At 35.8% G+C, this 129,568-nt stretch overlaps 14 protein-coding genes and 2 non-coding genes across 19 annotated transcripts; 9 read left to right on the top strand and 7 right to left on the bottom strand.

Annotated features, from left to right (window-relative positions):
* Positions 1 to 702: 702 nt before the first annotated feature.
* On the top strand, positions 703 to 1,397 carry LOC132162518 (VQ motif-containing protein 17). The gene has a single exon (XM_059572749.1). It carries the CDS (start codon positions 755 to 757, stop codon positions 1,208 to 1,210), a length of 456 nt encoding a protein of 151 aa, XP_059428732.1. The 5' UTR covers positions 703 to 754; the 3' UTR covers positions 1,211 to 1,397.
* Positions 1,398 to 6,609: 5,212 nt separating this feature from the next.
* LOC132162526 (probable plastid-lipid-associated protein 13, chloroplastic) lies at positions 6,610 to 16,316 on the bottom strand. Its single transcript, XM_059572761.1, has 7 exons — positions 15,911 to 16,316; positions 15,250 to 15,371; positions 15,087 to 15,170; positions 14,828 to 14,924; positions 12,220 to 12,436; positions 8,261 to 8,313; positions 6,610 to 6,933 (listed from the first exon to the last, which is right to left on the bottom strand). The coding sequence occupies exons 1-7, from the start codon at positions 16,169 to 16,171 to the stop codon at positions 6,841 to 6,843; spliced, it is 927 nt and encodes a 308-aa protein (XP_059428744.1). The 5' UTR covers positions 16,172 to 16,316; the 3' UTR covers positions 6,610 to 6,840.
* A 2,702-nt stretch (positions 16,317 to 19,018) lies between these two features.
* On the bottom strand, positions 19,019 to 19,091 carry TRNAA-UGC (transfer RNA alanine (anticodon UGC)). The gene has a single exon. It is a non-coding gene; the product is annotated as a tRNA-Ala (tRNA).
* A 102-nt stretch (positions 19,092 to 19,193) lies between these two features.
* On the top strand, positions 19,194 to 26,146 carry LOC132191920 (DNA polymerase delta small subunit). The gene is made up of 15 exons (XM_059607054.1): positions 19,194 to 19,275; positions 19,556 to 19,685; positions 20,410 to 20,516; positions 20,616 to 20,742; positions 21,365 to 21,472; positions 22,203 to 22,318; positions 22,427 to 22,510; positions 23,691 to 23,759; positions 23,848 to 23,919; positions 24,002 to 24,093; positions 24,184 to 24,311; positions 24,542 to 24,643; positions 24,768 to 24,835; positions 25,428 to 25,494; positions 25,903 to 26,146. Exons 1-14 carry the CDS (start codon positions 19,210 to 19,212, stop codon positions 25,485 to 25,487), a joined length of 1,329 nt encoding a protein of 442 aa, XP_059463037.1. The 5' UTR covers positions 19,194 to 19,209; the 3' UTR covers positions 25,488 to 25,494; positions 25,903 to 26,146.
* Positions 26,147 to 26,487: 341 nt separating this feature from the next.
* On the top strand, positions 26,488 to 28,739 carry LOC132162085 (uncharacterized). The gene is made up of 2 exons (XM_059572333.1): positions 26,488 to 27,170; positions 28,496 to 28,739. Exons 1-2 carry the CDS (start codon positions 26,838 to 26,840, stop codon positions 28,583 to 28,585), a joined length of 423 nt encoding a protein of 140 aa, XP_059428316.1. The 5' UTR covers positions 26,488 to 26,837; the 3' UTR covers positions 28,586 to 28,739.
* Positions 28,740 to 31,043: 2,304 nt separating this feature from the next.
* TRNAC-GCA (transfer RNA cysteine (anticodon GCA)) lies at positions 31,044 to 31,115 on the top strand. The gene has a single exon. It is a non-coding gene; the product is annotated as a tRNA-Cys (tRNA).
* Positions 31,116 to 31,277: 162 nt separating this feature from the next.
* Positions 31,278 to 36,424, top strand: LOC132192184 (probable protein phosphatase 2C 68). Of its 2 annotated transcripts, XM_059607440.1 has the most exons (5): positions 31,278 to 31,499; positions 31,752 to 32,084; positions 33,652 to 34,016; positions 35,734 to 35,970; positions 36,067 to 36,424. In XM_059607440.1, exons 2-5 carry the CDS (start codon positions 31,778 to 31,780, stop codon positions 36,313 to 36,315), a joined length of 1,158 nt encoding a protein of 385 aa, XP_059463423.1. In that variant the 5' UTR covers positions 31,278 to 31,499; positions 31,752 to 31,777; the 3' UTR covers positions 36,316 to 36,424. The 2 variants fall into 2 exon arrangements, with proteins under 2 accessions (XP_059463423.1, XP_059463424.1); XM_059607441.1 differs by lacking the exon at positions 31,278 to 31,499 and having other exon boundaries at positions 31,508 to 32,084.
* A 1,972-nt stretch (positions 36,425 to 38,396) lies between these two features.
* Positions 38,397 to 41,351, bottom strand: LOC132191492 (actin-1-like). Its single transcript, XM_059606528.1, has 5 exons — positions 41,260 to 41,351; positions 40,495 to 40,564; positions 39,948 to 40,341; positions 38,972 to 39,585; positions 38,397 to 38,783 (listed from the first exon to the last, which is right to left on the bottom strand). Exons 2-5 carry the CDS (start codon positions 40,552 to 40,554, stop codon positions 38,718 to 38,720), a joined length of 1,134 nt encoding a protein of 377 aa, XP_059462511.1. The 5' UTR covers positions 40,555 to 40,564; positions 41,260 to 41,351; the 3' UTR covers positions 38,397 to 38,717.
* A 3,704-nt stretch (positions 41,352 to 45,055) lies between these two features.
* On the top strand, positions 45,056 to 49,816 carry LOC132192347 (uncharacterized). The gene is made up of 6 exons (XM_059607660.1): positions 45,056 to 45,347; positions 47,008 to 47,100; positions 48,137 to 48,269; positions 48,774 to 49,065; positions 49,158 to 49,212; positions 49,388 to 49,816. The coding sequence occupies exons 1-6, from the start codon at positions 45,228 to 45,230 to the stop codon at positions 49,460 to 49,462; spliced, it is 768 nt and encodes a 255-aa protein (XP_059463643.1). The 5' UTR covers positions 45,056 to 45,227; the 3' UTR covers positions 49,463 to 49,816.
* Positions 49,817 to 50,187: 371 nt separating this feature from the next.
* LOC132162592 (nudix hydrolase 23, chloroplastic) lies at positions 50,188 to 63,986 on the top strand. Of its 3 annotated transcripts, XM_059572856.1 has the most exons (9): positions 50,191 to 50,540; positions 50,653 to 50,807; positions 51,938 to 52,069; positions 53,111 to 53,187; positions 54,686 to 54,821; positions 54,916 to 55,056; positions 55,163 to 55,221; positions 56,172 to 56,239; positions 56,787 to 57,222. In XM_059572856.1, exons 2-8 carry the CDS (start codon positions 50,667 to 50,669, stop codon positions 56,230 to 56,232), a joined length of 747 nt encoding a protein of 248 aa, XP_059428839.1. In that variant the 5' UTR covers positions 50,191 to 50,540; positions 50,653 to 50,666; the 3' UTR covers positions 56,233 to 56,239; positions 56,787 to 57,222. The 3 variants fall into 3 exon arrangements, with proteins under 3 accessions (XP_059428838.1, XP_059428837.1, XP_059428839.1); XM_059572855.1 differs by lacking the exon at positions 56,787 to 57,222 and adding an exon at positions 63,840 to 63,986 and having other exon boundaries at positions 50,188 to 50,807; XM_059572854.1 differs by having other exon boundaries at positions 50,190 to 50,807; positions 56,787 to 57,223.
* A 7,728-nt stretch (positions 63,987 to 71,714) lies between these two features.
* On the bottom strand, positions 71,715 to 73,830 carry LOC132162202 (probable L-type lectin-domain containing receptor kinase S.5). The gene has a single exon (XM_059572467.1). It carries the CDS (start codon positions 73,828 to 73,830, stop codon positions 71,860 to 71,862), a length of 1,971 nt encoding a protein of 656 aa, XP_059428450.1. The 3' UTR covers positions 71,715 to 71,859.
* Positions 73,831 to 78,576: 4,746 nt separating this feature from the next.
* On the bottom strand, positions 78,577 to 80,657 carry LOC132162203 (probable L-type lectin-domain containing receptor kinase S.5). The gene has a single exon (XM_059572468.1). It carries the CDS (start codon positions 80,655 to 80,657, stop codon positions 78,666 to 78,668), a length of 1,992 nt encoding a protein of 663 aa, XP_059428451.1. The 3' UTR covers positions 78,577 to 78,665.
* Positions 80,658 to 85,662: 5,005 nt separating this feature from the next.
* On the bottom strand, positions 85,663 to 87,876 carry LOC132161767 (probable L-type lectin-domain containing receptor kinase S.5). The gene has a single exon (XM_059571948.1). The coding sequence runs from the start codon at positions 87,790 to 87,792 to the stop codon at positions 85,810 to 85,812; it is 1,983 nt and encodes a 660-aa protein (XP_059427931.1). The 5' UTR covers positions 87,793 to 87,876; the 3' UTR covers positions 85,663 to 85,809.
* Positions 87,877 to 90,100: 2,224 nt separating this feature from the next.
* On the top strand, positions 90,101 to 97,889 carry LOC132192325 (metal tolerance protein C2). Its single transcript, XM_059607623.1, has 10 exons — positions 90,101 to 91,024; positions 91,771 to 91,879; positions 92,096 to 92,135; positions 95,020 to 95,096; positions 95,781 to 95,869; positions 96,718 to 96,787; positions 96,927 to 96,965; positions 97,077 to 97,227; positions 97,339 to 97,428; positions 97,584 to 97,889. Exons 1-10 carry the CDS (start codon positions 90,589 to 90,591, stop codon positions 97,683 to 97,685), a joined length of 1,203 nt encoding a protein of 400 aa, XP_059463606.1. The 5' UTR covers positions 90,101 to 90,588; the 3' UTR covers positions 97,686 to 97,889.
* A 10,285-nt stretch (positions 97,890 to 108,174) lies between these two features.
* On the bottom strand, positions 108,175 to 110,602 carry LOC132192295 (uncharacterized). The gene is made up of 4 exons (XM_059607582.1): positions 109,872 to 110,602; positions 109,604 to 109,662; positions 109,111 to 109,202; positions 108,175 to 108,983 (listed from the first exon to the last, which is right to left on the bottom strand). The coding sequence occupies exons 1-4, from the start codon at positions 110,157 to 110,159 to the stop codon at positions 108,328 to 108,330; spliced, it is 1,095 nt and encodes a 364-aa protein (XP_059463565.1). The 5' UTR covers positions 110,160 to 110,602; the 3' UTR covers positions 108,175 to 108,327.
* A 9,392-nt stretch (positions 110,603 to 119,994) lies between these two features.
* LOC132162204 (uncharacterized) lies at positions 119,995 to 121,626 on the top strand. Its single transcript, XM_059572469.1, has one exon. The coding sequence runs from the start codon at positions 119,995 to 119,997 to the stop codon at positions 121,624 to 121,626; it is 1,632 nt and encodes a 543-aa protein (XP_059428452.1).
* Positions 121,627 to 129,568: the final 7,942 nt, after the last annotated feature.

Consider the following 129,568-nt stretch of genomic DNA (forward strand, 5'->3'; position numbering starts at 1 on the left):
GCAGATGAGTCTTGTAGCTAGCCCTCCTCTCTTACACGGTCCAAATTTAAAAAATTTAGATAACTTAAGAGCAAGAAATGTTCATCAATTTTTAAAGGCCTAGCTAGGTGGAAAACTACAAGGGTTTTTAGATAACCTAAGCCGTTAGAGTAATTAATTGTATCATAGAATTAACATCTAAATATCTTTCTTTTTTATCTTTAATTTAGAGTACAAGAAAACAGCAATATTTAATGCCCAACTTGACTCATAAAAATAATAATAATAATAATAATGACCAACTTGAACCATGATGTTTGTTGGCCTAGCTAGGGGGAAAGAACTACAAGAATCTTGCAAGTGAGCCTAAGCTAAAAAAAAACTAACTAATTATTCTTCAAAAATTTAAAAAATATATATATATAACAACACACACACACAAACATGTATTATATATCATCCAATGGAAATTAGGGAAATTTGGGGACCATTGAAGCTCTCTGTTTACTTTATTGACTCGCTTGCAATCTGTCAGACAAGCATTCATCCAATACTTGCTCCCAAAAGAGCTTCTTCTTCTTTCCTCTTTTTTTTTTTTAATAATATATATATATATATTGTCCTTCCCCATTAAACAATCTCAAACATTTCTTCTCCACCTATATAAACAACCCCCTTCCTCTATCTCTTCTAAACAAATACACCAACTTCTCCGCTCTCTCTCTCTCTCCCTCTCTCTCTCTCTATATATATATCTGTTGGAGTCGCAGTTTCCATGGAGGAGATGACAAAGAGACAAAGTTGTAGAAGACCCTGTTCGAATTTATTGCCTGGTCTAGCCATGCACCAAGATTCCAAGCAAATATCAAAGCCCAAGCCAAAGATACGCATAATTCACATATTTGCGCCAGAAATCATCAAAACCGACGTGGCGAACTTCCGGGAGTTAGTGCAACGGCTCACCGGAAAACCCACCGAGAAGGGCGGAAAAAAGAAACCGAAAATTCCCAGAAGAGAAGAGCCCAGAAGTGCTAATTCGTCGACCGACAAGCCGCCGGCGGCGGCGGTGACCAAGAAAATGGAAGGGATGTGGAATGGTGAGAATTCAGGTGGGTTCTTGGGGGGATTTGCAGATTTGGAGGGTTTTATTCAAGATCTTGGTGAATTGCCGTTTCTACCCTTGGATGCTTCTTCCCACATGCATGGCTTTGGGGAAGCTCAACTTGCCTAGCTAGCTAGATACTGAAACAAATCAAATGGTTTTTTCTTTTTCTTTCTCTTTTTCTTTTTTAAGAATGTTTGATCGTTAAGAAATTTGTTTTGTTGGTGTTTTAGATGGTTTAACTGATGATTTTTCATCTTCTAGAATCTCTCTCTCTCTCTCTCTCTCTCTACTTTAATTTTCTGATACTCTGAGATCTCTCTCCTGTGCTGTAAATAGTTTAAGGATTTCTTTTATATTCTGGATGTAATGGAAGCAACTGAAAATCTTTTATAATTGATTTTTTTTTTTCCTTTTTCCTGAGAAAATTCAGTTTATAGGGTTTTGTCTCTTTCTTTTGGACGTGGTGGGCTCTTGTCTTCCATACGTGGCCTCTCTCTCTCTCTATCTCTCTCTCTCTGCAATTGATTTAGGATATATATTGTTTGGCAAACCAAACAAGAACGTGCAGAATTGTATAATTGATCTTAATGTATTACTTTTCTTGCAAGACTTGATATATATATATTTTTCATTTATATGATCTTTAGTCGTCTCCCACTTATCATGTTGATGTGATTCACAAATTTAAGGCACATCTTATCCCAAATATAGTAAGGCAAGTTGGGTTTTAATGAGAGGGGAAAATGTTGTAAGCTTTGTGTTTACACCAAGCTTTTCATCATGCAATTTCGTATATTTAATATTTGAGTTTATAAAGATCTAAAGTTTCTTGACATTTTTCTCTATACTAGATAAAAATGAAATAAAAAGACTTCTTATATACCTATTTTCATTGCAAAAAAATAAAAAATAAAATAAAATAAAATAAAATCATCGCTTTTGTGGCGGTGAACGATCCCCTTAGTTGGCGGTGGACGCCAACCACCCCCTTTGACATGGGGTGGCTCGTGGCCACCTCTATGATTTTTTTTTAATGAGATCTGTATAATTGTCTTTTCATGTTTTTTTTTTTATTTATTCGAGAAAAAATAGCTAGATAACTTAGGTTCAAAATCTTTGTAAGCTTAGATATTAAATTGACCAAATCATAATCTCTGAGGTCTAAACCCTAAAATTCAAAAACTACAGAGACATTCTAAAAAAAATTCCCTAACCAAAATCACATTTAATGTGAGAAAAGTTTCAGTACTACATATATATAACCAGTTTATGAGTTTTACATGGGTTTTTTAAACCCAAATCTAGGCTGACCCCTTCATTTTTTTTTTAATTATTATTATTATTATTATTATTACATGAACTTTTTAAGCCCAAACTCAAGCTAGCCCCCTCCTCCTAAAAAAATATATAAAAAGTCTCTCATCACAACATAATTCTTGTTGGATAAAGTTTTCCTCCAAACTAATATGAGTTGGAAGAATTTATTTCAACCTAATCTATAAAAATGACATGTGTCCCTTAAACACGTGAGATGCACATATTTTTTTAATATCAGGGACAAAGTTGAAATAAATTTTATTAAAAATTCATATGCATCTCACATGTTATTAAAAAAATGAACACATATCATTTTTATAGATTAGGTTGAAGAAAATTCCTCCAACCCAATTTAAAGGAAAACTTTGTCCATTCTTGTACGTTAAGCCAAATCCAAAAGCTCCTAGCTAGGCCATCCACCAAAATTTCCAAAAAAAAGAAATCATAATATTGCCAGCCCCTTAATAAGCAAAATTATATATATAATGACATGCACTTTTTCACCTACTCACTATTGATCTTCTCTTCAGAGCTTCAATTCCTTCCCTCCTCGACAGTTTGACTATTCTCCTATTTTTTCTTTTTTTCAATTCTCCCTTCTTGTGCCCCCACTTTCTTCCTTTACTTTCTTTCTTTTTTGTGCAAGCAAAGAAAACAAAAGCATAAAAAGATCGATACATATTAAAGAGAACTAAAGCATGGAGAAGACTCGATCAGTAATTGATAAATCCTCTTCTTCTTCTTCTTCTTCTTCTTCCTCCTCCTCCTTCTTCTTCTTCTTGATCTCCCCCTCTTAGTTAATCTCATTGTATTGTTATTTTGGCCCGGTTATAAATAGAGTTAACTACTTTAACTACCATCTTATAGCTATTAGGCCTATGTACATTGACCGACAATACAAAACTTACGTAAATTGCTAAGCTGCCTATGTGCTTTATTGTTGGGTGTAGGCATGTGATTAAGTGAGAAATTAAGCAAATGACAAGTCTCATTAATTTATGATATTGATTTTTTTTTGTAACACATTATGTTGATTGTTGATGCAATGGCTTAATAACTTTAATTTGGTATATACTTATTCAATTTTTTTTTTTTTTTTGGCAAAATAAAAGAGAGAATCGGTTACTGTTAAGTTGTTTTCCAAAAAAAATTTTCTGACGTTTAAGAAAATTCGCATAATTATTTAATTAAACGTATGCATAGAATTTTTAAGAATAAATTTTATATATATATATATATATATATAACTTGTATGACATAAAATAATTTATTAAAAAATATAATATTGTTTTATTAATTCGATCGTCTCCTCTTTACACTTACCCTTTGTAAAAATGATTAACCTAAAACTGTGGGTTTAATTTTTACAATCTGCTCTTTTGGCTGAGATACAGTTATGTGCTCACCCATCCGAAATCCTGTTGAAACGACAGTTTTTATAGTTAATTACTTATAACCAAAGCATACAACTATGAGCCACATTCATGCATGAAATCAAAGAATAATAATAATTATTATTTTTTAAAAATATTAGGAGATGAAAGACATATTTACTTGAGTTTATAACTCTAATGACATCTTAAAGGTGTAACGTTTGGGGCCAGAAAGTTTTAAATTAGAAATTTCGAGGATTAAATCGTAATTGGTGCTGATTCTCTTCGGTTCCAAGTTATTTTGGAAAATTTATTTATCTTAATTTTTAAAAAAGAAAACCCAACAAGTTTGCAAGCCATTGGTTATAAACATTAACAACATTAATTCACTTGGAAAAAAACAGGCATGAAGTCAACACATTTGGTAAACTTTATTTAGCAAATTGCAGTATTGATTTGATTCGTTGGGCGGTGCTTAAATGGGGATTAACTTGGTCATTAGATGTTTGACACTTGATTAGGATGACATATTAATACAACTATATATGGTGGTGTAATAAATTAATGTGCTGATTTCACTTGGAAGCTCTCAAGTCGATCTCAAGGGCAAAAATTAAAAAGACTTGGGAGTTTTATTGATTTTGCACAAAAAATAAAAAACAAATAAAAATGGAACGACATAATTTGTCTCTATGTACACATGTTTCATGCATGATTGTATACTATATACAAGTATTGGATTGCTTTCAATCATGTTTCTGGGCCTTCTAGCCTACATCAATAATAAGGTTGTAAGGTAAGGACAATACTTTTGGTTAGTTTTTATTGGTTTAGAAAATGCTAAGCGTTGATTAGTACTATTACATCACCATAATAAAATTGGTCGACTTGGCGGTATCAATCGATTTTTAGATTGTTTATTTTTTTTTAACAATGACTGATCTAATGGTAGATTAATACTGTCACATCACCATAATAAAATAGTGATAGGATATATAGTGATGTTGTATATAGTATTACTCATAAAAGAATGTTGTCGATAATTCTTTTCTAGTGACAGATTCAGATTCAACACCAACTAAATTGATTAGTTATCAACGTCTATTTTGTTTTCTTTCTAGGGCTAACGATCCACTAGTCATTACTCTTTATGTTCATTTATTACACCCATACAACGTCGGCTGAAATTATGTGTTATGAGTGACTTACAAATTATAATGCTAACCATTAAAAAAGAAGAAGTGTGAACCATTTAAAATAAGTCATGTGAGACATGAGTGTAATAAATGTGCATGAAGTAAAATCATTACTTATTTGTTTTAGTGTTGCTAGTGATACTACAAGTTCCTTACAAACTGTCTTAGTAGTCCATGTAATACTTACTACATCAGCTACTAAACAATTAAATTTACTTGTCAAATTTTGTTGCTTAACTCTTTTTACCCACTTGACACTTATGTGAATTGCTTAATTTTATACTAAGTCATAAGTCATAACTGTATACAAAAGTTATGTCTATAAAATCATCCTTAAAAATAACTTCAATTTTGGATACAAATTTTTTTAGTTTGTTATAAACATGTACAAGTGTACTATAGAAAGCTAAATCATCTAGCCATCTAAGAGTTAAAAAGTCATTGACAGGGCCGTGGTATAAAAGTAACATTTTTATAAGAATTTCATAATTTTTTTGAGTTGTCAAAGACACTACAACTACTAAGATAGTTCCGCCCCTGAATATACTCTCCATATTATTAGTGAAAAACTCAAGTCCTGACAGAGAATTTTGAGTTTACTCCTATACATTAACACATTATATTCCTTGTGTGATCAATTGTATATATAGAATTTTTCCTCATTATCCTAAAGACGATGAGTTGATGCCTAGTTGGCATTGGATAGCAGATGCATTTCATACTAAGGCCACTTAAAAAAATGTGCTCAGCAAATTGTTTTTTTTTTTCAGCAAATTGTTTTTTTTTTAAAAAAAAAAAAAATTATTAATAGAGTAATGTTAGAAATTATATTTTTATCCCACAATTATCTCATAATGTTGACATGATACTTCCAACCAACCATTAAATCAATCTTAATTAAAAAAAAAAAAAAATCCAACAATTAATTAAGACTGTCACATCAACATTATAAGATAAAAAGTGTCATAGATTGTCACATTCATCTCTTATCCATCTTTTTTTGTTTTTCAAATTCATTATTGAATCCGTAATGCTTACATGTAGTCCCGCGTATTTAATGGTGAATTTGCCCATCTCTCTCATATGAAGATGGGCAAAAGATAAAAACCAAAGATTTCTCTTATAAGATAATTATATGACAAAAATGTAATCTTTTTGCCTAGTCTTTTCACTAAGGTCTTAAGGAACAATGGAGAGAGAACCTTGAATCAAACCTTCTAATTTGGATAGTTTTCCTTGTCCGCTTCTGTAAAAGTCAAGACTACAAGGAGACCAAGCCAAGGGGTCACGACTCAGCACATCAAAGGGACCGCAAACAAGAGGTCTATGGATTTTAAAATGACAGAAAGAGACAGAACAGGAAGAACAGAAACAAAAAACAAATTAATAAACAAGTAAACCGTCAAGTGGGAGCGATTTATCTCTGCTGTCATCGTGGCGGCGAACACTTATGTCAAAGTAGTGTGGCACATGTTAGTCAAGCAAGTTCACACTTCACATCTCACACAATCAAGGAATGGTTCCCCTTTCCTTTTCATGTCTTGCTCAGAAAATAATAATATATATATATATTTTTTTTAAATATCCTTAAACCCAACCACTCCCTCCCTCCCTCCCTCTTATGTGAACCACACCTGTCGAAAGTGTACGGACATATCCTCAGTCCATTGACTAGAGTTTTAGTCCCTGATTTTTATAACAAAATCCCAAGAATATTCTATGGCACAGAAGATAGAAGAATGGTCTTTCAACAAGAAAGTAATAGAAGCAGCTCAGAGAGAGAGAGAGAGAGAGAGAGAGAGAGAATGACATTCTTAAAGCAAAATGGTAATTGTGGAGAAAATTTTCAGTTCTCATACATGTACAATTCCTAACTCTCATACTCTGTGGGTTCTGCCATGGGAGACGGGGAAGAAACCAACCTTGTCAAAACTTCAGGCACTCCAGCTGTATCCCTAATTATCTGTGGTGAAAACCAGCAAAAGAGTTCAGATTGTGAGAAAAATCAACCCCTTTTGGTGCCAATTCCCATAAATCAGCCTTTGAGCAAACTAGTAAGTATTTATGGTTATACTTTGATGTGATGATAATAAGAGAAAATGGTGATTATAAATGCTACGTCTACTGCGCATCCATCTTTATGACAAGCGAGAAAGAAATTGCCACCTTTCAATATGATTTTGGAGAAGCAAAAACAGTTTAAGGTTGTAATGTTGTGACTTTGAGCCATGATAACACAATTAGATATTATTAGTTTGATTGAATTTTCAAAACTAAAATAACACAGTTAGTTCACTAATTAAAAAATACCAAAAGAAATAGTGATGGACTTGTAATTGAATCATTCGTTATTACTACGGTAGAAGTTGGTTCAGACCTCACCATAAAGAACAAATCAATTCGAAACTGCAATCAACTTCCATTAGTAAAACGGACAAAACATGAAAGCTAATGAGGTTAATTTATACTTCTTATAAAGTAATAAATCAATGATAATCACAAGACAGATGAAAAGCTCACCATGATGTTGTTAGGAATTTAACATTGACTTGATTAAGGAGTACCTTTCATACGAAAGCCATTGCAATCAATTGAGGATGTAGGGTTTTAGGTTCTTCTCACATTTTTGCTATATCAATCGGAATGTATTAAAGCTCTCTTGAGAAAGCCTTGCTACACTGCACTTGGGGTCATAATCACCTTGCCTGAAGGGCAGGGCCATGTACATGGCAACTAAAGATACATGTGCTTCTACATAGAAATTGGGTTTAGCGTTTAGCTAGATCATGGACAAGGAATGCAAGAGAAGGAATGTTCAAGTCAAATTGTTTGATGGTGCTGAAAGGATAAGGAGAAGACTACATGAAAAGTATGTAAATGTAGCAAGGGGAAAAAAACAACTTTTGAGTAATGACATTTTCCCTATCAGCCAAAAAATAAAAAGGCGCCTCCACTGTTCCTTCAGGAATGATTCCATAGAAAGGGATGTTTGGCGCCACCAAATGCAAGAAAAGCAAATGAAGCATTTTTATCCAAACTTTCCCAGAAAAAAAAAAAAAAAAAATCTCAGTTCCACTTCATCATTAAAGAAAAGGTTATTTAGGAATTAGAACCCTAACGCGTTATTTTAATTTGCACCAAGGGTACCACAATTTAAGATGGCAGATTTATTTTGTCCACGTTGTCATCTATTTCTGCAGCAGCATCAGTGAGACAACCTTTTAAGGGCAACACATTCATAAATACTATTTAAATTGGTCCAAGGAGAATATGCTCAGTAAAATACTTACAAGTATTTCGTCATCAAGATAAGAAATCATATATAGTCTTTGGAAAGTTCCACCTGTACACGTAAAATATGATTAACTCGTTACTGGATTTCCTAAAAATCTGAAATCTTTCCATATATAAACTAATAAATAATTTATCATATTTAAAGAGGCATTTGCAGGGAGTACCGCTCACTACTACAAAGAACAGTAAAGAAACCAAAACAGCATCATTTCATAGGCCAGAAACAACCTCATTTAAGTGTGGTAGCTTCTTAGGACTTTCTAGTGTTAAAACTCCTGAAGACAAATGTTACGTGACCAAGACCGATCAAGACCAAGAGGAGGCATGCATGGATAGAAGACCAGCAGAGGCTCAACGTTAGCGAAAGTCTAATTTTTAGGGTTATCTTATATCTATAATATTTTATCACTGTATCTTCCATTAGGATTTGGAGCCTTAAGGGATAATAAGTTATCTTAGAATGATATTTTTCAATTACATATCAAAAAAAAAGTTATTTAGAAGATAATATTAGGTTTGTTCTATCTTGTACTTTATTTAAAGAAGTAGAACTTGAATAAAAAAGGAGGAAACAGATTAATGCCAAATGATTGTCGTTTACAAGGAGGCTTAGGGTTCTTGGAATTACCCTACTACCCTAAAAATCCCCCAGTTACTTTATCTTTTCTTATCTAGTTTCCTCTTTCATTGCCCATATAATACATGTGCAGCACATGTTCAGTTATACGAAAGGTAAACAATTGGTATCAAAGCCAGCCATGTTCCAACAGAATTTGGAATGCCTCAAGCGACAACTTGAATAAGAAATGGATTCCTTGAATTTGGGGCAACAAAGGATAATGAAGGATATGCAAGAAATGTTTCTTGTGATGAATGTAAGATTTCCTAACTTTGCCCTTGAGGACAAGGGCCATATTAAGAGGAGGGCATGTTATGTGACCAATACCGACCAAGACCAAGAGGAGGGATACATGGATTAGAAGACCACCAAAGGCTCAAAGTTAGTGAGAGTCTAATGTTTGGGGATATCATAACTTTATAATGTTTTATCACTTTATCTTTCATTAGGACTTAAATTCATAAGGGACAATAAGTTATCTTAGAAGATAATACTAGGTCTGTTACCTCAAGGGGTAGCTCAATTGGTTAGGAATTACATTTCATGAAGTGGAGATCACTAGTTTGAATCTCTCCTTCTCCCTCCTCTTTGGGCCAATTACTTATTAAAAACTATTATCTTTGTTCTATCTTTTTCTATCTTATACACTATTTAAAGACTTGGAGCCTGAATAAAAAAGGGAATGATGGATTATTGCCAAACGATTGTAGTTTGGCTAGAAGACTAGGGTTCCTCAAGTTACTCTACAGTAGAAGGTTAGGATTCTTCAAATTACCCTACTACCTTAAAAATCCTTTAATTATCTCTTTTTTTATTTTTTTATCTAGGTTCTTCTTTCATTGCCTATGTTATGTGTATTGTACGTTTAGTTTAGCGAGCACATAACAAAAAATTGTCAAGAAGTTTGCTTTATTAATAGTGTGCATTTGTGTATGCCTACATGTGCGTACAAGTATGTACAACATTTCAAGGGTGTATAACACTCTAAATGAAAAGCTCGGTGGGTATCTTACCAGTCTGACACCTCAGGTAGGTTTTGAATATTCAATTGAAGTCTATATTTACAACCCAGTCAAGATTACTTGTAGCCTCAACGGATGCATGAAATGCATTAACAAACATTTTCAATCATAGTGATATAAGTATTCAAGTCAATAACTCTAGACAGAAATACTCAATGTATTGATAGAAGTTTAGGGCTTATTTAGTAAAGTATTCAAGAAGTGTCTTCGGTTTTATGTTCTAAAAAGTGTTTTCAAAAAAGTGTAATTGAAAGTATTTTCTATGGGTGCCACATTTGAAAATTCCTTAGGATAACTGAAAAGTGTTTTTGAAAAGCAATTTTTTTAACAAGTAAATCAATCTCATTAAAAAGCGAAATGGCAGAAGGGCACAACCTGTGTACATTGGGAGTATAGGATAGATCCCCTACGATGGAAAAAGAGAAGAACAAAAATCTAAAAAATGAGGACTACTATACGCTGCCATCCAAGAATAAAGGGATTTGCGCATAATGAATTTAAGTTGTTCCACCGATCTCTTGCAATTTTCAAATCTCCTAACGTTTCAGTCTCTCCAAATACACCACATTAAGCATTGTGGAGCCATCCTCCAAACTTCAAAGCGTAAGGTGCCCCCATATACACAAGAAGTATATAAGAGAAGCCACCTATGAATTGGGGGTTAAAAAAAAAAAGAATTTCATGATAACTAATCATTAAAGGAAAAACATAAGCAGCTGTTCACAGATACAAAGTGTTGAAAAATAAAGATTTCAATTCCTCTAATGTCCTCTTGCAGTCCTCAAAACACCTACATTCCTTTCCCTCTATAGACACCACAAAAGGCACCATCTTCCAAAAGATGGAACACCGTAACCCATAACTCTCTTGCCACCTCACAATGAAGAAGATTATGGACATACAACACTAGTTTACCACTATAACTCTCCTCTTCCTTAGGTTATTCAAAGTTAAGATCCTCCCAAGAGCCACCATCCACACAAAAAATGCCACTTTTGAAGAAGCTTTACCCCTCCAAATACTCTTCCAAGGAAATGATGAGCCTACCAGACTGGACAACACATGATAAAAGATTTTTATGTGAAATTTTTGCCTTTTAGAGGGAATCCAACGTATTTTATCCTCTCCTCCTTGTTTCAACCTAATAGAATACAAAAGATGAAAGAATGATGATACCAAATCCACCTCTCAATCCTGCACTGATCTGATAAATGATATATTCCACAGAATATTTCCATTAGAGAATTGCAAATGATCTGCCACCCACGCCTCCTAACATCATGAAATACTAAATAATTTAGGAAAAAGTAACCTTCAAGAGCTAGTCCTCACACCACAAATCATGCTAAAACCTGATTTTTGATCTATTGCCTACCTCATATCTAACAAATCAAAGAAGAAAAAAAACTCCTCACCCCCTCCTAATATATTTCAACACTCCCACTCCAAAGGGCGCCACTACCTCCCTAAAGCACCAACCTCCCATCATGTATATTTAGTTTCTACCACCAACCTCCTCAAAGCCTCCCTCTCGGTAGCATACCGCCATAACCATTTTCCCAGAAGCCTTGGTTACATTGAACCAGATTTCTGACTCCCAACCCTCCGAAAGACAATGGATCACAAATCTTCGACCAACTAACTAAATGGAACTTAAATTTGTCACCAACTCCTCCCCACAAAAATCCAATTGAAGTTTCACAAAAAAACCCTTTAATATAATTTTTCAAAGCATAAAAGAAATAAAAATTAAAAAAAAAAAAAAAAAAAAAAAAAAGAGTATGGTTGAGGCTAGCCATCCCCAGATGTGGGTGAAATCTCACCCTTCACCAACAGGAGGAGGGCCCTCCCGACTCTGGTGGTGGACAAGGAGGTTGGGAGGGAAGACACACCTCCAAAGAAGGGGGCAGCCTTCACGCAATGGAAGCTAGCCTCCTTTTCTTTTTAAAATTTTTTAACCCTTTTTTTTTTTTTTTTTTTTACAAGTAACAAGACTAGCCTCCACATCTAAAAAAGTGAGTGTTTTTTCAAAACATTTTCATAAAAAGGCAGAGAGAGTTTTCTGAAAGTGTTTTGTGTTTTGTTTTGAAAAGAGTTTTAGTGGTGGATGCCACATCGGAAAATGAGTTTGGGTAACTATTGTTTAAAAAGTGTTTTTCAGAGTTTAAAAAGCAAAAAAATATTCTATACAAGTTTGCCAAAACAGGGTCTTAGACTTTAGAGGTTCATTGGTTCAACTACGATAGAAATGAATTATAATTATAAAAAAATAAAAATAAAATAAATAAAAAAATAAAATAAAATAAAAGATTACCTAGAGGAATTGTCAACCCACTGGTAATGACATCCCGAATAGGAACCGGTAGTTGTTGCATCGTGTTAGTTGCCTGGCCTAGTGCACCTTTTAGCTGTTCAGGTAGTGTTTCTTCAATTATTGTTGGAGACTCCATAGTCCCTTCAACATATTCCTCTTTCATTCGAAGAGGTCCCTCCACAGATAACTTGGTGGACAGAACAAATTTGCTTTCTATCTGCATTTCATCATTTTTTGGAGGATAAGTCTATATGCATTTCATCATAAAGCACCCTCTACAATGAAAGCTCAAAAGCTCAAAAATGAGAAAACTCGTACACAATGTAAATATTTACAGTGGCAAGCAATAAAATGCCCGCATTAATTATATCTCTTAATCATACTTCTTTCCCAATTTAAGTAATAATAATTTCGAAGAAATACACATGCCCCCCTCAAACTATAAGACAATTTGTAATGTCCCTCCAAACTTTCAATTGAAGCAATGTCCCCCCAAAACTACCAAAAAATTGTAATGTAATCCACTTCACTAGAATAATATTTCTTTTAATGAGATTATCTGCTTTCTCCTCATTAGTCGTTACCAAAAAAAAAACCAAAAATCTTCACTCTAGAAATCAAGACTCTGAATATTGGATTATATACAACCTTGAAAATTTTACAACCAATGAATTGACAGTCTTGTATTCATTTAAAGTTTTTCTCTGCAAGAACACATGAAAATGTGGAAGTGAGCTTCCTAAAGTTAGAGTGAGGAAAAGATCTTAGCCAAACGTGGCCAGCCATCACAAAAGCAACTTTGGCTGATAGTTTCTCAATACTTTTAACAGCTATTTGAACGGAGTGGCAAGCCATTTAGATTTAGCCCTTATATGACATGAACAACTGCTCATTTGTGCTCAAAAGAAGAAAGGCTAAATAACCAATCCATTTTTCCATTAACTAACCAGTTAATCTTGCAAAACAATCAAAGAAAGTAAGCCAAAGACTTATTTGGAATTTAACCCAATTAAGTATATTCCTGCTTCACTATGCCAGTCAAACAGGCTTGGTTCCACACATGCATATCAGAAAACACTTAAACAAGGACACATATAGGTTTCTTTTGTTTTTCATGTCTCATTCTTTTGGAATCAATCACAACAGCCACATTACAGGGCACAAGGGAACTTCTACTTTGTTGGAGACAAAGAAGTATAACCTATAGCCTAATTTAGCATTTATACACACAAAGAAAGATGATTTTTTTTTTTTTTTTTTGAAAAAAACCATAGTTCCTAAAGACTTATTGGACGGAGATAAGTGTTGATTTAGATTGTCTCTTATATGACAAGGAACAACTGCTCATTTGTGCTCAAAAGAAGAAAAGGCCACAACCAATCCATTTTCCAATTCAACCAGTTAATTCTGCAAAACAATCAAAGAAAAGTAAGCCAAAGACTTGGTCAGAATTTAATCTAATTAAGTATATTCCCGTTTCCATCATGCTGTGGTCAAACAGGGCTTTGGTTCCATACAATAGAAAACACTAAATATGACACACATAGGTTTCTTTGTTTTCATGTCTCATTCTTTTGGAACAACCACAACAGCCACATTACAGGGGCAAGGTTACAAGGAACTTCACTTGAGACAAAGAAGTATAAACCTATAGCCTAATTTAGCATTTATACACACAAAAGAAAGATGATTTTTTTTTTTTTTTTGGAAAAAAAACTAGTTCCTAACGTATTGAAACTGTTATTATTACTTTTAGCAGTTAGCACTGCATGAACCATAACCCATCCTAATTTTAGCATTTATACACAGAGAAAGATGAAATATATTTTTTTTTGAAAAAACAAGGGTTCCCAACTATTGAATCAAAGATACATTTAGTTAGTACTGCATACAGTTTGTCACTAGCATATTTATGCCCCCCCTCTCATGTAATGGCATACTCTAATAATTTTAATAGCAATAGCTCAGGCAAAGTCTCACTTTACCTTATAATCTATGTAGCACAAGAAAAGTTCCCAATCCTATCAACTCTAGGAGTATTAACCTTATTATACCACCCATTCTTCCCTCGTACTTCAGGCATTACAAGCTTGATTACTTGATACTCACATATTTTGTACACTCATATGCCCTACAAATATTCTCTCTTCACATAAATTATTGAGATCATCTGAATGCCGAGCCACGTCCATATTATTTCATGGCATACTTGCTCTTAAAATTTGTTAAAGTTTTGAGGCATATCAACTGGAAGCATAATTTATGCCCATAACCGGAACACGCATCAAAAACAAAGAGATGGGCCTAGCCCAGGTACACAATTTGTTTACAACTTAGGTGTCTCCAAGCAATTTCAGTAAAGACGTCACATTAGAACTGTGTAGTCACTTGTAATACAGTTAGCATAGAATTAGTTTCCTCAGGAGTAGGCATAACTTACATAAAGTTCAGCAGTCAATTATGAATTAAGCTTGGCATCAGTTTTACAATTGGAAGCAAAAGTTTTTGATTTTTAGGATATTGATGGCAAAGAAATTTCCTTGCATGAATAAAACATTTTTGCAAGCATCTATGGCAAGGACATATAAATATGCTCTGAAGTTATTACCGAGTTCAGAAATTTCAACTTTGCAGTAATCTTTGCATATCCATCCTTGATCACCACGTCCATTTTTGGCAAATTAGCCAAAGTTGAAGGAAATCTCCTACAATGATACAGATATTGAACCAGTGCTATTAGCCACATTCAATTTGACTAAATTTTTAAATGAAAATCCAAGATTTTTATAATCACAATCAACAACATTCCAAAATGGAGGAAAAAGGTTGAAGAATACTAGAAGTTGAACAATAAACAAAATACTCACTCAAATATAAATCTGGCAGCAGCGAATCCTGGACTTCCAGACCCAAACCACTCAAAATTCCATCTACCTTCCAGAAAGGGTGACCTGGATAGCTGAGGAAACGGGTTAGCATCTCATAGTAAATAGACAAATATGGTAATTTTTTGTTTGAATAGGCACCTACGTTGTTGGTCTAGGAGTAGGATTGAGCCGTTCCAAACCAGTTATCCTCTCATTCACATCAATTCGCTGCATATCGGTTGTCTTACCAGTTACTAAAGCCTCAAAACCCCCAGAATCTTTAAACTGAAACCATGGATCCACAAACAAATACCAATGAGCTTGAGCTTGAGAATTAGTAAAAGAAAATAAATGCACTACATGAACCAAACCATCAAATAGAAAATTATACCAATCCAATGTACGGAGGTTGAAATAGAAACAATTAGACTAAAGGTTATGACTTCTTGCTCTCCCACATGTTTAGACTTAAAGCAAGAAGAAACAACTAATGAATCGATTAAATTATATATTATTAGGTCGCAATGTTATACTGTATAACTTGTGCATTTTGTCAAATCAATGGACTACGACTACCGAACTTAAGATTTCCAAGTGGTTTTCATTTCGAACATTTTCTCAGGAACCAAGCAGAGAGTAAAGCTAAAAATTCGTCTCTACTGAATGAATTCAAAGGTATAACTAATAAAACAACAAATTACACACAAATCAGCTTGAAGAACGTAAGGAAACTATAACAAAATAAGGGAACAAGTTTGAACAGTAAATTAATTCAAAAAGAAAGTAAACAAATTTAAAAAAATAAAAATAAAAGTGGGACTCACGGCGAGAAGAAGGGATTCTTTGGCGGAAAGCCTCTCCATTTCCTTGGCATAAGCTGCCGGAGCTCCGTGTACGGCCTGCTGAACCATTGCTCTGAGTACGGATCTCCGGCGAAGTCCCGGGCGTACGGAAAGTTGGCGGTGAGTATCCGGCGACCTAGCGAAAGAAACAAGCGGAGTAGCCGTGGCTGGGGAAGAAAACGACAATTCACGACGCGCGCGGATTGCGGAGAGTGGAGGGACTGAACCTTGTACGGAAGCCATTGAAGGAGGAGTTGAAGAGGGAAGGTAGGGACTCTGGAGCAGCGAACTGGACAATACCCGTCAGTTGGCGACTGGGGGCCAAGGACGTTAGGGATACGGCCACGTCGCTCCGAGGGTAGTTTCGTCAGGGAGGAGATTCTGTGGTTTATGCAAAGAGTTTGTTTTTTATTTAAAAAAAAAAAAAAAAAACCTATCCTTTACTAGTTTCAAAAAGTATGTCCTCTTTTTTAAATTAAATATATATTTAACAAACAGTTTATTTTAAAATTAATAAACTGACAAATGATATAAAATTACTTTGAGCCCGTTGAGTTAAATATTTTATTTAATCCCTGCCACCAACGGCAGGCGGCAGGTAGCGGAAGAAATACGCTTTTTTTTTTTTTAATTGTTGGGTCAGTATGCGGAAATGATAGAGAAGTCGGGTTTTTCGACCCAACTCCACCCGTCAACAAAACCAAAAAATTTAAGATTATTTATTCAAACGGTGTCATTTTGTACTAAAAAGAACCATTGCGGCTTTAGCTGCGAATGTATATAATTTAGGGTATACAACCGGTTCCGATAGCGGCTATTTCTTTGTAATATTAATTGCAATTGGCAGTTATTTGGTTATTAATTGATTTTCATAAATAATTTTATTATTATTATTTTTTTAATATAAAACTTCAAATTTGTAATTCAAAAGAGAATCAATGTTCATATTTTATTATATATTGTAATTCAAAGTACTAAAGTATTAATGCCATTATTTATTTATGATTTATCTCATATCTCAAATGTGATATGATAATTACAAATCCAAAATCAATATAAAACTAGTTCCTCTACGAGGCTTCCATAAAAAAAAAATAAATAAAAAATAACAAATCCAAAGGAAGAAGAGAAGAAGAGAAAAGGAAGACACAGTGGACAATTAGGATAATGGAAAAGAAAATGAGAGATTAAGAGGTGAGGTGAGGTGAGGTGAGGCCGTGAGTCACTGATAAGAGAAAAATCCTGCGATTTAATGGTATTTTTAATTTTATATATATAATTAAAAAATTCGGTTATCAGTTATTAACCGGATTTTTAAAAGCCAATAACCGATACAGCAACTGGCCTAAGTGATTATTCGGTTAACAGTTTTATGTAGTTATTTAACGTTTAATAACTGTCCCACTTGAACAACCATATATAGAATCATACGGCCTCATTTGAAGATTCACTTTCTCTTTCATTAAACTTTTGAACCTTCTATCTCTATGGAGAGTAAATGATATAGAAACTTCACTCACACCGCCAAGCTTCTTCACACCACTGCCCTACTCTCACTGTTGCCATTGAATTGTTATTTACAAATGCGGCGGGGAGGGCTCAAATATTGACAGATCACAAAGACAAATTCTCATGAATGACCACCGGCCCAAGTCATATAAGGAATTGAAAAATTATTAGAGGACCATACTACGCCATTAAGGCCCAACTACGAAGAAAGCTCAAGGAACCCTAAGAGAAGCACACATAGTAAGGCTACCACACAGCCAAATGCTTTTTTTTTAAAAAAAAAAAAAAAAAAAAAAAAAGAAAAGAAGAAAAGATTGATTTCACTCATTAAGAATAAAAAAGAGCCAAAAGCTCTGCAAAGAAAGAGTTTTAAATTGCTCTAAATTGACAATGTTAAAAATACTGTTTGAAGTTTTTTCGAGCTATATCTTATTTATAACAGTTCGAATTATCTCTTTTGCAAGTTCAAGTGCCGCCGTATTAGCTTATTGTTTGAGATAGCGCACTTCTCATCCATGGAATGTGTTTAGCACTGGCTTGGCATCATCGATCACCTGCCCATACTGACACCAGCTTGATCCGTGCCATTAAGGGCCATAACCACTGTCTTCGTCTAGCAACACCTCCTTCAATTATGAATCACGACTTAGTTCAATAGCATATAGTGACGCTACTGCCTCTACTGTGGTTGGATCATAGGCTGCCCAGATAATCTTGCTTTGAGCAGTGAAAACCAGCCCCCTATGGTCACGGATAATCACCCCAATCCCTATCCTCTTCTCTTTTAAATCTATTGCCGCATCCCAATTATCCTTGCAATGATTAGGTGGAGGGTTGGACCAACGAACTGGGATCGCCATGTTTGATTCAGCCACCTGAGTGGGAGAGTTATCATTCACTCTCTTGTACTGACATAGCAATTCCTCAGCCTCTTGGACAATTAGCTTCGGATGCACGAAGACCCCCCCCATGCAACACTGAGTTGCGTCTCGTCCAAATTCCTCGTGCAATAACCGATGCCAACTCCAGCAGACCACACACTGAAATATACTTTTTCACCCATTTTTATCTATCTTTTGCTAGCTTTTATTCTTTATGTGTGAAGGTTTTACTAATTTGGGCACCAACACGACATCCTCTCATTTAAAAATGGGAGGAAATGGAAAAGAGAGGAGCAGCTCCCCCAATTTGTCTTCTCGTAAAATTTAATTTCGAGCTAGTACGAAGTAAGAGGAATTTCAGTTTCTAGAATTTTAAATTCTGACAATCAATTTTTTATTCAAAGGTTATTGTTCTGCCACGTGTTTTACTACTAATAAAATAATAACATTTGGATGACAAATGGATGGTCAAAATTTTAGTAGATGATCCCAAAACATGCATACACTAAATAAAGTCGCATCTTTTATTAAAAGGATAGAGATTTTCTTTAAACTGGACCGTTTTATACTTTATACTAGTTTATAGGGCATTTTGTTCAACAAGAATAATTTGTTTTATTTGTCAAAATGAACTTTGTTTTTTTATGGCCGTTGATACGTTGGAGACCTGGATTTGCATTAAAAGATAAAACCCATAGATTGGAGATGCGGGGTATCGAACCCCGTGCCTCTCGCATGCAAAGCGAGCGCTCTACCGTTTGAGCTACATCCCCATGCTGTTGACCTTTAACCAACTATTATATTCTTCTACTACTAACTATGAGTAAGTACATATGGTGCTTTGCCGATGAGCAAGTAGTGAAATTTGGTGGTACTTTCTGGTTTCCCGCCATGGAAGCAATGGAAATGGAGTCAGAGAGGAGTCTCCAGAGAAAACAAGCTACCTATACCTCCCTAGTAACCACCCTCCTCCTCTTTTTTTTTTTGTTTTACTCAATTTTTAGCTCCTTCTACCTCGGTACTTCCTCCCTTGCCTTTCGTTTGGTTGCTGAGAAACCGTGGAAAACACAAAAAGAAAATCGAAGTCTTACCCTGGGCAACTATCGATGGTTCTTAAATCTCCAGCCACTCGTAGCTATTCTTATGGTTTCTCAGTATCCAGATGGTTATTCGATGACGGTTTTGACTAAATATTATTATAATTTTGTGATTTTGAGTTTGGCATTGTCGATTGCAGGACGAGCAGTTTGAAATTCACAAGGAGACGTACAGGGGCCAGCAGTACAGCCAGATTTACTTTGCTCGTCTCCACTTGATGCGAACCCTTCTTCATTCCCTCGTTCCCAATATGAAACCCCATTTACCCGGTAACTTTTGCTTCAAAATCTTCCGGAAGTTTATAATTTTTGTGCAATCAAAGTTGGTTTCTTACCTTTTTGTTCATTTTGGTATTCTGGGTTCTCGCTTGTTTTAATTTTTCAGTCCAATAATGTACATTGTTACTTTGACTTGGGAGTTGGGGTTTTAAGTTTTTGTTAAGACTGAAATTTAGGGTTTAGGTTTGGGCACCTCGTGACTTGTGAGGGTTTGGGTTTCGTTTTAATAACCCTCTGTTGGTTTTTGTTAGTAATGGATGTGTTATGTGGTTAATGTTAACGTATGGAATTTGGGAGTGCTAGTTGATTCTGAATTTGATATATGATGACTTAGAAGTTAATGTATAATTGGCACTTTTGTGGCTTATGATTTTGGGCTTTATAGTTATAAATCACGATGTTTTGGATTATTTGGTGAATATTGTGTTTTCGAGAGGGGAATTTGTGATTGAAAAATTATTGCAGTCTTAGGCTTTTAGGGTATTACGAAATATAGGATCTTGACACCCACTCACAGTAGCTAAAATTTATCAGGTGAGAATCGAGGTCAAGGGTTTATTTGTTCATTTTCTGGGGGTATATGAGAATTAGTTGTTTAGGTTCTGATCTGGTACTAAGTCCATAATCTCAAAATGGTTGTTTGTGGGGTTTGACAAGGTACTAATTAGATAAAACGGAGAGTAATTAAGATGTCTTTGGTTTTGTTGGGTTGCAGTTTGCACAGTTTTGCAATTGGAACAGGGCAAGGAATGTGTCATTGTTGGAACTTTGTACAAGCACATGAAACTCAAACCTTGTGTTCTTGATGAGTACTCCAAGGAGGTATTATGGTTGTCAATAAATTAGTTATATTTTATATATTTCTTTTTCATGATTGAGATTGGAGTTTTAGAAGCAAAAGCCTTTAATTGCAATCTGCAGAGATCTGTGACTCCGCTTGTCAAGCCTCATAATTTTATGCACCCAGATGATAAACTGATATTAGAAGATGACAGTGGAAGAGTTAAGCTTGCTGGGAGTGTGCTCTTACCATCAATATATGTAACAGGTTTGTGTCATTAAAGACATATTCTACAAAACTAAGAAAATTCTTGTCAGGATCTGATGGTAGTTCACTAATTTGCTTTTAAGTTACTGGATAATAAAAGAAAAAGGAAGAAGAAAACCACATTTTGTATGGAAGGTATTGCTTGAGCTCCTTGGACCCAGAGTGGTTTATTTCATCTTTAGTTGCATTAGGGTCAGTTTTCTGGAATTCGGGTTCACTTTTTGGTGGAGTCAATCTATGTGGGGCTTAACCTATGAGGTCTATCTTATTTACTCCCTTTGAATGCTCCTTATTGCTAGCCTAATGGATGCAGCTTTTGTTGAATGTTCTCCTAAATTATCATATACTTCTACATGGTCTAGGAGTACAAATGATTGGATGGTTATGATCAAACTATGCGTAATGTATAATCAAGTTCTTAATGCAATTTTGACCTCTCTACTTATTTGTGTTTGGGAATAGCATTGAGGGATCTACTCTGTTTATTCTCATTTTCTGTGCTTTGTATAAAATTTGAGCTCTTTTTTTTTTTCTTTCAAAAATACAACTTGTTTGACTGAAAACTTTTACATCATTATGTTCTAAAGCATGTTTATTTGCATTAACATGATACATGTTATAGGCATTGTTGTTGCTTTGCATGGAAAGGAAACTGGAGCTGGTGACTTCTTGGTGCTAGATGTCCTAGAAGCTGGCCTAGCACCTCAGATAGAGCTTCCCCTTAAACCAAGTATGATCTGATTTAACTTCCACCTTTTTTTTTCTTGTGGTTTCTACCTTTAAGTAAATTATATGTATTGGTGACTTGTTTGTCGGTTAGACACATTCTTCTCCACATACTTCTGGAATGATAAAAGCTAATAAAATCATGGAACTATTGTGCATTATGTATCAAATATCAAATATATGAACAGGCATTACTTTGTGTTAGTTATTTGTTATACAAGAAAAAATCCACAAAGAAAATCAAATTTGAGGGCAAAAGAGAGCAATCCGGGATTTTAATAGTGAATTTAAAACCAAACTCATACATTTATTAACTATAGCCATCACCTATAAAATTAATCATCTCAGCAGGAAAGATTCACTGACATTCACGGATGAAGTATTGAATGTGTTATTTCTGTTTACTGGAAGTGATATTCAGGCCTTTTGCTCCTTATGTTATATTATGCGAAACTAGTCTCTTTTGAATTTTATCATTATCTGAGTACATTGCCTGGCATACGTTTTACTATTGGTTACTTTGACGAACTGGGAATTGTGATAGCATTGGAGGAGGTTTGTGCAGGTATGTATATAGTTGGAACTCAGATATACTTGACAAAAATTTGGCTAGTACACACATGAACATGCCCTTCTGTTGTATTCCTAATTGAAGCTATCTGAATTGTATCTGCAGAGTTAGCACATCCTTATCTCTAAGATTTGCATTGATTTCATTAATTTTGAATGTACAGGAGAAGACAAGTATGTCGTCTTTGTGTCGGGGTTAAGTGTTGGGAGCAGCACTTCTAATCCGCTCCAGTTTCAGCTTCTTGTTGATCATATAACAGGACATTTAGGAGATGAGAAGGTTCATTTTGTATTTTCCTTCAAGCTGTTATGCGGTTGATTTGTTGCTTGCTTTTTAAGTGACTGACTGTTGTAAATGGCTAATTTCATAGAATTATCAACTTGACAGGAACAAAGCATTGCAGCAGAAATAGTTCACATCATAGTTGCAGGGAATTCTATTGAAATTCCTAGTGGCCTTCTTAATGGACAGGTAATACATTTATTATTTTTGGTTTCTTCTATGGATAAGCAGCTTCAACATTTTCATTTTCTATGATTCTGTTCTGTAATAATCACTTTCTATGGTGCTTTCTGTTAATATCTTTGTTATTATTCTTGTGATTGTTAGAAACAATAGATGCTAGCATATGTGCTTGAATTATAACTATGCTTTTTAAATTATTATTTTTTAATTTAATTGTTTTTGGGAGACAAATAAACAATGACCTCTTTTCTGTTTTTTAGAAGCTGCAGTTATCCGCCTCATATATATATATATATATATATATATATATATATAATCAGAAAATATCATTAAAAGCGTAAAGACACTTCTAAGTACACATGAAGTCTACAAGACGAAGCACCTAACTAGAATTAGTAAAGAGAACAAGGAAATCACTATAATTAATAGTTTACAAGAGAAAAAAATCAGCTGTCCAAGGATACAAAGATATAGTATCTTCCTGATGATTTGTGATACAATTTGGCGTTTCTATAAGTTCTGCATAGACTTAGACCAATCTCTCTTCGCAAGGTTTTCATATGATTTTCTATTTTAGTTAAAATTGACTAGTATGTCCACTAAACAGATTAGAGGAAAATAAAAATTAGATGGCCATATCACATAATAATTTATGGATGGAAATAGTGTTTATACCAAGACCTAAAAGCTTGTTAGAATTATATCTTAAAAACCTTAGGAAAGGCCGTTTTGATTCGTCCCTTGGCGTTTTTTTTTTTTTTTTTCCTCTCTCTGTCAGTCTGTCTGTCTGTGGCTTCTTCAAAAATGTTGAAGGCTAGGACAGGATCTGTCCTCCCTCGGCCCTACTTTGACATGTTCATCCTTGGTTATGGCCTGTGTCTATGTCTGTTGTTTTTGCCACCAGAAGAATTATTGTTCTAGAGATTTAGTTGCTTGATAACTTGCAGGAGAAATGTCTTGCATATGAATTGATAAATTAGTTATATCCTTATTAGTAATTAAAAAATTATGAAAATGTCTTCTAACTTATTTTGATTAGACTAAAGTACGAAAAATCCAGGTTTTCTCAGTTTTGTTTCTTAAAATGGTCAAGAGTGAAAGTTATAATCATGCTAAGATTCTTTGATACACAACAACAATCCATTATTCCAGTTTCCTTAATGGTTGTTTTATTCAATACATGCAGAATTTGGCTTCTAAGGATCAATCAAGGCTGTCTGAGCCAGTTAAAGAGCTAGATATCTTGCTGACACAGGTTCTTATCAGTAGTTTCACTGTTAAGTTAGCTCCTTTTCTGTCACCTCGCTGTGAATGGAGTTTCTTATATATTCACTTATTCCTAGATTGCTGCAAGTGTGCCTTTAGATATCATGCCAGGACCAAATGATCCGGCTAACTTCTCCTTACCTCAGCAGGTTTATTCTATGTCCTTGAAAGCATATATACATTACTATCATCTGCATCAATTGATTTGTTTCTAATGTCTTTTCTTTTCAGCCATTGCATAAATGCCTCTTCCCTGGGTCTTCAGTGTATAACACTTTTAGGTCTTGTACTAACCCTCATTGCTTTGAGCTTGAGAATATCAGGTATTGGTCATGGTATGGTAATAAAGCATCCCCCCTCTCCAATAAAAACTGAAACAAAACAAAAATGACATATTGTGTTGTGGTTTTCAGATTTCTTGGAACATCAGGACAGAATGTTGATGATCTTGAGAAGTATTCAGAGGCAAAGGATAAAATTGGATTCATGGAGAGGACATTAAGGTGGAGGCATTTGGCGCCGACGGCACCTAATACTCTTGGTATATCTAGAATACTTTCTGCTACATGTTTATTCTTTTACTATAATAATATGCTTGGTTGTTTGATTGCTTGGCTCCAATAATTTTTATAGGCTGAACAAATGACCAATTTGACAAAATTATTCACTGAAGAAATCAGGAGAATTGATTGATTGAATTTGAACTTTTCATGAAATTGTGTTTGAGTTTCTGTTTGTATAGCTAAATTAGCATTCATGTTGATTTTCCAGGGTGTTATCCTTTCACAGACAGGGATCCTTTCTTCATTGAGAGCTGTCCTCATGTTTACTTTGTCGGAAATCAGGATAAATACAAAACTGACATAATAAAGGGTAACTTGTATTCAACTCATAATTATCAACTAAGTCATTACAATTTACTACCATGTTACTTGTCAAGACCCTGGAAAAAAAAAATCCATTAAATAATAACTTCGATCGCAACTTCCTAGTGCAGGATCAGAAGGGCAGTCGGTAAGACTCATATGCATCCCTAAATTCTGCGAGACTGGAGTTGCTGTTGTGGTAAGCTTTTATATCAGTATCAGGGTGCTGAAAATTTTCAGTGGCCCAGCACTAAATTAGAAGCTTTAAACATGTTGGACTCACATGCATTCATGTGCATGTGAATTTATATTGTCTCTTCTTATTATTCAATGCCTTTTAATACCTTTGATAATGTAAAGATTAAAAACATTTCAAAGACAATAAGAGAAATGAAACTTGTGCTTGATGTCAATCCATTTTGCAAGATAGAAGCATTTTAATAGTTCACCCTATGAGCTAGGTGCGTCTCTGTTCGTCATACATCCATGGTCCTTTGACTGAGCCTATGTTTTGCGTGAAATACTGCTTAAAATATTAGAGGACCGATTAATTGATGTGATTTGAGATTATGCATTACACTATAGGTTTCACTTCCCCAGGAGTTTCATTTTCTCCTGGATATTAGTATATCAAATGTCAATGAATTATCAAAATTATGTTGGGAAACCAAGGTTTTTCTTTACTTACAGTTTTGCTGGAATTGCATGATACAAATGTGTGATTAGAAGGCTTTTTATGGTAATATATATCGTGCATACATGCTTACATTAATAATTTTCCCATTTTGCAGCTAAACTTGAGAAATCTTGAATGCCATATTCTTAGTTTTGGGACTGAGTTGTGCTCCTAAGAACATGGTATGATGTTTTATTTGTATTCAGAGATGTAGATGTACTACAAATGTTCAAAGAGATTCATTTTATCAAACCACACACTGCAATCCTTCATGTCACCATGTTTCTTCTAATATTATGGTTTTGATGGAATGTCACAAGTGATCTGAAGGAGCATTTGACCACATTGACTTTATTATGATGATATAAATCAAATGTTTTTCCATCCAACTTTGTAATTTGACACATAACTAAAAATACTACAACGTTTTGTGCCGGGTGAGAGAACTCACCGTTCCATTGAATGATCTGGGACTTATTCTCAGTCATCTTATGGGATAAGGCAAAATAATTACCATGGACAGAAATCATATGCAAATCTAATTTGTTTTGTTAATTAGCTTCTAACGTTCTCTATTCAATACCTCACAGGTTCTTTCAACGTTAACTTCTTACTGCAACCACCTTTGTGGAACCCTCACAGTGAAAGCCAAGGAGATAGATACCTGAAGTTCAAAGCCCCAAGCAATTTTCTTCCCCTTACCCATTTATATTTTTCGTTATCTTCTGTAAAATATTGTAGAATTTCCTTTATATTTCTGGCTTGTTCGTGTATCGTAGTATACCATTGTCCGCCAATGATACTATAAATTTTTTTTTCTTCATGAAATCTGCATTAAATATATATTTTTTCTTACCATATTCCTAATACTAAACGTGAAAAATAAAAATAAAATGATTTTCAGATTAAAAAAAAAAAAGACATTTGTAAAAATTTACACGAGAAAATAAAAGAAATGATTTTCAGAAACCCGTAAACCATCAAAGAAGTACTAGGGAGCCAAACAAATGAAGTCAGAAAAATTTTTAAATTGACGTGGCTAACCGTGAGTGACAAAGGAGAGAGAATTGCATTTTTTTAATTTAAAAATTCTTGCTACGTTAATTTAGAAATTTTTTTGAGTTTATTTGTTTGACTATCTAGAACTTCTCAAACCATCATCGTGTGGCCAGGCCCAAAGTCGAAGCACATGTGTCAGCAACAACATGGGCGGTGTGGCCAGGCCCAAAGTCAAAGCACATGTGTCAGCAACAACATGGGCGGTGGGCGCCATTCGGCGAAAATAGCAAAATGGAATATGTTTGTATTCTTAATACGACATGCCAAACATTGTCGAGCTGTTTAAATCCTGTGCTCTTCCCAACGGCTATATTTTCCGCATTCTCATTATTGAAATCATTTAGCTTCCCAACGGTCCATTTTCCACGCTAATAAGACACAAACCCAGCGTACTAATCTTACCCGTATATTTTGCCTTTCAGCTTTCACTATCAACCTCACACTGACATTTCTCTCTCTTTCTACAATGGACTCTGCTAGCGCTGCCAACGTTCAACATGTGAACAAGAAGTCCTCAGATGAGTTGCTCAGAAAGTTTGCCGAACTGGGTTCGGATTCCGGCGACGAGGCACCGGTGAGGAAGGACTTGTTAAGGGTGTCGAAGCGCCAGAAAATTAGGAGCAGGGTAGTAAGAGACGGTGATCAATATGAGAGCCCATCGAATGGTAGTAGTACCAGGTTGTTGGAGAGGCGGTCGCTTCTTCCTCTGACGGCGACAAGGAGGTCTGCATTGCTTCGGCAACTTGGCATTGGGAGGTCACAGTTCAGGGACAAGTCCCTCTTAGGAGCCCTTGAGAAGGTGAGATTATTATTATTATTATTATTATCAAAATTGATGTCACTCTTAATATTACTGTTAGATTTGTGATAAATTTTTCATGAATTTTGATCAAATAATAATTTTAAAAGTTACATCAATTTTGGGAAGCCACAAACATATATATTAGTTTAGATGCTTGTTTACAATTTAGTTAGTTGTAATATGGTATTAAATTACCAATTATCTTAACAATTTAAGCAACCGAAGATGATAGACATAATCATTTAAATTAATATTCTAGCACTGAGATTTGACACAAGTCACACAACACGTGAAATATTTAACTGAAATGAGATGAATGGCAAAGATAAAGTTTGAACTCAGAACATTTGCTTTGACATCATGTTAAATCATCAATTGTCCAAAAAACTTGAGCCGATAAACTTAATTATTTAAATTAATATTCTATCCATAAGAAATCACTAGAAACACTTGGTGTACAATAGATCTAATTGCTTTTAGTTAGGATTCCATTTGTCGATATTCTATGTATTGCTTGGAAGGAAGAAACACATGATTTCAAATGTTTTTGAATACTAAATAGTAAATACATTAAAAATGCTATGATTAGATGATTAAAGAATATAGAATTGTCTAGTTAATCAATTCAAAACGTCTAGAACCCAATAGCATGATTAGATTTTTGGCCTTTATATCTATTAAAATAAGAAGAAGAAAAGAAGAAGAAGAAGATGTTTGGCTATGAAAATGATTAAAGAACATAGAATTGTCTATTTAATCAATTCAAAAAGTCTAGAACCCAATAGCATGAAAATGCTTGGCTATGAAAATGATTTTTGGCCTTTACACTCAAGCCAATGTCCCAAGTTTAACCCTATATTGGGGGTTTAACAACTCTACCTCATTGTGTTGGCATAGGTCATTATTACCATTTGACCTTCTTCCAAAATATGCTAAGATTAACTTGTACCATTTATCAATACACCTTTTATGTAAAAATTGCCCTTTTTGGCTTGAAAGACTATAAGTTGGTTCCAGCCTGAGCTTGATTAAGAAATGGTTATTTTAATGCTTGAGATATCATAGATTTTACTACGACCCCATATAAACTCGCGTGGATGTCATGTGATAAAATATGGGCGGAAAAGATTAAACAACAAAGTTGACTGATAATTTTTTTTTAAAAGTGTTTGGGACTACAAAATCATTTACAAACCGACGTGATAATTCATAATTAGTAAAATAGTTAAGAGAAATTGATAAGATAAGTCTTTTTACCTTTTTAGCCTTTACCTCCTTTTACTTCTTTATTCTTCCTCTCTAATATATGGTAAATTTTGCAGACATGGCGTAAAACTGTAGAAGGGGCTTCAAAAGTTTTTATTGAGAAGCATTACCACCGGCATAAGCGTTTGATAAATGACATTGTCTAGATTGAGCTGTCTCCACTACTTCAGATTTTGAAGCTTTTTGCTAATTAATTACCCTTTGTAAATTGGCATTAAATTTACTTATAATATATATATAAGTATTTATTTTCATCTATAGCGAATAAATTATGATGTTTACCCAGAAAATAATAAGTTAATTAAATCTCTCTCTCTCTCTCTCTCTCTCTCTTAAGACAAAGAAAAAGGTGGTCTTGTTTGAGATGATAAAAGGGCATCTTTTCAAAGGTTGTAAAGTCCAATTGTCGACGGAGATGGGTTTGGGGATTGGAGTATATATAATTACGTGGTTGAAACTTGAAAGATTTGCAGAATATGCAAATTATTTTACAACAAACCAAGTGGTTTTTGGCGTGGAAACCAAAATGAATCGAAACCTCAAAGGCTGATAATGGTAGTACTATGAAATACCAACTCGTGCAACACAAACAATAAGTGTGAAAATAGAAAAGGTTTCTAGATGGACTTAAGTGCCTAGGGGAATATTCTTTTCCCCATATCTTATATATTCATCCAAAAGAATAATGGATGAAGATATCCTATAATTTTTTCTTAAAAAAAAATATTATTAAAGAATTCATGCCGTTTATTGTATTGAATGGTTTAGAAAATGTTGTCTTCTTAACTATTACTTTTATGTTGTAAAAAAAAGCGTTTAGCTAAAAGTTGTCTTTTAGTTTTTTGAATTTTTTGAACAACTTGAATTTTATAATTTTAGAATTTAGGAAAAAATTCTAAGGGATTTTGATAAGATAACAACATTGGTCGCCGAGATTTACTCTCTTTTGTTGAACTTTTTTGGTACACGCATCTGGGATTCACACTATAAGTAAGATAAAGGAAAGAGACGACATTTCAAAGAGATTTTGATTGGAAACACTAAAAGGGAACTATATAGTATATAAAGACAATAAGACATGGTTGAAGAAAACTAAAATAGGTCGCTTTTGGAAAAGATGATGATACCTTAAACTTTTCACAAGTCTTCTTTCTTAGACACGGTTTTTGGTGACAACCACTTCAAAGTTTCAAACTGCTTTTTGGTGAGCATTCATCAGCACCCCCCTCCCAACAACAAAAAAAAAAAAATCTGAAATCTACATCAATTAATTATTAGTAAATTTAGCAATTAATATGAGAGAACACATATGAGACCTGCCTATTCAAATAGGTGATCGAACAGTTTAAAATTTATTTAAACATTAGCCGAAATAAAAGCTGTGTAAGACGGATGAAATGTGGACGGTGAAGTCAAATATTTAATGGGTTGGCAACAACAAATCTTGACTGCAACTGTACCATCTGTACCCCCGGTTTGGGATTAGATTAGATAATGGTAGGTAAAGTGGATAGTGAATGCAAGAACAAGCTTGTGATATATTAAAGGTTGCTTCACGGGTCGCATGTGTTTTCCCCTTTGGTTTGCCAAAGGAAAACAACAAACCTCAAACACAACCACATAGAAACACAGGATGTTTAATTGATAAGCCACACCTACTCAATCACACGTGTCCTAGTTGATTCAATGGTTATCAGATTTTGCCACGTCAAACTTTTTAAAATGTTTGAGTGGTATGTAATATTACTTTTGTGAATATACTAAAGAGTAATGCTACCTTCGCCAAAAAAAGAAAAGAAAAAAAAGAAAAAGTAATGCTACCGTACATAACATTTAGGTACACCTCCTTACACGTTAACATGGTATGCCACATTGGCAAAAAAACATTTGCACTCTTTTTTCGTTGGTGCCGCCGCCCTAACCATCATGCAAGGGTGGTTGCGACTACCGGAGTCGAAAGTATGAGACCATCTTTAATCTTAATATATTTATTATTCATGTTTTGTCCTACCAATAAGAATTCATGGTTTTGTCCCTATATATAATTACGTGCTAATGTGGCACTACCATGTTAGCCAAAAAAATTTCACAGACCCTTTCTTAATCGTTGCCACCTCAAACACCACTTGCGTGGTTGCGATCACCTTGAGGTTCAGTGAGGGCGATCGACTACCCCCTTACCTTAGAGTAGATAGTCGGTTATCCATGAAAGAGGCAAAACAATATATGTTTAGATTGATGTGCATGTTAGCGTCATGTCACATTGACACATCAGTATGTAATATTTAAATTAGACAAAAAATTGGTGTCCATATTTTTTCTATATCATCTGACAAATCAATTATTTTATTTGTAAACTTATTTGAACCTCACATAAGTTAATAATAAATTCCATAAATCTAATAGTTAATCTATTAAATTTGTAATAGAATATGATAAAAAAAATGAACAAATTATTAACACAAATTATTTATCTTTAAATTATACTGCTAACATTTTTCAATACTAAATATGGGAGAATTGAAAAGAAATTTTGATTTTAATTTTAGTTTTAGTTTTCTATTTTAAAAACCATATAATATTATGAGGTTTCTTTAACAAAAGGGGTCCATAGCTCAGTGGTAGAGCATTTGACTGCAGATCAAGAGGTCACCGGTTCGAACCCGGTTGGGCCCTTTTTTCTCCTTTTTCTGTTTAAAAAAACAAATCTTTTTTCTGTTCGGACCCACTCAATCCGATACAATATTGGCGTTAGGTGTAATCAAATAGTTGCGTCCCTGAGCATTTAATTAACAAAAGCATATATATAAATATTTTTTTCCCAAGAAAAAACTCAGTTAATTACCATCTGCTCACGCGGTTTCGTCAACTTTCCCTTCTCCCTTCCGTCCATCACTTCCTCTCCTTCCTTTCCCTCCTCTGTAAAACCTCTCTTTCTCTCAAACCCGAAACCTAGAATTTCACACTTCCTCTCTACCACAAAGACTACAACCACAGATTTCTCCTTCCGTGTTTTCACACACACTCTCTGTCTGTTCAGGCTGATCTCCGAACTCTTTGGTATCATATTTTCTTCACTCTCTTTCATCAAATTTGCAATATTTAATTTGTCTCTCTCTTTATGCACTTTGATCCATCATCACTCACTCTTCAGTACCATTTTCCACAATTCAAAACAAAAGAACAAAAAAAAAAAGAAAGTGTTCTGGGTCTATACCATCTTCACAAAATTTCCAACTTTTTTTCTACAAAATCTCATACCCATCTGGTTCTTTTGCAAAATCCAATCTTTTTTTGCTCCTGAATTCTCAGAGCTTTGCTGGTGAGGGAAATGAGGGATGCTCTCGTGGCTGGCAAGGATGGCCTCGGCGTGTTGGAAGCCAGTAAGACGGTATGCCCGTATGAACAAGGATGATAGTAATGACGGTGACTCTTCTCTTGGAGACTCGCTCCTATGGTCCAGGGACCTCGAAAAGCACTCCTTAGGCGAGTACTCCTTCGCCGTAGTCCAGGCCAACGATGTCATCGAGGATCAGAGCCAGGTTGAGACCGGCCAAAGCGCTACCTTTGTTGGCGTATACGACGGCCATGGCGGTCCCGAGGCATCTCGCTATATATGTGACCAACTTTTTCTTCATCTAGTCAGTGAGTCTTTTGGGTTCCTCTAGAATTCTTTGTTTTTGTTTTAATTTATTGGTTTGTTTAGTTGACAGTACCTTTTTGTTCTTATTCTAGATTATATTGGTATTGTGATTTAAGTTATCTTAGTTTTGAACAATTTTGCTGGAGGAATTTGAATATTGCTGGTTTAATAATATGTTGTATTTTTTTTTTTTATGATGGTTCAATGAGTTTTGTAACGGGATTAGGTGGTTTTGGTATGAATTTTTAGCAAATCCAGTGTATGGAATTTATGGTGAATGAACAAATTTGCAGGATGAATCTGAATATTGGTTGTTCGATAACATAACGTATTTTTGTTGGCAGGTCAATTGAGTTTTGTACTGGGGGTTAAATGGTTTTGGTAAGAATTTTAAGCAAATCCAATATATGAAATTTATAGTGAAATTGCATGTGCTTGCTTGTCTCCTTGCTTGGTGTGTGATGCAAGGTTGTTGCGTTTGTAAGACTGAGTTTTGGCGGTATATTAGTGGTGACTGGAATGGAGGACTTAAGTTGTTGGGGGTTGGTAATATGGTTGTGCAAAAGTAAATCATTAATTGGTTTCCAATTTTGCAAAATTAAGAAGATCTTGTTTTCCCTGTAGAATTGTTATAGTTTATTTTGGCGGTATTTGGAATTTAATGCTGAGACCCTGGTCCACATGCACAAATTGTAGTTCAATTCAATATTTCTTGACATTTCTTAAAGTCACTGTTGTCAATTGATGGGTTTGGAAAATAGGGTGGTGATTTCAATATACTGAAACTCTTTCCATGCATGCTAACACACTTTTAGACTTGTAAAAGTAAAGTACGTGCTGAAAATGTTGAAGAAAGGATCTTTTTTTAACCCCAAGTGAAACACTTCTTTTATTGTGTTGGTATATACAAACCGGAGAAAATGATAGGAAAGAACAGAAAATGCTTATCAGGTATGTTAGTTTTGTTTTCATTCTTTACGGTACAAAAATTGGATGTGCACCTGCTTTTTTCTTTTTGGTTTTTTCATCCAAGTTTTCAGTCTGGCTTTCTTGTATCCATTCTAGTCAGGAGGTTTTTCTGTTATTGAAGGGTTGGATTTAATTTCCTCTATAAAAAACACGGGTTTCCTTATAACAGGTTGTTTGGGATATTAAGATGGTGTTGCATTTGCTCTTTTGGAAAGAAATCTTCTTGACTTCGACACACCTAATATGAGGTCTAGAGTAAAGCATGTGTTCCTTTTTTTATTATTTTTTATTTGATCTGGATTGATATGGTTTACATAATTGAATTTGCTTGATTTTGATTTTTGTTTGCTTGGTATATCTTTTCTGATGATAGTAACCACTATTTTCTGCCACCTAGCATTATTTAAACAAGGGGTTTCATGTAAACATAGACAGAAATTTTGTCAACCGAGGCAGTTTGTGTTCCAATGTTCTATCAGAAACCTTGGGTTGCATTACATGTTTATTTCTTTCATAGTTTCTGGGGGTCACCCTTTGTTTCCTTCTTAATTTTAGGTAGTTCTGAATGTCCAGTGGTGAATCTGATTTATTTTTTTACAGGGATTGCTCGAGAAAATGGAACCGTATCTGAAGATGTTCTCAGGAGATCTTTTTCTGCAACTGAAGAGGGGTTTCTCACTCTTGTGCGTAGGACATGTGGAATAAAACCACTGATTGCAGCAATTGGCTCTTGTTGCCTGGTTGGGGTCATCTGGAAAGGAACATTATATGTTGCCAATTTGGGTGATTCTCGAGCTGTTATTGGTTCTTTAGGTAGATTTAATAAGATAAGTGCCGAGCAATTGACCAGGGATCACAATGCAAGCATGGAGGAGGTTAGACAAGAACTCAGGTCCAGGCATCCGGATGATTCACATATTGTTGTCATGAAGCATGGAGTGTGGCGTATCAAAGGCATCATTCAGGTTTGCTCTTACTTTCTCTTGTTACCTTCTTAAATGGATTTCTTTTTGCCGCAGTAAATGTGCATTACTTGTTATTTCTGAAGATATTTTATTGGAAGGATTCCTGTTTCTCCAGAGTGACTTTAATTATGAATTTTTTTAAGTTAGTAGTTTTTCCAATTACCTTGGCAAGACTGTTTGCTTACTTAAACATTGCAGTTCTGTATAGCTTGCACACATGCTCCCATAACACACATGTGTGTTTGTGTGGATGAATATTGAGATGCACCCTGTCTAAATCAAGCCTTATTATTGACTACTTTGAATCTCATGCATGAATTATAGTTCGCAGCAATATAAATTATGATGTTGCCTTTAAGACATTAAACTGTAATTATGTTGTTATACTTGTGTTTTAACTAAGGAGCACGACATCATCATTGTGCACCCTGGGCATATCTTTCAGTTTGCGGTGATGCAGATTTTATGGACTGGCATTTTTCAATGATGGACATTGATCAGTTCAAATAGATCACAAATTGAACTAGATTTGCAGAGAAAACCCTTTCTCTATTATAGCTTTCTACCTTTTATGGGGTTTAGAAAAGTAATTCTAGAAGTCCCTCTTGTGTCCCACAAAAAATGAGGTAGCTTTTAAAATCACTATTTGATCACAATTCAATAGTGATCAATCACAAGCCCAATAGTGATTTTAGAAGCCACATCATTCTTAGAGGGAGGGACACAAGAGGGACTTTTGACATTACTCGTTTTAGAAAGCCTATTTATAGGTTTTATTTCTATTATTATTCTTTTTCTTTTATAAGTCTATATTCTATGACATTTGGACATACATGAATAGCTTTTTAGGATTTTTTGAAGGTTAGTCCGAATAGATTCTATGGTTATTGGAGACATCAGTCATGTAAACAAAAAATCATTAAAAATTGCAAAGGCACAACCTAGATACACGGCATATATAAGATATATACCTAACCAGAAAAAGAAAAAAGATCAAGAAATTATGAAAGTTAGAAATATTAAAGTAGTCAAAGGCAACTATCTAGTGGTAAAGAGTATGGAAGAAAAAAGTATTTAGTTGTACCATTGTCTTCTCTCATGCTCTTCAAACTTTGACTTTTTTTTCCCTCTAAAGACGCCACATTAGGCAGAACAGAACCATCTTCCACACTGCTGCATTTTGAAGACATGCAAAAATGTTACCACTCTTCTAGGCATAATCTAAGCTAGCCCAACACAGCTGAATATAGTATTCCATAAGGCACTAGCAATTTCACAATGGAGTAAGAGATGATCCACGGTCTCCCCACTCTTCTTACACATGGCATGATGATTCCTTAGAGTAGCCGACTGAGCAAAAACACCACTCCATGGGACCTTATTTCGCCAAATACTCTTCCAAAGGAAATGAGTTTTATGACACTTGAGCAATTTTCAGTACATGGTTATGTCGATTGTCTTTTTCTGCTCCAAACATCATTTTACTCCCATTTGAGGATTTTTTTTTATTGTTTTTCCTTTCTTTTTAATTGGTTAATTCTGTTTCAGATGTTATGGGAGCTATGTGAGATTTGTTTTGAAATTAATATTCACCTGCAAGCATAGGGAAATTTTTGCCTTTTTTATTTCTTTGATTAGCGGCCATTTTTGAAATTATTTTCCTGCAACATTGATAAGTGACAGCTACTTTTCTTGTAACTATTTAACTTGGTACCAGGTATCTAGATCTATAGGTGATGCATACTTGAAGAGGCCAGAGTTCTCTCTCGATCCTTCATTCCCACGATTCCACCTTCCTGAACCTATCCGTCGACCTGTGCTGACATCAGAACCATCCATTTGTACAAGAGTTTTGCAACCAAATGATAAATTTATCATATTTGCATCTGACGGACTTTGGGAACACATGACAAATCAGGAAGCTGCTGAGATTGTGTATAAAAACCCACGAACAGTATGTTTCTCTTTTGATGAATTTCTTTCATCATGTTTTTCCTGTTTATCTTTGCGACGCTGATATCTTTTTTTCCTTCTCTTCCTGAAATGTCAGGGAATTGCAAAGAGACTTCTCAAAGCAGCTTTAAATGTGGCAGCTAGGAAAAGGGAGATGAGATATGATGACCTTAAGAAGGTTGAAAAGGGGGTGAGGCGGTTCTTTCACGATGATATTACAGTTGTTGTTATCTTTATAGACCACGAGTTACTGGGTAAAAAGATATCTGTGCCAGAGCTGTCGGTAAGAGGGTTCAGTGACACAGTTAGAGAATCGAATTTTAATGTTCTTCAAGGATTGATGTGAATGCATGCCAGGTCCATTAACTTAAATAAGTACCTGGTAACTTGAATGGCTCAATATGGTATAAGAAGACAGGTTCAGCTAGTTTTTTAATTTTTCATTCAACATTTTTGCAACATCTTATAGTTGTTTCTTCAGCCTTCATTTTGTCCTTCCCAAGTTTCTTTTACGGCAAGTTTGAATCTGATTTCCCATAGGATATGCACTCTTTTGATAATCTTTATAAGGAAAGCTACTGATTTTTCTTTTTTGGGGTTCTTAAGTTGGGAGTCTGTATACACTCAAACGTTGTGCAATTATACAAATTGTTCGAATAAGTTTGTTCTTATTGAACGTTTATAAGGTCTTTTGTAAATGTTGAACAGATCTTAATATTTGAGCCCATCTTTGTGTCATTTTACAATGCAACAAACCAAGTTACTAAAACCTGTTGATAGGAAACAGGTAAACGGGTTATTTGAACCAAGTTACTCAGTTTTGGCCATCTACATTTAGGGTTTCAATTTGGTTTCATGGGTCAGTTGATCTCGTGACAAGTCTTAGGTATACGACTATATGGGTTGACACAAACACATCTTTAGCTAATTGTGCTAGGCTCCTTAATCTTGGCACAACTTGTTTTAACTAAACGAGTAATACGACATGACTTGTTAATTGTTTCATTGGGTCGATTTGTTTTGATTTGATTCCAATTATACTAAACTCTAACCATATTCGTATATTGTCTCAAACATTATAAGCCCTATACAATATGTTCTTTCACCACACAAAACTTGCATTCTTGATAGGGTGAGACCCAAACGTCCTTTTCTCTGTTTAACCATGTACCCTGCATTCATCATATATATATATATAATGTTCTATTTTATTTCTTCACCTTCAAAATGAATCGATGTGAGGCCTTTGATAAAGAAATGTGTCTTGTTTTTTTAAAGAAATTTTTCCGTTTTATGTCTTCAACCTCACAAAATTTCACTTATATGGGGCACACTCACTCTCACAAAGTTGGCTACAAGCAAATACAGGTATTTTTCTTCTTTCTTCTTTTTGGTTTTTTTGGTTGTTCCATTATGCAAAAAGGAAAAGGGGATGTCCTTGTGATATTATTTAAAGTGCAAAAGGGGATGTCCTTGTGATATTATTTAAAGTGCAACTTCCCCAACCACCTTAATGTTCCTATCGGCAAAGGAACATCATTAAAACGCTCAAATCAAATTTTCCCGTGAAATGTTCCTTTTCAAGACTTTCCCAATCGAAGTTTCTAATATGTAATCCTTCGTTCTTTCTGTCTTCTTAATATCTTTTCGGACCAACATTTGTGGTTCTATGTTTGTATCTTATGCAGTTCTAACCACTCTTAGGACTGTAAATGAACATAATTGCTTGCAAACAGGTTTAGGCTCGGCTCGAGCTTGATTCATTTATTAAATGAATAGACTTCGAACAAAAATTTAGTAATAAACGAACTAAACTCATATAAGCTCAACTCGACTTGTATAACCTCGTATAACTTCTTTTTAATGAGAATACATTAAGTATTTAAAAGATAAAAAGTAATTTCCTTTGTAATGTAATAGATATACCTTGAATTATTATAATTGTTAGTCTCGATTATATCCAAGATTGTTTAAGATTTTTGTTAATTTTTCTAGTTACTCAAATAATAAATCATAGCCATATTAAATAACTAATAATTAAGTATGAATTTACAAAAATATAAAATAAAATAAAGCAATCAAAACATTTACTTTATATACGGATTGAATAAGTAAATTGAGTAGATCGTAAATAAGCTTGAACATATTGTCTACCTCAGTGATAAGCTCAAGTTAGGCTCGTGTTCGAAAAAAAATTAAATGAACTGAACTTCAACATTCAATACTCGACTCGGCTCAATTATGACCCTAGTCACTCTTTTCTTTTGTCTCATGGTAAATTGCCAGCACTACAAAACGGATACAATGCAAGTCTGTTGAAGACCTTGAGGTTTAGGATTCGACCGTTAAAAACCCTAAACATATGCTGAGATAATTTTTTTTTTGAATAGCAGAAAACAATGCACATAAAAGGTATAGAGGTTATTATAATTAATCAAAAGAACCCTCAAACATAATTTATCATGAAAAAAGAATTTCTGTTTCAACCCAAACCAAATCAGTAACAATACACAACTCTTCCTTCTACAACGTAGTATTGAAAAAATTGAATCTTAAACTTAATTTGCTTGCCTCCATGTTCAATGCCCCAGCATACCAAAAGAAAGACACAGAAACAAACATGAATGAAAAATGGGAAAGAAAAAAAAAAGAAAAAGGGAAGTCTGCAACCACTTGATTAGAAGCCTCTCTTCTCTGTAACACAAAATGTATCGTGTAAATTCTTTGTCCACCTCTTTCTGTGCATGACTAAAAGCATTTCCTGTGAACAATTGATGGCCCGGATTCGTCATACTCTGCCTTTGCAATCCACATCTGCACTCAAAAAAAGCAAACTTTTGTTTTTAGTCAAAAATACTTTTAACAACTATCATGCCAGCAATGTGCAAAAGAACACTATGTTGGCTTTTTTTCACAAACAATAATAAACTTTAACACTCATTTTGTGCTGTTTTCATCACAACTCACAAGTACATGGTTGTATTTGTAGAAATGCGCAATACCTGTTGGAAGGTGCTGAGAGACGCCAAAATGGAGCCTCCAATCCAGACACTGTACTTCCTCTCTGGTGGTGCAACCACTTTAATTTTCATGCTACTTGGGGCTAATGCTGTAATCTCCTTGCTCATCCTATCAGCAATGCCTGGGAACATAGTGGAACCACCACTGAGGACAATATTACCATAGAGATCCTTCCTAATATCGACGTCGCACTTCATGATAGAATTGTATGTGGTTTCATGTATGCCAGCAGCTTCCATCCCAATCATGGATGGCTGGAAGAGTACTTCAGGGCAACGGAATCGTTCAGCGCCGATGGTGATCACCTGCCCATCAGGTAGCTCATAGCTCTTCTCCACAGCTGAGCTGGTCTTTGCCGTCTCTAGCTCTTGCTCATAGTCAAGAGCAATGTAGGCTAGCTTCTCCTTCATGTCCCTCACAATTTCACGCTCGGCAGTAGTGGTAAAAGAGTAACCACGCTCGGTCAAGATTTTCATTAGGGCATCTGTGAGATCACGGCCAGCCAGGTCCAGACGCAGGATGGCATGTGGGAGTGCATAGCCTTCATAGATAGGAACTGTGTGACTCACACCATCCCCCGAGTCCAGAACAATACCTATAAGACAACAAGCACAACATAAAACACATTAAGATGCAAGCTTTATTGAATTTTGGTCTCCCCAAAGTTCAATAATCAGCAGAATATACACACATTTAATTAATTTGTGGGGAAAAAAAAAAAGGCAGCCAGAAGAGCAAATTATGTCATAGAAGTGCTTGTGATGTATGTTCTTTTTCATGAATTTGACTTTTTTCCCAATTCAATTCCAGGAACATATTTCTTATCACAATTTATCAGATATTAGAAATGAATGATATTGCATTTTACCAACAGTTTCTCAAAACTATCTGAAAACTTTCACTGGCAATGGTGTCACATTAAGAAACAAATCAAGTTGAAAGTTAATAAGTACACACCAGTTGTACGGCCGCTAGCATAAAGGGAAAGGACGGCCTGAATAGCAACATACATAGCCGGAGTGTTGAAGGTCTCAAACATAATCTGAGTCATTTTCTCACGATTGGCCTTGGGGTTGAGAGGTGCTTCTGTGAGAAGAACTGGATGCTCTTCTGGAGCCACACGAAGCTCATTGTAGAAGGTGTGATGCCAGATCTTCTCCATGTCATCCCAATTGCTAACAATCCCATGCTCGATTGGGTATTTCAAAGTCAAAATACCTCTCTTTGACTGTGCCTCATCCCCAACATACGCATCCTTTTGGCCCATACCAACCATCACACCAGTGTGACGAGGGCGCCCTACAATGCTAGGGAACACAGCCCTTGGGGCATCATCTCCAGCAAATCCAGCCTGACAATTTCAGATCATTCAGAGCAATTAGATTGATTGCAAGCTATGCAGAAACCAACTATCATCAGCTTTGGAGAAAAAAAGTACTTCAAAAGAAACAGAATGAAATTGGAACAAAAATGATCGACACCATGATAGATCTTGGATTAGTACCTTGACCATTCCAGTTCCATTGTCACATACAAGAGGCTGAATATCCTCGGCTTCTGCCATTTCCTATTGCCTGCTCCAGAAATACACCACCATTACATACATATTACGCATTGCACAAGTACCATGAGCTATTCGATTCAACGTCTTATGATGTCTAATTCAATCAACCCAAGTAACAATATATGCAGATGTTTGATGCCAATTCAAGCTAATAGCTAGTTTCTATCATCTTCCATTACCAGATTCTCTCGCACAGCCAAAATCAAAATATGCATCAGACAACATAAGTGTATCCAATGCTAATCCATTATGACAAAACTAAAACGCTACTAGGAAATTCACAATCTTTACCCCTACCAATTGGCAAAAACTCAACCTATGATCAAAGGATCCCAAAAAACATTAACTTGATCTAGAATCTACAAGCCATCAAGGGGAAATGTTGTATATTTACAAAATTTTCAGCTCGATCAAAAGCAATGAACTTTCGTAGATCGAAATCAGAAGACTGAAAAAAACCCACCATGGATCCAGCCCCCATCAACCCATTAATTGCATTCCTAATTCATCCATGATCGAATTCATCGAATCGCAAATTCATTAAAATGATAACAAACAACAAACGCAAATCTAGCATCCAACAAAGAACAAACAAGCGAACATGTTTCTAAGATGATCAATCAAAACCCAGCAATGTTGTCAAGAATCTGAAACATTAAACTCATCAATGTTCTACGCCAGCAGAAAAAAATGTTAATCGGATACCTTTGAAATGAAAATCTCTCTTTTGCTTTGCTTTGCTTCTCTCTCTCTCTCTCTCTCTCTCTCTCTGTGTTTAACAAACTGTTGTGTCTTAGGTACCCGCCCTCTTGTTTAAAAAAAGGGAAGCCTGTGCAAATGAAATTCACCTTAAATGAACCTCAAATGCGCTCTGGAGAAATCCTGACCGTCAGTTCCGTATATCTGATCGGACGGACCCCATGGCGTGTCACGTTCGTAGTGGAAACAGCTGGCTCGCTTTCGGTTGCTTCGTGAGGACGGATATACCACCTCGCATTTGTCGGAATGGCCCCCCAGTCCCCGCTGTTTTCTGAGTTTTGACCCGAGGGGCATATTAGGAAAGCACTTTTTTTCTTTTTGAGTATTTTTCTAATTAATGTTATTCTCTTTAACCTTTGAAACTAAGATTAGTTAAATAGTCGCATTAAACTTATGTGTTTAAAAGGCTTGGCAATGAAGATCGTTCCGAAAATTATTTATAAAATTTAATCTCATTTAATAAGGAATTTATATAGGATTTAATATTCGTAAATATCTACCACATAAAATTAATAAAATTTTACTTTTATAATGTGTAATTTTGATTGTTTTTATGTGTGTTTTGGGTTTACAATAATAATAGATATATAAATGTTAATTCATTCTTAATTAGCCCAAAATTGTGCACATTTCACATACTGCCCTTAATTCAATCAGGGGATATTCCACAAATGCCCTTGTGTTGGTTGAATCATCTATTTTGGGTGCCGTTGTTAAATGCCAACATGAAGAGGGGCAAATCCGTCTTGGTGGGAGGTCCCTACTGAAAAAGGTAATTTTTCTATGTTGGATGCCTCTTTTTCCTTTTCGCTTTAAGGCGGGGGGGAGGCTGAGTTGGGTGGGTGCGAGTAATTATTGCCAACTCAGCATTCCGTTTCCAACCGCCGAGAGATCATGTCGGCGTGTTCGTTCACGTGCAGTCACATCCACTCACACCTGTCCACTCCCGCTATGGTTTCGACGCTGAAACCGTCTCGTTATTGACCGATGGAACCGGTCAATGATCTAACGGCGCATGAGGGTTGGAATCGCATCATCGTGCTATGCATAACCACCACAACGTGGTCACCTATCTCGGACATTCATGTCTCATATGTTGACCAACCTTAAAATCAAAAATCCTCCCTCACTCTTCTTTTATTTAATTTTTTGGCCTTTTAAGATTAATTTCACCCATCAATAGAATAAAACTACAGTTTTAACCATAATTGTTTTATAAATTAACTTCAGTATTGTTAAAAATATTTTTGTAATTTATATATGAATATAAACTTGACATAGCAGTCCATAATTGATAAAATAATTAAGCATTTTGATTGGCTCAAAGGGAGAATATATTACGGCTCTTTTTTTCTTTTTTCTTTTTTTTTTTCTTTTTTTTAAAAAAGAGTTTGTTTTATAAAAATTAACCCAAAAAGGTCACAATATGCTGGATACACAGATGACTGTCATCAATCTAGACTTGTTCCAAATACTTATTAAGAGCTAATTTCTCTAAACTATGAGCTGTTTCATTCGCCTCTCTTTAAACGTGACCAACAACCCAACTCTATAGGCTACTGAGGATAACTCAAATATCTTCTATTGAGTGCCCATATCGATTCCAACAGAAATCTTCTCGTCTCAAATGGTTCACTACTTTTAGTACATCTCCCTCCAAAAAAATCCATTGAAATCCCAAGCTGAATGATAATATTTTGATTGTTTTTTCTCATTATTTTAATTAGGCAACCGTATAATTTATTAGATATACACGGCGAGCAAATAACAAGAGAAAGTATAATTTAAATTGGATTAAAGAAATATATTTTAATGTAAAAACATCATATTCCATTAAAAATACAAGTGAAATTGTTGGGTCTAATCAATACAAACTTCTTTGTAAGAAAAGAAAAGACTAGGAGAAGTCAAAATTGGCTTTAATTATATTGACATGGCTAAATCATGATTAAATTAATGAGCGATTGGATCTAGTTGGGAGGGAATCTATTGCTTTTGGGTGGTGTTCATCATAACATGTTTGGTCCCGCACGTACGTTAAAAGAAACTTCTTTTAGAGTATGGTCGGCTACAGATCCAGCTATATGCCTATATGTATCCAAAGTAATTGGAACTTTTTAGCCACAACTTCTTCACCGTCCATGACGCTTGTTTCATATGGACGACGAACGCATCTTAAGGTTGCTTTCACTAATATATATATTGTTTTTAAGGGTTGCGATTAGTTGAGGATCACGTTTCATGAAATACAAATTATTAGCTCGAATTTCTATTTTCTTGTATGTATATGTCAGAGGAAGGCATTGTAAGGTTGCTTTCACTAATATATCAATTTATATTGTTTTGAAGGGTTGTTTAATTTGCTTTGGATCATGTTTCACGAAGCGGGGGTTATTAGTTTGAATTTCTATTTTAAATAAGAAAAAAAAAAAAAGTAAATCCCTTCGAGTTCCGCCATAATGTGGGTATTTTAATAATTTTGGTTTAATTTCAATGAATATAAATAGTTTTTATTTTTATTTTTTTTAAATGGAATAGTAAGTTCGCATACCAAACGCCTTCTTACTCTATGATTGAGAATTTGGAAGAACCCCCACCATCAACAAGCCCTAGATATTTGACTAAGTATGATTTTATTTTTATGTGACTAGACTCCGACACTAATGTTACGTTTAATACAAGGAACAAATATTTTATTAAGAAAATAGGAAGTGACTTTGGGGCCTTTTTTTCATTCGAACGGTAGACCTCAACTTTATGAAACATGGTTTTTAACTGATTGAACTATTTATTAGAGATGACTTTGGGGAGGTTGAGCACAGCTATTTGTCAAAATTTGAATTTCAGCTTTGGACTAATGCTGTATATTTGTAAAAATAGAACGGCTAGTTTATGAGTAACAGTAAATATAGGCCAGGTCCACTAAGGAGCATGGGCCACGTTTGAATTTCAGCTTCGGACTAATGCTGTATATTTGTAAATATAGAACGGCTAGTTTATGAGTAACAGTAAATATAGGCCAGGCCCACTAAGGAACATGGGCCACGGCTGAACGTGGGCTGTAAAGAGATGGGCTAACCGAATCATGTTGCAATATGGGCTTCCCCTGAAGTTCGAAGAATATGGAGCCACTTTATCTTGTACGATTTGCAGGCATTTTTAGGATAGCAATACAAATTTTTAGGCTAGCTATCAATTTTTACAGAGTGAGGCCAGAAAAGATATATTATATATAAGATCCCTACCAATTATCTTGGATTGCTGGTAATTTGGATAAATAATTATTGAGAATTTAGACTAAATAATGTCTTTTTAGATTTTAATTTTTTAATAAATTATTTGTTAATATAGTACAAAAATTAATTTTTGTAATTTAATGTGGTAAAAATGCTGACATAACACCAACGACATCAATTATTTAGACAGAAAACATGAATGACCCAATAAAAAAATTGTGAAAAACTTAAGGTTTTAAAAAGAGAAAAAGAAAAAAACTAAGAAATTAGCGTTTATTTAAAATTTTTTTTGACATGTCCGCATAAGAGGGGAAGAGAGATTCGAACTAGTGACTTTTGTTTCGTTAGACGTGGTCCTAGCTCTTCTCTTTCAATTTTCAAAAATTTAAATCGCAATATTAAAATCCTTTAGATCTTTATTTTTCATACCTTTCTTTCCAGGAACTCAATGGGAGTTGCGTAAACAGAAGAAACATAGCGAGTCAGCGACCAGAAGATTTCAAAGGATGTGGTTTTATTAAGACGGAATTATGGCGTTAATTATTTTTCGCCTTAACAAACAAAAATAATTTACTACACGGTACAGGGTAGTAAATTAAGGCCCATGGTCGCCCTCGCCTCCCCTCCACAGCTCCACTTCTCTTCTCTCTGTGTCTCTCTGGTCATTGATTTGTGAAAATGAATAGCGCCATGAAAGCAGCGCTGATAAGCTCGAAAGCCAGCTGCTTTCATTTGAGGGCAGCCCTTTTTCATTCTACTCCTGTTCTTGAACGAAAAAGACGCAATTACTGGGAATCTGTTAGTCTCTCTCTCTCTCTCTCTCTGCGTCTCTCCCTATGCGCATAGTTATGTATTTTGATATATGGGTTTTGTTCAACATGGATATATTTGAATGATTTGGAGTCTTTCCTTGTTCCTTCTTTTTTTTTTTTTTTTTTTTTTTAATATATATATATATTTTAAAATTTAGGTGATTTAGGGTATGCCGTATAAGATTTTTTGGATTAAAATTGTCATACATTCATATCTAGCATTTTTTTTCCTAGTCTTGTTTATTGGTCCTTTTTTCATTGTTTGGTTCTCGGGGAAATTGGGGTGCGAACTCGTTTTGTTGGGCAGAGCTGTTTGGAATAGTTGGTTCTCTGAATTTCAAGTTCATTTTTTTTTCCTGTGGATTCTTGCCAACCAAACAGAGCATGGTGGTAAAAATGTAGGGTTTCTGCAAGAAATGAAGCATGCCCGTTACTTTCTCGCTCTCAATTGCTCAATATATGGTGTAACAAATACAAAGATAAAAACTTTGAGATGTTGTTTAGAACTTATAATGGTTATATGATAGGGTATTCATTTGTGACAACAAGTTGGCTTAGTTGGTGCATTACTATTTTTAATCTAAATATGAGTCTATAATGAACTATAGTTGGTGCATTACTGCTACTGACTGTAAGTTTCAATATGTACCATGTAAGAAGGGTTATTAGTGTTTGTTGGTTCAAGTATTTGGTGTGATCATGTGCAACAAAGATAATTTAAACCATTAGATGGATGGCATAAAGTGGCAAAATAGTCATGAGATTTTAGGAAAAGGAATGATGGACTATAATGTGATAGAAGATACCCCTAGATTGTGGCACAAAGTAGCAAAATAGGATTTGTCTTGTTGATTGTGTGGATAAGGCTTTCAGATGAAAATTATCTGATGAAGAACAGCCTTGGTTATGATGTGAAAGCATCCATCTTCTTTAGTCAAATAGTGTTTTGCTTCCTCTCATATTTACATTGAAGGATACTCCCTTTAATAATATTTCACTCGCTTTTACCGGGTGACCATTAGTTTTGACATGCTAGATTTTGCATTGTTACATGATTCTCTTTAATAACATATTCTTGACCTGCCCCCCCCATATCTGTTTCCTTATGGGGAAAATCCAAAGAAATTAACAGTCTCATGACTCTCATCAAATGGTGGAAAAGTGGTTATAGCATTAAAGCATTTTACTTATGATATGGTGTCTTGGGGATGAAAAATTCACTTTTGTTATGAGTATTTGGAGACGGATGGATTCTGTTGCTTTCATGTTGGGCTTTTTGATAAATGAGCCAATATACTGTTCATACCTGAATGAGGTCTCATCCCTAATTTAATTGTTTAAGCACTTGTTTGTAATTTTTTTAGCATATTTTTCTTGTATCATCAAGTTGATTAAGTGGCCAACTTGTTGAGCGAACATGGTGCATATGGGTATCTTTGGCTTGTAGAAATTTGGTTCTGTTTATTCTTATGTTGTTTCAGCTTTTTGTTAATGTGTTCTCCACTACATCCAATATGCACATTTTCTCACCTTTCTCTGTCCTATGTATTTTATTTGTTTTGTCTTGCTCTCTCTCTCATAATTTCTTTCTCCTTTCTTATGCTGACTGGATATTTTCTCTGCTGCTTAAAATTCTTCATTTGCAGAGATCCAACATTAATTCCAAAAGGTTTAGACAGTATACAAAAAAACAAACATTATTGCGGAACGTCGGTGCTTATGCAGACTTCCTGTTTCAGGTTTCTATTTATGATTTTTTTAACTTGTAATGCATTTTATTATTGGCATTATCTTTTCATGGACTTGTTTCCATCCTTTATACTTCAAAATTTTCCTGTTTTTATGGTTGATGCTGGATATTTTTGTTATTTTCTTTCTTTTTTCTTCTCCTTTTTAAATTAGCTTTTAATGACATTGCAGGAGTGGGGTGGTTATGGGACTCTTTTGCTAGAATTTGTAGTAGTTTGTTTTGTTTAATTGTTTATGTCCCTCTAAAAAAGCAAAGAAACGATGGAAGATTATGATATCTTTAAGTTTTGGGTAATAAACGAGAAGCTATGTAAATTTCATGGAGAATATCTGTTCTTATTATAAGATGGATGGCCGGTGAGGCAGGTGTTTGGGTACGGCTTGTAGTTTTGAATGTAGAAGTCAAGAAGACAAGCTGTGGCTCATTTCAGAATCATAAGGAAATTATTAGGTGCAAACTTTGAAACTGAAATCGTGGGTGGCAACTAAATACAAAGTTATAAATCAACAAAACGATTGAAATACATAATTAACATAGCAGATGAGTGCATAGGGATGTAGGTCATAGAGAAATTCGGGCAAGAAAAAAGAGTGACAAAGAACAGGTGAAGAGGTTGGAAGAAATATTTTTCTTGTCTGGGTTAATATGTTAATGGATTCAATAAATGTGGAAATTCATTTTGTAGTTTGAAATTTGGTATTATGACTTCTGCCTTCTGGTTTTTTATATGATAGCATCACATTTAATTTCTTACTGGTGGGTGAGAGGGAGAAAGCTAGAGTTATAAATTTTACTTATTTTGGGTATGTTTGAGAAATGAAATTGAAGTTTTCTGGTCCTGGTGAATTCAGTTTCACCCTAATGGGCAATTTCTATTTCTCACAAATTGTTCTTTTGATCTATATAATGTCATAAATATTGTTAATTTCTGCACTGCTGAAACTTTTCTGATTTTCTTATTGTTATTTAGTTTTATTTTAGAAAGATTTTTGATTGTTCTGCATTGATTGTTTTTGGATTTCTAGAGCTGGGAGGACGAGGATGATAAGGATGAGCCATCTTCAAGTAGAGGCCCCTCGTGGATTAAAAGGCAGTTCTCTGCTAAGGGTTCCAAAAGGGACTCGACTGGCAATCAGGGACCCAGACGTTGGGGCAGAAGTAAGGACATTTCAAACTTTGGTACTAAAAGAAACATAAAGTGTCTAATTGCAGAACTATATATCTAAGCACATTTTTAACTTATAATGGGGTGGTGGGAGCGTCTGTTAAATTGTCTCCATCTTGAAAATCTTCTCACTCCAAATCTTGTTTTGAAAACTGGTTCTTACCCGGCCGGCATCGGCACTTATCAAAAAAAAAAAAAAATCTTGTTTTGAAAACTTTTATGGCCCTTGGGCGGAAAAAGCCTTATAGATGGGCCTTCATGTTTTTTTTGTTTGTGGATATCATTGCTCTAATTTGCAATGCAATTGTCCTTGATGTAAGCTTCACTTTCCACAAATAATGGGGTGGTGCTCTTCATAGTGGCATCAAATGGGCAAATTAGCCTTGAAGTCTCCTTCAAGGCATAACTGATTTACTCGTGTCTTGAGTGTTGGATTCATTTTTTTGCCCCCTTATGAAGTTGCATTAGATGTTATCCCATTTTCAACTATTGTTCAGGAGGTTTCCAGTTTTGTGAAGAGGATGATGTTGACGTTGAGACCATTTTCAGAAGAGCATTTGGTGGGAACCAATTCTTCTATTGGTCCTTCATTAATGAAGAGGATCCTCAATGGAGGGGCTCATCAAACTACAATCACTATGGGAGGTCCTGGAATTGGAGACATCGGAATGAAGAAACGTATGATTCTTCATCTGAGTCTGAGAGTTCAGAATCAGATATGGTATCAAACAGGCTGGCCCTCGGATTGAATACTTCTGGTCCTCTAAAACTTGAAGATGTTAAACATGCGTAAGTTCTCACTAGGTTTTCTGTCTCACTTCACGAAACATGTCCTCTTCTGTTTCCGGGTTGTCTGATTTCATCTGAATTTACAATTGCAGATATCGAGCGTGTGCACTAAAATGGCATCCGGATCGTCATCAGGGCTCTTCCAAGGTATTAACATGCTCCAACCTTTGATTAGTATTCTCCATATATTGAATCTTTCCTGTAGAGAGTTATGAAGAAGTCTCAAGTCTTTTGCCAGGCCAGGCTCATGAAAATGGTCATCATTGCTTGTGCTGATTCACAGCTAACTGGTGTTGACTGACTAATTTGAATTCTTGAACAGGCTGTTGCGGAGGAAAAGTTCAAGCTTTGCAGCGCTGCATATCAATCGATATGTGATAAGCTGGCCTTGAATTAAGGATGCTTCAAGGCCTGTGTTCTTGGTAAACAGTCAACCCAAGGATGCTAATCTAGACCCATCTTAGTATTGCTGATCACTTTTTTTTTTTTTTTTCATTAATCCAATTCTGTAGTCAGGATTATTATTATTATTATTATTATTTTCAATTCAAGAAGACATTGTTGGAATAGCCACTATGGCTTCTTCCCAGTGGCATGTGATTCTGGGTTGCCAGATGTATTAATTCATGTTCTTATATCTTTACAAGGATGTAATCTATCCCCTTTTTGTGCTGTAACTTGTATATTTGCTTTAAGCTTGAAGGCATAAATCATTTAGGAGAATAAAATTGATAATTTACAGTTATATTCAGAGCACTACTATGCCTACTTATTTTGCAACCTTTGTTTTTTTTTTTTTTGTAATAAGCTCCATGTGTTTCATTTTTTTTTTTTTTTTTTTCAATAGATCAATTCGTCTATTTTTCTCTCAATTTTGTAACATAAGTCATGACTCGTGAACATTTAATTATACGTTAAAAATATCAATAAATAATTTTTTTTTTTTTTTAAAGGTTTAAAACAGAGGTAAGAGAGATGAGAGAATCTAATAAAAATATACTAGATTATTAATTATAATATACGACATTTTTAATAAATAATATTTTTCAAACGTTTCGATATATACAATTTACAAACACCGTAACTTCAGTAATTTGAGAATATCATATGTCGTATACACCAACATCTGACCGTCTTCAATGAACTTAATCTAATATGTGGGTTCTAATTATGTGATGTCGAAGTGTTGAGATTTGATAGGTTATTAGGATTCCCTACAAAACAGATGACCAAACGAAAGGATTGACAAGTGGGCACCAACACCAGGAATCAAGATCAGAAGACACATTTTTCATCAAATTTCTGTAAAAGATCAAGCGGTTAAACAGAAAACCTGTCTGTACAGAGTTGGAGGAGTTAACTTTGTGTAGTATAGGAATATCGTAATACTACAATCCAAGCTCATCCTCTGTTGCAGTTTTGGCTGAATCTTTGGAACAAGATTTCTGGGGAGAGAGAATAATATGCTCAAAGCTGTACAGATTCTGGGTTGTTGTTCATCTGGGTTTGTCTGGAAACCCCGAAGCAGTGGTGGGTTTTCCTTCATTTCAGTCTCTGCTAAACCATTATCATATTCTTTATCTTCAGGAAGAGCAACGAGAATGGATTCTTCGTTCTTGCCCGAGTTTGCAGTGCGCAGGGCTCGTTCTCTAAGGGCATTTCGTGCCCCCTCAGCTCGCTCCGAGTCAAACCCAGATGGCCGTTCCGCTTCATCATCATCGGTTGCAGTTCAGTCTTCAGCAGTGAGTTTTTCTGGTAGCTCGTTTCTTTCTATTTGATGGGTTCCATTGGGATGTGTTCGTTGATATAGTGGAATTTGAGTTTTCTCGGTAATGGGGATTGCATAATTAGTTTCTATATTGCATAATTTAGGAAACTTTGGTTGGAGAATGGAATGAGATAGAGATTCTTGATGATTCTTTACGTTGGGATTGTCCGAGTTTTCACGTCTGATGAAATTTTAATGAACAAGGATGAAATTGCAGTTGTAATTTGCAAGCTGTTTTTATTATTTGTCTACTTTTTAAATCCTCGATGATTGAATTTTGTTGAATCCTCACTAGGGACTTGAGTTCAGTTGCCGTTTTTTTTTTTTTACTTGAAAATAAGATAATAGATGTGTTGAATTATCTTTGGCTCAAAAGGGGCTAAGAAAAAATGCCAACTTCAGTTAGGCGCTCTTTAGAACTCTTGTAAAGCCTCAATAGATAATATATGCTCTCAGCTTGCCAACTTTCTCTATATTCTAGAATGTTCTTTCTCATTATATTGATGTACGCGTTTAGTTTCTTTAGCTTTTCTGCCTTGAATTCTTCTCTGCTCTCGATTTTTGATGCAGTCTTTGTTGGTTGTTTTATTAGAGAAAAATTGATGATTAAGTCGTATGTTTGTGGTTAAGTTACATGATTTTGCCTCAATTTGATATCATGTAGTGGGAGTAAAAATCTCATACATGTAGAAAAAGGTGGCTTGTACCTTCTTGATCTCATCTTAATAGAGGAGAGGGGGGTGGTGGGGTTGGGGAGATAAGAATTTAATTTATTTTATCTGTTGGTAGAAAATTTCTGCTTAGTTTCTTAGTAACATGGTCTCCAGTGTCAGATGGTTGTGAGTGTGGTTCTTGGTGTGAGGTTTGCCTTACTTTTCAAGGTTAGGACACAGGAGTGGCCAAATTATCAAAGTGGCCAATTTTAATTCTTTGCTACACATCATATACTGAAATATTTCAGCTATAATAATATGACAGGTGCAACATAAAAGTTCTCAAAATATAAACCAGAAATCCCGAATTGTTGATGCACTATATCTATTTAATTTTCTTTTCAGTTAGTTATTCTGTACTATTCCTATATTTGTAGTTTCTATTATGCAGGGAAACGTCCGTAAGATCAATTTCTGTCAGTGGTGTGGTGGCCCAACAAAGCATGAGATACCTCATGGAGAGGAGAAGATGAGAGCTATTTGCACAGTTTGTGGGAAAATTGCCTATCAGAACCCAAAAATGGTAATACTATATAGGAACAGAACTTTCTTTTTATTTCTTTAAGTGCCAATCCAGAGATAAAGGGGCTTTGTATTTGTTTTATAAGTATTTTTTCTTTGGTATGTGGGATTACTGAAATCAAATGGATTCATGTTGTTTTTATGTTGCATTCAAAATGTAGTACATGGCTTTTTAATAGCATAATGACGAACCTGTTTTCTTGCTTTTGTGAAGGGCATATTTAAGGATATATGTGAAAATGTCATAAATGCATTAATTGTTGTTGTCTATATAAGACTACTAATGTTTTCGTATGCAATGTAAAAGATTGTGGATTGGTTTTCTGTCTATTATGTTGGCCGGGTACCTAATGATTTTCCAGCAACTTTGATAACTTCTCCAAATCCTATGGGTTTTTTCCTTTCACTTTAAGCTTAAACCATAATATCATTGTTGCATGATTAGTTACATAAATTTGTGCCTATCAGAGAGAAATAAATATAATATCATGATTACTTTGCAAGATTTTAGAAAGCATACTACTGTATGCTGCGTGCAAACACAGGGAGCAGTAGAAGAGAATATTGTCTTTCATTTCCAGCTTGTTGTCATTATTCCACCATCTGGGAAACAACGGTTGGGTTTGTCGTTTTCAGGATTCAATCTAGGGAGCAATAAATAAGTATCAATAGAATTGGATTAGGATGTTGAGGTTGCCTACCGTGTAAATTTGGTGCAACTCTCTCTCTCTCTTTTAAATTTAGTTTGTGATATGGGTTACTCTTTGTAAAGTTTGCATAACACGCTCACTTATTCATTTTCTATATCTATCCTTTGTAAAACAACTGCCTTAGCTTTTAATAAAATGATTAACTGAAGAAAAAAAATGATAGTGGTTGATAGTTGAGTTTGGAGTTGAATATATAAATATATAATGCATGAAGTTTTTGCTTTTCAAAATTTTGCTGCTAATGCATTTGTCATCAATGTTTGGTCCTTATTCTTTTTTGTGTCAATATGGCTTCATTTCTACTAATAATTGTTCAATTGATGCTTATATAGGTTGTGGGTTGCCTCATTGAGCATGATAACAAGGTCCTACTTTGCAAGCGGAAGATTCAACCATCTTATGGTCTATGGTATGTATGTACATGTATGTAGTTTTAGTTGGAGAGGGACCAACTGTTTATTCATTTTGGTTCTTCTCCACAATTGTTTCTTAGATGAAAAAAAAAGGTCAAAAATTTCTTCCGAACATGATTGGGATTTTAATATTATTAGCAGATTACCTCCACCTTTAACTCATCTTCTAATGTCTAAAATTCTGTCTCTAAAACCAACAGAGGAGTCCAAGAGTGGACTATCGGAGATGTCAGCCGTTCATCTCCCTTCTGTCTCTAGACAGAGTCTGAAAATGCCTTTGGGGCTGGGCACATGTCTAGAATGTGGCTGATTCAAAAAGCCAGTTTTATGGGGATGGGTCTAGTTTTGGATCGAATCCTGGCCTTTCAAGTTGCTCTGTGCTTTTGGGTAGGTGTAGATCTTGGACTGCTCCTTTGTATTCAATCACTGGGGCCAGGTACTCTTGGTCATATGCCCAAGCTGAAACCACTTTCTACTTAATTATTTTACGACATTTCTATTCTTTTGTTTCTGAGAGCTAGTCTTATTTTTTTTTTTTATTATTATTATTAAATTTTTTCTTTTCATTCAATTTTAGTTGTGGTTGGATTAAAAACATAGATACTCTTTGTTTTGAAACTTTCGCTTAAGATGCAATGGCAAAGCACTAAAGGTGCTTAGCTGAGTCCAACCATTGTCAAATGGGGAAGAGTGCTGCCTAATCTGCTTTAGTACATTAACAGTCCTATCATCAGCAAAGAGAGCTTGTGCACACATAACCAGTAGAGTTCTCAAATCCACAACGTCATTCTTATTGCTCTGGTTCTTGACACGAGTCTCTGCAACTCTAGATATATTGGATTGTTCATTTTGCTGCGAGAAGTGACCCTAGATATATTGGATTGCCCATTCTTATTGGATTGTCCAAACGGTTCTTCTTTTCTCCATTCTGCAAGCCTTCATTAACAGTACACATAGAAGGCTCCTCTTTTTTCCCAGCACAGAGCAACACCTTATCAAACATCTCTGATTGCTCACTCTTGGACTCCTCTGTAAATAGAAGGATTTTTAGCACATAAATTTACATTTGATTCTATTGCCATGGCTCTGATATGTGCCCAGCTCCAGTGGCACATATCAGACCGTATCTGAGAGGGAAGGCAGATGAACGGCTGAGGGAGAAATACTTTGGACTGCTGTGTGTTTGAGAGAAGGGATTTTAGACATGCTATGTGTCTGAGTGAGAAGGAACTTTAGAGGTTAGAAGAGGAGTTCACATTAGAAGAGGAGTTCACGTTAGAAGAGGAGTTAATAGTGGAGGTAGTCTATTAATCCTATTAAAAAGTTGTGCCTTTCACATGATAATTTATTAGACTGGGTTGGAGGAAATTTTTGTTTTTTTTAAATTTTTTTTGCAAAAACACAATCCGAGTAATGCAACATATTTATTATGGTGAAGGTTGCTTCTATTGTCGTTGTTTGTTCACCATTCGATGTTTGGGTGTGATTGAGTAGGACTCTTCCTGCTGGTTACATGGAAATAGGGGAGTCTGCTGCAGAAGGGGCGATTAGGGAAACCTGGGAAGAAGCAAATGCAGAAGTTGAAGTGCTGTCTCCTTTTGCTCAATTGGATATTCCTCTTATTGGCCAAGTGAGGGAGAAACAACTTTTCATTTAGCTCATATTGACTTTCTGTGTACTTGCTAAAGATGCTTGTGTAATTCATTATGCCTTGTTTGGAGCAGACTTATATAATCTTCTTGGCAAATCTCAAGAAGCCGCAGTTCTCACCAGGCCCAGAATCATCAGAATGCCAGCTTTTTTCCCTTGATGATATACCTTTTGATTCCCTAGCATTTTCATCGATGCTGGTTACCTTAAATTTGGTATGAACCAGTTTTGAACTGTAAAACTGTATCATTACTAATTTACTATTAACTTCCCTGTCAGACATGAAATTTATGTCATGGTGTCTATCTCTTTTTGCTGCAGTATGTTGAAGATGTTAAGGCTGGAAAACCCAAGTTCCACTATGGTACAATCAATAAGAGGTAAATCCATTTTATATGTGGGAAATTTGATCTGGTTCTGAAAGATAATTGACAAGAATAAGAGTAATGTTACAATCTGTCGTATTTGGTACGGGATAAGACATAAAATGTGACTTAATTATGTACTATTAGGTCTATGTATAGTGAGTTGTGTAAATCCATTGCTTTGTGCCAAAATCAAGTTTAAGGATTTCCATGTCCATTTTTAGTTGCATTTGCTAGTTTGCCAATATTAGCAGGAAAGTTACATGGTTAAAAAGAGGCTTCTTGCTCCCAAATTCTATACTATGAACCCTTTCCCATCTTTCTATCCACATTTCTAAAACACATAATTGTTCAAAGGGTTATCAGTGGAGCTGTTTTGGTTGCTTAGTCCTATATATATTGATGTCCAATCAGCTTCTTATAGTGGCAATAGAAGCAACCTGTTATTTCTAGTTGTTTAATCCAGCCCCTCGACCCCAACCCCTATAATACGAAAATTTAATGGAAATGAAGTTCTGATTAAGGTCTTCTATTATGGTAGATGTCATTGTAATTATTGATTACCTTTTCTTTTTCCCTTCTCTGTCTCTCTCCCTCTTAAGAAAAAAGAAAATCAGTTTTAAGTAATGCAGAGTTGCAAATGTTCTGTGAAATATTGATGTATGAGGGAGTGTAAGAGATCATTTTGGAAATTTTATTGGGAAGTCCAATGTTCTAATGAGAGTGCCAACCTGTTTTTAAAACTTGTCACTGAAATCCTTTTGCCCTTTACAAATAGTTGATATAAGGTTTTGTTGAGTTTGGGGATCTGGATTCTCTAAAATTCCTAGAATACCCTAGGAATTCTAGGGAATCTTGATCCATTGGTTGGAGGTTAATCCTTTTCAAACATGGAATACCTTGTGTTTCTGAATGATGTTATTAATGTTCCTGGTACATGATTCTTTGCTTATGGTTATTGTCAGGCCTGGCACAAGTCCTTCTGATATTCACGCCTTTACTCTTGATTATCATCTTCAGTCTTGACAAGATGGTGAGTCCTCTATGATGCCCTTTGAAGTGGAAAAAATAGAATAAACAGTGATATACTCAATACTCAGGTTTGAAATTCTTTTTATTTTCTAGGAGTTGCTCCATGTGTCACATAATTGGTGTCTGAGGTCATCAACTGATGGGTCAATCATCAATGTGTTCTTTATAATGAAATTGCAGATGGGGCCTTAAGTTAGTTTGTATGTGTTGTCTCTTCCATGTAATAAATTTATACAACTTGAGGTATATTCATTATTCACCTAAACTATATGGTTTCCCCCCAATCTTTCCATATTTAATCCCTTAAAATATGATATTAGTTGCAACCGATCCAATAGTTTAAGAGGATGATTCTTTAATATTAAAGTCTAGTGATGACATTGCAATTGACCTTACAGTTTGTCTAGTTTTTCCTCAATATTAAAGCCTAGTAATGACCTTTCAATTAACCTTATAGTTTGTGTGTGCAATGAATAATAAAACTTGAGATATAATCAATCCTTAAATCTTTGTCTGGATTATATGATTTCATGTTTTGCTGGATGCAGGGTCTGGTTGTTATTTGAAAATGGGAAGCAAGAGAAACTGAAAAGCACATTTGGTCAAGTTTGGAAAATGTTCCTGCGTATAATCAAATAGTGCCACACTGTGTCTTCACTGACTTTGAAATCCATTCATCTCATCTGAATTTTCGACGGCAAGTCAGCAATCCGTGACATCTATTTGAGGAGGTGAAAATTCGGAGTATTCATGAAGAAGATGGAATTTAATGAGGTCCAACTGGTTGATTGCCTTGTTTTTCCGAGGAAGATTCAAAGTATTATTGGAATTGCATCCGATGGAAATCTTGTAAACATTGAACAGAAATTCAAAAGGACAATTGGCATCTAATTGGTGTAAACAATGAGGAATCTTTTACACCATCATCAAATTGATTTCCTTGTGACGATGTTTTCCAATTTTCCAACAAAAAATTGATCGAAGATGTCTTATTATTATTATTTCAACCCATGAATGACATAATCTTGGATTGAAAATTGTCCAATCAACATAACTTGAAAACCCAAATACGTAATATATAGTATCAAATAACGCAGTAAAGTATCAATGATTGATATTATTCGTAAAAAGAACATTATTTGAACCAAGAGACAATTGAAACTTCTATGAAACATGTCTAGGTCTCGTACATATTGCAGTAAGAAGCCTCCAATTGAATCTGAAACAAAGATTGCAATAAGTGTGAAATGCAGTTCAATAATAAAGTAGATAGGGAAGATCAAGAAAGAATACGTTTCCAATTAAAATAAATAGAATGCCAATTACATGCAAATTGTGTTCAAATTACAAAAGACAAGTAAAAAATAAAAAATAAAAAAAACTTATTATGCTTGTGTTATCACTGGGCATTTTCATTATTACACAAAATTTATACAGAGCTTTTCATGAAAATGAGAACGATATACCTTCAATTCAAACGAAATGTTAAACTACCATTCATCTTAAAAGCTTAAGCTTTTTGAATAAATGGTAATTAACATGGTATCAGAGCCAAAGGTCCTGAGATCGAACATTGGCTCCGTCGATTCACCCCTCATTTAAATTAAATATTCCACATGTTGGGCCTCACCTATTAAAAGGTAGTTTGAGCTCACACGTGATTGGGAGTGTTAAACTAATGATTAAGTGATTAAATTTATTTCTTCCTATCAGCTTAAGCTTTCAATTGGTAATTTAACAGACTATGTTAAACTACCATTCATCCTAAAAGCTTAAGCTTTTGGGATAATTGGTAATTTAACATGAAATAACTATATGTGGTTATTTGTTTGGCTATCCATACAAATTTGTCAAAATTCACTAAAATTTTGACAACCACTTTATGGTATATATATATATTCACAATTATTAGCTATGATATTGATAAAAATATGTTTGGCATTGCTTTAAGTATTGAAATTACAAATTAAGTGCTCCACAAATTAGAAATGTTGAATAAATCAACTTCTGGTACACATGCATTGAGGTTCACGTAAAAGAAATAGTGTTCAATGTTTTGCAGTGAATGAAAATATATATAGATTCTTTTGCTGCCTTATAAATTAATAATATAACACTTACAGAGCCTTCTTTTGTGACATTTAGGAAGATTGACAAACATCTATTGCAAATGGATATATTTTTCATACATTTATATGTACATTCTTTAAATAAAGGGAAAGATAGGAAAAGATCGGTTATTACCTCTTTACCAAATCTGAAACTGGAGCTCATGGAATGCGTGGGTGGTTCTTGACGTAGTTTTCATAACAGATTTTGGCACAAGCTCCAAGTAGAAATATACCTTTTCTTTGGTATTTTCGCTTGCAATGCGTCATGCACCTTTCAAAGTCCGAACCCATAGCTTCCACTTTATAGATTTTGAGGCAGTCTCTAAGACCAAAATAAAGACACTTTTTGTATTCCCAATTTTCCATTAGCTCTCTTCTTTTCTCACAATCTTCAAATGTTTCTGTAAGGCAAGTATGCAATGTTGGCTCTTGCTCCTCATGCTTCGGTTTCTCATGCTCTAGCTTTGGCTTTGGCTCTTGATGACTTGGCTTCTGAGATTTGTCAAGGCGAGAGAAATTAGAAAGCATGATGGGACTTGAAGGAGTGAAAGATGATGGGGCAAGGTTATTAGCTTGTATTTTAACCATAATAAGGACTTGCAACACTATCATAACCTCCATAAGTTTTCTAACACCTTTTCTAGTCATCTTTTTTCTCGAATATTAGATGGCAATGCTTAAAAGCCTTTAATCCTTTATATACAATTGAATGATTAGTTTAGTCCAAGAATTTATTTTTCTCTTCCATTAATTTTATTCAAAAAATGTTATTTAATAGTTGGAATTTTTGAAAGTATGATCTTTTTCCAGTTAAATGAATTTTAATTTAAGCAGCACCTTTTGGTTAGGATCACAATGTTTCATAATAGATTTTTTTTTTTTTTTTTTTTTTTTTTTTTTTAAATTTTTATTAATAGCTTTTCCCCCTCGTGAATATGTTCATGTCCTTGGGTAACGACTATTTGAGGACGACCTTTATCTTTCAGTTTGGTGAGTGAAGAAAAATACATTGTAGTAATAATGAAATTGGAATGATCTTATTATTCATTTACGGAAATAGATTATAGAGGTAATTACTAAAAGGACCTTATGATTTTTTTTTAAAGAAAATCATAGAAAAAAATTATTTTTTACAAATTATGAAGAGACAATTGAGTACATAAATAATTTAACTTGATCACATTAACATATATGGCATTGGATGGGAATACATGTACTGATCGAATGCTTAAGCAATGCCAAATGCTATATCATATCACACTGGCTTAAAGCATTTTTTTTTTAAGATGAATTGTTTACAAAGGGTAACACTTGATTAAAAAAAAAATAGTATTCAGATTATGACTTTGAAGATAATAGAATACATCAACTTGATCACATTCAGACATAGAATTTTGGATAGTGTTAAGCAATGATTATGCATGCCTAGTCCTTGATTCGGGATCCCCGTAAGACAACCAAACATTAGAGTGGTGTGCAGTAAAGGAGGGGTGCAAAGGTGACACCACATCTGATGCTTAAGTTAGTGAATGTGCAGAGGTAAGGTAATAAGAGAATTAGAGAAATAGGTAGAGATTGGGCATGAAAGCATTCATAGGTCTAGCCTCATACGACCTCATGGGTTGAGTACCATTTTGGTGAAGTGCCTTCATAAGTCAATTGTCATCAATTAGCCATTGATTTGGCCTTTGCTCATGCGGGAGATTATGATCATCCTTCCTTTAGTAAGTTGTATTTCCTAAGTGGGTGCACACATTACTTTCCATAGTTATTGCTTGATATGGAATTTTCTCTCCTGGATGTATTCTTTCACGTAAAGTTGGGTTTTAACAGTGAGCTAGCTGGCTCTTTAGAGCCGTGTTTGGTTGGCTATCCATTGGGCTGGTGGGGAATGTAAGCTTCCATTCTAGTATTCCCCCATTTCTCTAAGGCTACTTGTGTAGGCTAATTGGAATTAGGTGTAAGGAGCATGACCGCTTGGGCATGTGGGTTCGTGGAGTATTGCCTAGGCCGATAAGGAATGTAAGCTTTCATTCCAGTGGTCCTCCATTTCCTTGGGCTACTTGTTTAGGCCAATGATAATTGAGTTGTTAGTTCCTTGTTCCTTTTGCAAAGGCCTCGCTTTGTGCGTATCATGTTCGACTATTTCATTTAATGAATGTCTGGGGGGGACTGGTCATCTCAAAACTAAGTTGCAAAAACACAATCCGAGTAATGCAACAGGTCTATTATGATTGTTGTTATCGTGCACAATAATGATGAATAATATAGAATCGAAAAAAGAAAGATCAAGAGAAAGTTGAGACACAGATTTATGTGGTTCGGCAATGTGCCTACGTCCACAGGAGAGAGTGCAGCTATATTTTACTATTCAATGATTTAGAATTACAGCATAACATATTTATAGGAAAACCCTAATTATAAGTACTTTGGAAAACCCCAAAATACCCCCCACAACTTATTTGTCCCTAGGCCCACATAAATTAATTACACCCAATGGGCCAGTAGTAGAATATGAGCTACTTGTTCCAACAATCTCCACCTTGGCGAGTATTCACCTCTTTGAAGATAATCAAGTATTGGGCCTACGCCTGGAACTAATAGGTTTGGGGATGCTGCCTTCTCTCCTCTCCTTTCTAGCGCATGGAGACATTTGTCAAGTCCAAGTAGTGCTTGAACTTGTCTGCAGTAACAAGCTTCGTCAACATGTCTGCTGCATTCTCAGAAGTGTGAATCTTCTCAAGTAACAATTCACCTGTAGCAACCAATTCCCTAATCTTGTGAAACCTCACATCAATGTGTTTGGTTCTAGCATGATACACTTGGTTCTTTGCCAAGTAAATGGTACTCTGATTGTCACAATACAACGGAACTCCGCCTTGCTGAATACCCAGCTCCCTGACTAACCCTATAAGCCACAAAGCTTCCTTTGCAGCCTCATCCGCCGCCATGTACTCCGCCTTAGTCGTGGACATCGCAACCGTAGATTGGATCATAGACGTCCAACATATGGGTCCTCCTGCAAGAGTGAACACATAACCCATGGTCGACCTCCTGTCATCCTAATCCCCTGCATAATCTGCATCCATATATCCGACAACTGACAAATCACTTTTTTGTCTGACAAAAGTGATGCCATACTCTGTAGTACCTTTCAAGTATTTGAAAATCCATTTGACTGCATCCCAGTGTTGTCTCTCCGGATTCGCCATGTACTTGCTCATCACACTAACTGGATGAGCCAAATCTAGCCTGGTACATACCATAGCATACATCAGACACCCCACTGCACTGGCATATGGGACCTTAGACATGTCTTCAATTTCTTCAACTGTCTTTGGACACTGTGAGGTAGACAAACGAAAATTATTCGCAAAAGGTGTGCTTACCGGTTTCGTATTCTCCATGCTAAACCTCTCCAACACCTTCTTCACATAGCCGGCTTGAGATAGCCACAATCTCTTGGCATCCCTATCTCTGCGAATCTCCATCTCAAGAATCTTCTTGGCTGCGCCGAAATCCTTCATGTCAAATTCTCTACTCAACAAAACTTTCAGTTTGTAAACCTCTACTATACTCTTAGCTGTAATAAGCATATCGTCCATGTACAGTAACAGGAAAATAAATGAGTTATCATCAAGGTTCCTCACATACACACAACAGTCATACTCACATCTCCTGTAGCCAATTCTGATCATATAGGAGTCAAACCGCTTATACCACTACCTTGGAGACTGCTTCAGACCATAAAGTGACTTCTTCAATTTACAGACCAAGTGCTCATGTCCAGGTTGACTGAACCCTTCTGGCTGCTCCATGTAAATCTGCTTCTCCAAATCACCATGGAGAAAAGTTGTCTTCACATCCATTTGCTCCAATGCCATGTCATAATGAGCTACCAACGCCAATACCGCTTTGATGGAGGTATGTCTGACCACTAGAAAAAAATATTTCCTCATAATCAACCCCTTTCTACTGTGAATAACCCTTTGCTACTAGGCGAGCCTTGAACTTTTCTCCCCCTTTTTCTGATACTGCTTCCTTTTTCTTGAACACCCATTTGCACCCTATCACCCTCTTCCTCTTTGGAAGCTCCACCAAATCCCACGTCTGGTTTTTATGCAAAGACTCCATATCTTCCGCCATAGAACCCACCCATCTGCTCTTCTCTTGGCCATTGACAGTCTCTTGAAAAGTAGTAGGATCTTCGCTGTTAATGCCAAGAGCATAAGAAACCATGTCTTCAAAACCGTACCTGGTTGGTGGCCTGATAATGCGTTTAGGCCTGTCTGTGGCTATAGTGTGATGCTCCTTAACTCCTGAAGTAGAGGTCTCTGTACCCTGAGAAGTGTTCTCCTGCACAGGAGTCTCTAACTCCACCTGCACCACCTGCTTATCACTGCTTATCACTGTTACTGCTTTCTAGCACCTCCTTCTCTTTACCCTAAGTACTCTTCAACATGGAATTTTCATCAAATACCACGTCTCTACTGATCACCGCCTTGTTTGCCTTCGGATCCTAAAACTTGTAACCCTTAACCCCTTTCCCATATCTGAGAAAGACACACTGTCTAGACTTTGGATCAAGCTTCGATCGTTCTTCACTAGGTATGTGCACATAGGCTGGACAACCAAATACTCTCAAACTAGAGTAATCTACCTCATTACCTGTCTACACCTCCTCTGCAACTTTCCCATCAAGTGCTACCCTCGATGACTTGCTGATTAAGTAGCATGCCATACTTACTTCAACCTGAGACATCGTGCTCTCTCTACAATAGACCTATTCATGTCCCTCTCTCTCTTCAGAAGAAAAAAAAAAAATCAGTTTAAGTAATGCAGAGTTGCAAATGTTCTCAGTGTTATACTCAATACTCAGTGTTAGTTTTATTTTGTCTTGGCTGGATTCGTGTGAACTCTAAAATATAAAACTTCTCAGGGGCAGCTAAACCAAAAAAATTACTAAATCTGTAAAAGAATAAGGATTACAAGAAGTTCACACTCAGGTTTGAAATTCTTTTTATTTTCTTGGCATTGCTCCATGTGTCACGTAATTGGTGTCTGAGGTCATCAACTGATGGGTCAATCATCAATGTGTTCTTTATAATGAAATTGCAGATGGGGGGGAGGGGTCTCTTCCATGTAATCAATTTATACAAGTGAGGTATATTCATTATTCACCTAAACCATAGGGTTTCCCCCCATTCTTTGCCTACATTTTAAATTTGCATATTTAATCCCCTAAAATATGATATTAGTTGCACCTGATCCAATAGTTTAAGAGGGTGATTCTTTAATATTAAAGTGTAGTGATGACATTGTAATTGACCTTGTATATAGTTTGTCTAGTTTTTCCACAATATTAAAGATTAGTAATGACCTTCCAATTAACCTTATAGTTTGTGTGTGCAATGAATAATAAAACTTGAGATATAATCAATCCTTAAATCTTTGTCTGGATTATATGATTTCATGTTATGCTGGATGCAGGGCCTGGTTGTTATTTGAAAATGGGAAGCAAGAGAAACTGAAAAGCACATTTGGTCAAGTTTGGAAAATGTTCCTGCGTATAATCAAATAGTGCCACACTGTGTCTTCACTGACTTTGAAATCCATTCATCTCATCTGAATTTTCAACAGCAATCCGCGACATCTATTTGAGGAGGTGAAAATTAGGAATATTCGTGAAGAAGATGGAATTTAATGAGGTCCAACTGGTTGGTTGCCTTGTTTTTCCGAGGAAGATTCAAACTATTATTGGAATTTCATCCGATGGAAATCTTGTAAACATTGAACAGAAATTCAAATGGACAATTGGCATCTAATTGGTGTAAAGACTGAGGAATCTTTTGCACCATCATCAAATTGATTTCCTTATGACGATGTTTTCCAAAATTTTCAACAAAAAATTGATCGAAGATGTATTATTATTATTATTGCGAAGAGGGTTTGTGAATGTTTTCCTTTTCACTAACAATTTTAGTTTTATTAATGTTGTTGCTGTTTGCACCTTGGAGTCCAAATTGTTGGCAAACCTAGCCGTTATAGGTGAGTAATGTTACAAGTCCTTCTTGTGTCACTCCAATGATGATGTGGCTCTAGGGGATTTGTGTACAAGAATGGGATGGACGAAAGTCTATCTGGAAAGGGATGCTCTTGAAGTTGTTCAGGCTTTCAGAAGAGAAGCAACCTGGTGGGAAAGTTATGGGGCGGTGGTATAAGATGCGAAACAACAACGAGGGATGCTAATGGAATGGAGGATGGAGCACGTCCCTCGACATGCAAACGAGGCCGCACATAGCCTTGCAAAATTTGCTTTGTCTTTACAGAATGAGCAACTCTGGTTAGCGGGTTTTTCAGACTGTATTTCTCCACTTGTACTTGCTGTGCAAGGTATTTTATGTTCAATTAATATCTGAATGACGTGACTCTTAAAATTATTATTGGACTTGTGATTGATTATTATTGAATTTTGATCAAATGGTGATTTTAAAAGCCATCTCATCCCTGAAGGGACACAAAAGTGACATAAGAGGGACTTCTAAAATTACTCGTTATGGGTCGGGGGTGCTACACTAACAATACTAAAATCTTCAAACATAAAATTGGATCAACAGTCCTATATAAAATTCAACCCATGAATGACATAACTTGGATTGAAAATTGTCCAATCAACATAACTTGAAAACTCAAATACATAATATATAGTATCAAATACCGTAGTAAAGTATCAATGATTAATATTATTCACAAAAAGAACATTATTTGAACCAAGAGACAATTAAAACTTCTATGAAACAAGTCCGGGTCTTGTACATTGCAGTAAGAAGCCTCCAACTGAATCGGAAACAAAGATTGCAATAAGTGTGAAATGCAGCTCAATAATAAACTCGATAGGGAAGAACAAGAAAATATACGGTTTCCAATTAAGTAAATAGAATGCCAATTACATGCAAATTGTGCTCAAATTACAAAAGACAAGTAAAAAACAAGAATAACTTATTACACTTGTGTTGTCACTGGCCATTTTCATTATTACAAAATTTATACATGGTTTTTCACTAAAATGAGAATGATATATCTTCAATTTAAATGGATATGTTTTTTTTACGCATTTATATGTGCATTCTTTAAATAAAGGGAAAGATCGGAAAAGATCAGTTATTACCTCTTTACCAAATCTGAAACCGGAGCTCAAGGAATGTGTGGCGGTTCTTAACATATTTTTCATAACAGATTTTGGTACAAGCTCCAAGTAGCAATATACTTTTACTTCTGTGTTTTCGCTTGCAATCCTTTATGCACCTTTCAATGTCTGAACCCATAGCTTCCACTTTATAAGTTTTGAGGCAGAATGAAAGACCAAGATAAAGACAGTTATTGTATTCCAAATTGTTTATTTTCTCTCTTCTTTTCTCACAATTTTCAAATTTTTTTTTTAAGGCAAGTATGCAATGTTGGCTCTTGCTCCTCATGCTTTAGCTTTGGCTCCGACTCCTGATGATCTGGCTTCTGAGATTTGTCAAGTCGAGAGAAATTAGAAAGCCTGATGGGAATTGAAGGAGCGAAAGATGTTGGGGCAAGGTTATTAGCTTGTATTGTAAGCATAATAAGGACTTGCAACACTATCATAACCTCCATAAGTTTTCTAACACCTTTTCTAGTCATCTTCTTTCTCCAATATTAGATGGTAATGCTTAAAAGCCTTTAATCCTTTATATACAATTGAATGTTTAGTTTAGTCCAAAAATTTATTTTTGGCTTCCATTAATTTTATTCAAAAAATGTTGTTTAATAGTTGGAATTTTTGGAAGTATGACCTTTTTCCAGTTAAATGAGTTTTAATTTAAGCAACACCTTTTGGCTAGGATCACAATGTTTCATAATAGTTTTTATTTTTATTATTATTATTATTATTATTATTATTATTTTTTTTATTAATAGCTTTTCCCCCTCATGAATAGGTAGGTTCATGTCCATGGGTAACTGCTATTTGAGGACGACCTTTATCTTTCAGTTTGGTGAGTAAAGAAAAATACATCGTGCTAATAATGAAATTGAAATGATCTTATTATTCATTTAAGGAAATAGATTATAGAAGTAATTACTAAATGGAACCTATGATTTTTTTTTAAAGAAAATCATAGGAAAAAAAAATTATTTTTTACAAATTATGAAGAGACAATTGAGTACATAAATAATTTAACTTGATCATATTAAGATATATGGCTTTGGATGAGAATAGACGCACTGATCAAATGCGTAAGCAATGCCAAATGCTGTATCATATCACACTGGCTTAAAGATTTTTTTTTTTTTTTTTTGGATGAATTGTTTACAAAGGGTAACGCTTGATAAAAAAGAATTAGTATTTCAGATTATGGAGAGATGTTTGAAGATAATAAAATGCATCAACTTGATCGCATGAACACTCAGTGAAAATGTACTCGAAATGGACGCCAGAGTACATAGAAACATTTCTCTGTTCAAATCTCAACCATTGTTTTCAAATTAAATGGTGGAGATTTAACCATGCATATCAGTTTTTATCACATCGTTATTTATCATATTTATCACTTTCTATGGTAATTAATGAGGTGATAAATGCTGACATGGCAACATCTCCACCATTTAATTTAAAAACAATGGTTGGAACTTGGGATTGGGGGTAATCTTTTCGGTAGAATATCCTAGGAGTTCTAGGGAATCTTGATCCGTTGGTTGGAGATTAATTCCATGTTTGAATACAAATTAAAAAAAAAAAAAATAGTGTATGAGGGTTTCTCCCCTAACGTTCAGCCATTACAATACCAAAAGCACATAGAAGAGCTTCTTCTATATGAATCACTTCTTCCATAATTGTGAGTGCACTCTTTATAAGCCTATGAACTGCTTCCTTCACTTCTCGTTTAGATAATAAATCTTCCCTTAAGTTTAAAATTTGAATATTTAATCCTCTAGATATGATATTAGTTGTAACTGATCCTATAGTTTTAGAGGATGCTTCCTCAACATTAAATTTTAGTGATAACATTGCAATTTACCTTATGGTTTAAAGTAGAAAAATGTCATTTACCCATATTAAAAATTGCTTTTTCTCCTGTTAATTTTTTTCTGCAAGCCACGTATAATCAATCCTTAAATCTTTGTCTCGATCATATGATTTCATGTTTTGCTGTTTGCAGGGCCCGGTTGCTATTTGAAAATGGGAATTGACCAAGACAAACCGAAAAGCACATTTGGTCAAGTTTGGAAAATGTTTCTGCGCAGAATCAAAACGAACGTGCCACACTGTCTATTCATGAAGAAAATGCAATTTCTATGATGCTGATTGCCTTGTCTTTCCAAAGAAGATTCAAAGTATACATTATTAGAATAGCATCTGATGGGAAACTTCTAAACATTGAACATAAATTCAAAAGGAGAAATCGGTGCAAGTAATGAGGAATATTTTATGGCATCATCAAAATTCTCATGAATGGATTTATTATAGTGAAAGGCGGGTGGTTAATGGTTATTAACCGCCTCTTAACTGCACTAACTGTTAACCACTAGCCGCTTTTAAAGACTGTTAACAAAAACCGCTAATCGCCTAGACGGTTACGGTTTTAGGTTTTAGGTTTTTTTCAAAACAACCGTGTATATATATATGAAATTATGTCATTTTTGTGTTTAAAATTTTAAATATATATAAAAATGTATAAAAATCTAGAAACGATGTCGTATGTAGTATGATATTATCATATTACCATAGAAACGACATCGTTTTTTTTTTTTTTTCTTTTAAAAAACAATTAGCAGTTATTAAAGTTACTGACCGCTAACCGTCGATTAATTACCTAGGCGGCTAGTGGATTTTACTAATAGCCTCTTCACCCATATTTATCAATCATCCAAGTGAATTAGGGGATTCTTGGAAGACAGTAAATACTCACCTAAGAAGAAAGCTCACACCCAGATCAAGTCCAACCAATCTATGACCTAATGTGTAGACCCGATCTGAGACACCTGCATGACTCCTCCACCAAACTTTACAAGACTTCACAAGGCTCTTTATGCCAGTATGTAAGGCTTAAAGTACACAAATATCTAACATACCCTGCAAACTATCAATAATTCTCTCACCTCACCATAGGCCTCTCCCTCACATCCTATATTAACTTGAGCTTTAGAGTCATGCCGGCCTTTTAGGGCCGGTGGACTTCTAACGCATTTTACCTCTTTTACAGGTGAATCTCATCCCTAGAATGCGGCTGGAGGCTGTTGCTTGAATCATACACCAACAATGTTGATTGAAATATTGAAGACATACAATGAGGAGTCATCATAAGGGATGGAAGAAGATTTGTTTGTTATTAAAATATAAATTAATTATAAATAATGTAAATGTAGATGCCGTATGGCTGAGAATCAATCAATCAATGATATATATCAATTTCTTTAAGTAAAAAGTCAATGATATATATCAATTGCTTTAAGTCAAAATTGGAGGTTAATCCCCTTAAAGTAATCAATTAGAAGTTCGATGCATTTGGAGCCATCGTTCTCTCTTTTATTTTCTATATTTTTAGTCATAAAAACCCTTGGATTCCCATTGATGGAGAAATAATTTTGCCGTATAATACAGGATGGCCGTACAAGTCCTTATTTTCTATCTCTCGCTTTCTAGAAAGGACCAGCTCATATCCTTATTCCAAGCGTGGTAGGATTTGCCTTTAAACGCTGACAAGGAAGTCGAATTCGGTGGCTTTTTGGAATTTGGAATATCCATACAATTAAGGGTTTGACCTAGAATTTTTTTTAAAATTTGAAAATTTTAAATTCATAAATTTCAGCGGATCATCTTATCTAAACGTCTAAAATAAGTCATATATTTCAGCATTTAATGAGAAAATATGGTAAATTCCTTAAAGCTACCTTCCTCATTAAATACATAAACATAGCTTTTATTTTAGACGCTTATATGAGGTGAACGGCTGAGATATATGAATTTGAGAATCTCAAATTTAAAGGAAATTCTAGGGGATCTCAATTCCTAAAAGTCACTCTCAATTATTTGTCCGCCGTCCCTAACGGATAGCTCAATCGGCTGAAAACCATGCTTCATGAAACAGAAGTCACTATTTTGAATTCTCACTTCTCAATCCTTTATTTGTGTGAACATGTCACAAAAAAAAAAAAAAAAAAAACTCTATTTGTTCACCAATCCAGCTGGTTAATTGTGGAAATCTCGATCCATTCGCACTAATCAAACCTTGACACATACAATCCCTTAAAATTAGGAACATTCCAATAAAGTGTCTAATAAGACAACTGTGTGGTGCACTGGTGACCAAACTCCCTGCTTTAGGTTGTGTTTGTTAGAATTTTTTTAACCAAAAAAAAAAAAAAAAGAAGTTAACTATATACCACACTTTTATCTCATACTCAATAACAGAAGCAGAAATTAGTATAGGTAAGGTAAGGGCCAAAAAATTTTGTTAGTAGGGGCCACTAGGCAAAATATATACATTAAAAATTTTATACCTTATAATATTTTTTAGCTTGAAATTTCTTTTTTTCCTTAAGAATTTTTTTTTTGGTGGGAGGGTGTGTGGGAGGAGGCTACACCTGCCCGGCAGCCCCCATTCCTTTGTCGTTGCCCATATTGTCGATGTTAACCCTTAATTTTAGTTATTTGGAACAATAAAAAAGTGATAAAAGTGTAGTGTACAGCATTTTTATTTCTTTGATCATATTCATATGGTTAGGGGTGGGAGTCGGATACTTTGATTACGAAAATGGGGTTTTCGCATTTCGCACCGCCATTATCGGTAAAGTCAAAATTTTGACTGACTTATTCCGCCAACTTTTTGTTTCGTTACCGAATGATGGTCGGTAATGTCAGTTCGGTAATATCGGTTAGTAATGGTAGTCGGTAATGTCGGTAAGCAAATAAATGGAAAATTAGTCAACAAAGTCGGTTGGTAAAGTCGATTCGGTTAGAAATTATTATTCCGCCTACCAAACTGAGTTTGTCGAAAATAGAAAAAATCTACTGCCTACTGGCCATCGGTTAAGCGATGTCAGTAGGTGTAGATCGGTTCTCAGTCAGTAAGTAGTTAATTTGCCCATCCCTAATATGGTAATCGGATAGTACTTGTAATTTATCTTATATTTCTGAAGCAACTTCTATTTTTAGGAGGTTTTTGAAAAAAAGCCTAGGGAAATTCCTTAAAATTAGGGGTGAAAAGGTGGTTGTGGTTAGCGATTAGTGACTAAAACCGCTAACTGCAACCGCCTAGGCAGATTAAATTTTACGAACCGCCTCCGCTAATCACTAGGCGTTTAACTGCCTGGTAAGTGGATAAATAATCGCCTTGCTTTCAACAAAGCTTGCAAACAGATCGATCAAGCTTTTTCAGCAAAAAAATCATAGACCCAAAAAAATCAATCTTTTCAAGCTTTTTTAGTAGATCAATCTGAAAGACCAAATAAAAAAAAAAAAAATTCGTGCTTGGTAAATGAAACAAGGTACCTCACTGTCTTGAATTCGTGCTCGAGTTCGAGGGAGAGTGGCGATGGAGGCTGCGTCAGCGTGAAACCGAAAGAGAAGTGCTCGAGTTTGAGGGAGAATGGCAATGGAGGCTCCGTTGGTGTGAAACTGAAAGAGAAGGAGGCGTCTCAATGAGAAGAAGAAGAAGGCGTAAAAGAGAAAAAAAGAAGCTTTCCTAATAATATGACTTTAGATGATTGAAACGACGTCGTTTCAAGTTTTTATATATATATAAAAGTTAATAAAAACCGCCTTTAATTTTCACCCCTACTTAAAACCTTGTATTTTTTCTTGTGTTTTTTTTTTGACTTTCCTGAGCAGCTTCTTAAAGCTTTCTCATTTGAAGTGACATGATCCTGCAAGTTGACCATTAGTACAAAAAATTTGGTAGAAAGCCATCAATAACGAACTGCTGACTGCGTCTAATGTCAGATGTCAGCAAACAAAACATGTTTTTTGAAAAAGCTTGTATTAATTACAAAACATGTTTTCTGCACGCAGTTTCCTTTCTGCTTGTGTTTCCTTTTGCACGTAACCTTTTCTGTATCAATTTTCTTTTCCATACAATATTTTATGCACGATTTGCAGGCTGGCGATGATTGCCTTGATAAGGCAGAGGAATGAGAAGTTATGCTGGCTGGCGATCATCCCACAAATTGCCTCATTAAATCAGTTGAAAGTTTTTTATTACACATCAGAAATTAACAAAAAGAAGTCAAACATGTGTACAAGGCATAATTAAACAAAACTTAATTACTATAATTTACATGTTTGATACAAAAAAAAAAAAAAAAAGAAAAAAAAAAAGAAAAGAAAAAAAAAACTCGGGATCTTGTGTACTATATATTTACTGCGAGCTAGCACGTTGATCTTCAACCTAGCTGCTGAAACTTATTAACGCTGAATAAACAATTTCACCATCTACTAATTAATTTAATAAAACGGGATTATACACTGATCCTTATTCGGCATGACTCATCTCCCGGCGAGTTCTGTGAACGGAGTGAGTTGGCTTTTAATAAAAGCGTTGTCCGTGTCTTCCTTGAATGATGGAGGCATCGCCGGCCACACAAAAGCAGGTCTTTCTGCGGGCAACAGCGGCGGAGGCGCCTCCCCTTTAAGCACTTGCAAGACTGTTTTCATGGAGGGCCTTTGGTTTGGATTCGGGTGGCAGCAGGCCAATCCCAAAAGAAGCATGCCCGTCATTTCGTCCTCAACGAATTCCCCCGCCAATTTGGAGTCAACTGCATCAAGAATCCTGTCCTTCCTACGAAGCTCCCACAACCAATACACAATCCCGTTGTTGTAGCTGTTATGCTGATCACCCTGATTTCCGGGCTTCCTTCCGCAGATAACTTCCAACACAAGAACACCAAACGCATAAACATCTGTTTCAACGGTTGCCCTGCCAACAAGAAAAGTCTCTGGCGCCATATAGCCGGGTGTTCCTGCAACCTCTTTTGTCGAATGGTGGGTTACGTCCTTTTGTTGAATGGTTCGAGCCAATCCGAAATCTCCCAGCTTTGCGCTGAAGTCGGAGTCCAACATGATGTTGCTGGCTTTTATGTCGCGATGAAGCACCCTCTTTTCACACCCATTATGGAGATAATCCAGCGCCAGAGCCACCCCATGAATTATGGTGTGCCTTCTTTCCCAGCTGAGCGGTGGTTGCTGCAAGCCTAGTTTTTCATCGCCAAATATGAACTTATCGAGGCTGCTATTCGGCATGTACTCGTACACAATAAGGAGCTCGCCCTTTTCATAGCACCATCCAATCAATTTGACAAGATTTTTGTGGCGGAGGCTGCCGATTGTTGTGACTTCTGCTATAAATTCTTGCTTGCCTTGACGCGAATCCTTTGAGACTCTCTTGACAGCTACCTCCTTATCTGCCAACAATCCCTTGTAGACCGTTCCGAAGCCGCCTTTTCCGAGCTCGTTTCTGGGGTTGAAGTTGCCTGTTGCTCTTCTCAGCTCTCTCAGTTTGAACTTCCGTGGAGCCATAGAAGACCCTCGAATCTGGTCTTCTATCCTTGGATATGCATCTTCCGGCTGCTCTCTGTGTTTTCTTTCCCAAAACAAGTAAAAAACAATCCCGCTAATTATCACAATTACCCCCGCTGGAATTGTGATCCACACCCATAACAGCTCTAGACCTTCATCAATATCCTCACCCTCGAATTTCCATGATCTTACGCAGTTTAGTTGGGTGTCATTACTGGTTGAAGCAGAGAACCCCACGTAAACCATCTCTGGAAGATAGGCAGAGAGATTAAGAGGCAGAGACATGATCAGTGGCATGTACTCTCCCGTTCCATTAACAGAGACAGTAATGTTTTCGCCATCATACTCGACCCTCGCCCATGTATCATTGGCTGCAGAAATATTAGCAAGAGTGATCCCAAGGCCACGTAAAGATACCTGTTGGATTGAGTAGATGCTATTTACATCCAACCCAACATGGAAATCTTCAAGATCTTCTGGATAGCTCTGTCTCGTGTCAAATTCTACGGCCACCACCTGAGCGGATCCATTTGTAGACGCGTTTACAATCCCAAGCCATTGCCCATCGCTGCCCTCTGGAAGAGTGGTATCTGCAGCTAATATGAAGGCCAAGCCTTCGCCGCCTGGATTTGTCATGTTGTTGATATTAAGTTGAAAGGTGGTATTGAAAGATGCTGTGACGCCGCCTTTGCTCTTGCTCCACAATCGGAATGGCGTCTCGTAAAAGGCCCGTCCGGATTTATTTTCCAGATTTTCGCTGCGCGAATCGAGTGTAACTTGGATAGCACCCTTGAAAATACGTGAATTATCACTTAGCTTAAGGAATTCTTTATCAGGGAAGTCTGGAAAATTAAAACTGAAGCACCCAACTTGAGTAAGAATTCCACCACCCAAGAGGAGTGCTGCTAGAAAAAGGGACTCAAATGCCCGAGAAAAGCTCATTCCGCCTTTGGAAAGGTTGCAGGATTGCAATATCTGGCGAAGGAGAGGAAGGAAAGCTAAGTATCAGATTTTATGGAAAGGCATATATTCTCATGGGAAGTACCGAATTAAATAAAGTTACAGGCTTGTATCAGGGAAATTTCCCTGAGCTTTCTGGTATACTATTTTAATTTTGGTCAAGGGTTGATCAAATCATGTATAGTCTAATGCCAATGATAATCTAGGATGTATTTTTAAAATTTTTCTTCTTTTGTGGGGATGGAGAATGGGTAAAAGCGATTGGATTTGACTTAATTTTAATAGAATATACTCATATAGTTCCCGGAAGAATTTGTTTGGTTCTTTGTTTTCAACATATGTGAAATTTTCCATTCAACTATCAAGGCACTGTAAATAATTTCAAAGACGATAAATTAATCATCAATCTTAATTTGGTCATATATATATATATACTTTTCTTATGGCAGCTTCCTGGAAATGCAAGTGACACCATAAATGAATATCAAATTGAAAAGGAATATGACTAATATGACATATTATTTATCTTCAAGTTCTTTTTGTCTGTGTTGACAATTTGCACAGTTGAGAGGGAAGAAGAAGTTATGCCAACAAAGGAAACAAATTCCAAGAAATTGCGCATGGCAGAGGGTCAATGCTTGCCAAGTTAGTTATCTGCAATTTAAGCAAATATAAAACTAACGACCGGCCGGCCGTGGTGGTTTTGTGGTGATCAGAACCATTGATAATTGGACATTTTAGCTCTTTCAGTGATGAGGTTTGCAGGTTTCTTTGGACCAACAAAAATATTAAAACTACTGTTGGTTTGAATGATTCAGAATAACATTTTTCTATCATCAGCATCTTGAAAAATGATTAGTCCAATTCCAAGAACATAGTTTTATTCTATACGAACTCTTAAACAATTGACCATTTGAACACGACAATTTGACATGACCCCATTTTTTATTGATTGAATTCTAACGACCAATGATCAAAAAAGATTGTCCCACCTACTCATACAGGATACTTGCATCTAAACAATTATAAAGAACATAAATTAATAGACAAAGTTTTTTTAAAAAAAATTGAGTTGGAAAAATTTCTTTCAATCTAGTATAAAAGTGAAATGTGTCCATTTTTAATAACATTTGAGATGCACATCAGTTTTTAATAAAATTTATTCCAACTTTGTCACTGCTATTAAAAAAACATGTGTATCTCACATGTTCAAGGGACACATGTCACTTTTATAGACAAGGTTGAAGGAAATTCCTCCAATCCAGTTTGGAGGAAAACTTTGTCCTAAATTAATAATCTATACTTCTCTAATGTAATCTACTTGGAAAAGCACATTGATAGCTAATGATACCGAATTTCGCTAGTCCAAATTGGGTTGTAGGTTAAGTGCCTATAAAACAAGAAGAGAACCATTGAAGTGGCACCGGTCATGGGCCAGCGAAGGAGTCTCTTACGATCAAGCTAGTATTTTTGCCTCAATTAGAGAAAAAAAAAATGTGGAGAGAATTCTTATGATAAATTAAGGGGACATGCATGAGTTTTTGAGAGAAGAGGTCTTCTTATTCTAGGCTCTCTAATCCTTTTCGGGCTTTTTGGGTTCTTGTGAGAATGATCCTTTAATTTGATTGGGCATTTGGCCTGGGGCCCTGGGCTAATGGCCGGGCGTTGGGAATGTTGTCTTTATTTCTATGTGGGATTACCTATGGCCTAGAATTTTTAGGGCGCAGAGCTTCCCAACAATTAAAAACATCAATGGTATTAGAGTACTTTTGGTTTTTGAAAAAGGAATGATATTCCCATTTAATCCAAGAGTTATATTGGGGTTATCCCACATCGGTTGTGGAAGGGGCTGGTGGTCAGTTTATAAATGTGAGAGAAAGTCTCACCTCTAGAGCTAGCTTTTGGGGTTGAGATAGACCCAAGACCACCCAACACTGGTATCAGAGCTCAGGTTTACCAACAAGTCTCAGCTCAACAGTCTACGGGAGAAACAGGTTATCGCTGTTCTGACCCAAGGCCAGATGTGTGAGGGGGAAATTGTTGGGGTTATCTCACATCGGTTGTGGAAGGAGCTGGTGGCCAGTTTATAAGTGTGAGGGATAGCCTCACTTATTGAGCTAGCTTTTGGGGTTGAGATAGACCCAAGACCACCCAACACTGACATCAGAGCCCAGATTTACCAACAAGTCTTGGCTCAACAGTCCACGGGAGAAACGGGTTGTCGCTGCTCCGACCCAAGGCCTGATGTGTGAGAGGGAGATTATTGGGGTTATCTCACATCGGTTGTGGGAGGGGCTGGTGGTCAGTTTCTAAGTATGAGTGAAAACCTCACCTCTTGAGCTAGCTTTTGGAGTTGAGATAAGCTCAAGACCACCCAATACTGGTATTAGAGTCCAAGTTTACCAACAAGTCTCGGCCCAACAGTCCATGGGAGAAACAGGTCGTCGCTTCTCCAACCCAAGGCCCGATGTGTGAGGAGGAGATTGTTGGGCTTATTCCACATCGGTTGTGGAAGGGACTGGTGGTCAATTTATAAGTGTGAGGGAAAGCCTCACCTCTTAAGCTAGCTTTTGGGGTTGAGATAGGCCCAAGACCACCCAACAAGTTGTGGCTAAGTTCGCGAGTCAAACCATGTCTTTCATTCGCGAGCCTCAAGTTGGGCCGAGACTCTCAAGCTAGGTGCGTGGGTTACACCCGGCTTTCAATGACTAGCCTTTCAAAGGCTTTCTTCCTCGGGTTGGGGTGAGGCTAGGTTTGCTGGTTACGTTGTGGCTATCAATGGATAGCCTCGGGTTGGGTTGAGGTTAGGGTCGCGGGTTAGGTCGCGCCTTCCAAAGGCTGGCTTCGGCTTTGGCCGAGGCTAGAGGCGTAGGTTAGACTATGCCTTTCAAAAGCTAGCTCAAGTTGGGTCAAGGTGCACGGTTATGCCACATCTTTCAAGGGCTAGCCTCAAGTTAGGTCAAGGCCAGGTGCATGTTATGCCGCGTCTTTCAAGGGCTAGCCTCAAGTTAAGTCGAGGCTAGGTGCACAAGTTACGATGCACCTTGTTAGGTTTTGTATTGGCTCATTAATTTGATGTCTAAAACTTGTGTCAGCCTGTTTATTTGGGACACGGGTAGTTGTGTACTTAGGTTTAAAAAAATTATTGATTATTTATTATGTGCATGTAAATAGTCCATGAATTATATTGAATATGGTTTATGGTGTGAGTAATGAGATTATCACTTAAAAGATCTTAAACCATAAACCTTGAAAATTCATAATCTTATGTTTAGAGTTAGTAATGGAATTGGGCATTCCATTTGTGATAATATCATCGACTTTGTTATACTGCGGAATATTTTATGAAGAAATCAAAAGATAGTATTAAGAATTGTCTAATAAAAAATAGAAACTAGAGTGCAATTACAATTGTTTAATGGAATCAATTGGAATTACATATATAGTAACTTATGACAGCTATGAGATGATAAGGGTCTCATGACTATTTCAAGTTAATTTTTTTTTTTTTTTTCTTTCTTTCTTTAGGTCCCTCTCCGAGTTGATGTAAATTAAATACGTCAAGCTTTTATTTATTGGGTTACTTGTTTTAAGTCGTTAAAACATAAGCTAAAGAGACCGTGCATAATGATGCATGAATAGAAAACTAGGCTTGGGATTAAACCCAAGTCCAACGCCACATCATAGGCACTTGGGTTGGGGATTAATTCCCTAGGCCTGGTCGTGTCAATAGTGCAGTGTGGAAGCTAGGGTTTTCACAACCCTAGCCGTCCACTATGTAGTCTCCTAGTGGAGATTAAGTCCTACATTGCTTATTTATCCCATCTCTCTTAGTTTGCTAAGCTTATAAATAGAAGTGCATATATAGCTTGAAAACAATAGGAACATAACTCTGTTGTTATTGTTTTTGAGCACTCTCAATAATAGATATTGTGAGAACAAGCTAAGACGAACAATTCTACTACAAGTTTTTCTTCTTGTTTTACGATTAGCTTCTTAATCAAAATATTATTAGTGTCTTTTTTTGTTGTGATTAATGAACTATAATGTCTTTTTTTTTTTTTTTTTTTTAATGATGTTTCTGATGATGTAAGGATGAATTTTGAAGTATCCATTTGCTTATAGCTAGCGTAATTAACATTTTGCTTAATGCATGTGTATTCTTCTATTAGCGAATGTATTAACAGGTTATAAAAATTTGGTTATAAAGAATTATTAGAGAAAATTTACTGGTGTTTGAATCAAACGCTAGAAAAATTTCCAAAATTTTCTGGCATATAATACAAACGCCAATAAGTATTTTTTGGCGTTAAAATAAAATGCCAGAAAATTATGGAAATGTGTTTACCTTAAAACCCATAAAAATTAAGATAAAGATCCAACTCATATTCGGTAATGATTTTAAAAATAACGTTAAGGGTATTTTTGTTTTTTCACTTTTTGAGAGAACAAAAATACTCTCCACTAAAACTAACTGAAGAGAATTATAATTCACGCCCAACACAGCGCCCGACACAGGAGCTCAGCTCTTCTGATACACTAATAAATAAATGCCAATAAATATTTCTTACATTTATACACGAATTTCATATTCAATTGCTATAATATACGTTTTTTTTTTAATTAAAAAAAAAAAAAAAAAAAAAAGAGAAAGAAAACCTTGGGAGCTTGTGTACAAGGTGGAAATTATACTGCACCTAGAGTTGAACTATTTGGTGCGATCACAATCTTCAACTTAACGCTAACAGTATTAAACAATATTCTCACCATCTACTAAATAATAAAAACAATATCATACATACTTCGATCGGAATTACTCATCTCCCGGCGAGTGCTGTGAACGGAGTGAGTTGACTTTTAATAAAAGCGTTGTCCGTGTCTTCTTTGAATGACGGAGGCATGGCCGGCCACACAAAATCAGGTCTCTCTGCGGCCAACAGCGGCGGAGGCGCCTCCCCTGTAAGCACTTGCAAAACTGTTCTCATGGAGGGTCTTTGGTGTGGATTTGGGTGGCAGCAGGCCAACCCCAAAACAAGCATTCCAGCCATTTCGTCCTCATCGAACTCCCCTGCCAATTTGGAGTCAACTGCATCAACGATCCTCTCCTCCCTACGAAGCTCCCACAACCAATACACAATCCCGTTGTTGTAGTCGTTATGCTCACTCTGATTTCCAGGCTTCCTCCCGCATAAAACTTCCAACACGAGAACACCAAACGCATAAACATCTGTTTCAACGGTTGCCCTGCCAACAAGAAAAGTCTCTGGCGCCATATAGCCGGGCGTTCCGGCAATCGTTTTTGTTGAGTGGTGGGTTACGTCGCTTTGCTGAATGGTACGAGCCAATCCGAAATCTCCCAGCCTTGCGCTGAAGTCCGAGTCCAACATGATGTTGCTGGCTTTTATGTCGCGATGAAGCACCCTCTTTTCACACCCATTATGGAGATAATCTAGCGCCAGAGCCACCCCATGAATTATGGTGCGCCTTTTTTCCCAGCTGAGCGGTGGTTGCTGCAAGCCTAGTTTTTCATCGCCAAATATGAACTTATCGAGGCTGCTATTCGGCATGTACTCGTACACAATAAGGAGCTCGCCCTTTTCATAGCACCATCCAATCAATTTGACAAGATTTTTGTGGCGGAGGCTGCCGATTGTTGTGACTTCTGCCACAAATTCTTGCTTGCCTTGACGTGAATCCTTTGAGACTCTCTTGACAGCTACCTCCTTATTTGCCAACAATCCCTTGTAGACCGTTCCAAAGCCGCCTTGTCCGAGCTTGTTTCTGGGGTTGAAGTTGCCTGTCGCTTTTCTCAGCTCTCTCAATTTGAAGTTGAGTGGAGCCATAGAAGACCCTCGAATCTGGTCTTCTATCATTGGATATGCATCTTCTGGCCGCTCTCTGTGTTTTCTTTCCCAATACATGTAAAAAACAACCCCGCTAATTAACACAATTACCACCGCTGGAACAGTGATCCACACCCATAAAAGCTCTGCATCTTCACCAATATCGTCACCCACGAATTCCCATGAGTTTATGATGTTTTGTTGGAGGTAATTGCTTGTTGAAGCAGAGAACCCCACGAAAACCTTCTCTGGAAGACGGTCAGAGAGATTAAGCGGCAGAGACATGATCACTGGCATGTACTCCCCTGTTCCATTACTCATCACGAGTACAGAGACAGTATTATTTTTGCCATCAAACACAACCCTTACAGATGTTTGATTCCCTGCAGTAAGATTGACCCCATAGCCACCTAAAGACACCTGTTTGATTGAAATGATGCTATTTACATCCAACCCAACATGGTTACCATCGAGATCTTCAGGATAGCTCTTTCTCGTGTCAAACTCTACGGCCACCACATTAGCTTGAGAGGATCCATTTGTAGCCGCGTTTAAAATCCCAAGCCATTGGCCATAGCTGCTCTCTGGAAGAGCTGCATCTGCAGCTAATATGAAGGCCAAGCCTTCGCCGACTGGAGTATTTGGGTCTAAGGGAGTGATAGTAAATACAAAGGTGGTATTGAAAGACGCTGCGACGCCTTTGCTCTTGCTCCACAATCTGAATTGCTTCTTGTAAAAGGTGCGTCCGGATTGATTTATGGTATAGCTTTTTGTATTCACATCGGGTGTAACTTGGATAGCTGCCCCAGAAATGCGTGAATTTGGACTAAACATAAGGAGATCAACTGGATTTTGATCAGTGAAGTTTGGAAAATTAAAACTAAAGCACCCAACTTGAGTAAGAATTCCACCACCCAAGAGGAGTAGTGCTAGAAAAAGGGACTCAAATGCCCGAGAAAAGCTCATTCCGCCTTTGGAAAGGTTGCAGGATTGCAGTATCTGGCAAAGGCAAGAAGAAGGAAAGCCAAGTTTCAGATTTGTATGGAAGGCATATATTGTCATTGGAAATACCGAAATTAAATAAAGTTATAGACTTGTATCAGGAAAATTTCCTTGTGCTTTCTGGTATATACTATTTTAATTTTGGTCAAGGGTTGAATATCATGTATACTCAAACGCCAATGATTCTCTAGAATGTATTTTTTTAATTTTTCATCTTTTGTGTTGGGGATGGAGAATGGGTAAAATTGATTGGTTTTGACATGGAGTTAAAAAAAAAAAACATCATATGCGATGGGAGAAATGGTTTGGTAAAGGTTTTGGAGGTGGGTTTTTTTTTTTAACAGTCGTAGAAAGATTTACGTTATATAAGATAGAAAAAAGTTTTGAATTTTTTGTACGAAAAAAAAGTGAAAAAAATTTTATTTTGTAGTGATTTTGTTTTGACTAGTAATAAAAAGTTATTAATGTAATATAAAAAGTAAAAATAGACAAACTGGCCATATTTCTAGGAAGAATTTGGTTCTTTGTTTTCAACATATGTGAAATTTTTCATTCAACTATCAACAAGGCAGTATGAATAATTACAAAGACCAGAAATTAATCATCTATTTCGATAGGAAGCTACGTGGAAAAGCAGATGCATTGATGGCAAATGGTCATCAAATTGTAAAGGAGTATGAGTGAGATGCCAGGAAGAAAAGTCCAATTCCTAAATGTGAGGGGAAACAAAAGAAAGAAATTCCAAGAAATTACGCATGACACATTAAGGTCAATGCTTGCCAAGTGTTCTGCTAATTAAGCAATCAGATCCAACGGTAATTGGACTTCTTACCACAATCACCATGACTTTTTAGGAAGCTACTATTGCTGTTTTGGATGCTTCTGAATATCATTATCCTATCACCATCTTAACCAATTTTATTAACTTGCTTTCTTCACCATTTGAAACATGAACCCCCTTTTTGAATTGATTGAATTTCTTTCTAACCAATGATAAAAAGAAAGAAAGAAAAACATTGTTGAATTTTCTATGTGGGGGTCAAAACTCAAAAGGAATTGTCCGGAGGGGATAAAATTTAGTTTTGGAGGGACGCTTCATATGAAATTGGCTTTATACAAAATTATCTTTCGTTATAAAAGGTTTAAAAAATTTCACCTCTAAGTGGATAGTTTTTACTAGAATAATGATACTCTTTACACATATTTATTATACTTATTTCACACTCGTTGATCAACATGTTTTAAGTAACTGACATAAGAAACTACTTAATACACGTCATGTCAGAATAAATGTGATAAATGAGTGTAAATGGTAGCGTTACTCTTTCTATTATCATGTACCTAAAATTACATAATAAATTGTGTATTATTAAGCAAATTTATGTAGTTACTGTAAAACATATAGTGCCTCGATTGTAGGCTTGTATTATTAGATATCATTGATTCAATGCATCTACAATTTTTTTCTAGAAATAAGTTTTGAATTTTTTTTTTTTGTATAAAAAAATAAAAATATTTCGTTTTGTAGTGATTTTGTTTTGAATAATAATAAAAAGTTATTGATGTAATATAAAAAGTATAAATATTGAAGAGTTGGAAAAAAAAAAATTGTACTTTCCCCGGTCCATTGGGAAACGGGGCCTTAGTTCCAGGAGGAATAAATTTGGTTCTTTATTTTCAGCATATGTGAAATTTTTCATTCAACTATCAACAAGGCAGTGTAAATAATTACGAAGACCAGAAATGAATCATCTATTTTGATTTGGTGATCGATAATTCTCTTAAGGAAGCTACATGGAAAAACACATTGATAGTCATCAAATTGCAAAGGAATATGAGTGATATGCCCCAGGAAGAATAGTTTAATTCCCACATGCGAGGGAAAACAAAAGAAGGAAATTCCAAGAAAGTACGCATGCAACAAGGTCAATGCTTGCCAATTGTCATCTGTATAATTAAGCAATCATATCCAACGGTAATTGGACTTTTTACCACAATCACCATGACTTTTTAGGAAGCTACTATTGCTGCTTTGGATGCTTCTGAATAACATTATTCTATCACCATCTTAACCAACTTGATTGAATTTCTTTCTAACTAATGATTAAAAAAAAAAAACAACATTGTAAAATTTTCTATGTGGGGGTCAAAACTCAATAGGAATTATCGTAGTTTTGGAGGGCTGCTTCATATGAAATTGGCTTTACTTTATACAAAATTATCTTTCATTATAGAAGGTTTCAAAAATTTCACCCTTAACTAGATAGTTTCTGTTAGAATAATGCTACTTTTTACACGTATTTATTATACTTATTTCACATTAGTTGACCTGGCGTGTTTTAAGTAACTGACGTGTTTAATCACTTAAAACATGTCACATTAGAATAAATATGATAAATGAGTGTGAACGGTAGTATTACTCTTTCTATTATTTGCATGTACCTAGAATTACATAATAAATTGTGTATTATTAAGCCAGTTTATGTAGTTATTGTAAAACATAAAGTGCCTCGATTGTAGTATTAGATATTATTGATTCAATGCATCTTATATGTCATTTCATATTGGAAAGAGAAACGTTACCGTTCTTCGGGCGTTCTCCTTATCCTACGTGAATATTGTTTTCTAAAATAAATATGAAAAACCGGTAGGATTTCTCTATTGGAAAAACAAGATGGATCAAAATTAAGACTCTAGCGAAATTGCTTGCCATTGATAGATCAACACCAAGTTTGTTATTCATTTATTTTATTGAAGTGACAATTTTGTTGTATGATATAATAAAGGGATTATAGTTCACCATCTAATACTTAAAACTTCTATGTCCTTGTGATTATAGTCCCCCATCTAATACTTAAAACTTCAAGACCATTCACACTTGATGCATTTAAGAGTGACGGCTATGTTGTGATATATAAGTGATCATTTTCTAGTTGACCGTATTCGCTTTCTAGTAAGGAGGTTCTGTTTCGACTTATTTTCTTGGTAAATAATTACACGAAGTTGGGTCGGGTACTCATGCTAGGGGCAGAGCCTTCGACGGTCAAGTTTAAAGAAAGAAAAAAGAATGTATAAAATTCTCCTGTGTAGGGGTGTCAAAAATTACCGAGAAACCGGAATCGGGAAATCGAGAAATTGGGAAACCGAAAAATTGGGGAGCCGGTTTCGATTCTAGTTGCAAAAAACCAAAAACCAAGGACCCCGATTCCAGTCCCAATTTTTGACACCCAGTTATAACCGGGAAATCGAAACCGGGTGTATATATATATATATATATATATTAAACCGGTTAAAAAAAAAAAATTCTTAAAAAACCGGTTACTGGATTGGGTATGAACCGGAACTGGCCGGTAACTGGTACCCAGTTCCCGATTCCAATTGCCTAAAACCAAGAATATTAAACCGGTTAAAAAAATAATAATTTTCTTAAAAAATCGATTACCGAACTGGATACGAACTGGAACCGGGAACTCGGTTTCAGTTGCCCAAAACCAAGAACCGAGGTACCCCAGTTCAGATTTCCGATTTTGGCCAAAAACCAAAAACCGGTTGACACCCCTACTCCTGTGAAAGGAGACTTGCCTGAGTTCGGACATAAATTCATATAAACCAATTTAATAAATTAACATGTGTCTCTTAACATGTCATAAACACATTTTTTTTAATAGTTATGAAACACATGTCACTTTATTAAATGGGTTTGTATGAATTAGACGTAGCAAATTTCTATCCTTGAGTTTCTGCACGGAGGTGTCCTATTTTTTCTAGGCTTTATGGGCTTTTTATTAAAGTGGGCCTATAATTAATTTGACTAGGCATTAGACTTTGGGCCTTGGCTTATTTTCCATGAAATTGTAAAGGAGTATGACTATTATGCTAGGAAGAAAAGTTCCTATCTTATCCTTGACGTTCTACTTATCCTTCAAAGTTACAGATGGGTTGACAAAAAAGAAGTTAGCATTTTTTTTTGGGCATTCAAAGATTATTTTAGCAAAAGATGACCGATATATATATATATATATATATATATATATATATTTTAGCTATAAAAAAATAGATAGTTCGTATAATGCTCAGTAAATTTGTTGAGTTTCGTAGCTCTACAACGCATTAAAAAAAAAAAAAAAACTAATAATTAGTTTGATTATTTCTCCTCTTTAAGAATAGTGAAAGTGTATAAAGAAATAATACTTCAATTGGAATAATGAAAGTGTATAGAGCTATACTTTAATGAGCATCTCCAATAGTAGTGGCTATTTTGGCCATTCAAAATGCACAATTTTTTTCATTTTAGTTATTAATTTTTCAATACAAACTTCAAAAAATTATCTATTTAAATATTTACTTTTGAAAAAATATTATTTTTATTGAAAAGAGGGAGATGGAATGGAGAAAGAAAATAACAAAAAAATTGCTTCAATGTGCTATTGTAACATTACTTTATATGAACCATGCTAGGAGGAGGGAATAATTTCGTTTCTTCGTTCTTCCCTCAACTCCTTCTATTTTTCTGAATAATACAATGGTGAGTCCGGTGATGCTCAGCTCTACAGAGGTTTCTATTTGTCTTCTCTCTATATTTACTTTCATACTTTCATTGGTAATCTACATAGAAAAGTTTTTTATGCTTTTGTGGGTTTCAATTTCCTTTAGTAGTTTTCTAAGGTTTTGTTTATGCTAAACTTTTAAAGTAGTTATCCTAGATCTCTAGTCTGTCATTCATTTTCTCTTTAGTTCATTTATGAAAGCAAAATCATTGACCAATGACCGATGAATTATTAGACATATGAAAAAATTTGTCATCAATGGTAGAGGTAATGAAAGTGATTGCGTTCGAAAATACGCTTGTAGCATAAATGAAAAAACAAAAAAAACACTATCTAATTGAGAAAATTTTGATGGATTGGGTAGTGGCCATGGAAGTGATTCGTCAAAATATGTTGTAGATTTAGAAACTAATTAGGACAGTGACATTCGAAAAGTTAAACAAAGTATATATCGAATTTGAATTGAAGAAATTTTTCCTATATGAAACGAAGAAAAAACATTGTTTAAAAAAAAAAAAAAAAAGTGGGACATTGTGTACAAGGTGGAAATTCGTAGTGATAGGCATGACTCATCTCCCGGCGATATCTGTGAACGGAGTAGATTGGCTTTTAATAAAAGCGGTGTCGGTGTCTTCTTTGAATGATGGAGGCATCGCCGGCCACACAAAAGCAGGTCTCTCTGTGGGCAACAGCGGCGGAGGCGCCTCCCCTGTAAGTATTTGCAAAACTGTTCTCATGGAGGGTCTTTGGTGTGGATTTGGGTGGCAGCAGGCCAATCCCAAAACAAGCATGCCCACCATTTCGTCCTCATCGAATTCCCCTTTCAATCTGGAGTCAACTGCATCAAGGATCCTGTCCTTCCTACGAAGCTCCCACAACCAATACACAATCCCATTGTTGTAGTCGTTATGCTCACCCGTATTTGCAGGCTTCCTCCCGCAGATAACTTCCAATACAAGAACACCAAACGCATAAATATCTGTTTCAACGGTTGCCCTGCCAACGAGAAAAGTCTCTGGCGCCATATAACCAGGCGTTCCTGCAATCTCTTTTGTTGAGTGGTGGGTTACGTCGCTTTGTTGAATGGTTCGAGCCAATCCGAAATCTCCCAGCCTTGCGCTGAAGTCTGAGTCCAACATGATGTTGCTGGCTTTTATGTCGCGATGAAGCACCCTCTTTTCACACCCATTATGGAGATAATCCAGCGCCTGAGCCACCCCATGAATTATGATGTGCCTTTTTTCCCAGCTGAGCGGTTGTTCCTCGGAGCCTAGCTTGTCATCTCCGAATACAAACTTATCGAGGCTACCATGCGGCATGTACTCGTACACAATAAGAAGCTCGCGCTTTTCATAGCACCATCCAATCAATTTGACAAGATTTTTGTGTCGGAGGCTGCCGATTGTTGTGACTTCTGCTATAAATTCTTGCTTGCCTTGACGCGAATCCTTTGAGACTCTCTTCACAGCTACCTCCTTATCTGCCAACAATCCCTTGTAGACCGTTCCAAAGCCGCCTTTTCCGAGCTTGTTTTTGGGGTTGAAGTTGCCTGTTGCTTTTCTCAGCTCTCTCAGTTTGAACATCCGTGGAGCCATAGAAGACCCTCGAATCTGGTCTTCCATCCCTTGATATGCATCTTCCGGCCGCTCTCTGTTTTTTCTTTCCCAATACAAGTAAAAAAAAATCCCGCTAATTAACACAATTACCACCACCGGAACTGTGATCCACACCCATAACAGATTTACATCTTCACCAATATCTTCACCCTCGAATTCCCATGCTCGTACGCAGTTTAATTCGGTGTAATTACTCGTTGAAGCAGAGAACCCAACGAAAACCATCTCTGGAAGATAGTCAGAGAGAACAAGAGGCAGAGAGATCAGTGGCGTGTACTCCCCTGTTCCATTACTCATCACGAGAACCGCGACAGTAATATTTTTGCCATCATACACAACCCTTACAGATGCATCATTCCCTGAAGAAAGATTGACCCCATAGCCACCTAAAGACACCTGTTTGATTGAATTGATGCTATTTACATCCAACCCAACATGGTTATCATCGAGATCATCTGGATAGCTCTTTCTCGTGTCAAATTCTACTGCCACCACTCCAGAAGATCCATTTGAAGCCGCGGTTTCAATCCCAAGCCACTGCCCATCGCTGCCGTCTGGAAGAGTGGAATCTGCAGCTAATATGAATGCCATGCCTTCGCCGACTGGAGTATTTGGTGTGGCGGGACTGATATTAAGCAGAAAGGTTGTATTGAAAGTTGCTGTGACGCCTTTGCTCTTGCTCCACAATCTGAATTGCTTCTTGTAAAATGCGCGTCCGGATTTGTTCTCCAAATAGCTGTCAATTCGAACATTGGGTGTAATTTGGATAGCTTCCACATCAATGCGTGAATTTTCACTTAGCATGAGAAGATCAGATGCATTTTGATCAGAGAACTTTGGAAAATCAAAACTAAAGCACCCAACTTGAATAGGAATTCCACCACCCAAGAGGAGTAGTGCTAGAAAAAGGGACTCAAATGCCCGAGGAGGGCACATTCTGCCTTTGGAAAATACAGAATGGCCTTAATGGGGGTTGCAGGATTGCAGTATCTGGCAAAGGTAAGAAGAAGGAAAGCTAAGTTTCAGATGCTTGGGAAAGAAGAGAAAGCTATTGCAGATTTTATGGAAGGCATATAATTCTCATTGCAAATACCCAAGAAAAATAAGGGAAATTTCCATGTAGTTTCTTTCTGGTATGCTGTTTTAAAGCTGGTCAAGGGTTGAATATCATGCATGGTCAGAAGCGACATGCCAATTATTATTTCTAAAAGGTATATTTTAATTTTTCTTTCTTTTGTGGGGATGGGGAATGAGTAAAAGTGTTTGGTGGTTTTTTTGGGATTCAATTTTTCTTTGGAGTAAAGATATTTTAAGTAGACTTTTGATCAACTAGGATTGACATGGGAAATCACCAAGAAACTTTCATTGTCACGTCGCTTGCTATGTCATTTTCTTTTAATAAGTACATTGAACTAACAACAAGAAAGCAAAGAACTAAACAAGCCTAAAAGTTAACAAACACGACCCAAGAATGAGGGCCATTTTCACTAACAGTAGGAACCGAGGGTGAGAAGGCGTAGCAGTGGAGATGCGGCCAGGAAAAAAAGATTTGACTGTGGCCCAATGTGCCTTAGAATGGGTGCATAAATTTGTATTTCTATTAACTTTTCTAGCTCTCCAAGAGGAGGAAGCTGGGATAGAGTCCAGAGCCTCATAAATGATGGAAGAGATACGCTAATCTTAAGAAGAGCTCGGGTATTGGAGAGCCAAAATGACAACCATCGAGTCACCTTGAAAGATAAATTTATTGAGATTGAGGGATGAAGCCAGCGACACTGCATAGCGAGTTGCTAAAGCTTCACCAGTGTTTGGCGTTTCGGGGGCAATAATATAAGAAACCATGGCTAGAATAATTACGACAAACAACTACTTGCGCCGAAAAAAAAAATCCTGTATAGCGGTGTCAAAATTAATTTTGAACCATCCTGATGGAGAAGAGCCATCATTTAATTTCAATGCATGATAGTAGTATATCGGTCAATGAAAAATGTTTTGTTTCTATTTTTTGCTTATTTTTTGTTCGTCTTCATATAAAAAATGAGTAAATTCATCATTAAATCGGTGAAACCACAGATGAGTTGTACATATTCAATAATAAATTTGCATAAAAAATAGGGCTAATAACTTTTTTGGTACCTGGGTTTTGAGATTTTTTAATTTTCCTCCTAGGTTTTAAAACATGACAAAACTAGTACATCAGAATTTAGAAAAGACCGAATCACTACCTATAGTTTGAAAAATTCTATGCCACCCCCTGTTTGACCTTAGGGGGTGGCTTAGCCACCCCCAAGGCCGATCTGGGGGTGGCTCAAGGGCTATGACCACCCCCTTTTTGGCCCTTGGAGCCACCCCTAAGGTCAAACTGGGGGTGGCATAAAATTTTTTAAACTGGAGGTGATGATTTGGTCTTTTCTAAAATTTGTGGTACTAGTTTTGTCATGTTTTAAAACCTAAGAGGAAAATTAAAAAACCACAAAACTCACATACCAAAAAAGTTATTAACCCTAAAAATTAAACAAGAAATAAATGTATATCACCTCTCATCAATGTACTAAAAGAAATTTCTCATTTTTCCGACCCCTTTTGTTGCCCAAGTCTGCCACCTAATCTGGTTCTAGACTTAAAGGTTGAGAGAGTCCAGAAAGAATGAGTCTGGTTCTTCGTTTTCAATAAATGTGAAACTTTCCATTCAACTATATCAACGTGGCACTGTAAATGATTTCAAAGACCAGCCAATTAATCATCAATTTTGATTTGGTCATACTTCTCTCCCTCCCTGGAAAAGCACATGGACAGAAATGACCATCAAATTGTAAAAGGAATACGTGTAAAAATGTATATGGCACGAAGAATAGTTCGTGTTGACAAATTGGATTCCGTAAATGCCAGGGAAACACAGATGTTATCCAAACAAAAGGGAGAGGGACCATGCTACCCAAGTTAATTATTCTGCTAATTAACCAATATGCTGGTTTTGTGGTCATTATCCAATGGTAATTGGACTTTTTAGCACTCTAACCATGACTTTTTTGGAAGCTACTGTCGGCTTGAATGCTTCTGAATAACACGATGCAGAATAATTCCAAAAGCAGACCAATTTTATTAACTTGCTTTCTTCACCGTATGAACATGAATATACGTATAAATTGTAGTACGTATTCATATTGAATAGTGAATATAGGGTCAGAATTTATTTTTTTATTTTTTATTTTTTATTTTCCCGGTTTTTGGGCGCGACAGTATAATCAACTGATTCACAATGTTGTAACTAGTCCACTCGTTTACTTGACTTGTAGTCTTCGCTCTGAGCAGTTCAATCTGCGTAGAACGCTGCGTTTCTTTCATTGCAGAATCGCAGATTCGTTTCTTTTTGTTGGTTTCAATCTACAATCTCATAAGCATTCTTATTGCTCTGCGGAAAAATCGAATAAAATTTTCATTTCTATTTTTCTTTTTTTTGGACTAGAATTAAAGGATAAATCAGATTCATTCCTCACGAGCTTCGATTTCAAATCAGTGTGAAATTAGGGTTTTTATTTTTTATTTTTTCTAGTTTCTAGTGATTTCTCTGAGTATGATCATTCGAGCTTCTACGATTTTTTATTAGAGCTTTCCCTTTTTCTTTTTTCCAGTATAATTTGAAATCAGGCGGGGAATTAGAGTTTGTTTTTGTTGTTGTTGCAAGAAGTTAGGGTTTTCGTCTGAGAATTGGGTTTGGGGGTTCCGATAGAAATGGAGAAGAGCGATTCGTTCAAATTTTATACTCCAACGGACACGGAGCACCAGAATTCGTGGAACGCGGGTTTCGGAATCGGCGCGAGCGATCGGAGATTGGCGTTTTCGCGCCAAGCTTCTTTCGACCAATCGCGAGAGCCCCACACGCCCATTTCGATCAATCTAAACGAACCGGCGAAGCCTCTGCTTTCGCGGAGCATCTCGAGCATTGACATTCCGCCCGGGTCCTTCTATTCTTTAGACGAAAATGATAAGTTTTCCGGGGAGGGAAATGGATCGGCCGAGAAATTGTCGGTTTTGTTGTTTGCTTCTTCGGTTTTTCGGATCATGAGGTCCGGAAATAGGTACATGAAGAGGTTGTTCGTGATGATTTCGCTTAACGTGGCGTATTCGACAGCAGAGTTAGCTATCGGCCTGTTTACAGGGCGTGTGGGTAAGCACAGTGATCTCCCTTTGCCTGTATTCAATAATTTCTATATGCGACTCTGTTAGCTTGCGAATTATATGTATGGTAACTTCCTTTAAGCTATGATTGTGTATTTTGTAGTTGTAATTGGTTGCAACTGATTGGTGATAATCCCAGCACTGAAATTGGATTGCAGAGTAAAATACTTCGTATGTGTTTGGGCTGTACGGTAGCTTGATTCAAAACTAACTCCACTGCATAGTCTTGTAAGGGTAGCTTATACTGAATAGCGTTAAGTGGTTTAACTCTATCACTGTTTTTCAAAAAAAATTGATGACAGTCTAATTCTATTGTAAATGTTGCTGGTAAACACCACCCATAGTCTCTTTTGTGGTTATTGCTGTGAGGAAGTGAAGGAAGATTATTTAGTTGCTATTTTCAGTTATCATGTTGTAATCTTCAAAAATAAAATGGGAAGAATCTGAATGTCTTCTTCATGGAAACAGAGCTGCTTAAGAAACAAACCTGTAGATGTATATGGGTTATGGATTAATTCATTGTCTATAAGTGCTCACTTTTTATTCATTTTTGGGAAGTCTGTACAAGATGGGACTATAAATTGAAGCTAGGCTATTTCGAATCACCTGGGTTCGAAAGAGAAGTCTCCTGGTTTTAATTTTCATCCTGTCTTTTAGTTTATGACTTAATCCCTAAGTTTTCATTTTATTTTCTATATCAACTTCTTTCTGTTTTGATTGCCGGTGTCTTTTCAGGTTTGGTTTCCGACGCCTTTCATTTAACTTTTGGCTGTGGCCTATTGACATTTTCGTTGTTTGCAATGGATGCTTCAAGAAAAAGGCCTGATAGAGTTTACACTTATGGGTGAGATTAGTGTCACATCTTTTAAGTGTTCCCTGCCAAGTACTGCTGATTGTAAATTGTTGTTTTGATAATACCTCTTCTCTCTTTTTCATCCAAACTTCCCTGAAATATTTATTATCTGGAAATGAATCATATTTTGTTCCTATGATGCTATCTAGACTAATAATGGATTTGATAGGAATCAGTTTGATTAATTGCAGTTCTTCTCCATATCAGGTACAAGAGGCTAGAAGTTTTGTCTGCTTTCACAAATGCTGTAAGTATTTGACATGGCCCACTTCATTGCATTTTTAACCATTATTGCCTAAGCAGACCCGTAAAATGTTCTTCACAATGACACCGTGATGCTTTCATTAGCTTAAAATATTAAGGACACTTCTATTGCAATATCTTTTTCTGTGTTGTGCACGCGAGCAGGTGTGTTGACACTGTTTTGGGCACTGATACTGGTTTATTTTAGGTTATGTGCTGAAGCCACTATGTTTTAATGCCTCCTATCTATGCTATATTTTTATGCATGTAAAATTTGTCGTTTTTGTTTGACATGTTTACATTGTTTTGTTAATAATGTAAGTAGGGGTACTTAGGAACCATAGCATCTAGGAAGAGATGGACAGACTAAATCAAAGTTCCCCCGCCCTAACCGAATACCAAAATAGACCTCTATGGGGCTAACCAGGCTCAAAAAATCTTTTAAAAGACCCCATGATCTTTGCAGTCACCGATTTTCTTAAAATGGTGTAAAACCATGAAGGATAATACACGTAATCCTTATCTAATACATTACATTATGAAATACAGTAGGACATCCCTAGTTGTATCCTGAATGATTTTTGTGTTTCTTTCCCTCCAAATTGTATAAATCGTAGCGGCAAGTATAAGTACGCATATTTTGTTCATGATGGACTTACTTTTAAGTTTTGAATCATCCAATCAATTGTCTCCTTCCACCGTTTATGAATTCATGAGAGATTATACTTATAATATAGCAGATACTAAATGTGCTTAGAGAAGGGGCAGGAGGAGAAAAAATGGTCTAGATCTTCTACCCCTTGCCCACAAAGGTTATACCTAACGTTCTAGGCTATGTAATAGACATGCAGTTTGGCTTGAGTATTGAACCTGTCTGGACCGCTAACCTAAGAATTATTGCATAGCGGAGTGGAAAATAGCTTTTTTATGCCATATGATTTTGTGCTACTCCACCTCTGGGTCTGGAGATTGAATGCTCTGTCATGCACCTCTTACAGAAAATTTGCCAGGTTGATCCCATTCCCATTGCACTTGATCATCTCTCATGGGTAGGGCTTAATTCCTTAGGAGTAGCATTCTTAGTTTCCTTCCACTCCAAGGACTGAGCAGTGGGCCACCTCTACTCAACTCCATTAGTGATTAGGTTGCATTTTTTTCTCAATGTAAAATATGTTTTGAGGGAAAATGTTTTCAATCAAAAATATTTTTGGGGAAAATAACTAATTTTTCATTATTTAATCGAGACCTTGAAGGGGAGGGAGAGTTGTTGAGGGACTGTAATGAAAGGAGGGACAAGGGTAGTTGCAAGGGGTGGGGAGGGGTTGTGACTGGGCAAGGGGGATGGCAGGTGTCAAGTGGAGGAGGGTAGTGCCAATGGGAAGGAGTGGCTAGGTTCCTTTGTAGGGTTGGGGTTGTGACTGGTCAAGGGTTGGGTGCGCAAGAGGTAGAAGAGGGTAGCATGGAGGGGATGGTGGCAATTGAGAGAAGGGGGTGGCACAGAGGGGAGGGTGGAAATTGAGTTTCTCTGGGAGGGTGGGTGGTGCTGCTGCCATTTAGGAAGAGGGGCGAGAGTGGTGACAAGTTCCATAAAATGGTTTACACCTCTTGAGATGCATAAACGATTCCTCCTTCAGAGCCAATTTTGCTTTTGACTCGGAAACCATTTTTCATTGACCACTGACCAGTTTTTTTTGCCTACACCAAATACCAGTAAATGAAGAGGAGGTCTTCTGAACAATGTTTTTAACCAAAGCAAAGCAACCATAGTTCTGCCAGCCATGTGTGAACCCAACTTGAGCATGCTGACTGGTTATTGTTAGTGCATATGTGCTGGAGATGTTTCATTATAGGCGCCTTATTCCATTGTTTCAGGCTCGTAGCACCCAGGTTCCCTTCTTAGGAAGACACATGTTCCCAAGCAACTTTAGTACCTTTGGTGCTCAAGTCACTGCCCTCCTGCAAGAATGATCTAAGGTTTGTTCAATGTGCTTGATCACTATCTTAGGAAGGATAAATAAGGAAGCTCAATAAACTTGGACGGTGAAGAGTGGTCTTCACTAGTTCTAATTTCCCAGCATAGTAAAGGGTTCTACACATCCAACTTTTAGGCTTAATGATTTTATCCACTAGAGTTCTACATCTAAACCTTTGAGTCAGGAAGAGATCAATGGCACTCTTAACATTTCTAACTGGGAGAGTATGAGCACTGTAAGCTAGGGTTCTCAGTATTTATTCTCCTGCATTTACTGGCAGACTGCACACGAGGACATGAGAAAGTTGTGATAGTTCCTGGAATAGATTAAGGCACTGAGTGACTGGGGAGATAGAGTTGACTTCAGCCTACAGAAGATGAAGAGGTCATCTGGAAAATATAAGTGATATTTTCTCCTTCTCGAATCTCCAGTGAAACTTAAACTTTCTTTCAACCACCATGCCATTCATAAACCCCGAGAAAACTTCCATTGCTAGCCCAAAAGGTAGGGCGACATAGAGTTCCCTTGCCTTGATGCTATGCCCCCAAAAGCAAACCATTTAGCTTCCTACTGATACTGATAGAGAACCTGGTAGATGTGCACTCCTTTATCCACCTAACCACATTTTTTGTGGAAACCAACAGTTTCTCAATGTGCTACTAGGAAATGCCATTTAACTCTATCATAAGCCTTTATCAAGTCAGCCTTGAGAGCACTGTTGGTTGCTCATTGGTCTCTATGGTAATTCTTCAATAACTGTTCAGATTCTTCAATTCCACCTTTAAGTCTCTCTGAATTTGGAAATTAGTTAATAGTTAAATTGCATACCTTTTTTTTTTCTTTCTTTTTTTTCTTTTTTCTGTTTTAATCTGGGCTAACAAGTGGATTTTTTTTTTCTGTTGCATGTGTAGACAGCTGTTTCTTTTGTTTTTGTCATTCTCCTTAGCTGTGGAAGCACTTCATGCATTCATCCAAGATGAATCTGAGCACAAGTAAGTTGATCTGCTGATTTTGATGAGCCAGATGGTCTATTGTATTTAAGAGTTGGAGGATTCATTCATCTCTGTGTCATATGGTTGCATATCAGCTCCTGTGCTGTATGATTACTAGGTTCTGACTATCTAGTATGTCTCTTTTTTTTGTCTTAAGTTTTCTGTTGTAAACTCATATATTTCAAGATGATTTAGTTTTGCTGTCTTTTATGGCTCTTTAGTTAAATATATTAATATGAGGCATGTAAGAGCCCCTTTAGTCTAATTCATGTTCTAGCCTGGATATCCTCGCTTGAAATGTTTGCTTTATAATTTTGTTCAACTGTTATGCAATTGTGTAAGTATGATGCCTAGCTTGTCTTAGATACAGCTTAATACAAAGCTCTTTTTACGGAAATGATGCGGTAATTCTGTCATTATAGGATTATAAACGATAATGAGTTATTATTATTTTTATCATCGTCATCATCATTTTTTTTATTATTGTTATTTGCTGTGAACTTACTACCCAATGCTAGCTTACTGCATATTTATCCACCTTCCTTTCTCCTAATTCTGTGTTTGTGTTCTATTTAGACATGATTTTTTATTTTTTATTAATATATGCTTTTTTTATTTTAAATAATGTATATTCATTCAAAGCGCTTTTTTTTATTAATATATGCTAACCATCAATGATTATAGGCATTACTTGATTGTTTCTGCGGTGACAAATTTATTGGTGAATCTTATTGGTGTTTGGTTCTTCCGAAATTATGCTCGCAGAAATCTTGGTAAGTGTTGCGGCAGTTTAAGATTTTAAGTGAGGTAACCTACTTGTTTGTGTGAGCAAGCCATGAAATTAAACTTTATAAATGTTACTTTTGGAACCTTTCCTCATAGCCTCAGTATTTGCTTATATTTTCCCCCTCTTGTATTTCATTTTTGGCCAATTGAGAACTTATTTATAAAAAAAAAAAAAAAGAAAATTGGCCAATTGAGAAGCACACTGCAATTCCACCCTGATTGTCTAAGGGCACCATATGCTTCCTAGAAGAGTACATGGCATGTATTGCTCTGGATGCTTTCATATTCTGTTTCGTGTATTGGTTTTAGTACATTCCTTGATGTTCCTTATTTCAACTCGACATGTAAGACAACCAGAGGCACATCTAGGTTGTGGTTTAAGACTGTTACAACTTGTCTAACATGGTTGTTTAAATGAACCAAGCATTACGCTGGGCATACATCAGTGTCTGTGATAGGTCCCTGCTTATTTTGTTCAACTATCTATTTGATTCCCATGCATGCTTACTCATTGATACCTGGATAACAACATTATTAATATTTCCGCATATGCTCCTTTAATTTGATTTAACTTTTAAGAGATATTTCTCAAGCCAATGGGGAAGATATTGAGAGGGGTGAACTGAAAGTTTTATAACGAATTCATGTTGCCTCCCTCTTCTTGTAACTCTATGCTTGTGCTGAAAGTGTCTTGTCTGGCATGGTATCTCTAGTACTATAATGATAACTACCATTGTAGGGTTTAAATTATTAAGTGTTAGGACTGGACGCCATGTCACCAATGTATATAGGAACCTTTGATCCTGAATATTCTTCTTATATCACTTGCTTGCAGTCTACAGAAATGCAGAAGATATGAATTACCATTCAGTTTGCCTACACGTTCTTGCAGATTCCATTCGCAGGTAGGATGTGCTCTCTCTCTCACTCTCTGCTGCGTGTGTGCTATACACATGTACATGGTTGTATGTGTGCACACGTGTGTGCTCCTTTTCTCTGTTTTTATCAACCTTCTTAAGCTGGTGTACTCCGCTTGTTTCTCAGTGCAGGTTTAATACTGGCATCTTGGTTTTTGTCCCTCGGGTAATTGCTACTTAATATTAGGTTTTTGACTGTTTTGGCAATTCCCAGCCCTCCTCTTCCTTGTTTTCAACCCTTTTCTTTCCCCTGTAATTTGCGTTTTATACTTTTCAGGGTTCAGAATGCTGAAGTATTGTGTTTGGGGCTAGTTTCAGTTGCAATCTTTATGCTTGTCATGCCCATGTTTAGAGCGACTGGAGGCATCTTGCTTCAAATGGCACCACCCAGCATTCCAACTTCAGCATTAAGCAAATGTTGGAGACAGGTAATTCTCTTTCCTTTTAGTTTATAGGAATACACGGCCACAAGAGAAAGAAAAAAGGGTGGAAGATGTTTTTCATTGATGCTGTCTAACCTTTTTGACATTTGACATTAGATTACTGCCCGCGAAGATGTGTCAGAAATTTCTCAAGCTCGTTTTTGGGAATTGGTCCCTGGTCATGTTGTTGGCTCTGTCTCAATACAGGTGAGTTTTTGAATGTAATCTATCTTCTTGCAGCAAATTTTTTCCCCATAGTGTAAGATTGTTTACATTCTGGTTGGACATATGGTGGCTTTTTGTCTAAATGCTCGAGAGATCTGTAATTTAGTGATTTCTTTTGGTGGGTGAAAAACTTACAGGTGAAGAAAGGGATAGATGATAGTGCAATACTCCACTTTGTGCATGGTTTGTGCCATGATCTGGGCATACAGAACTTGACAGTTGAAACCAATGATGTCTGAGCTTTCTTTTTCTTGTCTTCTCATTTGTGGTTTTATAACATGCTGGTACGTGACATTAATTTTATAGATTGAGGCCCATGATTTGTTCATGTTGCCATGTCATCGTAGAGGGATAGTAAATGATGACTCTTGGTAGCATAACTGGTTCTTGTAATTCATTTAATTTCAATTAATTGGAAATAATTAGTCAAGTTTTTCTGAGTTTGTTGTTCTCTTCATCTTGCTTTCATATGCAGGGCTATCTTGTAGGTCTGATCTTAGATCGTTCAGTAAAGTAACTTTGGGTCAATAAAACAAATTAATGCTCTAGGAATTCAATTTTATTGAATTAACTCTCAAAAATTGTCTTTGTCTAGCACGGATCTAGCTTACATGCTGTTATTAATTTTTGTTGTAGTAAAAGCAACGATTAAGATTGAATCTTAAAGTTGACGTACTTTTAGAAGTTTTTATTAGGAGAGAAATAAAGAGAAATTTTGAGAGATTTATTCTTAACCGTTGCTTTTACTACATCATACATGCTGTTATTAAAATAACATTATGTAAGCCGGATCCGTCTAGCACCTGAATTGTCTTATTTATAGAGGGAAACAAAAAATAATAAACTCTTACCTAGTAATAAATGGAACATGATTCTTATGATTTAAAGTTGATATATCTAATGATTTACATAAAGTCAATGTTAACACGTCTTTTAAAAAAAATTAAATAATATAATATCATGTATATTGTTAGATGTCCAAACTTTATCTATTTTATTTGAAATATAGAGGATCATTGTCCGGATGAGTAATCAAACCGCAAATCATTGCTAAAAAAAAATTCAAACCATAAATCACTATTAAATTAGCTTATCTGGGAGAAAGAACTGTCAATAGAAGATGATCTGAACAACTCAATCATCAATCATGTAATGCACATGGATCATCACAAGAAAGGGAAAAAAAAATGATTCTTTAAGTTTTTTTTTTTTTTAACTTCCCTATTAAAATTAGTCCGAGCAAAACCACAAGATCATCACAAATACATACTCAAATGCACTATGAACAATCATTTAAAGACTAACAATAATCATTTTAGCCTTTAGCTTTCTCAAAGATGATTTCTTTTTCTTTTTCACTTTGCATCGATCTCTTAGTGGATTTCTATAAGTAGTAAGTTTGATTGCTCTATATCCCTTTGGTGAACTTCCATAGATTAGTGAGTTTTGACGGAGAATACACTACCCTGTTCTTGCTGTTGCCGGAAACAACTACCTGCCATGTGTGCGTTGATCCTGCATTGAGAACATTTAGGAAGAGCAGAAAGAAATCTGCGCAATAATAGAACCAAAGATGCAGTTTCTTCTTCACAAATATATAAGACAATAAGAACTTTTTAAAAGTTGGGTAGGATAGGAAAAGGTTGAAAATCATACCCATATATTAGGACATGACTTTTTTTTAAAAAAAAAAAAAAAAAAAAGAAAAGAAAAGAAAAGAAAAGAAAAGAAAAAATCGAAAACGGCCATGTGTGCAAGATCACTAGCAGATGGAGAAATTTCTGAGGAGAAATTCTTGAAATGAAAGTGGAAATACATATGAGAAAGGTGCCAGATGCTTGGACCCAACTCAAATATGAGAAATTATATATATTGTGTGTGTGTGAGCATTGTGAGAGTGTAGGTTCGAAAAATCATGTGCCTTTGAAATGTCTAAAAGAAATATGTCACAAGTGACAGCAGCATGTTGACCAATAGATGAAAGAAGACCAATTTGACAGCAAATTTGATCGATATATATTGAGAGAGAGAGGTAAACTTTCAGAGAGTATCGCAATTTTTCATAAAGAAGATGAACCCTTGGAAGAGGTAAGTCTTTCGGAGAGTTTTGCAACTTTTCATGAAGAAGAAGAATCCTTGGAAGAGGTAAATCTTTCAGATAGTTTTGCACTTTTTGACGACAATTCTATATATCATGTGCCTGATAAGAGCCCCAAAGATAAAGTCTTCGATTTTAGTGTTGAGCCAATTGACTATGTTGAGGAAATCTGCGTAAGACAGAACAATGACAGAATCCTCAAACAAGCTCTAAAGTCCATAATTGAGTTACTATTTATACCACCTACTTCTCTTAATTTTCCCAATTGGCTAAATAAAATAACCACACCACCTGCCCCTATTATTTCTTATACAAAAATGCTACTCAGTTTTTTTAACCAACATTTTTGTACATGTGTTATATTCACATTAATTTGTTTTTTATTTTATTTTTTTAAAATGGTACTTGAGAATGCTGAGTAGCATTTATCTTTCTTAAATATTTTGACAGAGGGACTGTCATATTGATAAAAACGCAAATCTCCTTGCTCATAATATATCTTATTGGGCTGCTACCACTTATATGATCGGCAATTTTTTCACGTATTTGCATTCGTTATTAGATCTCCCCCTTTATCGTGGTAAAGATTCTTGGCCGGTGGGCGCATTTTGAGAGGCTGAATACTTGGATTTTTTTTTTTTTTTGGTGGTATTGTACTGTTTGGCTATCCCATTCCCATCCAAGGGTACGTCTAGCAACTCAACCAAAACTCCTACAAATCCAAGAAATTGAAGAGTTTGTCCTCGATCTTCACTAAATTAAGCCTTTTAAGCCCAAATCTCTTAAGCTCCTTCTCTCTTACTTGCCTTACCTTTTACATCAACGTGGGTCCTTGAACACATGATGGAATGCCCACATGACGTCAAGGGATACAAAATGATTTAATCTGATTTGACTTAATTAGGTTGTCTTTCTCTGGTTGCTGTTAGCCGATTTGTTTAGTTTTTGTATTCCATTTTGCAGCGTATATATATATATATATATATATATATATATATATTGCTGCAGGTCTGTCTACTCTTTTGCAAAATGAAACTTTTATTCATTTGGAAAGAGAGTTTGAAGAAGAAGAAGAAAAGCAGTATAAGTGAGTTTTATGTAAAATTTGTAGTATTTGATATCAAGAGTCAACCACCATTTCAAGTATCATGGAATTGGACATAGGGATTGCGATTTTGTGTTGGAATCACAAAAGTGTCCCACATACCTTAACTACAATCTTAATGATCATGTGTATATAAGTTTCTGAGCACCTCCTTGCAAGTCAATTTTTAAGAATGAATTCTATCCAAGATTTGTATTATTTGGTATCAGAGCATCATGAGATCAAACGAAGTTCATTGAGTATTGAATCAAGGAGGTTGTAGCTTTGTAATGGAGTCAAGAGAGGGATCTATATATATCCTAGATTAAAATGTTTTACTACCATATATGCGCATAGTGTTAAGCCATTGAATAAAAAGAGTTAGTGTTAATAGAGTTGTCCGTCGTGGACGTCGGCTGCAAAATGTGATGGTACGTTACGATCCTAAATGTCACACATCGCTTAAGTATAATTTTAACAATGTATATATAAATTAAATCGGATTTTAGTGGTCAATTCAATTCAAAGTTCGTATCAAAGAATAAGAATATAAAAGAAAGAAGTTTTCTGAAGATTCATAAGAATATTCTTAAACCGTAATACAAACAAAGGATATATGCTTTTGATTTTTTTCTTTTCTTTTCTTTTTGAAGAGAGAGAAAAAAAATGAAAGATTATTAATAAGTGAGAACTCAATGAAACATAAATGTTGTGGGCCATGAAGGACGGCAAGAATTAATCTAATTTAATTATCATTAATTAATAGTTAAATGTTTCTGTTAAGAAAAAATATACAAACAAACAGCTAAGTGACAATGAAACCTCCACCCGTAATAATCATTCTTTAGCGCTACCTTTTGGCATTTGCAATGTCTTACTAAAATATTTCTCTGCATAATATACCATCTCCATCGTCAACAGACGCACTTGCTGTAATTATATAAGACGGCACCTTAAGCCATATATATATAGAAAATTTTTTATTTTTTTATTTTTTTTGAAAAAAGTGTTCTGATATAAAGATTATAATAATATTTGTTAACAAACATACTTTCTTGATAAACCCACTGCTTTGAATCTTACGGTATCAACTGATCAGATCAGTTGTGTGTAGATTTGAGGAGATGGCAACAGTTAAATTGGGTTCATGCAAAAAAGATTAAAACTTGTCTTTTCTCAATGAAAAACAATAATACAACATTACTAATCCTTGTACAATAATTAATGTCGATGGACACAATGAATCAAAACAAAATTTTGAGTTAAAACACAGTTGAGGAATAGTAGTAACAATGAACACAAACAGACAAAGAAACGTGTAATGTGGGTTGGCAAATGGCCAGCACTTAGAAAAACAAAAATATTTCAGAAGAAAAATTTCCAAATTAAACTGCATTATAGACCATTTTGGCCAACAACCTCAAACCGCAAAGGAAGATTCTATGTTAATTAACCAAGAACCAATATCTGCTACTATTCGAACATCTGAAGATAATGCAGCAGATAGAAAGAAACAGCATTTCAAGTCCAAAACAAAAAGGAGTAAATGATTGTTTTCTGATTGTGTAATTAATCCTCTGTAAATGATTGTTTGTGATCTGCTGCATTATCTTCAGATGTTTGGATAGGAGCAGATATTGGTTCTTGGATTCGACAAAGACATACAGCACCTTTAAATGATTTTTCACCATGCACCACAGGAAGGAAACCATGCATGCAAACCCAAAATCCAGTTCGTGGTCATGTTAGATTCTCCTGTTCTTCAGTATGTCCAGCTTTCAAGGTCAAGTTGAACGAGATTGGTGATAATAATCTGGCCTACATGTATGTGGTTCAAGGAACAGCGATTGAGACTTTTTCTTGATGTAACAATAAAAAACACAATTGAATTTTAGACATGTTAATCTGTATACGATATATGAATGATAATTTTAACTGTCACATCAATCATTTAATACTTGAAAGTACATGTAATGTTTCTCGCTTTCTATTTGGCATGTTTATTTCAGATTCCAGTGTGCTTTATGTTTTCTCTCTTTCTCTATATTGTCCTTACGTATATTTTCAAGTATTCACTACTTTTAGGGAGCGAAACAAATGTTGATCACTTGAAAGCACATGTAATGTTTCTCGCTTTCTATTTGACCCGTCTCTTTCTTTATATTATCTTTACGTATACTCTCAAGTATTCACACTTTTCAAGAAGTGAATCAAATGTTGATTTTCACTGCCGTGTCAACTAATGAGATCGGTATGTATAGCATTTCTCATAATCTAAACATTGCATGAGTTGTATAAACATGATGGGTAGGCAATTCCTCTTTTTGTGCAGACCAATTACCTCGGAGCTAGTTTGGGTGAGCACATGCTTTCCTTGTCACCGCCGTTTTCATTAACAATATTATTGTCACTAATTTATACTGTTAATGATGGTTGCTTTGCTTTTTTACAAGGAAGAAAAAAGATATCGTAAACAATATTTCATACGTCTCGATCTGTCCAGTTTAACAAGTACATTACAAAAATGATATCTTTCTTTGTAATTACAGGGGTATATCCAAGCTGGCGGATTCCCAAAGGATGAAGTGTTATTATAATTAGAGGGGAATATCCAAGCTGGATTCCCGAAGGATATGACTCCCACCCCCATCTTAAGCCTATTGTATATACACTTCACTCTGCACTGCTTATAAAACCTCTGCAATAAAAGACAGCTTTTCAGCCTCAGACTCCACCTAGGCCCAAAGCTGAAATAATTATCAAATGATTTGTGATTTTCATCATCACTGCTTTCATGGATCTCATATGCTTTCTGCAGTGCACCAGCCTGTAAGATCTTCTTTCCATGGCTGCCATTTTTTCTATTTGATTGTACCTTCTGCCGGCTGCAGATAGCTTTAACTCTATATAATATCAAATTACAAAGGTATAAAAAAACTATCTGTGAAAAGAGTGTGGTCTTTATTTAAAAAGGAAAAGATAACCTAAGAAACTCACAGCTATTTCACCCTTTTGGCTATAATAAAAAAATATATATTTTTTTTTATTTTTATTCTCAGGATAACGAAGTACTGTTGGGGCCCTACAGTCAATGAAATCAAGAACAAGACACAAATTCATGTGCTTAATTAGATGCTAATTTACATGTAATTAAAACCAGAAAAGTCCAACACTACCGCATATCTATGGAAGCTAGCTAGCAAGCTAGTAGATAAGGTTGTACAGATTCACTGCTACCTACCAAAAACCAGCCCCTATTCCTCGGCTTCATGTCATTTCATGCATTTTCCAAAAACATTTTACATAGAACAACCGGAGCCTAATTCTATACCTCATTGGGAAGAATTTCCTTTAAATGGGTGCTTGATCCTATCTATGCCATTATATTTTTCACCTGACTTAATTTGTGGAAAAGGTTTTGGCTATTGTCTCTATCCCAAAAGAATCTCATTCGCGCACCAGAACAACTTGTACAAGAAAGGTCCAAACCAGGAAAATAAGTGAAAATTCAACACAAAAATGAAATTTGTTTTCCTATTTTTTTCTGCATATATATCACAATAATTCATCCAGCAATGAAGAAAAGAACAAGATATAAAAAGAGTAAGCATAATTGAAAAGGCAGTAAGTAGGGCATGGGAGTCGTTTTTGTGGGTCTAGGAGGGCATGCGCAGGCATTCATCATATATAGTGGCCAGTGGCTACCTATCCTTTGCTAGAAGCCTAAAACGTTTGGAATCAGAAAACAACACTTCAACTGCAACAGTCACTTTTATCGCATTGGCAGCACATATATATTTGAGAAATGAAATCAAACAATTTTCAGCCACACAGTCCTATTTTCCGTTAACACTAGCAATAATTTAATAGACCCAAAAAATAAATCATATATATATATATGGTCATTTTATTTTTATTTTTTTGGCAAAATTAACATGAAAATCGATTACTAGTGACCAAAGACGGATCAAAATCCTCTATAATTTTTTTAAAAATTGTAAATTTTAAAATTACGTGAATTTAGGTCGTTCGTTGCGTTGAATAGCTTAAAAAAATGAGGCATGTTACCGAGGCAGCTAAAAAAAAAATTCCTCCTAAAAAGCTATTTCTTCACTTTTAAAGAAACACTTCTTCGGTAGAAAACCAAAAGATAGCTTTTGGCTTAAAGTTTTTCTACAACATAAAGTGTAAGAACCTGATGAAAATATACTTAATTTCCACAATATGCCACACTTTGAATAGGCTACATTTTTCAAGCTGCTAGGCAAAAAATAGTCCGAATTCATATAAATTAAGGAATTACAATTTATTCGAAATAGTAGGGAATCCTTATCCACATAAGACAGATGATAGAATATAGGCCTAAAAGTATAACATGAGTGGTACATGTGCTGTTCTTTTTTTCTTTCTCGTTTAATGGTTTTTGTTTTTTTCCCTTGTAGGAGGTACATGCACAATGTTTGAAGGACTACAGCTTTTATTACAGTTTTATTATAAGTTGATGTCACAGTTCAACTATTGATGAAACGAATATGGTTGATAAGTCAACGACCAACTAATTAAATTAATAAGTTAAATTTTTCATAAACAACCTTTCAACTACCATGTCAATTTGTAAAGAAACTTGTTATAAAAACTGTAGTACTCCTCGCGCGACGCTTCTTCTAAAACAAAAAAAAGACAGCAAAAAAAAAAAAAAAACAAAAAAAGACAGCATAAGACATTAAGACCTTGGAGGAAAAAACTCACGACAATAAAATCTTTTGCTGTCAATTCGCCAAAGTCTACCCCATCTCCACCCAACATAGTTACTGACATCGGGCTCCATGACAAGTACAACCATGGTTGATAACCTTAATTTATGCCATTTCAGATATGCATGAGGTGGGGTTAAACGGAATAATGGCTGTAAATTAAGCTTGTAATTTACTTAATTATGCTGTGGCTACATAATAATTAAGTCTGAATGGGATAATTAAATTTAGAAAGGGTATAAAACAATGGGTTCAAACAAATATATATGTACTAGACTTTCGTAGTCTTTACTACACTCCACTAATTATAATTAACAAAGGAAGACAATCTCATATATATACTTTCTTGGTCAATTACCTTAATGAAGTTTAATTATGACATAAAATTGTGTCGGAAGCAATCTAGCTAGGGCATCATTATTAATCCATAAATCAAAGTGCTATGTGGCTCGGCTTGAGGTATAAACCTTGCTTGGTAAAAGCCATCATCTTCTACAATTTTGTACCTTTTAGTTGTTAATTAGTGCCATTTTTGGGTCTAAATTGAGCCTTTTCAGTAGTAAATATGCCTGATTGTAGGTGAATTGTATTAACTACGTAGAACACGAGTAATGCTATATATCACATTAGTATTTTATTACGTTAACGTGATATTAACAATTTATTATTGAATCAGGTCTTGTTAAAAGAGAAAAAAAAAATTAATAATGTCACGTCTATATATAAGTATAATAGTAGAATAGTAGTGTGTTATGTAGCATCAACATATATACTATTAAATATACTATTAAATGGCAAGATCCTATTTCCTACTTAACTTTAAAAGAAAAAAGAATTAATTAATTTCTGACCTCCTTTATTGATCTCATTTACTTTCTCCAATATATATAAATGCTAAAACTTTGAAGAGCGCATTTACTCTCGTTAAATCTGGTGGGGCAGCTTGAACACGATGCTATGAAATTCCAATTGATCGTGAAGATAACCAGTCAAGAAGAAACATCCGAAAAAATAAATAAATAAATTATTTTGATGAGTCTAAAAATAAAATTCAAGATTAATCTTTAAAACCAAAAGAAATTTGAATATCTTTGTAATTTAGTGTGAGTAGAAAATAGTACTGTTTAAAAGAAAATCATTTTGACATCAGCAATAAATTTGCCATTATAGGAGGAAAATGGCTTGTCCTTCTTAAGAGTTGTAATTAAGCTATTTTTTTTTTTTAACAATAATTGATTTAACGATTGGTCGAGACTCACACATGCATTATGGAATAGGTTATAGCTAAGATAAAAATAAAACTTATAGCATTACTCTTAACCTAAATTACAGCACCACCCTTCTCGCCCGTCATCCGGCCTATCCTATCCTCCCCCGTCACAGCAGCCCCTACCCCTTAAAAAACCCACATCTCCTTCTAAAAACTTCTCCCGCCGGAGTTGTCCACTTTTTCTTTTTCTTTTTTCTTGTGGGCGTGGTATTTGGGGGTTTTTCGGCAATTTTAAGTGGTTTTTCAGTTCATTTGTAACTACGTTGTGAATATATATTTTTTTTTCCAACTAAAAAAAATATATATAGTTTTAATTATAGTTTCAGGATATCAATCAAACAATGAAAAACAAATGGGTAAATTTTTTTCTCAAAAAAGTATTTTTCTTCGGAATCCTTTTTATATATATATATGTTCAAAACAACTGCAAACCGTGACTTAATTATTTGAAGTAAAATTCACCAAATTAAAGTACAATCTAAATAGATGCATCGTGGTCCTGAGCATACTTTTCATGCTAACTTGGATGTGAAGTACGTACTACTGTAGAGGGACCTAACGACCTGTACTGCTTCAACCATATCCAAGTACTCCTCCTTGTTACAGATAGACATAGAGAGAGAGAGAGAGAGAGGGTTGATTTCATTACATTAACTTCATTAAAACAGGAAAATTTCAAGCATCATTTTGTGAATGGAGTTTAACAAAGAGAAATGGATGGATGGATCGATCTCAACCTATCATTTTGCAGCTCATACCCCACCCCTATCGATCTCAGCCTAGCTATGAACCAACGGAAACCAACCTTTTGCCAGCTATCCACAATGTGCTTCTGTTTTCATAGGACCCTTCTAGCCAAACTTGTTCCCTTTTTTCTTTTTTCTTTTTTCCAAAAAAAACAAAGTAGTATTTTTTATTGTATTTTTACAACATTAATTTCTATAAATGTCAAACTTGAACTTGTAAAAATGACAACTTTCTTCTAACTTATTTTCCATGGGGGCTTAATTTGTATATATATATAGTTTTGTATTTCAGAAACCCATTTGGCTTATACGAAATAAAGCAAACTACTTTTAACAGTTCAGATTTAATTTCGTAAACAAGAACAGCTGAAGAAAGAGATGAAAACTTCTCAAAACGAATAACCACAGTACCTTCTTTTTCTTTTTCTTTTCATCCAAATATTTCCTATATATTTATTTCATATATATAATATAATTAGATTGCTGCAGGTTTCACAGTTGAATATAATTTAAACATGATTAGCAGAGGAGTTAACAGTTAAGAACTATTTCTTTGACTAAAAAAATAGTTAAAACAGAAGTGGCATGGCATGGGAGGAAAGTTGCACATCCTCGTAATTGAGATTTTGACGAAATATAAAACAAATACTCAAGTCAAAAGATATACAGTAAACATCAAAACTAGTGTCTGCTGGGGTAGTTCCCTACTTTGTATTAACATAATTAGTTTTTAAACTATATTTATTAATAATTAACAAGAAAAATCAACACTCATCTGCAAAATATAAATTCTCACTAAATTAACACATTAAAGCAATTGTTATTAACAATAATAATTATTATTATCAAACACAAAATAGGATTTGAAAGAAGTTGCACCAAGTGTAACATAAACGTCAAACCTTCAACCTTGGTTGTGATTTTTTCAATCACCCAAAAGTGTTGCCGTTGTTGGTTTGGCCGAGCAAGCTGCTAATGGAGCGCGCTTTCACCATCCCAAGCTTCATTCTTTTCTTTGTGACCATCAATGGCTTCTTCTCATCTTCATCTTCACCATGATCATTATTATCCAACACAGAATGATCATGATCCTTTGGTTTGTTTTCCTGCAGAAGAGACGATGAAGGTGTAGGTGGTGGCTGATCATGATCATGATCATGATCAGGATCAAACGGCTCATGATCGTCCATCTTTGGTGCAGTGCCAGCCAATGATCGGCTACGAACGCTTGTCATGCTCCGAAGCCTCCCCTTTCCCAAGTGATGCTCGCAGAGAGAATAGCCCACAAGGGTCTGCTGGCAGCACCTCCAGCCTCTCCCATTAACACGACTGCACCTGGATCCCTCCATAAGTGCACCACCTCGAGCCCTCTTTTTTGTCGTACTGATCTCCACACCCTCCTTTGCTTCCTTCTCCTCTTGGTTATCGTTTTGTTGGGCACATTTTTTGTTCATTTTGGTCTTCATCTTAGTCTTCATCTTCTTATCTTTCTCCATTAATTCATCTTCGTTTGTTCTCCTCTCAAATGTGCTTCTCCTCTTCTTTGGTGGGAATGCTTTCTCCCCATCACACCATCTCACAGATGCTACATTATTATTATTATTACTATTATTATTGCATCCACACAACACAGCAACACCACATTGAATGTGTATATATATATATATAATGGTAGAGAATCCATGGCTAAATTTGTTGAGAAAATTAATTACCTTGATGGTTGTGGGTGTGGGTGTGGGTGTGGGTAGCAGTTGATTCCGGAAGAACCCAAGTAATCGTTTCTGCGCCTTGAATGGATCCCTTCCTAAAAGATACACAACCACATACATAAAATTTAGAACCTAATTGGAAGAACCAAACAAAACCCAAAAGAAGAGGTGCAATATAAGAGCAAAATGTATTGTAGATGGGACCAGCAAACACATGCTAACGTGCACCGCATGGGCATATTAGTTAGCCAAGATAGAGATAAAAAAGAGTAGCTAGATTAGATTAGATGGGAAGGTATGGTGGCTACCCAAAGATTCATATAAAAACACCTTAAACAGTATTTCCACTTACAGTATTTTTTTCTTTTTTTTTTTTTTTAATTTTTCTTGTGGGTAAAATCAAGTTATGGGTCTCCGTCTTTTCACCTTTTTTACTACAAGATTTCATGAAAGAAGAGAAGAACATGGGTTGGCTTTATTAGCCTTTCTTTCTTACCTGGAATCATTACTCTTCTCTCCCTCGCCCCCTCTCTCATCTTCCCCTTGCAACAATACCTGCAAAAAATCACAACCACCACTCAAATATATATATATATATATATATATAAACAAAATTTGGCATCAGGAAAATTCCTGTTTAGGGCACATTGAACCAAATTGCACCCAAACAAACCAAACATAAAACTAGAAACAGTAAAAAAAAAAATTTTAAAATTTTTTTTAAAAAAAAAAAAAAATTAATGATAAGAGGTTGTTTCACTTACCAAACAATCTTTTCTCAACTTCTTCTCTTCGTTGTGTGGCCCACCAGCGTCATCAGAGCAATCAAAGCCTCTCCCTCCTCCGATCGTTTGATTGGAGTGATCAGATGGCTGATTATCGAAGTAGGCATGGCTATGGGATGACGGGGTGAGATTTGCAAGTGGGTGTGCGGGGTTTGGGTCGTGGAGTTGGAGTTGCACCACCGGAGACCGGTTGAGGAGGGGATCTGAGAGAGGAACCGGAGAGAGAGATGAGAGAGGGAAGGGCACCTGTCTCTTCCGGATCCTCATCGCTGCAACAACAGATAAGATTTTGATCTCTCTCTATCAAAGATTTCTTTTGGCTGGCTTAAAAGCAAGACCACTCACGCACTCAGACCCAGAAGTGATCTTTCAGGTCAGATTTCACAGAGAGAAGGAGAGAGAGAGAGAGAGAGAAAGAGTGCAAGACCATACACTTCTTCTACTACCACCTCCCAAGACCAAGAAAAAAAAAAAAAAAATTTATGCTTTTTAATATCTTGGGTTCCCTTTCTCTCTCTAACTTTTATTTGTTGCACCAATTGCACCACAGAAAGAAGGGGGAGGCGTTTCTAAAGGGAGGGGAGAGTCGGCACGTGCGGAGAGACAGCACGTGTGGAGAGGGACTGGCGGTGACCGGTTGAGAAGGTAGCCGGTGGGGAGGGAGAGAGGGGGGCGAGGGAATCGGGACGAAGAAGGGGACAGGGTACGGACGAGGATGCCAGGGTGGAAGGTAGGGAGAGGAATACAAAATGATGGGAGGTTGGGTGGTTTTATCGTTTATACTTTTAAGAAGAGGGGGGGAAGCCTGGGTCCCACTCCCACACTCTCTCTCTCTCTCTCTTAACAACAACAACAACAACCAACGACCGAGATGCTCTCCGACTGTTCGTGCGTGTTAGCTCTCGCCTCAGATTTGTGAGAGATTCCATAATTAATTTCACATTTATATTTTCCACTCATTTTTATTTATTATATTATAATTTGAACCAATTTCGATTGAATTAATGTTTGTAATAGAGGAATTCAAGAAGAAAAAAAAAAAGAAAAAAAAGATAGTTAGTGTAAAATCATGAAGAATAAATCATTGAAACAAATACATTAATTAGCAAAAGTTTAGTAATGATTCATGACTAGTACCCTTCTTATGTAGTCTCCAAGAGGTAGCTCAATTGGTTAGGACCGCGTTTAATGAAGCGGAAATTATTAGTTCGAGTTCCTCTCCTCCTTCTGTAAATTGATTAGCATAATCAATTTTTCATTTCATTTGAAATTGTTTAGTGCTTTTTAAGAGTAATGTTATTTTCAAGTTATGATATATTCATATAAAGGAATGTTATTTAATATACCACTGTTATACAACTTAACAACATGGTTAATGATATTGTGAGGGCTTCTTTTAAAACAAACAAACAAAAAAAAAAGAAAAAAGAAAAAGAAAATTACCGTTTCTAAGTAAGTGAAAAGTGCACAAGAGAGAGGTGTTTGTATAATACTTGAGTGAATATTACCTTGTTTGAATCAAACGTTATGACCTACTACTGATGCAACAAGCCCTTTTGTAATTCAAACCCTATTCAGATCACAAATATCCATTGGGTTCATCCTTATCCTTCTGTTTTTTTTTTTTTTTTTTGGCTTGGATTCATTGATTTGAATTTACGTGCATCTTTGAGTTTAGAGTAATGCTAAGGGTCCGTTTGGGAGTGCGTTTTTAAAGACATAATCTGTTTTTTTAAACTAAATCATAATTTTAGAGTGTTTGGGATTGCGATTTTAAAAACTCAAATTTTAAAATAGTGAAAAAATATGCGATTTCTATAAGCTGACCAGAGGGTACTTATTTAAAAAAAGTGAGAATTTAAACCAAAATCACAATTTCCCTTAAAAAAATATTTGGGGCAATATTTTACCTATTTGGTCATGAAACAGCAATTATATACTAATGTTATCCGAACACTCAATCGATAAAAAAGTACTTCTTAACATGTTTTACTAAACGCATGTGCGATTTTAAAAAGTAACGATCTAAAAAATGCAATTTTTAAAAACGCAATTTTTAAATCGCACTTATTGAAATCGCACTCCAAAACAGGCAATAGACTGTTATATAATGGTCATACAACTTAATAATGTGGCAGTAAAAAGTAGTTTTTGAATTAACACTTGTAAAAAAAAAATAATGATAAGGCCTAATTTTCAATGCAACAATATCAAGTTATATGACAGTTATATAGCAATCTACTAAATGACATTACTCTTGAATTTATCTTTGTGTGTTGACAAAAATAAAAGAGTAATGCTATTTAATAGACTGTACATTAGAATATTTCCAGCAGCTTAGCTAAAAGGCTATGTTTAGATATTATTGCTCTTTTTTTTTAGCTCCAACAAAATAACTTGTCATTAGCTAGAATAGCTACATTTCTACAGTGAATAGCAATTTGGAGCTATTCACTGTAGCACATTGGATGAATAAAATATTGTTTATTTTTCTTTCGCTTATTGTTTCTTTATTTCACCTCTTTTCACCCATCTTTTATTTCTTCTGAACACCTCTTCACATCTGCTACATCTCTCTCTCAAACACAAAATTTATCTCTATCGCTCACAAAATTTCTTCACACAATTGGATTAAAAAATTGAATACAGAAAAAATGTATTTCATGGAAACACACTGATGGAAACAAATCAATTGTAGTTGCATGAAAAAATTTAATGCAAAATATATATATGCATGGAAACACACGAATGGAAACAAATCAATTGTAGTTGGATGTAAAAATTTATTTATGCTATTAATTTTAAGAATTAATATCTGCATGTGAGATGAATGTTCCTCATATGTGTTTATTTTTGTTTTTATGAATGATTTCTATATATGTGTTTGTTTTCCCTTTAATTAAGTGTTGGGAATAATATAATAAAAAAAGAATGAGAAATAATATTTTAAAGCAAATAGAGAATTTATTGGAGTGTGTAGTGAAAAAACAATAGTTAAAGTAAAGAATTGTACTTTCTCACTAGATAAAATATCTAATGCTGCTGGAGATGTTCTTATACCATTGTTATACATCTTGATGATGTACCAATGAAAATCAACTATTAGATTAACAATTGACAGTCCTATTGTAATCTCCTAAAACATTGCTCAACATAAAATGAAATAGAAAACAGTAATTTCCTTCCAAATTATCTAAGAGAGCAAGACTTCCGCAAGGCACAAAGAAAGAAAGAGGTATTCAAAGTCCAGAATAGCTAAAAGCCCAGTAGCCCAGAAGAGGATTGGTATTCAAAGTCCAGGCCCAGATAAAAGTCCCTCTACTTACTGTATACGAAGATTTAGATGAGCCCAATTCTTTGTTGTCTTGAATGAGTTGACCAAACTATATCTTCAGCCAATGAGCAGACCGATGAGCTTAACATGTAATCGAAATTTACATGTACAAGAAAAAGGAAAATGAAAGAAAGAGATTCAAATTAGTGAAATTTGTTTCATGAGATGTGATTCTTAGTCGATTGAGCTACGTACGACTCATGACTTCTTATATATATATATATATATATATATATATATATATATATAAACTTTAAAATTATATTAAATCGCGTGCAAGAGTTCTTACAAACAGAGCAAAAAGTTCTGAAGTAAATCATAGTCGAGGCTAAAGTTATAGGTAACAAAGATACCAACATACCAATCAAGGCCAATCCATGACAACCCCATCTGTTAACCCATGACTATTCAACAGATTTAACATCAGATCTGCACCAAACAAACACAATCCAATGCATATGTAGTGTTTATTCCTCGGCCCTGAGAGCAAAGAACCCGTTTATTTTTTTTAGTAATTAAATATTTAATATTTAATTACGAATTCAACATTATTGACGTGCCACATGTGGCACGCCAGCCCTTTTCTGACGTGCTACATGTGGCATGTCCGCCCTTTCCTGACGTGCTACATGTGACACGTTAGAAACTTATTGACGCGTCATATGTGGCATGTCAACAAGTTCTGACGTGCTACATGTGACACGTCAATAAATTATTGACGTGTCACATGTGGCACGTCAATAAATTATTGACGTGTCACATGTAGCACGTCAATAATTTCTGACATGCCATATGAGGCACGTCAATAATTTCTGACGTGCCTCATGTAGACACGTCAAAAATTTTCCTCGGAAATGCATGCCTGTAGCCCTTTTCTTCCTTCTCCTTTTTTTTCTTCCTTCCCCCTCCTCTTTTCTCCTCCCGTGCACAGACCCTTCTTCCCTCGCATTTTTTTCTCCAGCCACCAGCGACCTTTCTCTGACCCGTTCACTCTGTCACAACTTCCTCTCTCTCTCACAGGTCTTTCTCTCACAGCTCTCCTTCCGCCAGCGACTTCTCCTTTTTTTCTTCTCCCTCCGGCGTCACGCTCTCCTCAACCGGCCGTAGTCCGGCCTCTCTTCGTCCAGCTATATATATATATAATGTTAGGTTGTAGCTCAATAATATTCTATATGATGGATGCAAAAGTTAGCACTTTTTCTTTCCAATATAAGGAAGGTAGAATGGTGGCAGGGTGGATATACTCACACCCACGCAGGGCGGGCGCCCCTGCTTAAATTTTTTTCATTTATTTTTATGTCTAAATATGGCTTAGCCATGGCCCAGCGGCCCCAGCCCCTCCATTTTAAAATCATTTCTTATTTTCCCAACACACCTACTCCACTTATTTCCCCACTACCCTTATTTCTTTATTTTTTTTAAAAAAAAAATTTACCCACCTTGACTCCTCCCTTAATTTACATTAGTTAATTCTCTAGGGCTCTTCTTCCTTTTTGCTCTTCCCCTCCTCCTCAGCTCCCCCCCGATACAGGATGCTTAGAATCCAATCTCTACCGTTCACAATAAAGATTCAAGTATCCTGAACATCCTTGAAAATTTTCAGCTCAATCGGACCAAAAACACTCGTCGATTCAAGCTGGTGATTAAGGCTAAACTGAATTTCCAGATTGTTAGAATGCTAACGGATGTCAACACCTGATTGGAGCCACCCCCAATTTTTTTCCTTTTCTTTTTTCTTTTTTTGTTTTTTTTTTTTTTAAAAAAAAAAATTAAATAGGTGCCACATGTCAACATCTGATAGGTCCACGTGTCAGTCCTAACGGTCAACTAACTGATAGACTAACTTGGTCCTTTATCAAAATTTCAGGGAGGTAAAAATAAAGTTTCCAAACCCCATGGGGGTATTAAGTATTTAACCCTTATTCTTAATTCTTGATTATAGTTGGGTTTTCTTGTGTTGATTTTAGTAGCCTTGTATTCTTGTTGGTATTTGATTATAGGTTGTTAGAATGCTTTGATAGCATGTTGGAATAATGGAGAGATATAGAAGAGCGGAAGAATAATAGGAAAAGCGAAAACACATAATAGACTACATTGTATTGATATTCTGTTATGATAATAAATACAGAGACCTCTATTTATAGAGAGACAAATAACCTAATAGACAAGAGAAAAGTAAACCTAGTAGACTAATAATACATAAGGAAGTAAATAACAAGTAAATAACTCTAACATAATATTCTTAACATTCCTCCTCAAACTCAATGTATAAACTTTGAGTTTGGGTAAAAGAAAAGGGAAAGAAAAATGAATTCGCCGAAAAAGCTGCTTGTGCCAAAAAAGTTGCCGGAGTAACGCCATAAAGTTGCTAGAGACCGGTGGATTATGCCTGAATTGAGCTATGCATTTAAGCTGGAGCTTGGTTCACTTAGTGGTAATTTGACTTGAAAATCATATACTAGTAATGAAATAGCTGGCCTCGTCTGGTTGAGCGGAGAGAAAGCTGTCTCGCCTGGTCGGCTAAGCTAAGTAGGGCCGTCTTAATTGGTCGGTTAAGCGAAGTAGGGAGAAAAAGGCCAGTTGAAGAGGCTAATCATAACTGAAACCCTTGGACCGTTGAAATGTCTGACAAAAAAAAAAATTCTCACTAATAATGGATCAATGGCCTAAGAGAGGCTGCAGTGATCAGTGATGGCGGCATTTGACAAGGCATAAGTGGGCCGGTTGAAAGGGACTTCTTTGGCCCAAAAACCCATGGACTTGAAGAAAGATTGGCCTGACCCGAGAGTGCCTACTGCAAGAAAAATGAACTAGATTGAACTGTGCCAAACAAAAAGGCTGTGGAACAGAATTGAACAATGCAAGAACCTATTTAAACCGCATAAACAAATGCCTAAATTTGGAGAAGAATCTTGTTTTCTGCCATATAGAGATGTCAAAAGCAAAAATAGACCATAAATTTGAAATAAGGACGAAAAATTAAGTGGAAAACACCTTGTCAACTTTTTTAGTGGTCAAAGTCAAAGTCAACAGTCAATGAAGGAAAAGTCAACTCTAGCAAGGTGCTGATGTGGCAGGGTCGCTGACGTGGCCGATGTGCTGGTGTGGCAGTGAAGTTGATGTGGCAGATGTGTTAACATTACAGTGTTGATGGCGTGGCATGGTTGATGACGTGACAGAGGTGATGACGTGGCACTAGGGCTGACGTGGCACACCAAGAGGTTGACATGTGGCTGCCAGGAGAGGAAGAGATGTGTTGGCGAGTGTAGTGCACCCGCCAGGCTCTACGGCTTTATGAGGCGCGTGCATCTCATGCGCCATAAAGGAGATTGGCACGTTGGGGGAGTGTGGGCGCGTGAATCATACACACAGAAGCTTTTACCGGCGCGTGGAGGTGCATGCGGAGTTCTATGGTGGCATGCTTGGCGGGGATCTGACCGTCGAAGCTGGATCTATAAGGTGGACCGGCAACCTTCCTGATCGGGAAGACGTGGCGGCGCATGGAGTCGTGTGGAGTGACTTGCAACGGTGCGTGTGGGTGCGTGGATGGTTCGATGAGGCTATGCTCGATGCCTCTAGACTCATCTGGCCCTGATCTATCGATTGGCACTATTACCGAGGTGATCAGCGCTGTATGGCAGCACGTGACAGGAACAAAAAGATTTTTAGTCGAGTCTTGCCAGCGCATGAACTGCTCTTAGGACGCGCGTGGAGGCGCTTTTACTGACGGACAGAACCTTCTGGTGGCGTCTGTGAGCACCACCATGGAAGCCTGGACGCTTCAGATCTCTTTGGATTTGTACTTGGCGGCATCTGAATTGTCGTCAGCGACAGAAGCGTGTAGCTCTTGCAAGGGAAGGGCAGCGACGGCGCAGGCTAGAAACTAGCGGAGGCGCATGGTGGCGCGTCGGAGGGCCGATGGCAATTCCGGATCTATAGGTTGTCACGATTTTGAGAATATGGGCAGCAAAAATTCTGACGGCGCTTGATGTAAGGCGATAATACTAAAATTCGACAAAAGGAAAATACTATAAAAGACGATTATTAAAGGCCACAGAAAAGTGGCTCTGATTGTAGCGCCCCAGATTTTAAAAGTCTTATTTTAGATATATTTATTTGATGATGATTGGGTAATGACATTTATTCTTGAGGAATTTATTAGATTATATGATATTGATTTGAGATTATATCTGATTATTTTATTAGGTGATTTAAGAGATATGATAATTGATGACCGATTAATAGAATTTGGAGTATGATTATAATATTTGGTGACTGATTAAATAAGGACATTAGACAGATTATGATGGGTCAGATTTCGAAAAATCTGTACCCAAATTAGTCCACTTTTCTTCTTTGTTCATTTTTGACATTACCAACACTCTTTTCCTTTATTTTTCTCTCTCTTCTCTTCAACCACGCATATTCTTTCTTCTTTACCATTTAAGTTATATTATCTTTCTTTTCTTTATTTCCACCAACCCACTCTTGCCAACAACACACCTACCTTTCCTTTATTTAATTTTCCTTTCTTCTTCCTTCATTCCATCTTACTTTATTTTGCCTATTTAATTTCTCTCCCCTGCTCAACGTATTGCATAATCATAGAGTATAAGTAAGAAAGAAAGAGAGCTGGAGAGAGAGAATTTTCAGAGATGAGAGAAACCAAGAGTGAGAAGGGAGGATTGAGACAGAAAGCTGAGGAGGAAGAAAGAGAGTTTGGGCGACAGAGAGAGAAAGTCAGTCATTGAGAAAGTTATGGGTAATGATCAATTGCAGCAGAATGGTTTCAACAAGTAATTACCTTTGGCGATCCATTCATGTAATCTGCAGTAAGTATTCTTACTTATTGAAAGTGATATTGATATTCAATAATACAGATATTTGTAGTTCTATTAAATGTCTAGCCTTTTGATATAATTGCTTCAACAATGATTTATATTATCGTGAATCAATTGACTCATTACTTTACAGTTTTTGCAATGCTTGCAAGAATGAAAAGTCAAGGTAATTATACAGTTGTGATTAGAGCTTCATATTTGAGATGTACAGAGATTCTAAGTTAGTGAAGTTTGTCTAGAGTTTATACAGTCAGATAGATTTGTATAAATGCCTTGTTCGGCATAATTGTGGGTATTTTGTATAAAGAAATGTATTTTTAAGAGTATTGTTTTGTATTGATAAATTTCAGATTTTCCGCTGTGTAAGATTATTTCAGCGTAATACTCGATTTATTTACAAGATAAAAGAAGAGAAATATTAGGATGTTACACTGATACCATGTTAGAATGCTTTGACAACATGTTGAAATAATTGAGAGATATAGAAGAGCGGAAGAATAATAAGAAGAGCGAAAACACACAATAGACTACATTGTATTGATATTCTGTTATGATAATGAATACGGTGGTTTCTAGTTTTAGAGAGACAAGTAACCTAATAGACTAAGAAAAGGTAAACCTAACTAATAATACATAAGGAAGTAAATAACAAGTAAATAACCTTAACATAATTTTCTTAACATAGGTCATAATTGTTGAGGATTTTGTGTTGATTTTTGGTCTTAGCCCTTTGGTTATCAAAGGTTGGGAATTGTTGATTTTTCTTGGTTATTCTGATTGCTGTTCTTGGCTGAATTTAGGTGAACTTTAATTGTGTATTTGATTTTAGATAGGTTTTAATTTGAGTTTCTGAAGGTGCTTGTTTCTCTTCTCGTGGATTTTCCCCTTATCTGAAAGCCCCTTTCATGTTTTCTTTCTTTTTCTATGTTATATTGACTGATTGTTGAGGAAAATTTATTGGTTCGTAATATCAGGTATATTTTTCTCTTCGATTGTGATTATTTGCTCTAAAATCTATGGATTTGGGTTATTGTTCATCCTCTTCAGCCAATCTCAGGTATGTTATTTGTTTTTTTATTATACATTTGTTGTTTTGTTAGATTAATAACTATTAGAACATGCTAATAATTTTATTATAATATCAAATCATTAGAGTGATAAGTATTAAAACTAATAGGTAAATAAATATAATAAATACAATAAAATTTTAATTGTATTTACCATATTATAATAAAAATATAATATATAAAGAGAACAAAAAAAAATTATTTTATCATTATATTTTATTATTTTATTTACGCCCTAGCGAAAATAAATTCTTAGATCCGCCACTAAATGGTGGAAAGGGTGTCGGAGATGGAGTTAGAAATTCTCCAATCTTGACTGATAGAAGGATGCTAGAGCCCCATAATAACCACTTGAGAACCGACTTCCAAAGTGAAGTTTCTGAGCTTAATTGGAAGAGTGAAGCAGCCGAAGAGGCTACAACTACAACGAGGGTAGCAAGGGCCTCCCCCAAGGTGGGATCACAAGCTTTCCCCAAAACTATGTTTTGGGCTTTTTCTTTTTTCCAAAGTAGGAGCTTTCATTATTGTCAATTAGCTGTTTGTTTATATATTTTTACTTAACAGCAACATTTAATTATTGTCGTCCTTCATGCCGGCCCGCATAATTTATGTTTTATTGAGTTCTCACTTATCTATAATCTTTCATATCTTCAAAAGGGAAAAAAAAAAAAAAATCAGAGGCATATATGCTTTGGTCTTGCTCTAAGCTTCTGATCTTTTAATTTATTTCAAGTTGATCATATGGATAATTAGTTGCATTATTGGGATTGCAAATGGCAATGGCATACCTACCAGTCAGACATATATTATACTTCAGATAATAATTTTGGAGATAGATCAGGTCCTGCAAATGAGAAGTGATGGAGCAGCTTGATCATTTCATCCACGAGCATCCATTAGCCTTCAGTAGTGAAGAGCAGAAAATTGAAGGGCAAGCTATTTGCTGTGGGTGCCAGGAGCCAGTATTTGGTCCGACCTACAATTGCTCTGAATGCAACTTTGTGCTGCATAAATCATGCGCCCAGCTACCCACCCAGACCCACCACCCGCTGCATCGCGGACACCCCCTCGATCTCCGTGCAAAGCCATCGCCTGAAGTGTATACTACCTGCGATGCCTGCAGTAAGATTTGTAATGGCTTCACTTACCGTTGTCGTCCCTGCAATTTCGACCTTGACATCATATGTGCTTCTCTATGGCGCAATATTATGGATGATGGTCACCAACACGTTTTCATCCCCCTGATGAAGCAGATCCACTTCACCTGTGAAGCATGTGGCAAAGAAGGCAAATGCAAATCTTCCCTGTGTAGCATCTGCCAACTATGGATCCACCGAGAATGCGCTGATTTTCCAAGAACCCTCAAGATAATAGGACACGATCACCTTCTCAAGCTCATCTATTCTCTTCATCAGATTCCTCATCCAAACTATGTATTCTGCAAACTCTGCTACAGAAAGGTTAACACCAAGTTTGCTGCTTATTATTGTCCGGATTGCAATTACATTGCCCACTTGTACTGCGCAACACATACAAATATTGTGGATAATTCCGTGCCCAATGAAGCCGTTGACTTTGTAACTCGTGTTACTGATCATGATATCACCCATTTTAGAATGCAACACAACTTAGTCCTCTGCGATGTGGAGCTGGAGGATGATAAACGATGTTACGGGTGCGTGCGGCTCATCTCACCTCCTTTTTATAGTTGTTCTCTCTGCGATTTATTTCTCCACAAAAGCTGCAATGAGCTGCCTGGACAGAAGCAACACCCACTTCACCAGCACCCGCTCACCCTCCGAACAAATGCAGATTCCATCAATAGCATTTTCATTTGTGATGCTTGTGGTCATCATTGCAATGGGTTCGCCTATAACTGTGATCAGTGTCACTTCAACCTGGATGTTTATTGTAGTTTAATTTCGGAAAAGCTAACACATAGCGGTCATAAGCACCCCCTCTTCCTCCCCTGGATAAAAACTTCTGAATGCTGCAGTGCTTGTGGTGGTTCGGAAGAGGATGATCTATTTGTTTGCCTTGATTGCAACTTCACCTTGGGCTATACCTGTGCTACTCTTCCGTTTGTAGCTTGGCACAGTGGCGACGACCATTTACTCAGCCTCATGTATCCTTCTGATGATGTTGAAGATGATTCTAGAGATTATTATTGTCTTATTTGTGAAGAAGAAAGAAACCCACATCTCTGGTTTTATTATTGCGCAGATTGCGATTTTTCTGCTCATCCTAGATGTGTTCTTGGAGACTATCCGTTTATCAAGTTTGGAGCCACCTACAAATATGACACTCACCCGCATAGCCTCACTTTTGTTCAAAAGACCAAGAACTACCCTCCATGTGACGCATGTGGTGAGCCTAGCACAGATTGGTCCCTGTCATGTGCTCAATGCAGGATCAATGTACACGGGGAAGGTAATTGTTTCTGGCACCAGCAAGAACAGGGTAGAATAACTTTTAGCAACACCCCGTGTTAAATTTGGACAAAACATCTATCTATACTTCATTGAATTTTTTTTTATCAAAGCTTGTTGTTTGTTACTTTTCTAAAGTTGTGTTGTTTTTATAATTCTCTTAATAAAGTTTACTTATTATCAAACAGATAAAATATAGGAACATAACTCTCGTCTGAATGGCAGCTAAGCTAAGTTATATATGCATAATTTAAAAATAAAAATAAAAGAGAGGAAACATGAGAGTGGTATAATTTGGTGGTGGGGGATACCTTACCTTTGGGCCCACTAGGGGCCATTAAGGCCTCTTTTCCTCGCCAATGTCGCCTACTGAGGACGGAGTTCTAATCGAGGGACCCCAAAATTCAAGGTTCGGGATTCCCAGCAATGGTGCCATCAGAAATTTTAGTACTGCTAGCCCTTCAATGTCATCTAAGATCGGCAATACTTAAAAATTGCCGGTCAGCAATTTTGAAACCCAAGGTCAACATGCCACGTCAACTTGACTGCTTTCTTTCTTTCTATTTTTATATTCCCTTTCCCCACACTTCTCCGTCTTCTTCTTTTCTCGCTCTCCTCCCATTTTCTTGCCTATCATTATAATTAGTTAGTTTCGCTAGAAATTCAAACTTTTGATATCTGTAATATAAACGAAGTATGTACTTTCTCTTGAGTTAGATGTATGGCCATATTTGTTATTATTTTTTATTATTATTATTTTGTTTGATTTTTTTAAAAAAAATTTAAATAATATTTTATTATTTTATTATGAGTTGGACATGTAACAGCTTATAGACCCTTAAATAACATTGAAAGGCCAGGATTACTAAAATTTTTGATAGGCAATTTTTTCCCCATTGCAGAGAATCCCAATCCAAAATTCAATAGACCAAAGAACCTCTAGGGATCCATAGGGTTAAAGGCTCCTTCGAACTTCAAGGATCAATGAACCCCCATTGGAGGATTACGGACTAGGATCATCTCCATTTCATATGAAATTGAGGTTTGAAATGGAGATGATGCATTTAGTTATTTTTATGGGGATAATTTTGTCTTTTTTTCTTTTTTTTTTTTGACAAAAATACCCCCTTAAAACACACCCTTTACTTCCTTTCCTATTTAAGGCCTGGGATCCTAGGAGGGAAAATATGCCCTATGAAGAAGGAAATCGACAAAGGAGGCCCCTAAGGAATGGTCTTTACAATGACCCACTGCTTTCCATAGCGGGCCATTACCCTCCAATACTTGCTAGATTTGACATACTTGCCTTAGAGCATTTTTAACAGTCTCACTAAATTTTACTTACTACACTTTTGGTTATTTTAGCAACTTACTTTTTAAGAGCACCACAACAGCTTTATTAATTTAACAATCCACTTTCATTATTTTATTTAAATATTCTTTTTTTCAAAAATTTGTTTATTCTTTTTTTAACTATTAAAGCAAGAGGGAGAAATAAGTTGTTTAATCAATAGATGAGTAAATAGTAATTTCTAAATTTGGTCAGTACTATTCACCTCACTATATTTTTTTGTTAAAGTAATGAGGCTGAAAAGTGAACATTTAAGTCATTTTGGTTAAATTGTCTCACCAAAATAACCAAAAACTAGTTTTGGTGAGGCTGCAAGGAGTGCTCTTTTGCCTTATGGAAGCTAGCTTTATAGAAGATTATCAAATCCTAAGGTACGTTTATAATTCACCCTTCACTCTCTTAGCCTATTATCTTCCACCAAAATCATCCTACTAACTTAGGCATCTAAAAGTCCCTCTTACTCGGTTCTGATTTATCTTTTATAATGGCCTGTTTGAAACTACTTCATGTTGGTTTCTATATCATGATCCATCTTTCACGCGTGACATATTCCACATTTACCTTGATTAAATCACGGTTTTACCTTTAAATTAGTGGCGAATTATAAGTTGTGGCCCCATATGGCAGTTAAATCTCCTTGTATCACAATAATGACTTGAGAATTGATTCATTATTATTGTAACACCCCCAAATCTAATTAACTACGGTAATTAATTTAGAGTGTTACTCCTAATGAATCTATACTAATTAACTTAATTTAGCTGAAATTACAATCTTATACACTAAGGGCCCGTTTGGCAGTGCAATTTCAATAAGTGCGATTTTAAAAATTGCGTTTTTAAAAATTGCGTTTTTAAAATCGCTACTTTTTAAAATCGCACAAACGTTTGGTAAAACATATTAAAAAATACTTTTTTTATCAATTGAGTGTTTGGATAACATTAGCATATAATTGCGGTTTCATGACCAAATTACCAATAAGGATGAACAAGACAAAGAGGATGAAGAAAAAAAAAAGGGTTTTAATATATTTTAGGTGAGTATTCTTGGTATTTTTTTCATTCCCGTTCTAAAAAAGGTAACTATTGCGCCAAATATCTTTTTAATAGAAATCGTGATTTTGTTTTAAATTCGTACTTTTTCAAATAAACACCCTCCAATCTGCTTATGGAAATCGCAAATTTTTTTACGATTTTAAAATTTGCGTTTTTAAAATCGCAATCCCAAACACCCTAAAGTTGCGATTTTGTTTAAAATCGCAGATTATTTTTTAAAAAACGCACTCCCAAACACACCATAATTATCATATTAAAATATAGTGAAAAGCGGAGAACAATTATCTGAACTAAGATACTAAGGGTCTGTTTGGGATTGCGGTTTCAATAAGTTCGATTTTAAAAATAGCGTTTTTGAAATCACTACATTTTAAAATCGCAAAGGCGTTTGGTAAAACATGTTAAAAAGTACTTTTTTATTAAATATTTGTTATGTGAATTCATGATCTTAGTTTAAATTCGCACTTTTTTCAAATAAGCACCCCTAGCCTGTTTATTGAAATCGCAAATTTTTTTCGTATTTTAAATTAAATGCTTTTTAAATCGCAATGCCAAACGCCTTACATTTTGCAATATTTTTTAAAAACATAAATTATTCCTACGAAATCGCAATCCTAAATACACCCTAAGTAACCTAAGTAACTGGCTGATGTTGGGCTTAGTGTGCGGGTCATGTGAGCTTGCCAGGCCATAATCCAACAATTACCATGGAGAAAAATGTTACTAACATACAATTCGCGAGTTACCCAACCATTGCTTACCGCAATAGAGAAGATAGTGTGGAAGATAGTTGCTTTTACCGTAAGATTGAATGTACTTGTATAGTCCATTCCCTCTTGTTGATGAAACCCTTTGTTGTTAACTGGCTTTATAATGCTCAATTGTACCATTCGCCTTTCTTTTTGAAAATTCTAAAAAGACTCCAAACGACACCTATTCAAATGTCTAGGTGATTCACAAATATTAAGTGGAATAAGATCTAACCTAACAATCAATAATCAACCAAATACAGACATGTAATGAAAATCAAGAACACAGATTGGTTACGAAGAGGAAACCATTTAGAGAACTCTCTAAATGTAAAACCTCTCCGGGACAGCCAAACCCAGGAAATCAATCTACTATAAGAAGAATAAAGAATACAAGAAGAATTACAAAACCTTTGCAATTGACTCTTCCTTGTACACGACAAGCGACCCACTTGACTTCTACCACAATAGCCCTTTCCAAAACATCTGGCACAATTCTTCTATAAGATTTCCTTTCATCGGAACTCCGATTGGCTTCACGTATTTAATCATTACTCACAGAAACTAGAACAATATCTCTCTCTAAGCTCTCTGTATTTGCTCTCAAAATACGTACGTATAATAGGCAAAACAGTTTGTTTAAGTAGAAAATAAAATAACAAATCGGCAGCCATGTCCGGACATGGATAAGTTGGTGTCCGGACATGGCTAGGGTTACATATGTGTAACCTAGTGGTGTCCGGACATCCAATTCTTGTGTCCGGACAGCCCATATAAAAGGGCTTGCTGGAAATGGGGTCCGGACCCAGCTTCTAGCTATCCGAACCCAGCTTCTGGCTGTCCGGACCCAGCTTCTGGCGGTCCGTACCTCTTCTTCAGAATGACGTTTCTGGAAATGGGGTCCAGACCCAGCTTATGGCGGTCCGGACCTCCCCTTCAAAACATGGTTGCTGGATATGCGGTCCGGACCTGGCTTTTGGCTGTCCGAACCGGCCCTTCTAGAATCAATTTTTCTGGACCTTTTGAGATGCTTCATTTTCACCAACTTTACATGCAAACCGAATGAGCCAAAACATAACCCAACAAACTCCCCCTTTTGGCCATTTGGGGACAAAAACAATTTTTACATGAAAATGACATATCAAATCAACTCCCCCTTTTTGTCTCAGAAGGACAAAAGGAAACACAAAAAAATTCTAGAGTTTTAAACAAACAAACCAACAACCCATGAAATCTTAAATAAGTAGACACAAGAAACCAAACAAAATTATTCTTGCCAAAAGCAAAATAAACAGAAGGGACGATCATTCTTGCCAAAAACTGTCCTTGATATACTTCACATCTTTCTCCAAAGTCGTATGGATTGTGCTACACTTCTGTGATAGAAGAAAAATTATCAAGCAATCAAGAAATTTGGAATGGCATGTTGAAACCCAAACGTTCACATCCTAGAATTGGATTCGAAACCAAAACTGAAACGAAGAAGGGAAGAAAACATACCTTGGATGAGTGAGTCTTGATCCTTTAAGTTGAAAAGATGGAATCATAGAGAAAGAAAAAAAAATAGCACACAAAAAAAATTGTAGGGAAGAAATGTTTGACCGAGAAAGAAAAAAGAAGGGATTTCAGGTAAAAAAAAAACTCGACAGGCGTGTCCAAACAGGTAAGTGCCGTGTCCGGACATCCTCCCCCTTAATATTAAAACAAAATAAACAAGAAACCCTTTTTTAAAAAAAAAAAAAAAAAAAAAAAACAAAAACAAAAAAAAAAGGAAAACACAACTTGTATAGATATCCAATAAACCATGCATGTCCTTATGAATATCTTAACAATCTGGAGTGATCAACAAATTACACTCACACCATAAATGTACCATATGCATGACACATCCTTGTTCTGTGAATTCAGTCAAGTAGGCAATAATCAGAAAAAGTCATGCGAGGGTGTAGTGTGTGAAATACTCCCATTAAATAAGATTTCATCAGTGAAGGTAAATCGAGACAGACATTTAGTAAATGAAAGACAAACAGTCTGATTCAAATCACAGCCAAACCTTATAATGTTAGGACCTAAAATCCCTTATCCGATACACTCCCACTGAGACTAATCATTCGCTTTTCACCATGTCCTTTAGTAATCATCTATTTCCGCAATTATTTGATCACTAATTCTTTCTATAGGAACATATAGAAGCAAAACTTAAGTCATTTGAACATATTTTATGCTCCCTTTTTTTTTCTTTTTTTTATTGAAGAAAATGTCGGAATTTTTAGGATCTAGGTTCAACTAACTAGTTGGTCAAGTGGATAGAAATGACATACCTATCTTCCAACAAAAAATGTTTGATCCTAATTCCCAAACACATAGCAAAAATATAAACTTAATGGGGGCATATAGTGCACAACTTGAACATGAGAAAAACTGACTCTTACTCCTTCAATAGTCTTCAGAAGAACAAGGTAGATCATAAAACATATGGAGCATTAGATGTAAATTGCATAAGTATTGACCTCACTCATATGTAAAATATTCATTTGAAACCAACGCATGAGAAACTGACTACCAAACAAGAAAAAATATCACAAAAATAACAGAACCAAAGAAAAGAAAAAGAAAAAGAAAAAAAGTAACCAAAATGCCCTAGAACAGCGACAAAAAAATTATCAATATGCTTAATTTCTAGGCATGTCATGTGCCCACCTAATCTAGGTGAGTCCATTACCACTCCCCCTCAATGGGTGAATGGTATTAATCTTCTTAACCCAAACTTTCTTCACATCAGGAACGACTGTGTAACTCTTATCCAAGACATCTAACCGTATTACTACATCTCTCATCATGTTGAATAATTTCTCATAACTATTTATAGAATATAAATATTCTCTTTTAGGCTCATGATTGTTAAGCTGAAAACACTTAAGATGAATATGTCCAATCTTACCACAATTATGACACGTAGGAATAAACCTTTGAGAAGGTTGGTTCCTTAACATGTGCATACTTCTTGACTTAGAACTAGACATATAGGAATCAGTTAAAGTTCCCTTACCTTTTACACATTTGGAAATTTGAGGAAAAATTACCTTCCTTTCAGCCAAGCTATCTTCTTTGTTCACTGGTTTCACAAAAATCATTTTTGAAGAAAAAGCAACATTAGTAGATAAAATAGCAGATTTATCAAAACCCAATCAAGTTCTATCAAACGAATGTTTCTGATTATGTAGCATTTGATTTAGCTTTTCACTAGAGAATTTTGTTAAATGATTCTTTGATTCATTCAGTTCATTCTCCAAGGATTTCACTTTGAGTAGCAAGAGAATCAGTTAAGGTGACAGAAAGTTGATCATTTTCAAGATTAACCTCATTGAGTTTCTTCAATTCCTGCTTATTCAGCTTTTTCAGTTTAGTGCATTCCACAAAGAGATTATTATAAGCATTTTGCAGATCATCTTCTTCTTCCGAATCATTATCAGACACACCTTGTTTGTCTTGAGAATTACACTCACTATTCTCATGCTCACTCTTATAACTAACTCCAAATGCTAAGTAATTAACTCCCTGTTCAGCATCGTCCTTGTCTGACTCATCACTTTGAGTCACATTAAATGCCTTGCCATTTGACTTTCCCAAGTTAGCACAATCAACACGAATGTGCCCATGTCCTCCACATTCGTGACACTTGATACCTCTAGGTGACTTTCCTTTCTCAACATTCTCAATTCTAGATTTTTCAGAAAATTGTGAATTGCTATTTCTAAAATTTCCTTTCTTGGATCTCAAGAATTTCCTAAACTTCTTAGCAAATATAGCAATTTCTTCTTCATTTCCAGAATCCTCATCAGATGAATCACAAGAGTCAACCTTAACATTTTTTGCCTTAAGAGCAATATTCCTGGTGCTCTTGTGTTTAGGAAGAATTAGCTCAAAAGTTTGAAGTGAACCTACAAGTTCTTCTACTCTCATTGTGTCAAGGTCTTTGCTCTGTTGTATGGCAGCAATTTGAGGTATAAACCTCTCAGGTAAAGACCTTAAGATTTTCTTCACAACTTTAGCATCATCCATTTTCTTTCCTAAATTGATTGCAAAGTTTCTAATGACACTAAGTTTTGAGTAGAATTCATCAAATGTTTCATCTTCTTGCATTCTAATCTCCTCAAACTGAGAAACCAACATTTGAATTTTTGAAGTTCTAACAACCTTAGTTCCTTCATGTGTGATTTCTAAAGTTTTCCAAGCTTCCTTAGCTATTTCACATCTAGAAATTCTTGAAAATTCCTCATTTGAAACAGATATGTAAATAGCATTTATAGCTTTATCATTAGCAGTAGCATTATTCTTTTCCTCCGTTGTCCATTCAGCTATTGCTTTGTCTGGACCCAGATTCAACAATATGCCAAACACTAATGGATTTAAAGTATGCTCTCATACGTATTTTCCAAAAGGTATAATTAGTTCCGTCAAAGATGGGAAGGGAATTAGGAGCAACAATATGAGACATTTGATATGGAGTCTCGGATCACACTCAGGAAATAATTCCTTCACAGAGTGAACCCGCTCTGATATCAATTGAAAATTCTAAAAAGACTCCAAACGACACCTATTCAAATGTTTAGGTGATTTACAAATATTAAGCGGAATAAGATCTGACCTAACAATCAATAATCAACCAAATACAGATATGTAATGAAAATCAAGAACATAGATATTTGGTTACGAAGAGAAAACCATTTAGAGAACTCTTTAAATGTAAAACTTCTCCGGAGCAGCCAAACCTAGGAAATCAATCCACTATAAGAAGAATAAGGAATACAAGAAGAATTACAAAACCTTTACAATTGACTCTTCCTTGT

This window comes from Corylus avellana, chromosome ca9 (genome assembly GCF_901000735.1).
Source record: "Corylus avellana chromosome ca9, CavTom2PMs-1.0".
Taxonomy (NCBI): Eukaryota; Viridiplantae; Streptophyta; class Magnoliopsida; order Fagales; family Betulaceae; genus Corylus; species Corylus avellana.

Coding starts and splice junctions, on each gene's coding strand:
- LOC132162204 (XM_059572469.1), top strand. CDS start 119,995: ATGGAGCAGCTTGATCATTTCATCCACGAGCATCCATTAGCCTTCAGT.
- LOC132191920 (XM_059607054.1), top strand. CDS start 19,210: ATGGAAGCAATGGAAATGGAGTCAGAGAGGAGTCTCCAGAGAAAACAA. Junction 19,686..20,409: donor TATGAAACCCCATTTACCCG/GTAACTTTTGCT, acceptor GTTGGGTTGCAG/TTTGCACAGTTTTGCAATTG. Junction 23,920..24,001: donor ACTTCTCCTTACCTCAGCAG/GTTTATTCTATG, acceptor TTTTCTTTTCAG/CCATTGCATAAATGCCTCTT.
- LOC132162518 (XM_059572749.1), top strand. CDS start 755: ATGGAGGAGATGACAAAGAGACAAAGTTGTAGAAGACCCTGTTCGAAT.
- LOC132192184 (XM_059607440.1), top strand. CDS start 31,778: ATGCTCTCGTGGCTGGCAAGGATGGCCTCGGCGTGTTGGAAGCCAGTA. Junction 34,017..35,733: donor GTATCAAAGGCATCATTCAG/GTTTGCTCTTAC, acceptor ACTTGGTACCAG/GTATCTAGATCTATAGGTGA. Junction 35,971..36,066: donor TGTATAAAAACCCACGAACA/GTATGTTTCTCT, acceptor CTGAAATGTCAG/GGAATTGCAAAGAGACTTCT.
- LOC132162202 (XM_059572467.1), bottom strand. CDS start 73,830: ATGAGCTTTTCTCGGGCATTTGAGTCCCTTTTTCTAGCAGCACTCCTC.
- LOC132162592 (XM_059572855.1), top strand. CDS start 50,529: ATGCTCAAAGCTGTACAGATTCTGGGTTGTTGTTCATCTGGGTTTGTC. Junction 50,808..51,937: donor TTGCAGTTCAGTCTTCAGCA/GTGAGTTTTTCT, acceptor TCTATTATGCAG/GGAAACGTCCGTAAGATCAA. Junction 55,222..56,171: donor TATGGTACAATCAATAAGAG/GTAAATCCATTT, acceptor GGTTATTGTCAG/GCCTGGCACAAGTCCTTCTG.
- LOC132192295 (XM_059607582.1), bottom strand. CDS start 110,159: ATGAGGATCCGGAAGAGACAGGTGCCCTTCCCTCTCTCATCTCTCTCT. Junction 109,663..109,871: donor AGTTGAGAAAAGATTGTTTG/GTAAGTGAAACA, acceptor GATTTTTTGCAG/GTATTGTTGCAAGGGGAAGA. Junction 108,984..109,110: donor CCACACCCACAACCATCAAG/GTAATTAATTTT, acceptor ATAATAATGTAG/CATCTGTGAGATGGTGTGAT.
- LOC132161767 (XM_059571948.1), bottom strand. CDS start 87,792: ATGTGCCCTCCTCGGGCATTTGAGTCCCTTTTTCTAGCACTACTCCTC.
- LOC132162526 (XM_059572761.1), bottom strand. CDS start 16,171: ATGGCTTCCGTACAAGGTTCAGTCCCTCCACTCTCCGCAATCCGCGCG. Junction 15,372..15,910: donor AAGAATCCCTTCTTCTCGCC/GTGAGTCCCACT, acceptor CCATGGTTTCAG/TTTAAAGATTCTGGGGGTTT. Junction 14,925..15,086: donor GCTGCCAGATTTATATTTGA/GTGAGTATTTTG, acceptor GTATCATTGTAG/GAGATTTCCTTCAACTTTGG.
- LOC132162203 (XM_059572468.1), bottom strand. CDS start 80,657: ATGAGCTTTTCTCGGGCATTTGAGTCCCTTTTTCTAGCACTACTCCTC.
- LOC132191492 (XM_059606528.1), bottom strand. CDS start 40,554: ATGGCAGAAGCCGAGGATATTCAGCCTCTTGTATGTGACAATGGAACT. Junction 40,342..40,494: donor ATGGAACTGGAATGGTCAAG/GTACTAATCCAA, acceptor TGAAATTGTCAG/GCTGGATTTGCTGGAGATGA. Junction 38,784..38,971: donor CTCTCAGCACCTTCCAACAG/GTATTGCGCATT, acceptor TTTTGAGTGCAG/ATGTGGATTGCAAAGGCAGA.
- LOC132192325 (XM_059607623.1), top strand. CDS start 90,589: ATGGAGAAGAGCGATTCGTTCAAATTTTATACTCCAACGGACACGGAG. Junction 92,136..95,019: donor TGTCTGCTTTCACAAATGCT/GTAAGTATTTGA, acceptor ATGTGTAGACAG/CTGTTTCTTTTGTTTTTGTC. Junction 95,097..95,780: donor CAAGATGAATCTGAGCACAA/GTAAGTTGATCT, acceptor CAATGATTATAG/GCATTACTTGATTGTTTCTG.
- LOC132192347 (XM_059607660.1), top strand. CDS start 45,228: ATGAATAGCGCCATGAAAGCAGCGCTGATAAGCTCGAAAGCCAGCTGC. Junction 45,348..47,007: donor GACGCAATTACTGGGAATCT/GTTAGTCTCTCT, acceptor CTTCATTTGCAG/AGATCCAACATTAATTCCAA. Junction 49,213..49,387: donor GTCATCAGGGCTCTTCCAAG/GTATTAACATGC, acceptor ATTCTTGAACAG/GCTGTTGCGGAGGAAAAGTT.
- LOC132162085 (XM_059572333.1), top strand. CDS start 26,838: ATGGACTCTGCTAGCGCTGCCAACGTTCAACATGTGAACAAGAAGTCC. Junction 27,171..28,495: donor TCTTAGGAGCCCTTGAGAAG/GTGAGATTATTA, acceptor TAAATTTTGCAG/ACATGGCGTAAAACTGTAGA.